General features: G+C 38.2%; 1 protein-coding gene across 1 annotated transcript; it reads right to left on the bottom strand.

The window, feature by feature from the left end:
* Nucleotides 1–9,803: 9,803 nt before the first annotated feature.
* LOC129719681 (uncharacterized) lies at nt 9,804–123,012 on the bottom strand. Its single transcript, XM_055671072.1, has 7 exons — nt 122,504–123,012; nt 51,829–51,884; nt 30,661–31,969; nt 29,411–30,138; nt 28,228–28,664; nt 27,955–28,173; nt 9,804–11,127 (listed from the first exon to the last, which is right to left on the bottom strand). The coding sequence occupies exons 1-7, from the start codon at nt 122,519–122,521 to the stop codon at nt 10,259–10,261; spliced, it is 3,636 nt and encodes a 1,211-aa protein (XP_055527047.1). The 5' UTR covers nt 122,522–123,012; the 3' UTR covers nt 9,804–10,258.
* Nucleotides 123,013–127,926: the final 4,914 nt, after the last annotated feature.

The raw sequence follows: 127,926 nt of genomic DNA, 5'->3' as shown, positions 1-127,926 counted from the left end.
CTGCTCATTTGCAAAAATTGAATTTTCATTGATATGTGTCATCATTCTATTAAGAATCATTCTTTCAAAAAGTTTGCTTATAGAAGAGAGTATACTAATTGGACGATAACTTGATGCTTCAGCTGGATTTTTTCAGGTTTTAAAATTGGAGTGACTTTGGCATCTTTTCATTTTAAGAGAAAGCATCTGTTAAAAATTCTCACCAAGAAATTTAAAGAGTTTTCGGGAAGTCTTTTGATGAGGATATAGAAAATTCCATCATCTCCTGGTGCTTTCATGTTTTTAAAGTTCTTGATAATAGTTCGTATTTCATTCAAGTTTGTTTCCAGTACCTCTTCAGAAAGAAATTCTTGAGTGGTGATCTGATCATACTTTTATAAAACTTCATTTTCAATAGGACTTATTACGTTTAAATTAAAATTATGAACACTCGCGAACTGCTGAGCAAGTTTTTGAGCTTTTTGTTCATTCGTAAGAAATATGTGATCACCATCTTTAAGGAATGGAATGAGCTTCGAAAGCTTCCAGAAAGGTTTGGAATATGGTTTTAGTTGTTCAACTTCTCTCATGAAATTTTCATTTCGCAAGAAAGTGAATCTATATTTTATTTCCGTTTGTAAATCTTTAAAAATAACTTCCCATGCAGGATCACGAGTTCTTTGATATTGACGTCTCCATATGTTCTTCAAACGTATAAAAAGTTGGAGCTCATTGCCAATGATTGGTGTATTAAATTGCACTCTAGCCTTAGGAACTGATAAGTTTCGGACATTGAATATTAAACTGCACAAATCATCCAATGCTCCGTCAGTCAGCCAGTCAGGTTTGAAATGTCAGCACTGTTTTGTAGAACAATATCACAATTCAAGCTTTCTTCGATCGTGGTACGGCCTTGTGATAATTAAACACAGACCTAGTGGAATTTAAAATAGTTTCACGGGATAAGGAAAAAGTTATAGGAAGATGATCAGAATCAAAATAAGCATGAGTTAACAAATCGCTGCATGAAAGTTAGATTATTCCTGCGCGGATTGTGTGACTTGATTACGGAGAGTATCTTATAAAAAGAATATTTGATTTCAAGTACCGAGCAACTCAAAAAAAGACTACATATTTCGATTTCGTTAACCCCGGTAGAGTTAAGCCAGAGTTATTTATGAGGCAAACAACCCGAATTTAGTGCAACTAGGTTGACAATCTTTTATTTATCAGTGACTATATTAATTATTATTAAATCGATGTTAAAAAACGCTTATCAACCTTTCAAAATAAAATGGACGGAATAAATTCCACTGCCTACATATTTTGACTCAACAAAGTGTTTTGTTCCATTTGTCTTTCTCGAAAATGCGTGGCCACTCCCTAACGGCAGAAATCTGCGCTGAACTCGATACAAAACACTTCGTGTAGAAAATTCAGCTTCAGTCTAGTTTGTCACACAATAACGAGTGGAGTATAGCTGTTAGAGGTACGTGACATTGAGAAACGAGAGCTGCATACGAGTCAACTTCCAGGCACTGCGGAGCATGTTACTTTTATTTTGCATACGGCAGCAACAGTTACCATCGTACGCTGCAGGATATTATGCTGGCACAGCTACTGGAGGGCATAGCGGAGAGCAAATTTTATGCGCGGCCCAACAAAATATACAATGCTACCGGTGGTGGTGCAATCATCAGCGTTCTGTAGCACACATTGCGAGCTGAAGATTATGAAATCAGTTCTTTTCAGAAATATAAATGTTTGAAAATAAAAGTTATGGGAATTTTAACAACTACTACTAGTGTGAAATGTTCAGCTATTTCTCAATAATCATTTTTACAATAACGACCAGGGCGCACCAAAGATAAACGGTAATGTTGTCTATGAATAGTTTATCATAGCAAATATCCCTCATTTCAAGAATTTTTACTACTAAATTGAGTGATTTTCCGGTTTAATTGTTTCTTTGTGCCCACTCGAACACCGTTATCAGTCAAATATTAGTAACGAAAATCAGTTAATCTGAGAACCAGAGTGATTTTTGTATCGGGAAAGCAAAAACTTTCTTTTGGTGCTTATGAAAATCACTCAATAGTATCGAAGGTGTTTTGGTTTGTTTGTTTTTCTCAAAGCTGCGTGGCCACGCCTCAATGGCAAAAATCTACGCTCAACTCGATACAAAAGGCTGCGTGTAGAAAATTCAGCTTCAGTCTAGTTTGTCACACAATAGCGAGTGGAGTATAGCTGTTAGAGGTACGCGACATTGAGAAACGAGAGCTGCATACGAGTCAACTTCCAGGCACTGCGGAACATGTTACCTTTATTTTGCATACGGCAGCAACAGTTACCATCGCATCTTACGCTGCAGCATATTTAGCTGGCACAGCTACTGAAGGGCACAGCGGAGAGCAAACTTTATTATGCGCGGTCAAGCAAAATACTCAATGCTACCGGTGCGATCATCAGCGTTCTGTAGCACGAATTTCATACTGAAGATTATGGAATCGGTTTTTTTTTAAACTATAGATGCTTGAAGATAAGAGTTATGAGAATTTTCGCAACTACTACTAGAGTAAAATTTCCATGTATTTATGCATCGTTAGTTTTACAATAACGACCATCAAATATAAACGGTAGTGTTGCCTATGAACAGTTTATCGCAGCATATAATATATACATTAGTCCTACGTCACCATTCCATACAACCCCTAGGGCTGTATATCTTGTAGTATTTTCACTAAACACGAACCCGACCCGTACCCGACACCTTCAAAAATTGTCGAACCCGACGGGTACGGATTAGGTTCGGGTTTCGGGTTTGATAACTACTAGCTACCTCTAAGACGTGCAGTTAGCTTTCTCTGGCATGGCATTTCGATGGTTAAATCGTCTATTGATGCCGTGATCTGGGAAACAGCTGCACTAACCGCCCTCCAGATGCCCTCATCGTTGCACATTCTGCGGAGTGGACACATGGTTGGCTCCGCGAGCCCAAATGTATGCAGATATTGCATGAAGTAACCATGACTTGACATGATAAAAGCTATCTTCTTTATTGCGCCTCTCGTTCTATCTGGAAAACATCGGGATGAGTCGACGCATACACCTACCTTGTGTACAGGGCCGGCGTCACATTATTTTTCCGAGTGGGAGTGGGAGGGGAATAATCCCGTGTGGGTAAGTACCCACAGAGACATTTTCCGAATGGGTACTACTACCCACACTACCCACATGAACCGCCGGCCCTGCTTGTGTAGACTTGAACCATTCGCGCTACCATTGGATCATCGAGGACGATCTTATGATTTTTTGTGTCCCTCGCGTGTCACGTCGATCGAAGCATTTCAAGTCTTCTCTGAAGATGTTGTAGGTGCGGTTAGCGCACCTCAGGCACATTAACCTTCGACCGCATTGGCCCACTATACCTGAGTATAGACGATGTCACGATGGCGAAAAGTTTACGCTTGCTGCACTACACCGCTGAACTATTTGACATCATAAGCAATAATATTGCAATAGCCGTTGAAGTTCTCTTCTAAGCATAATCGACGTGGCTCCCAAACGTGGACCTGTCGTAGATAATCACCCCAGGAGCTTCAACAATGCTGTCTTATGGTGAGCTGATTCCAGCCTTCTGGAGTGGGATTACTGTTAGACCCTCTTGCTTGTTGTAAACTAGCGCTCGCTTTTCTGAGAGTAGTTTTCTTGAATCTTGTACAGTGGCATCGGCACCTTAAGACTCCGAAGCACATAGGCTGTAGAGTCTCAGCTTTCCCACAGCTAGCGTGACGATTGCGCAATAGCGAATGCCCCTTCTTTTACGTTGGAGTGTTACCTCAGCCGTCTTGGTGACGGAGAGAATAGCACCCACCGTGTACCTATTTTTACGGAAGCCGAAATGGTTGCTTGACAGATCTTGCCCGCTGTGTCTAGCAGACAGATTATGCAGTCTATATGCCGATGTGGGAGTGGAAGCTGCGTTGTCGCAAGCAGGCTTGCAAACGGTCACCATCTCATTTGATCTCGCTTCCTTAGCGTGCGTCACAGTCGGCTTTCGGTCATAAATGTAAAATAACCAAACCATCGCCGCTCAGCTCACAGAAAGAAAAGGATAGTCAAACGACACTCGCGTATCAAAGAGATGCACACTGTCAATCGTTTAGCGATGTTATTTCGGCCTATTTCTGTCTACTTCGTTCATTTATGTTGAGAAATATTATTAAAAGATCAATGATAAAAATAATTTCCAGAATAAACGCACTCAACGTGCGTAGTTCTCATTTCTAGAAAAAATGTCAAAATACGTTTGAGGAGAATAACGTCGTGACGGCCATGTTTGACATGTTTGTTTAAGAATGTATTCAGACAGTGAGCCTTGGTAGCGTCAGAGGAAGAAGAAGACGATGATCGCAGTGAAAAGTGGTTCTACCGTCACCATTTCGAAGCCTGGTCGCAAGGTTAAAGAGTCCGCTTTGTCAAGCGAATGGTCATAGCTTCGAATCTTAGTAGAATCAGGCCATTCGATGTCCAAATTGGACTTTAAGTATGGGTTCATTCTCAGGCTCCCCACCACTTACCCTTCCTTCCTTTACGCTGATATCTGTATAATACCTTTCCGTGACTTCCTCTTAACAAAAACAAAAGTCCCTCTTATTAATAAAACTGGCCAGAAGAACGCACGACGAAACTTCTCCAGGGAATTATAATTGGTGATATTTGGCAAGAGGAACGAGCATTGGTATGGTAGTAAGCGTGTAAAAAGAAGAGAATCACATTACACACAAGCGCTGATAAACAATAATAATAAACATGCCTCTTCTCAGAAGCAGTATTGCTCATAGTAGAAGGGCGGGATACAGCAGACACCCGGGCATATCTCATAATAGATCTACGATTCTGGTCGAAGTGAGGAAGTCCATACAGGAGAAAAAATATTCCGATGTGTCACCTAGTGATTTCCCGGCCTTTGACAGTAATACCAGTTTCTGTCAATTGCACATATCCGGGAAGAGGCAATCGCCTAAGAGTTCTGCATGACCGCCCTGAACAGCCCGAGGGCTACCTTTATGGTCGTCTTAATGGCCATGTTCAAGATTCCGTCTGGTCTAGGTGGCACAATCCTGTTGACGTCACTTCACGGATTCGTGTTGGCATTGTCGCATAGGCTATCAAAACTGGCCTTTATTGCGCTCTTAAGCGTTACCTCAGCAGATTTGAATGCTGCCCGGTGCTCCCATCTTTGCACATCTGTACACGTGCGTTGCATACTCCGGCTTGCACGAATTTGAACGAAAATTGAGTATTGGCCCTACTCGTCGCTTGTCGCATCGTGTCCACGTTATACACACTTAAAATTTATTGCCGAGCCTCGGTAATTTTTGCCGAGAACGGCACCACTGAGTGCTCGGTTTAAAAAAATAATAAAAGCTGTCACATTTTTCGTAAATCTCGGTTCAACCTAACTGAGATTTCGGCATAAAATATTACCGAGCTACGGATATTTTGTACCGAAATTTCAGTTAGGTTGAACCGAGATTTACGAAAAAATGTGACAGCTGTCTTTATTTTTTTAACTGAGCACTCAGCGGTGCCGTTTTCGGCAAAAATCACCGAGACCCGGTATTAAATTTTAAGTGTGTAACTGACCGTATACCCTCCAGTTTGCCGAACGTCACGTCGATGCTCGACTCTGCGCCGTTTCTGGTGTAGGTGCTTTAAGTGCTGAAGTCACACGCCACCACCAACGTTAGGTCAATTAGTTCCTCGGTTATACGATTGACCATCTTTGCGAACCTTTCTGTAGACCAATGCGGCGGAACAGAGCAGTTGCAAGAGAATACTCTATCCACCTTGGCTACCACATAACCCTCATTCGAAGTCAACACATTTCCTGGATGGGAGCCTGCCATCCGGACTTATCCGTTACCCAGTTACCGTCTCCGGATGCTGTAGCGTCTGACAACGACTCAGTGGCTGCTTGGTACAGCAGCTGCTGTACCCCGTAGCCGTGGTTTAGGTTTAATAGCGCCTGCGGTTTAGTGGCTGGCTTGCTAACCGGGCACCTCGGGTCTTTCGTGACGTGCTTAACGTCCCGTTTTCCGCTGTATATCGAACACTTGGATGCGCCCCGCGGTTCCACGCTTTGTGGCCTGCACCACCGCAATGTCGACCCTTTACACGACTAGGATTCATGTCCGCTCTTAAAGTTAACATCAGGCTGATGTAGGATGCACAACTGACTTAGCGGCCAACCCACTTCCAGCTTGGCTTTCTTCAGAGCTGGATTTTGGGAGCTTTATGGTGGTTACCTTTTTTTTCTCAGGACGATTTCCGCGTTTCTCGTCTCTTCCACTTTCTGTCTACCACGGTAGTTCATTTTCAGTCCCCGTGGCTTATCTGTTCTTCGATTCACCTATGAGCCGTGTTGGCTCTGTTGACGAACTCGCTGGTGGGCAGAGCTCGATCAACTGCTTTTTGGAGTTCGCGGGGGCCTGCTCCCTTGGAGCCTGTATCATTTGCTGACGCTGAAAAAAACTCTGCGAACGATAATGCATCAGTTTGCGTGTGTTTAGACACGGACAGTGTTATGAAAATGACTGCAAGACAATGACAGCAAGTTTTCAACTGATCCGGCTCTCATTGTATTTCACAGCTATCTCTGCTCCCCACACGTTCGGTAAACAGTCCGACAGAAACTGACGACAACACACATGCAACTCCATACGGGCTGTTATTTCATCTCCTTATGTCTGTTGGTATTTCCAAGCTGTCGCAAATGACAGCCTATAATCTTCCGACATCCTTCAACACGAATCCGAGCGGGATGTCAGGTGATTATGATTCACGACAGTAAAGCCGATGAAAGAATGAAAGAGAGATGGTGCGAAGCACGTTTTTTTCTTACGTGGGGAACAATATCAACAATGGAAACGGTTTGCTTTGTATTCAATATGCCACCGGCCTGTGAAAAAGGAGAAACGAAAAAATACAAGTCGATGACAGCCGCAGCCGATCAGCAGGCTGTCAACAGCAACAGGACATCCTCAAAATGAACAAACTAGGCTGTCATGTCCGAACGAACAAAATACATGCGCAAGAATGAGCTGTCAGTTTCTTTGCCTTGTGTAAGCTGTAGCTGTATGTGAGCTCTCATGAATAGCTCATGCATGAGGCTGTTAGAGTGAAAAGAGAGAAAAGTCATCAGTAAAGTGTCGCTCTCCAGTCATTTTCCTAAGCTTGGACACGGATGCATTTTCCGTTTGATAGCCGGGACTTAAGCGCCACCCTTCCTTTTCCGCGCCATTTTTGACAGTGTTTCCATTGATGCTCGGACTTTTTGTGGACTCGGACCATACCCGCTGCCACTTAAGCATCGGAGATAATTTGATGGTGTTTCGTACCCCCCAACGTCCTTGACGATGATGCTAATAGGCAACATGCTTCGTATGACACTGTGCGTAATGCCCTCGCGTCTCTCAGATACATGAGCTTTAGCTTCATTATACCGTCATACATGGCATTCCACAACACCGGGCTCATAATGGGATCTTGCGGTACTCCTGTGGTGACTCTTATAGTTTAGCTGGAATATCCTCTACGCTTGAGTTTTCGTGGTTGAATCAAAATTTATGAAAACCAGCAGAAGAGACTTCTGGAATTCTTCGATGCTCCAGTATTATAAGGAACATTGTGATGTGGTCCACGCATAATCGACCCGCATGAAATCCAGCTTACTGTCGCCGGAGGGCAACATCAATTATCTTCTGGATCTAGTTAGGGATCACCCTGCACTATATTTTGAGAGTGATAGAGTTTCTCTTTTTAAGGTACAGCAGGTTATAGGCCTAAGATCCCTATCCCATAGATGGGGCTGCCAACTTGGAGGTAGCACAGAAAGCTAAATCACACTAGTTAAATCAACTATAGCCGATTAACAATGCAATACAATTTTATTCCGTCATGATGGAATGGAAAAGCAAAAGCAAAGCCCTAATGTTATATTCAGCTTTTGGGACTTCAGTTCTGTTACTTGACAGATGAATTAATGAACAGTTAGTAAACAGAACCATTACGCCTCAATGCTATCTAATCAATTCCAACCATTTCTCCAAGCCAAAATTCAAACTTAGGATGAATAGTTCGATAGGCCAACATCGTACCAGTAAGCCAACCAAAAGACCGCAACGAAAAGATCAATACTATGGAAAAAACACAAAATCAAGCCAGTAATGTAATAGTAATGCGCCAGACTGCAGCTCGAATCGTTGAAAGTGTTCCATTGCATTGCAGTAACTTACGGGGCAGAACAGAACTGTAATCACGGTAATTTGCGAAATTGGATATAAATCGAAGGGAATAGATCGATGATATTTATAACATTAATAGTGCCATTCCTATCGCGTTTGGAAAGAAGAAGAATTTCTCACGCAAAAGCTCGTACCTTAGCGATTATTTCGTTACTTATTCCACTTTACACAATCCAATTTTAGTACCTACCTAAATTCTCATCCAAAGCACGTTAGCGTAAAAGTTAAATTCAGTGTTAACTGAGGGAGCTTCGCAGCCTTAAGGCTACAGAGTCCGCTTTGACAAGTGGGTGGTCGTGCGTTCGAATCTTAATAGAATCAGGGCCATTCGAAATTAACGGACTTAAGCATGGGTCTATACTCAGACTCCCTATTAACCCTTCCTCCACGTTGTATTCTCCAGAACCTCGAGAAATACTGCTTGAGAAAAATTAACTCCTCTCACAATAAAACTGGTCAGAGGCAGCAAGGCTCGGAATAGTAAGCGTGAAAAGGATGGGCATACACACAAGCACGAATTAAAATAATCCAACTTACTCTCAATAGTGATATTATCAATAATAGAAGTGCGGAACGCAGCAGAACTCTGGCGATATCACAAAGATCACAAAGATCAAATAGTGTTAACTGCATTGATGGGAAATTGTTTGTTGTTTGCACCTGGCTACTTTGTGTTTAGGGCTTTTCCTTTCAACAGTTTGTTGACTGGTTAGTCAAATTGAAACGAAACAATTTAAAATGATTGTGTCAAATTAATTATAACCTAAACACAAGTAATTCAATAAAAATGGCAGCAGAGTTATTTTAATCGTTATCCTTCTAGAGAAAATAACTAAACATTATGATTGATATTCTTCCAGAGAAAAAAACTGTAGGTTATAAAAAAAAACAAATATTTCAGAAGACATTATGCTTCACAAAGGTCAAGTGCTTGCAACTGCCAGAACAACTATATGGTTTTTTTTTTGTTTCGGAAATTTGTTACCTTAACGACAATTTAAAGTTTCATAAACCATCTTTTGTTGCTAAAATGCAATCGACATAATTCAAGCAACAACTGAAGTTACATAGCTGGTTCATAAAGCTTAATAATAACAAATAAATTCAGGTCAACGTGAGCATTTCTAGGATTCTCGTTTTACACCCTCTCAGTTCCTTAAGAACCATTAGCGCCTTTTTAAGGCTTATCCTTCATTGTCCTTCCAACGTTTCAATCTAAGTTGCAAGTTTGCATTTCCTACTAAAATTTGATTTTAGTTTTTGCACTATCACAATCGCTTAAGAATATCTTTCACTTCACTTTTTTATGGGTTTTGCCCTTGAAAAGTAAATCGATTCGAAATTCCTAAAACGCAAAAGTTACATCTACATCGCAAAAAATACTCATTCTATTTCATCTACAACGTGTGTAATCTGCAAAAACAAACAAACCTCTGATCGTCTGACTCGATGACTCAATATTGCCTATCAAATTCAGTGTAAACACTCCCAAGCACCAATAGAATAAAGTCGACCTTTATAGAAATATCCTTTATTTATCTCTTTGTCTCTTTTCTTTTTCCTAAATCGTTTTCTTACACTCTAAACGCTATTTTCTTATATTTGTATCGATTCGATTACAACGAACAGTTTTTTAATCGTGTCGTTGGGAAAGCAACCTAAACCTATTTGTATCGTTTCGAATTCCACCCGCATCTTGATTCCCTATCATTTGTTAAATGGAAAACTAACCCACCGAGGGGATTGAAGGGGCAGGTCTCGTAGATCTTCGCCAACGGAGCTTGCCTGCCGTCCGCTGGGACGATCTACAAAAGTGCGATCCTTCCGTGAGGCGATACACTACGCAATTATCCTAACGGACAGGGTGGAATGAGTTTCAAGTCTTTTTGTTTTACTTCCCATTGGAGCTAATGCTTAGAATGTATGGGTTACCGTCCAATCCGCCGGTGGTCGGGTTGGTGATAAGCAATCTAATAGTAGAAAAATCTGTATGGCGATGGGGTTGAGTAGGATGGATAATTGTAATAGCTCGGGTAGGCAGCGGCGGTGGCACTGACGGGGGCAGAATTGATGGCAGTTGGAGCGGAGTAAAATGAAGCTCGCTGGGGATATTCATATTGCTGAAAGGAATGCTGGGGGGCAATGGAGCCTGCGCTGAAAAAGTATGGATTGTATTGGGACTGAAATGCCAGTTGCTGTTGCTGCTGGTAGGCAGCCAAAAGGGCCAACTGATTCTGGTAGGCAGCGGCAGCCGAATAAGCATTCCAGCTGTAATATGGCAGAAAGTTCGGAGTGTACACTGGATACTGGGGTGTGTTAATGTAATCGCTCATAAAAGGATACGACTGAGGCATATTTAATTGCGGTTGATAGTAAATTGGTTGAGAATTAAACGGGGATGGCTGCTGCTGTTGTTGTTGTTGTTGGTTTTGCTGCTGCTGTTGTTGTTGTTGCTGTTTTGCCTTTAGTCTCAAGTTGGCCAAAAACTTTTCCGTGTCGAAGGATGGAGCAAGGCTATCAATTTGCCCTAACGCTTGCTGACGGGCGTCGTCGATTTCCGCTTCAATTTCGTTTTGAGAAACACGGGCTTCCTGGAATCCTGGCCCCACGAGCAGTCCATTCGGTACATCATGATCCGCTGCCACTAATCCGTATTTTCCTTTGGTAACTAGCTTCTTGTTGATGGCGATCGGTAGACCTAGGGAGCCAAGTTCACTGGGTTTAATTCCCGCAATTGCAGTAGCCACGGGTCGAGCCACGGCGAGTCCTCCATCTCCGACCACTGCAGTCGCAACGGGCTTCGATGACGCGACTCCTCCTTCGCCAGCAATGGCCAAACCTAAAATCGATGCAAAACAATGTGGTTAGTTGGAAATTACAGTGAATTTCTAGATGGACATATTGATGCTTGCCACCGGAATGAGTCAAAGTTTTGTCACAGGGACCAAAAATGTTGCAGACAAATTCCATGTTTAAAGCAATTCAAATAGGAACTAACTATAGGTACCTTTAGTATTGTTTCAAAATCACTGTTTAATAATGCTTCCAAATAATTTAATCACAATTAGAATCTGACCGCTCGCTCTAACTATCTTCCTATTGTTTTCGCAAATTACATTATTATGTTGAACATTAATGCCTTCTTGATGTTACTGTTTTGTAAAAAAAATCTAAAAATGTAATTTTTAGGACTAGTTTGATTTGAACCATTATATCTTCAAAACAAGAAGAGTTAGAAGGAAAATGGTTTCCGCAAAGTTTTTGTGACAACATTATCTAAACATGCGTTAATTTTTTAGATGGGACAAACTGACCTGATATTTTTTACGAATTTTACAGAACAAACTATGTTGTTTTTCACATTTATTTTGAGAAGCGTTGGCGATTCTACCCGCTGATGGCCAAATCGACGAAAATTCAGGATGGGACTGACATGCGTTCACGGCAGTGCGCTGGGCCTTTTTTCTCTTTGTATTGGGCAGAAGTGCTACTGCGACAGACATGTTTGTCTTTTGTGGCTGGCCTCGATTGCTTTACACAGTACACAAGATTCTCGAACTCATTGATGGAGTTGAGTTAGTTGGTTGTAAGCCTGTGCCCCATTCTGGAACTACATACATTGTTGAAGAAACCTGTGGCCGTTTTGGGATTGGTACTCCACACTTGGTTCAGAGTTGAGAAGTAACTACCGAAGAAAAGAAGTTGAACTTCGATGAAACAAGAGCCCCGCGAAACTAAAACAAATACGCTGAGCTCTACGGTTCAACGTTGAAAAAGCGATAATTGTCGGTTGGGATTCTACCGTTTGCTTTAAATTATTAAGAGCCCAACAGTGTCCAGTTAGGAGTCCCGTGATGACGCGCATATTTGGTCTCATTGCTAAAACTCAGTTTTTTTCCCATTCAATAGCGAAGGAGTGATTAACTGCATCCTTCGCTTGATAAAGGGTATAATGACTGTTTCAGTGGGGTTAATGCTCAGCCCTTGTTCTAAGCACAACTGGAAGGTGGTGTTGAGAGCCGTTTGCATGCGACTAAAAAGAGTTGCATCAAATTTTGCCCGAACAATAAGAAACCAATGGCTTTGTAGCCTAGATGCGATAACTTGATTAGGAGAACATCTACTACCAGTGACCATAACAGTGGAGAAAGAACTCCCTTCTGAGGACACCTTTTCACTGCCTGTACTGTGACACATGTAGGGTAATCGCTCCTATATTCATCTCATCACGCCTTTTTGATCAATTTATCGTCAAATTTAATCATATTTTCAACGTAAAACTTTCAACCACTTGATAAAATCGAGAAGCAAATAGATTTACATTAAAAAATTTGTAGGAATTTGATGGTAAATTGGACAAATGAGAGAAATAAGATGAATATAGGTGCAGCTAGCTGTTGAGATGAATAATGAAGCGATTACCCGATCTCCCGATGGAGCTGTGATCTTCCTGTTCGAAAGTATAGCTTGGATCCAACTCATTGTAGTATCGTCGACTCCTTTGTTTTGTAGAACTGTGTAAAATGATGCAAAGGACGTGTCATCGAAAACTCCCTCAATATCTAGAAAGGCTTACTAGGCAGTGTTTTATCTTTTTAACCCGACTTTGGTAGCCAAAACACCACCTTGACGTTCCGCCAGCTGACCGAGATACGACCCAGAGTAAAGCTGGCTCGAAAAAGGCTGATGAGTTCGGACATGATGACTCCATCCGATTTTTTTTTTTGCTGAAAGATTGGTAGAATGCCATCCGATCCTGAACACTTTATAGACTCAAAAAAACTTAGTGCCCAGTTGGTAGAAGTCGCCGTGAACAGTAGACGAGCGAGCACTGTAGAGTCAAGTGACGCCATGCGTCTGGACCCGAGGCTCTGCAGCTCTTCAACGTTCGATCCGGAAGTCGATGTCGAGCCAGGATAGTTAATATTCCTAAAAACATCTAGTGTTTTTTGGTAGAAACAGTCATACTTCCATCTCCCTTTTCCAATTGCCCAAGACCATTCGTATTATTATTAAACATCACTTTCTGCAGTCACGTTGCCTCAGTTAGAGTCTGAATGTTTCAAAACAATCCAGCCCTGGAGCTCATTTTGGCTCGCGTAGCTCAGCGTTGTATTTAGTGAGGGATGCTCTATAGGCATCCCAGTTGGACATGATTTTAGCCCTGTTGGACAAGCGTCTAGCTTCCCGAAGAGGGTTGCTGAGAGTTTCGTTCCACCAGGGCACATCATGGCGGACTGTTCGTTTTGTTAAAGTAAAAGCTTTTGTGAGCGTGTGCTGTCACTTAGTGCGGTGTCCACTTCAGCTAGTGTTCAAATAATTGTCAGGCAGGATGTCCGATATGTCTATGGTCTGATAAGCTGGGTTCATCAGTGACATGTCAGTTTTTGACCGTCTCTGCTATCGAGGCGAGTGCACTGGGCCTAAACCATGACTCAGATAAGAAGAATGTAGTCCTTTTCAATCCAGTAAATTGGTCGGTCTTCCACTATCTTCCTGACGAATGATTGTTATTCAAAAAAGCTTATTCAAAAGTGAGCATAGAGGATAGGGACCCTTTTTAAGCATATGGAGCCTCCTGCGTATTGAAACGAAATTTTCAAAACGTGTAAGGGGGAATACAAACATAAGTATACCAATTTTTGCCTTTCTCCTAGAAAGGTATAGCAATCACTTGCGAAACCGAAAGTATAAAAGTGCTCTGAAGGGACATGACTCGACTCGGCTCGACGAGCCGAGCATTTTCTGAATGTGTGTGTGTATGTGCAGATTTTTATTTTTACTCACTTTTCTCAGAGATGGCTGGACCGATTTTCATGAAATCAATTGCAAATGAAAGGTCTTGTTGCCCCATAAGACCCTATCAAATTTTATTGTAATCGGATTTTTAGTTTAGAGGTTATGTATCAAAATGTAAAAATCACGAAAAATCATTATCTCAAAAACTACACAACCGATTTGAACAAAATTGATTTCAAATGAACGGGCTACCTGAAAAACTTTTAACTTTTGAATTTTATGAAGATTGAATTTGTAATTCGAAAGTTATGGAAAGAAACGTGTTCTGAAGACTGTTTAATCACACTCATGTTTCTCAGGGATGGCTGAACCGATCTTAAAAAAATCAGTTTCAAATGGAAGGTCTAGTTGCCTCATAAGACCCTATTGATTTGTTTTGCAATCGGACTATTACTTTGCCTGTTATGTTTAAAAATGTTAAATCCAGCTATAAAAAGGAACATATTCCGAAGACTACTTGGACGCACTCACTTTTCTCAGAAATGGCTGAACCGATTTTCAATAAATTAAAGTCGAATGAGAGGTCTAGCTGCCTCATAACACCCTATTGAATTTAACTATAATCGGACTGTAACTTTGTCTGTAATGTGTCGAAATGTGAAAATCACGAAACTTCATTATCTCAGAAACTACACAACCGATTTGATCAATATTATCAATATTATTATCAGATGAGCAGGCTAAGGGTTAAGTGATGAATTATGTTGAATTGAATTGAATTGTGTTAAAAGTCTGCAAATGCACAACGAATCGGCCATAGGATATGATCAAATTCAAAAATCGTTTGAAATGATAGGGTTCATCGAAATGAAAATATCGTCGACTTTCGGCTTCTGTACATCGCCTTAATTCTGAATATATTCATATTGGGTGGTATTCGGTCATTTTCAGCAGATTTTCCGGCATCAATCTGACACCGGAAATACCCATATTGGGAGATATTTAGTTATTTTTGTTGTTTTCCAGAATCTAAAAGTGGTCGTCTTTAAATTCAAAATGGTGTCCAGGGTCAATGTTGGGTTTCTATGCATCATCTCGATAACGGAAATATCCATATTGAGTATTATTCGGTCATTTTCGACTGTTTACTAAAAGTTGCCCTTTAGCAATTCAAAATAGTGCCTGAGGTCAATTGTTAGCTCATTGCATCATTCTAGTTCCAGAGATACTCATATTGGATGGCATTTGGTTATTTTGGGCTGTTTTTCACAAACCGGAGATCGCCATCTTGGATTTCAAAATGGCATTTAAGATAATTTCCAGCCTCTGAGCGTCATTCTGGTTGAAGAAACACCCATATTGGGTGTTATTCGATCATTTTCGGCTGTTTCCCAGGAACCGGAAGTCGCCAACCTAGAATCCAAAATGGGATGTGTGGTCGATTTCAGCTGCTGTGTATCATTCTAGACCCGGAGATACTCATGTCAGACGGAAATATGCCATTTTTGGCTGTTTCCCAGAAACCAGAAGTTGCCATCCTACAATTCATAGTGGTGTTCTTGCAACATTCTGGCTTCGGAGATACTCATATTGGGTGGAATTTGGTCACTTTGGGCTGTTTTTCAGAAACCAAAAGTCGTCATTTCGAACTTTAAAATTGCCTGTGAAATCAATTTCTGTCATCTGGGCGTAATTCTGGTTCCGAAAACATTCATATTGAATGGTATTTGGTAATTTCCGGCTGTTTGCCAGACACCGGAGGTCACCATCTTAAAATTCAAGATTGTGTCTGTTTTTTTTATTTTTAGCTTCTGTGCATCTTTCTGGTTCCGGAGATACTCATATTTAATGGGAATCGTCCATTTCATGCTGATTTCCAGAAACCGGAAGTTGCCATTTTACAATCCAAAATGTTGCCTGAGGTCGATTATGGAACATATTTTTTACCACCAAAACATTCACCTGCCAAATGTGGTTCCATTTAGTTGGTTAGCTCTCGAGATGTGCAGAAATTTGTGTTTCTTTGTATGGCATCCCTCCCTTCCAAAAGAAGTAGGGGTGTCAAAACATTATGGACATATTTTTTACCCCTAAAACATTTACATGCCAAATTCGGTTTCATTTACTTGGTTTGTTCTTGAGTTGTGCAGAAAATTATGTTTCATTTGTATGGGACCCCTCCCTTCCAGAAAAGGGAGGGGTCTTAAACTATCATAGGAACCTTTATCGGCACCAAAAACCCCTACATACAAATTTTCACGTCGATCGTTTCGGTAATTTTCGAGCCTATATTGATCAGACAGACAGACAGATAGACAGACAGACCAGATTGCATTTTTATATGTATAGATTACAACATCAATACTTTTTGAGAGTGAATATACCTTTATTGGATTGAAGCGTTCATGTAAATCAATTTTTACAAATAAAAGTTACAAATAAAAGAAAACAGTAAACAAATATTTATGAAATCTTAATTATGTCAAACTAGTTCATAAGTTTCTGCATATTCAAAACAATATTAAAAACATTCAGCCATTTGATTGAAGTGTCAAATCTTAGCAGCATATTCATACCATCAAACTCCGGCTAACAATAGCCCGTTTGCAGATTGCTTTGGCTTCGCACTCGTTTGCATACAAAAGTAAAGCACGCAGTTTGCTGTATGAGAAAAAAAACAAAGAACATTCGTCGCCTTTCGCATCTTTTCGAGTTCATTTAGAACGTTGTGTGATTCCAGTGTCTTGGTTTTCGAATTCAGAGATTCGCTAAATTTTATAATGAAGTTTTCAACTTCAGCGGCACCACCTAATTCAATAGTAAGTTATCAGTTCATGGTTTTACACATGTAGTTGGATGTCCTATTTTTACCATAAAAACCGGATTAGAAAGACAACATGTATATGAAATAATGATACATCGAAAATCACTAGAAGAAATGAAAATAGCAGCGAGAGAAATTTTTCTTGCTGATAATTATAATAATTTCTAATTACCTGGAAACAGTTCAACAGGAGATTTCAGCAATCACAGGGGAAGATGATGATGGTGATGATTTTTTTTCAATTTGTAATTTGTTTGTATTTCTTATGTTGTTTCATCGCTCCTATATTCATCTCAGTACCTATATTCATCTCATCACGCCTTTTTGATCAATTTATCGTCAAATTTCATCATATTTTCAACGTAAAACTTTCAACCACTTGATAAAATCGAGAAGCAAATAGATTTACATTAAAAAATTTGTAGGAATTTGCTGGTAAATTGGACAAATGAGTGAAATAAGATGAATATAGGTGCAGCTAGCTGTTGAGATGAATAATGAAGCGATTACCCTATCTCCCGATGGAGCTGTGATCTTCCTGTTCGAAAGTATAGCTTGGATCCAACTCATTGTAGTATCGTCGACTCCTTTGTTTTGTAGAACTGTGTAAAATGATGCAAAGGACGTGTCATCGAAAACTCCCTCAATATCTAGAAAGGCTTACTAGGCAGTGTTTTATCTTTTTAACCCGACTTTGGTAACCAAAACACCACCTTGACGTTCCGCCAGCTGACCGAGATACGACCCAGAGTAAAGCTGGCTCGAAAAAGGCTGATTAGTTCGGACATGATGACTCCATCCGATTTTTTTTTTTTTTTTTTTTTGAAAGATTGGTAGAATGCCATCCGATCCTGAACACTTTATAGACTCAAAAGAGCTTAGTGCCCAGTTGGTAGAAGTCGCCGTGAACAGTAGACGAGCGAGCACTGTAGAGTCAAGTGACGCCATGCGTCTGGACCCGAGGCTCTGCAGCTCTTCAACGTTCGATCCGGAAGTCGATGTCGAGCCAGGATAGTTAATATTCCTAAAAACATCTAGTGTTTTTTGGTAGAAACAGTCATACTTCCATATCCCTTTTCCAATTGCCCAAGACCATTCGTATTATTATTAAACATCACTTTCTGCAGTCACGTTGCCTCAGTTAGAGTCTGAATGTTTCAAAACAATCTAGCCCTGGAACTCATTTTGGCTCGCGTAGCTCAGCGTTGTATTTAGTGAGGGATGCTCTATAGGCATCCCAGTTGGACATGATTTTAGCCCTGTTGGACAAGCGTCTAGCTTCCCGATGAGGGTTGCTGAGAGTTTCGTTCCACCAGGGCACATCATGGCGGACTGTTCGTTTTGTTAAAGTAAAAGCTTTTGTGAGCGTGTGCTGTCACTTAGTGCGGTGTCCACTTCAGCTAGTGTTCAAATAATTGTCAGGCAGGATGTCCGATATACCAGCAATGGTCTGATAAGCTGGGTTCATCAGTGACATGTCAGTTTTTGACCGTCTCCGCTATCGAGGCGAGTGCACTGGGCTTAAACCATGACTCAGATAAGAAGAATGTAGTCCTTTTCAATCCAGTAAATTGGTCGGTCTTCCACTATCTTCCTGACGAATGATTGTTATTCAACAAAGCTTATTCAAAAGTGAGTATAGAGGATAGGAACCCTTTTTTAGGCATATGGAGCCTCCTGCGTATTGAGACGAAATTCTCGAAATGTGTAAGGGGGAATACAAACATAAGTATACCAATTTTTGCCTTTATCCTAGAAAGGTATAGCAATCACTTGCGAAACCGAAAGTATGAAAGTGCTCTGAAGGGACGAATGACATACATGACTCGACTCAGTTCGACGAGCTGAGCATTTTCTGTATGTGTGTGTGTATGTGTGTGTGTGTATGTGCAGATTTTTATTCTTACTCACTTTTCTCAGAGATGGCTGGACTGATTTTCATGAAATTAATTGCAAATGAAAGGTCTTGTTGTCCCATAAGACCCTATCGAATTTTATTGTAATCGGATTTTTAGTTTAGAGGTTATGTATCAAAATGTAAAAATCACGAAACATCATTATCTCGAAAACTACACAACCGATTTGAACAAAATTGATTTCAAATGAACGGGCTACCTGGAAAACTCTTAACTCTCGAATTTTATGAAGATTGAACTTGTAATTCGAAAGTTATGGAAAGAAACGTGTTCTGAAGACTGTTTAATCACACTCATGTTTCTCAGGGATGGCTGAACCGATCTTAAAAAAATCAGTGTCAAATGGAAGGTCGAGTTGCCCCATAAGATCCTATTGATTTGTTTTGCAATCGGACTATTACCTTGCCTGTTATGTTTAAAATGTTAAATCCAGCTAAAAAAAGGAACATATTCCGAAGACTACTTGGACTCACTCACTTTTCTCAGAAATGGCTGAACCGATTTTCAATAAATTAAAGTCAAATGAGTGGTCTAGCTGCCTCATAACACCCTATTGAATTTAACTATAATCGGACTGTAACTTTGTCTGTAATGTGTCGAAATGTGAAAATCACGAAACTTCATTATCTCAGAAACTACACAACCGATTTGATCAATATTATCAATATTATTATCAGATGAGCAGGCTAAGGGTTAACTGATGAATTATGTTGAGTTGAATTGAATTGTGTTAAAAGTCTGCAAATGCACAACGAATCGGCCATAGGATATGATCAAATTCAAATAACAAATCGTTTGAAATGATTGGGTTCATCGAAATGAAAATATCCTCGACTTTTGGCTTCTGTACATCGCCTCAATTCTGAATATATTCATATTGGGTGGTATTCGGTCATTTTCAGCAGATTTTCTGGCATCAATCTGACACCGGAAATACCCAAATTTGGAGATATTTAGTTATTTTTGTTGTTTTCCAGAACTTAAAAGTGGTCGTCTTTATAATTCAAAATGTTTCTACCAAAAATGGTTTCTATGCATCATCTCGATAACGGAAATATCCATATTGAGTATTATTCGGTCATTTTCGACTGTTTACTAAAAGTTGCCCCTTTAGCAACTCAAAATAGTGCCTGAGGTCAATTGTTAGCTCATTGCATCATTCTAGTTCCAGAGATACTCATATTAGATGGTATTTGGTTATTTTAGGCTGTTTGTCACAAACCGGAAGTCGCCATCTTGGATTTCAAAATGGAATTTAAGATAATTTCCAGCCTCTGAGCGTCATTCTGGTTGAAGAAACACCCATTTGGGTGTTATTCGATCATTTTCAGCTGTTTCCCAGGAACCGGAAGTCGCCAACCTAGAATCCAAAATGGGATGTGTGGTCGATTTCAGCTGCTGTGTATCATTCTAGATCCGGAGAGACTCATTTCAGACGGAAATAGGCCATTTTTGGCTGTTTCCCAGAAACCAGAAGTTGCCATCCTACAATTCATAGTGGTGTTCTTGCAACATTCTGGCTTCGGAGCTACTCATATTGGGAGGTATTTGGTCACTTTGGGCTGTTTTTCAGAAACCGAAAGTCGTCATTTTAAACTTTAAAATTGCCTGTGAAATCAATTTCTGTCATCTGGGCGTAATTCTGGTTCCGAAAACATTCATATTGAATGGTATTTGGTCATTTCCGGCTGTTTGCCAGACACCGGAGGTCACCGTCTTAAAATTCAAGATTGTGTCTGTTTTTTTTATATTTAGCTTCTGTGCATCTTTCTGGCTCCGGAGATACTCATATTTAATGGGAATCGTCCATTTCAGGCTGATTTCCAGAAACCGGAAGTTGCCATTTTACAATCAAAAATGTTGCCTGAGGTCGATTATGGAACATATTTTTTACCACGAAAACATTCACCTGCCAAATGTGGTTCCATTTAGTTAGTTAGCTCTCGAGATGTGCAGAAATTTGTGTTTCTTTGTATGGCATCTCTCCCTTCCAAAAGAAGTAGGGGTGTCACATTATGGACATATTTTTTACCCCTAAAACATCTACATGCCAAATTCGGTTTCATTTGCTTGGTTTGTTCTTGAGTTGTGCAGAAATTTATGTTTCATTTGTATGGGACCCCTCCCTTCCAGAAAAGGGAGGGGTCTCAAACTATCATAGGAACCTTTATCGGCACCAAAAACCCCTACATACAAATTTTCACGTCGATCGTTTCGGTAGTTTTCGAGCCTATATTGATCAGACAGACAGACAGATAGACAGACAGACCGGCTTGCATTTTTATATGTATAGATTACAACATCAATACTTTTTAAGAGTGAATATACCTTTATTGGATTGAAGCGTTCATGTAAATCAATTTTTACAAATAAAAGTTACAAATAAAAGAAAACAGTAAACAAATATTTATGAAATCTTAATTATGTCAAACTAGTTCATAAGTTTCTGCATATTCAAAACAATATTGAAAACATTCAGCCATTTGATTGAAGTGTCAAATCTTAGCAGCATATTCATACCATCAAACTCCGGCAAACAATAGCCCGTTTGCAGATTGCTTTTGCTTCGCACTCGTTTGCATACAAAAGTAAAGCACGCAGTTTGCTGTATGAGAAAAAAACAAAGAACATTCATCGCCTTCCGCATTTTTTCGAGTTCATTTAGAACGTTGTGTGATTCCAGTGTCTTGGTTTTCGAATTCAGAGATTCGGTAAATTTTATAATGGAGTTTTCAACTTCAGCGGCACCACCTAATTCAATAGTAAGTTATCAGTTCATGGTTTTACACATGTATTTGGATGTCTTATTTTTACCATAAAAACCGGATTAGAAAGACAACATGTATATGAAATAATGATACATCGAAAATCACTAGAAGAAATGAAAATAGCAGCGAGAGAAATTTTTCTTGCTGATAATTATAATAATTTCTAATTACCTGGAAACAGTTCAACAGGAGATTTCAGCAATCACAGGGGAAGATGATGATGGTGATGATTTTTTTTCAATTTGTAATTTGTTTGTATTTCTTATGTTGTTTCAATTAATTAAAATATATATATAAATATATATTAAGGCAAAATTTGTTAGGGTCGTCCATAAATTACGTATTTTTTTTTTAATGGGGGAGGACGCCCGGGGGCAGTACTTGTGGTCAAAGATCATATAATTTTTAAAAAAAAAACCTAAATTAATCCACCTAGCGGTCAGACTCAGCCTTTCCCATTCAAACTTATTATTTGTAAAAATAAATTTACATGAATGCTTAAATCCAAAAAGGTATATTCACTCTTTGGGTTCTAAAATATTGATGTTGTAATTAAAGTATGAAATTTGAAATTTGACGTAATGATAGTGCTTCAAAAATAGCGAAATATAAGAAATGACTCTTAATTTCGAACAATTTAATCACGAGCGATACCGGGAACGTTCAAATAGTACGATACCACATTTAAATCATGTTGCGGCCATATATATTGTTCAGAGCAGCTATAGTGCTGAATAGTCTTTGAATTTCTTTTCTTAACAAAACTTTTGAACAGTATATCAAATTTTTATGAAGTTTGTTATTTGTAAGTTTGAGAGATGACTCGTTTGTATGACACTAGTTCAAATAAGTCGTGTAATACTTGAGCTAATAGACTTTCGTTGTTTTACAAATTAAAACATAACGGTTGCTTAAGTTTGATTACAATCAATTGAAAAGGGAACGTATAGGGGGGTCAAATTTTGAAACCACGTGTTCAATCATAATTCATCAGTTAACCCTTAACTAGCCCGTTCATTCGATATCAATATTGTTCAAATCTGTTGGGTAGTTTCTAAGATAACGAAGTTTCGTGATTTTCACATTTCGATACATTACAGACGAAGTTACATTCCGATTACAGCAAAATTCAATAGGGTCTTATGAGGCAGCTAGACCTTTCATTTGATACTAATTCTGTGGAAATCGGGTCAACCATCTCTGAGAAAAGTGAGTGAGCCCAAGTAGTCATCAGAATATGTTTCTTTTCATAGCTGGATTCCACATTTTTAAACATAACAGGCAAAGTAATAATCCGTTCGCAAAAAAAAATCATTGGGGTCTCATGCGGCAACAAGACTTTCCATATGACACTGATTTTATGAAAATCGGTCCAGCCATCTCTGAGAAACATGAGTTAGATCAAACAGTCTCTAGAACACGTTTCTTTCTGTAACTTCTGAACCATCTTCATAAAATTCAAAAGTTGAGGGTTTTTAGGTAGCCCGTTCATTTGAAACCAGTTTTGTTCAAATCGGTTGAGTAGTTTCTGAGATATTGATGTTTCGTGATTTTTACATTTTGATATATAACCTCTAAAATAGAAATCAGATTACAATAAAATTCAATAGGGTCTTATAGGGAAACTAGACCTTTCATATGCAATTGATTTCTGAGAAAATTAAGTGAGATTGGGAGAGCGTTACACACACACATGCAGAAAATGCTCAGCTCGTCGGACTGAGTCGAGTGGTATACGACATTCGGCCCTTTTGAGCACTTTTATACCTTAGTTTTTGCAGTGATTGCTATACCTTTCTAGGAGAAAGGCAAAAAGTGAAATGATAGAAATGACTTTTAATTTCAACTTCAATCCCGAGCAAAGCCGCAAACATTGAAATAGTACAATATCAAATTTAAATTATGTTGAGGCCACATATTTTGATCGTAGCTATAGTTTTAAACAGTCTGTGGGTTTCGTTTCTTTCTATAACTTTCAAACCACATGTTTAAACATTATGAAATTCATTGTTTAAGGGTTTGAAAGCCCATTTATTTGAATTCAACTATGTTCATAGCTTCTGAGATATAAGAGCGTTTTTCACATTCTGACGCAGTGCCAAAACTAAAAGTTTGATTACAATTAAATTCAATAGCAACCTAAGCGGCAAATAGACCCTTCATTTGACACCAAGATAGAAAGAATCGGTCAGACCATCTCTGAGCAAAGTGAGTGCGAAAAAAAGGTGCACATACACACGTACACACCCACCCACAAACATATACACCTGTACATGCATATATGCAGAAAATGCTCGATTCGTCGAACTGAGTTGAGTAGTATATGACATTCGGCCATTTCAAACATTTTTCTACCTTTTAATTAGCCAGTGATCGTTAGGAGAAAGTCAATATGTTTACTTTCATTATGTGATTTCACATTTTTATGAACAACGGACACAGTTGCAATCCGATTGCAATGAAATTCAATAGCAACCTATGGGGCAACTAGACCTTTCATTTGACACTAATTTTGTGAAAATCGGCTCAGCGATCACTGAGAAAAATGAGTGAGTTTAAACATTCTCAGGATAACTTTTCTTTACATAACTTTTTAAGCACATGTTCAATCATAACGAAATTTCAAAAGTTAAGGGTTCTGGGAACAGCCCAATTCTTTGAAACCAGTTTTATTGAAATCGGTTGTGTGGTTTCTGAGATATTGATGTTTCGTGGTTTTTACATTTTGATACATAACCTCTAAACTAAAAATCCGATTACAATGAAATTCATTAGCAACCTATGGCGCAACTAGACCTTTCATTTGCAATTAATTTTATGAAAATCGGTCCAGTCATCTTTGAGAAAAGTGAGTGAGAAAAAAAAGTTGCACATACACACACACACACACACACACACACACACACACACACACACACACACACACATATATACATGCATACATACATACAGAAAATGCTCAGTTCGTCGAAAGAAGTCGAGTGGTATATGACATTTGGCCATTGGGACCACTTTTATACCTTCGGTTTTTCCAGTGATTGCTATACCTTTCTAGGAGAAAGGCAAGAACGTAAGAGAAAAAGTGCCAAAAAATATTTAAAATTGAATTACGTGCTTAATGGATGGCCCCAAATAAAAACTGGATACCATATTCGTGTCCAGCGCCCCAAAATTATGTAAATAAGTTTTTGTCGCATTTATCGACACTGTTTTTGCTTGGTCAGCCTTTGTATGAAGTCGCCCCACTGTGCTGTGCTGTCACTTACTGCAATGTCCAGTTCAGCTAGTGTTCAAATATTTGTCAGGCAGGATGTCCGATATGTCTATGGTCTGATAAGCTGGGTTCACCAGTGACATGTCAGTTTTTGACCGTCTCCGCTATCGAGGCGAGTGCACTTGGCTTAAACCATGACTCAGATAAGAAGAATGTAGTCCTTTTCAATCCAGTAAATTGGTCGGTCTTCCATTATTCAAAAGTGAGTATAGAGGATAGGGACCTTTTTTTAAGCAGCATATGGAGCCTCCTGCGTGGAATAAAAACATAAGTATACCAATTTGTTTACTAACTTTTTTTCTGTCAGCACTGGTTTTCAGATTGTGAAACTGATTTAGCCCTCTTTAAAGGTAGTCAATTATTGTTCCCAGTGGAGGGACTCTTTTTTAATCAGCCCGAATCTATTTCAAGCAGATCGCATCTGTTTTGCAGAGGATTTTTTCAGCAGTCGAATGGCGCCTGAATGGTTAAATATAAGCTGATATTTTTCAATTGAAGTTTTTTTCAAAAATTTTCATGTGTTGAACGGTATTTAGGCAGCTAGTTAATCAGAGTTTTTGTTCTCGTTATTGAAACCGTCGATATTGATTAAAATTCAAAAGTTTAAGACCCGTTTTCTTACACGCAAAAGTTGAATGGTGTGAAACCAGTAAAAAGTTGTGCGTTTTTAGAGCATTTTTTGATGTAGTTTGGAACCAGTACAATGATTGCGTGTTAGACATAACGCAAATCATGCTCTAGTGTTTTTTCAATTTTTTTGGCAGCTCTAAACTACTACACGCAATCAATACTGATAACTTGAGTACTGACTAGATTAATGAAAATATTAACTGATCGGTTCATTCTCATGAATCCGAGTCTCATGAGTCGTTTAAAAACATCATTGAATCATTAACAACTAAAAGGACATTAAGTTTGTTTAAGGGGCCATCCACATACCACGTGGACAGATTTTTAACGATTTTGACCCCCCCCCCTCCTCCTCCGTAGACAACTACCCATATACATTCTAAAAAAATTGTATGGACCGTGGACATTAGACAGACTTAATAAAATAGGCGCTAGTGCTTAAGCCGTTCCTTACCATATATCGAATATTTTCAAAAATTGTGTTCGTTTTCCTGACATAAAGCTGATATAAGAAACCAAATAAATCGGTCTCAAAAAAAACGTCTCCTCGAAAAAAGTCCCTTTGTTAAACTCCAGCTTAATCGTACCGTATCCTATTTCCTAGAGCCAGTCACAAAATTCTATTCCCACAGACAGACAGACATGCGATGCAACCTTCCGTTGCACAGTCTGAAATAGTTTATTTTCCCGATATTTCTTCGCCGGAATAAATGCAGATAATAGAGATGTAACGGATACCCGCATCCGCATCCGCAAATGCGGAACATCCGCATGAAAATTGACATCCGCATCAACATCTGCATCCGTAATCACATATCCGCATCCGCATCATATCAAGCGGATATTAAAAAAAAAGCTTCATAAAATATTGCAGAAAAATTTTCCTTGGTGTATTCACTGCTCGCCCAAATAACTTTTGCACTGAGGAGGGGCATGGTTATGTGAAAAAAGCAAAATATAACACAAGGGATGCTACGGATATCCGCTATAGCATCCGCGAAAGTGGAACATTCGCATTAAAATTGACATCCGCATCCGCATCTGCAGCTGTCTGAAAAATCACATCCGTAACATCCCTGGCAGATACTACACATATGGGTCAGAATTCGTGTAACGGATCACTAAAAATCGCAATGTCTAATTTTTTCAAATAAATATTAAAAATTTCAAGAGTTTTACTCGGGAAGTTGATTTTCCAATTTTTATAGAATTTGAGTAAGTTCTGAAGTTGTTATTGTCATTTGAAATTTAGGTCAATATTCTTTTCAAATAGACATACACTAAGGTCGCTCTTTACGCGGGTTTTTTTTTATGCGGCTTCCGGAATTTACGCGCGTTGTTTTTACGCGGATTCCGGAATTTACGCGGTTTTTTTTTACGCGGTATTTTTTTGCGCGGATTTCGGTTTTCCTTCACTTGGAATACAGAGTTAACGCAGGTTTCTTTTTACGCGGATTCCGGAATTCACGTGGTTTTTTTACGCGGCACGTATCCCCCGCGTAAAAAGCGACTTTGGTGTATTTTTAAAAAAATTGCATCGAATTTGATGATATTTTCACAGCAGATGCATCCTAAGTTGTTGTTTATGAAAATAATTTTTTTGAAGGAAAAAATATTTTTCCAATAAAAAAGCAAAGCCTTGGTGCTACATTCCGATTCGGAACTCGACCTGCTGTTTTATTATACACAGACTTCGCAGCCAACTGTAAAGTGTACAGGACAATTGCGGGGCTAACACTACGATCCTATTGACACTAACAATCTCTCCCGAGTCGAGACTCGAACCTACGACGACTGGTTTGTTAGGCTAGCACCGTACCTCGAGACCAGCTGAGAGGGCACATTTCTGAGACATTTGGCTTGAAAAAAGCGCTTCAAATTTCATAAACTACTATCAGTGCATTTTTTAAAAGGTAAAGTTTCCACCGCTTTCCCCATCCCGAAATCCGATCGAGCCAAAATTTTGCATGGGGACTTTTTTCGAGAAGACGAAATTTTTAATGATTATCTGTGTCCAGTAACTGAGAGGTCAAATCTCCACAGATTTGCTTAGTTTTGTTTTCAAAAGATAAAGATTCTTTTTTTTTCAACGAATAAATGGCAAAATTTGACATAAAATTACACAAGTCCATTCTGTAAAACGGTAAATTTTAGCCGAACTTAGCTTTGGACTGGATTCAATTCAGCTTCAAATTGAAAATAAAGAATAAACATTTAGCTCCAGTTCCGGCGTGTTCCGAGAATTAAATATGGATTTCTCAAGCTCTGAATCTGTCAACTTTATTCATCTTTAACACTCAATAGCTCAACGATTGCTGTATTTTATCAAAGAAAAAAGTCTGAGTTTGGTGATGTCCCAAGTATTTTTTTACAGACAGGAATATTTTTGGTAACTTTCATAGACCCATCCTCATTATAAAATAGAGGATCATCATATCCCCGCGCTCATAAATTTCAAATTCTTCTTATTGCAGTATAACATTTAATAAAATAATAGCAAAACTTTTCCACTTACCTACGGGTTTAGCCTCCGCAATGGAAGCTTCCTTCTCGGGAGAGTGCACCTGAACACTATCGCTATCGTTCTGCGAGTTGGAATTTCCATCCTCTTCGCCAACATTATCCTCTTCCTCTTTCTTTTTATGACTTTGCTCTTCCTCTTTACCCTTGTATCCGGGGAAGTTTGTGATCTTATGGGTGTTCTTCTTCTTCTGGTCTGTTTGGTCGAATTGAGCTAAAAAACAAGAAAAATTAATATATGTTGATTTTTCTTCCTTTCAGTACTTACAATCGAATAAAAACTTGATCGCGTCATGGTCATCATCCTGCTGCTGAATATGAGCCAACTTCTGGGCTGCCACACCCAGCTTTTCCAGATTATCAGCGTAGACCTTCTTCTGGTCGCTCGACAATTTGCCAGTTTTTTTCACCTGTTCCTGAAGTGTCACCAGCGAAGCCGCCGCCTTCTGAATGTTCAGCAAATAATCACCGAACGACTGATCGGCCGCCTGGATATCATCGTCTTCCGCCAGAATATCTTCGTTCTGTTTCAACTCATCCACGATCTGGTGCACCTTCAGCTCCATATCCTCGTCATCGCCCCGGAGGATCTTACTCACCACCGTTCCGTCGGAGTTCTTGCGAATCTCCAGTATCTGACCCCGAGCGCCACCGTAGAATGGCAACTTCAGAACGTCCGACGTGGTACGATGCTCGGCCGAAGCTCTGTGAACGAGACGGGATAGTAGGGGGAAGATTTGAACACCTCTCTAGGCAAACTTCTGTTGGTCAACAGCTGCAACGCCGCGCGCCAGGATAACGGGCAAAGCAATAAACAATGAGGCATCTTGTTCGGATTTGAAGCAGGGGGTTGTCAGTATCAAATTCTAACAGCGGCTGTGAGGGCTTTGATCAGACAGAGTGTAATGAAAGGAATAGACTGATAGGACAGAATAGAGTGAATATGTGAACTATTGCTAGATTGAAATGTGCATGAAAACAGTGTGAAGTGACGGTGGAATGGTGCACGCGCCATGCATCCAAATAAGGCTCAGTGGGTGCGTGCGGTATGCCGTTCTACCTGTTGTCGGCTTGCGTAGAATGGTAATGTAAAAGCTCAACTATTTACAATCATTTCGTAGTACAACAGACATCAAGCGAAGGCCTAGAAAATGGAGTTGTGCGTTGATCACGTTTACACAAGCGGGTCAACCGTTGGATGCAACGCAAACATTTTGAGGGACTGTCCGTGTGCGTGTGCCGGTGAATGTGGGACGGGATTATTGCTAAGAAAACCACCGTGTTTTACACTATTTACAACCAGTTACTGGTGCATTTTATTCGTTCGGAAGCGTGCTTTTTTGTTGTTTTTTGTTGCGCAATTGAACTTGGTTTTTGATTATTTTACATAGTCTACAATTAAATCAGCTTGGGCGTGTGCTAGACCATTAGCACCAACTATCGCTACAGACTGCGGGCGGAAAAGAATTCGTGTTGAACTACCGTGCTTAAGAATGGCGTGCGAAACAGGCGTTGAAATTGCGGTTCCACCATTTCCCGAAATGGCTTTGGAGCTTGGCTCCAATATGAGCGATGCTTCGTCTCGATTCTCTGTCACTGGTACGCCGTAGACTGGGTAGAACTCGGCTACGGCTGGCGCGATCGGTACTCTGGGAACTGGCTTATCAGCAGCTGTTGATCCGGTGGCTGTAGCAAAGACAGGAAAATCTGGGTTCAAGCTCTGTAGTTTTTCGGTAACCGCTGGTTGAGCCTTCGTCGTGGTTTTCTCGGGTTTGGAACTTTCGGCAACTGCTGCTTTATTGGATTGTACTAGCTTGAACTTCTGCACTTTAAACTTATTGTTAGGTTGCTGAAGTGCTTGGACAAATGGCGCATTTATGATTCGCTTCGGTTGTCGCTGTTGTCCATTTTGAGTAATCGGTTGGTTCCGTTTGTCCGTTAGTTTGATCGGATCAGCTGCTCCGTTGAACTGCATCGGTAACGGACCACCCGCAGGCAATGTTTTCGGTATCCGACTGAACGGATGTGGCGCGAATGAGGCACCGGGAATCAGATGGAAGGTGGCATCGTCGTAGAATCCAGACCTTCCTCCGAAAGGAACCAAAGGAGCTGGTGGTGGGTAGTTCAAGTTCACGTTCGTACCCGGTGCCAGGAGGTAGGGTGAAGGAAACGGCTGTGGCTGGAAGGGGAAAAAGCTTGCCGGAGGAAAGAGGTAAGAAAAGAATATTCAATTAATGTGCTGTGTCGGGAGACGCACTACAGGGCTAGGTTTTGCCGTAACCACCTTTCGCCACTAGACGCTTGCTGTTAACTACCAAGTCTTAGCACCAGATGTTAAGCTACATCACACATGAAGAGAGGAAACTGTTCACTTTCGTAAGATTAGTTAGAGCTAGTAACGGAGTTAATCCATAATTAATTCTACATGCAACCTAAACGCTACGAATAAAACTGCTTGTGGTAAAAGAGTTTAGCATTAGTTTTATTTTTTGCTTCTTAACCTAAAATCTTACAATAGAAATGCAAATTTTGTCGTGAAATCAATGTCTTGCTCTGAGACCATCTGCACTCAAGATCTACTTTAAGATTTAATTAAAAGTCTCTGTCTCAACCGATGGCAAGTATTTTTGTATGAAATTTATACAAAAGATATGTACACCACAACAGTCACACATCAACTCCCACTCCGTTTCGTCTAATTCCTGTAGTACACAACTGGCCCACTAGCCACCAGGACGGCATCCGCCGGTAAACTCCTTCTGGTAGCATTAATCGTCTTGCCCAAGTCGACACTTTCCGGTACGGCGTATATTTTCGCTCCCGGGCCGGCTATAGTCAGGCTTCTCGGATGCGTGATGGCTGTCCCATTGGGACCGACAATTGCCGTTCCTCCACTTCCGGCCGTGGCTACGCCACCAGGTCCCGCAATAGCAATCCCTCCATGGCGTACTCTCAATCGCTGAATGACTAACCCTCCGTTTGCTGCCGGGTCACTCTGACGGTTAAACAGCCCAAAAGGACCCTTTTCTTCTTCTACCTCAACCTCCGTGGTGTTGGTAGCTTCCTTCAAGTCGCTTTCCTCCGAAGACGTTAGTGTGGTTGTTGGTGTACTCGACGGCAAAATACTGAAGCGATTGGTAAAGTTCTGAAACGTGGCCGAAATGTTGAAGCTTCTTCCCGTACCACCGCCGGCTGATTTGTTCAGAATCAACATGTCAAAGTCCGAATCTCCGTCATCTTTCTCATCACTGCCGCTGTCAGTCAGTTTACTGTTTAAAAACTTATCGTTCGGTAAAGTTGGCACCAGAGGAGCCTTCTTTCGTTTTTTCTTGGCGTCTTCATCCACACCTAGTTCGTATTCAACAACATCAAGCATTTCTTCTAGCAAATCCTCTTCGAGTTTTTCTTCTTCGACCGCTACGGCAACCTCATCCATCACTCCTTTTGATTTTTTCATTCCTCGTGCAACTGGAACCTCCTGTTCTTGCATTGCTTTCCCCTTGCCACTAAACGAGCGCAATGTTCTAAAGTCCACGGTACTAGGAAGATACCGGATTTCATTTGTCTGTCCGTCCGCAGAACGAACAGCTATCGGCAGCACGTAGATCTTCGGTTGCAGTTGCTTAGGTTTCTTCGTCTTGGAGTACACCCGAAAAGCACGGGCTCCATCAGGCATCGGAAGACGTAGATAGGGGGCCGGATAGTAGTACACCAGAGTCTGGAACGGATCCGTCGTGCTGCCCAGCTCCTGCACATTAAACTGCTTGAACAGTGGAGCCGGACTGGTGGTAGTGCGAAAATTAAGCGGCTGATAAACCGGTCTTGGGTAGAAATAGCCCTCGTTGAAGCCTTGTGTCCGCGGGAAGGCTACGTCCTGTTTCTTTTTGTAGCCCATTGCGATGTTGATCTTTTCGATTTCCTGCAGAATGCGTTGCGTTTCCTCTAGGGTGCCACGCTGCGGTTCGTAGGACGTCTCCTGGGGGATTAAGCGGAGCAGTTGCTTTTCGATCCTGGAAGAGAGAGAAAGTTGAGCGTCAGGAGAATGCGGGTGCCTAAACAATTTTTTTGTGGTATTGATAGATGAAAAAAGTGGGAATGTAGCACGGTACAGTGTAATGATCGAGTAAGAAGTGTAATGAATTTGGTAATAAATTTACTCTGATTGTATTATATAACTAACACAGTGTATCTCATTGAGATTATTCCCATTGTTTTTAAAGTGTTTTCATCTTTTTTGAAGTTCAAAATGGCGATTTATGATTTCTGGAAAACAGCTTTAAATGGCTAAATATCATGTATATCTCGGAACCGGGATGATACCTATAAGCCGAAAAACAACTCTAGATGTCATTTTTACATCTTAGATGGCGGCTTCAAGATTACGAAAAAAAAGTTTAAAGGACCGAATGAAATTCGAGGGGAATATTTCCGGCATGAAGATGCTGTTAAGAAGTCGGCAGTCATTTTGAAATCCAAGGATCAGGATATCAACTTCTGGTTTTGCGACCCGGCCTAAAATGACTAAATACATTCTCGATATACGTATTTTTGCTGGATAACGCTCAGAGGTCAAGAAATCGACTCCGAAGGCTTTTTTGAAGTTCATGATGACAAATTCCGGTCTCTGGAAATGGCCGAATATCATTCATTTTTCAGAACCAGAACGATGCCCAGAGGCCACGAAACAACGCCAGACGTCATTTTAAATCCAAGATGATGACTTGAGAAATCTGCAAAACACCTTCAGATCAACAACTATTCGATCATTTCATAAGTCGACAATCATTTTAAAACTTAAGATGGCGACTTCCGATAAAGTAAATCAACCTAAAATAGCCAAATATATCCCAAAATGTGTTTTTTGGTACCGGGATGATGCCCATAGGCCAGAAGCCTCAGGGCTATGTAATGAGCTGTAAAACATAAAAAAAAAATATTCTAAATTATTGAAACCTTCACGTCGAGTACGTTCGACTTATCTGTGATAAGTTGAAGACCAATTTTAAACACACAGAAACGCATAAAAATATTAGGTAATATCACAGCAGATTTGTTGTAGTATTGTTTGTAGTTTTGATAGTGTATTCTCTTACAACTTCTGTCAAATAATAATCAGCAAGAGGAATTAAGTTTTCATTCTGGAACATCAGCTGCTTCGAAAAATCATAGCTGAAACATCGTGCATCAAAAAATCAAATTTGATTTTTAAATTGAAGGTTAAAGGTTCTCAACAATTTGCGCAAATTTGTAAAAATAATCGATCTAGATTGAATAAAAAATATAATATAAATTTTTTTCTTATATTATAAAATTTTTATTGGCAAAACAATAATTATGAACAAAACGATTAGCAATACACTCTAAAAATTAAATAAGTCACAAAATTTATTACAATTCTCAGGCTAAAAAATCTTCAACGGTTTTGCTATCGCGTTAACTATCATTTTCAGATCGATAAATTGGGATAATTACTCACCCTGCGGGTGACATAAAATGAAAATAAAATTTGTAACGGCCTTATTTTTATGATTAGTTTCATACCAATAATATATTTTTTAAATAAAAATTAAATTAATTTGTGGAAAAGGAAAAGTTTACAAGTTCACTGCGTTTACAAACTAAATATACAGTGTCAAAACGATAAAAAACATTGCTAAAACGGTCCTTTTCCGAATTCCGAATACCGTTAGGACGAATTTGACATCTAACGGTAAAGCTACATTGTTTTTTTGTCCCGGACTACGCCTGAAAGAAACAGAGTGTACTTTTGGGAGTTACCAACACATTCACATGTATATGTCAAAACTGGTTTGTTTTAGTTCTCGTTCTACGTGGTGAAGTGTGAGGTAATTTTTTTTCAGCACATTTGCGAGATGAAAATATGAAATTGTAACGAAACAAAAAGACGATGGCGATAAAGACCAAAACAAAGCAAATTGACAGCTATCCATATCATTACGCATACCAAACCACCCTAAAAGTGTTTTTTTAAGCTGCAAAGTGTAGTCCGGGACGGTGTAACTACACTGAGAAAACTAATTAGTCATAAGACAAGACAGAACCACACAAATTTGCACAAATCAGATCGACCAGCAAACAGTGAGTGCAGCTCCCGATATTAATATTTTTGTTTTCTATTCTCCCCATTTGCTCTCTTGCATTTTACTCGCACCGAAAAAATACCACATTTGTTGGAGTGCACGACACCACTCATTGTGCCTCTCTTTGTGCGTTGGATTGTGGGAAGGACTTACTATTCTCAACACCATCTTTCGGCAGAAAAATTTCGACAAATCAATTCATTGGTTCCTTGTGTTTGCAACTTGTTTCTCATTCGCAACGCGAACTTATCAAACTGAAGCACTTTGTTACCACACAATTTGTCACAAAGAGCAGCACAATGTGTTGTCTACATTTTCTTTCTCCTAAAACGTGTCTCTCACTTGGTAATATCTCTCATACTCACTCTGTTTTCGCCTTCACTCTATGCGCCTGTTGCTTGTAAAATAACCTATAGTGAACCCCTTTCCATAGACCACCCGCCAGTTCAACTCGAAAAGTTGAGGGATTTTCAGAAAACCCACGAGAAATATTTATAAATAAATTAAATTAAACTGAGCACAATGAATTGAATTTGAGATCCTACGCTGATTTCGGGTAAAACTACAGATTAACTGAGTTTACGACAAAACTCGAGGAACTTGCAGAATACTTTCATCGGAAATTATCTTTTGTAGCTAATCTGCATCAGAATCACTAGACATATTTATAAAGTAAATTAACCTATATTAGACAACTTATCAGATTAACTCAATTGTTAGTCTCCCAACAGAAATCCGAAATAATAATTTATTTTCGTGATTCTAATGCAGATTGGCTGGTTAACATATTTTCCGATGGAAATTTTCTGAATATCCCTCGAGTTTTCGCGTGAATTCGTACGAAAATCTGAAAGATTTTCAGGAAAATTTCATCGCGAAATATCTTATCAAACCAATCTGCATCACTAACATTTATGAATTCCTATTTATATTAAAAGAAATTGAGTTAATTTGACAGGTGGTCCACAATAGATTAATGACGTCTGATGTCTGGTTACTATAGAAAAGAAGGGGTAATCTTATCCAGCCTATCGTTCCTATAGTCAGTTTAACACAATGTCTCTTAACCTCAATCGGAATAAATGTTTATCGTGATTCTAATGCAGATTGGCTGGATAAGATTTTTCCGATGGAAGTTTACCGAAAATCTTTCGAGTTTTCTGGCGGGTGGGTCACTATAGGACCACTATAGGTTAACTTATCCTATTATTGTTTTGACAATAAATGCACTAGTCGAAGATGTGGCTCTGAAAAATGGTCCTCTCGGTAACGATATATTAGGCGTCGTACACGAATTACGTAACGCATGAGGGGGAGTATTTGAGACAGCTACGAAATCGTGATGTTGGCTCAAAATTGCAAATGCGGCAACGGGTTAGGTTGTTCAGCGTTACGTAAGTTTAGGGGAGGGGATGTATATCGAAAGTTACTTATTGTTACAATTTGCATGGTCTTTATTCGTTTGTAGACCCTTGATAATGAATATAAGATATTCGAAACGTCGGTGTAAGAAAAAAAAAATCGTTTTCTTTTCACATTTAAAAGACAGCGAAGCCGAAAGAAATTCCTCTGAGTAAACTAACAGTTGATACGAAGCATAGTATATCAAAAGAATAAGCAATTCTCGAAGGGTGTGAGAGTGATTCATCCAAGGTAGTCTTACCTTTAAATCGATCTTTTCAACAAAGTGTACTACGGCGTATAAATGTATTTCATAGAAAAATAGTTAACCTCTTTTGCGCTGAATTGTTTATAGGAAAGAAAAAGTCTGTTTCGATTTTAGTTTTGGTGGCCGTTTTAATAATTTAAAAAATATTAATCGATGGACCTTAAAAAGCTGATCCAAAATCGATTAATATCACTCACGAAACGGTGAATCAAATGAAAATTACTACAAGGCATACAGCCGTAGGGGTTGTATAAAATGGTGACATAGGACAAATCGTGTATCTAACACAGGTATAAGGGCTCCACTTGCTATCGTGTTAAGAACAAGAATGAAGTTAAATTTTCTACACGCAGTCTTTTGTATCGAGTTGAGCATAGATTTTTGCAATGGAGGTGGAGCGACGCAGTTTCGGGAAAGACAAACGAAATAAAACACCTTCAATACTACTGAATTATTGTCATGATCACCAGAAGAAAATTTGTGCTTTTCTGATGCGAAAATTACCCTGGTTCTAGATTAATATCGATATTGGACTGGTAACGGAGTTCGAATGGGTACAAAGTAACAATTGAACCGGAAAATCACCCAATTTAGCAGTGAAATTTTTTAAAATGAGGGTTATATTTTGCTACGATAAACTGTACATAGGCAACACTACCGGTTATCTTTGGTGCCCTGGTCATTATTGTAAAAATAATTATTGAGAAATACATGGACATTTCACAGTAGTAGTAGTTGTGTCTTATCTTCAAGCATTCATAGTCCTGAAAAGAACTGATTCCATCATTTTCAAATAGAAATGTGTGCTACCGAACGCTGAGGATCGCACTACCGGTAGCATCGAATATTTTGCTTGGCCACACATAATAAATTTGCTCTCCGCTCTGCGCTCCGATAGCAAAATATCCTGCAGCATACGATGGTACCTGTTGCTAACATATGCAAAATAAAGGTAAGGTGTTCCGCAGTGCCTGAAAGTTGACTTGTACGCAGCTCTCGTTTCCTAATGCCGCCTACCTCTAACAGCCATACTCTACTCGCTACCGTGTGACGAAAAATTGCGTTGAAGGCGTGGCCACGCAGTCTCGAGAAAGAGAAACGAAACAAACCACTTTGTCGAGTCAGAATATGTAGGTAGTGGAATTTATTCCGTCCATGTTATTGTTATCCTTGCTCGGGAAGCAAGGCAATAGCGAGAGAAATGTATGGGAAAGCTTGACCTTGGAACTTTTCACCTATTTTCACCATTAAGCAGTACAGCAACAATGCTGAACATTATCTCAAACAATTGTCACACATTTTTTCTTTCTACGACACATAAATGACTAAGATGCATTGAGTCGTTCGCTTGCTATGATCGTTCAAAATCTGACGCAACATTTGTCAGTTTCATTTTCAATTTTACAAAATGTTATCTAACATAGAAAACAAAGACGTAGTCCTACGTAAAAAAATTTGCATAATTCAATGTTTTTTTTTCTAATTTTGAACAAAACCATGCCAAATGACTTTTCGTCCAATATCGATGATTTTTTATTTGACTGAAACTTTTAACACGTATTTGACTTATGAACTGCGCGTTTTTTGTGGAAGGAGGAATTTTTCAGACTCTAGAGTTATTTTCTAAAAGGGCGTATTGAACATAGGTTTTATTGTTAAGACAGCAAAAAAGATTTCTTTTTGGACAACAACAATTTTTTTGGAAAAAAATCACTAAATTTCAATTTACAAAAAAAAAAGAATAATAATTGTTTTTTTCTTATTTTTTTCAAAAGAAAGTAAAACTTATAAAAAAACCCTTTTGGGTAAATGTCCAGAGTAAGTATACGAGAAATAGATTTTTTGTTCAGGGTTGAGTGTTTGAAAAAGAAATTTAATACAAACTTTTTGAAAAATATTTGTATAAGTCAGAGAGTCATTTCAAATCAAGACCTTTTTATAACTACATACATGCATTCCATGCATCGGTTTTGAAGCTGGTTTGAATTAAAGTTCAGAAAGTTGGAAAACAGACATCAAATTTTATGGTAATACAGATTTTCTCATGAAATTATTTTTTTAGTTGAAATTTACATTATTTCAAAACTTCAAGTGAAAAATTTTGGATTGGGAAATTTAGAATAATTTCTTGCTTATGAATTAATTATAAATAATAAAAAATCTAACAGGTAATTTTAAAATATCTCAAAAATCACGATTGCGAATTAACATAGAATTACAAGAGCCTGTCTCATTTCAATGTATTTTTCACAATAGGTTGAAAAACACACTCGATTGGCAACTATTTCTTTCATTTTTCAATGGTTGTGTTTAATTTCGGATGATTTTCGGCCATTTTGTCGCTATCTTGGATTTCAATATGGCACCTAAGGTCGATATTTGGCCTCTGTGTATAGTAACGATCAAGGAAATACTCATGTTATGTAGTTTGGTCATTTTAGGCTGTTTTCATCTAGAGTTGATGTCTGATCCCTGAGTATCATCTAGATTCGAAAATTCTCATATTAGACGGTATGTAGACTCGTTTTCAGCTCTGAACGGTCGAAATCTGCGTATATTGGATAATTTTCGTGTCACTCTCAATTTACACTCTCTGTAAGCCGTTGCCGTAAAACGTAATTCTACGTCAAAACGGATGCTTTCAGAAAGTTTTTCTCCTGTTGGATACATTTTACACCGCAACCAGTGATTCGATCTTTCGCAGCGGGCCCCGAATCAATGTAAGCCTCTTCAGGATGTCATACCACTTTTAGATTAAACTATTGGAGCTTATCGGAAAGGGCCCTTTATATATTTAATGGCTGTATTAAGTTCTTATGAATGAATTGCTTCCTCTTTTGAACGAGTGCTTTGCAGTGACATTGTTAATATTCCGAGGATTTTCTATCTAGGATATTGAAGCGACAGGCATCATTTAGGAATTACAAGACTACTGAAGGTACATAAGTCTTTCCACCAAAAGTTCTGGAATAATGTCAAGTTTCGACAGAAAAATCATTTATACTATTTTGGTACCACAAAAAAAAAACAAAAAAAAATAAAAATATTTCGTTGTCATTAACAAATTATAGTTTATTTTCTAGTTTTCTAAACTTTCAAAATAATTTGAAAATCAGTGTGTTTACGGAATTAACTATTATGAGCTTTTTGATTTAAAACGACTATCTGTAATGTTTGAAATTCTTGGAATACAAATATTTTCAAACATGTTGACATTGTTTTTTTTTTTTTCAAAACTCAACCATCAGATTTTTTTGTTTCTCCATCCTGGACCTTTCGCTGAAGGTTTCATTATAATTTAAAATTTGATATATTTTTGCAGTCTTATGATACGAATTTATTCTCGAACAAGTTAAAATTATTAAAACCTATCGTTTAAGTAAGAATTTCTCTCACATTTCTTCATCCAAACCATTTCATTGATGCATTTTTGATGCATTGATGCATTGATGCAATTGCGGGGCGAGCGCTACGATCCCACTGACACTAACAAACTCGAACCTACGACGATTGGCTTGCTGGGCCAACATCATACCTCGAGACCATCTGGGAGATATTTTGTTATTTTGTACACAATGCTTTAAATAAAATTCATGCCGAAATGCATACACTTTTTGAATAAACTACTCTTTAGTCTGAGAAATTCTCCAGGTTAATATGTGTGCAAATATTAATTCAAAGAAATAAGGTTTGATTAAATTTTTGGTTATTTTCAGATTATTTAGCGTGGTTTGCTTCATTGCATATTGCTTTTTGGAGAATAACGCTTTCTTTATAAAAATGAAGTGAATTTTTTTTAAGTTTGATAATAAATTTTGTCTGAAACGATCCTGAGAGTCAAATTTTAGTATTTGCAGAAGCGATTTAATTTTAAGAGATTTGTTAAAAAACACACACGAGTTCTGCTAACTTCCTAACTAGCTTCTAATCGTGGTCATTTTTAAATTTTAAAATTTTTGATTTTCGATTAATTTTGCTTCAAATACACAGTGTAGGCTATGAATAAAAATTATATATCATAAAAACATATCGTTTTTGTTTACTGAATCATATGAATCCAACATAAAATACGTGATTTCTGAAATATTTTTATTTGCGATACGTTTTCTATAAAAGACAAAACCTGTTCGGAATTGTTTGATCCAAAAAATTTACATAAAGATTACATTATTGTCGAAAAAATTTCAAGTCATTGTTCAAACAACATTTATTTGACAGAAAAAGATAGAAAAAGCGAATTGAAATAGAAAACTTCAATTACAATAACAATTTTTTTGCCTTTCTCCTAGAAAGGTATAGCAATCACTTGCAAAACCGAAAGTATAAAAGTGCTCCAAAGGGCCGAATGGCATATATCACTCGACTCAGCTCGACGAGCTGAGCATTTCCTGTATGTGTGTGTGTGTGTGTGTGTGTGTGTGTGTGTGTGTGTGTGTATGTGTGTGTGTGTGTATGTGCAGATTTTTATTCTCACTCACTTTTCTCAGAGATGGCTGAACCGATTTTCATGAAATTAATTGCAAATGAATGGTCTTGTTGTCCCATAAGACCCTATTAAATTTTATTGAAATCGGATTTTTATTTTAGAGGTTATGTATCAAAATGTAAAAATCACGAAACATCATTATCTCGAAAACTACACAACCGATATGAACAAAATTGATTTCAAATGAACGGGCTACCTAAAAAACCCTTAACTTTTGAATTTTATGAAGATTGAACTTGTGGTTCAAAAGTTATGAAAGTAAACGTGTTCTGAAGACTGTTTAATCTCACTCATGTTTCTCAGAGATGGCTGAACCGATTTTCATCAGTGTCAAATGGAAGGTTTAGTTGCCTCATAAGGCCCTATTGATTTGTTTTGCAATCGGATTATTACTTTGCCTGTTATGTTTAAAAATGTGAAATCCAGCTATGAAAAGGAACATATTCCGAAGACTACTTGGACTCACTCACTTTTCTCAGAGATGGCTGCACCGATTTTCACTAAATTAAAGTCAAATGAGAGATCTAGCTGCCTCATAACATCCTATTGAATTTAACTAAAATCGGACTGTAACTTGTCTGTAATGTGTCGAAAAGTGAAAATCACGAAACTTCATTATCTCAGAAACTACACAACCGATTTGATCAATATTATCGATATTAGAATGAGATGAGCAGGCTAAGGGTTAACTGATGAATTATGATTGAACACGTGGTTTCAAAGTTTGGCTGCCCTATACGTTCCCATTTCATTTGATTATGATCAAACTTAAGCAACCGTTATGTATTAAATTGTTAATAAAACAACGGAAGTCTATTATCTCAAAGATTACAAAGAACATAACTAGTGTCATACGAACGAATCATCTCTCGAACTTACAAATAACAAACTTCATAACGATTTGATATGTGGCTCAAAAGTTATGGAAAGAGAAGAAATTCAAAGACTATTTAAAACTATACCTGCTTTGATCGATATATGAGGCCTCAACATAATTTAAATGTGGTATCGTACTATTTGAACGTTCCAAATTTATTGATTCCTTGCGATGTGTTAAAAGTCTGCAAATGCACGACGAATCGGCCATAGGATAAGATCAAAGTCAAATAACAAATCGTTTGAAATGATTGGGTTTATCGAAATGACAATATCCTGACTTTTGGCTTCTGTACATCGCCTTAATTCTGAATATATTCATATTGGGTGGTATTCGGTCATTTTCAGCAGATTCTCTAGCATCAATCTGACACCGGAAATACCCATTTTGGGAAGTATTTAGTTATCTGGTTGTTTTCCAGAAACTAAAAGTGGTCGTCTTTAAATTCAATGTTTGGTTTCTATGCATCATCTCGATTACAGAAATATTCATATTGAGTATTATTCGGTCATTTTCGACTGTTTACTAAAAGTTGCCATTCAGCAATTCAAAATGGTGCCTGAGGTCAATTGTTAGCTCATTGCATCATTCTAGTTTCATAAATACTCATATTGGATGGTATTTGGTTATTTAAGGCGGTTTTTCACAAACCGGAAGTCGCCATCTTGGATTTCAAAATGGTATTTAAGATAATTTCTAGCCTCTGAGCGTCATTCTGGTTGAAGAAACACCCATATTGGGTGTTATTCGATAATTTTCAGCTGTTTCCCAGGAACCGGAAGTCGCCAACCTACAATCCAAAATGGGGTCTGTGGTCGATTACAGCTGCTGTGTATCATTTTAGATCAGGAGATACTCATGTTAGACGGAAATCGGCCATTTTTGGCTGTTTTCCAGAAACCACAAGTTGCCATTCTACAACCCATAGTGGTGTTCTTGCAACATTCTGGCTCCGGAGATACTCATATTGGGTGGTATTTGGTCACTTTGGGCTGTTTTTCAGAAACCAAAAGTCGTCATTTTGAACTTTAAAATTGCCTGTGAAATCAAGTTCTGTCATCTGGGCGTAATTCTGGTTCCGAAAACATTCATATTGAATGGTATTTGGTAATTTCCGGCTGTTGGCCAGACACCGGAAGTCACCATCTTAAAATTCAAGATTGTGTCTGTGATCTATTTTTAGCTCCTGTGCATCTTTCTGGTTCTGGAAATACTCATATTCAATGGGAATCGTCCATTTCAGGCTGATTTCCAGAAACCGGAAGTTGACATCTTACAATCCAAAATGTTGCCTGGATTATGGAATATATTTTTTTACCACTAAAACATTCACCTGCCAAATTTGGTTCCATTTAGTTGGTTAGCTCTCGAGATGTGCAGACATTTGTGTTTCATTTGTATGGCATCCCTCCCTTCCAAAAGAAGGAGGGGTGTCAAAACATTATGGACATATTTTTCACCCCTTAAAACATCGACATGCCAAATTCGGTTTCATTTGCTTGGTTTGTTCTTGAGTTGTGCAGAAATGTATGTTTCATTTGTATGGGACCCCTCCCTTCCAGAAAAGGGAGAGGTCTCAAACTATCATGGGAACCTTTATCGGCGCCAAAAACCCCTACATACAAATTTTCACGCCGATCGGTTCGTTAATTTTCGAGCCTATATGGATCAGACAGACAGACAGACCGGATTGCATGTTTATATGTATAGATTACAACATCAATATTTTTTAAGAGTGAATATACATTTATTAGATTGAAGCGTTCATGTAAATCTATTTTTACAAATAAAAGTTTGAATGAGAAAGGCTGGGTCTGACCGCTAGGTGGATTAATTTAGGTTTTTATGCTTACTTTCTCGTTAACCGCTCCTTATTTGAGTTGATGACATTTCAAGCCAGGGTTTCATAGTAATTGAATTACAGCAACTTATTTTTCCTTACTCTTGCCCTTTTCTTCACACATAACGAACAAATTTCTAGGCGCATTTCACACATCTACAGGAATTACATCATTAGTGGCTAATTTACCTTGAAAAATGCAGCACTGATGGTGTCAGAATCACATACATATATTAAACGAGGACGTTCCATCAATTTATTTTAATAACAGTACAGGAAACGAGTATAGTTTCATAAGCACATTTTTGTTTTTCTCATCAACGAAGAAACAATTTTAAACCCGTTTTATACTTTTTATTGGGAAAAACGTGACATTGACGAGAAATATAAATCATCGTTTCTAATGATGATGAAAACATTATATGGTTAATTAACTGCACTAATTAAAAAAAATGTGAAGAAAGGTAGTTAAAGAACAATTCACCAACAACTATGAAAAAATAACTGTTCATCAACAGCAACTTGATAGTATCATTCAATCGCTTTGTGAAACTTCTAATGATCACCTGATCACATTCTGCACTATAAATCTAACTCGACTGACGGGCTGGCAGCACCCTCTAAGAATTTAATAAAACTTTGTGGGTGTGTAGACCTGGTCTACATCTGGTCACGTTGGCGTGAATTCTGTCGTGGGAAATTCTGTTTCTGATTAATGTCTTTCATATTTAATTTTGCAGCAGCGCAAAACGCACTCGACAAAAAGAACGTTCTACTTCAGCATGGAATGCTATTGCCACTGAAAACCAACTAGTTTCGTTTTAATTATTTTCTTTGAGAGAAAAAAACATGCGACAGTAAAATTTATGGCCGGCGTAAATGATTTTTTCCCATCTTTTGCAATAATTACAGAATTCAGGCAATATTAGAAGTGTGAAGGTACAACCTAATGGAGGCCCTAATGGGACCGTTAGGGTAAACTCGGTTATTAAACTTGCACCTAACCGGTTCGCAGCGGATCGTAAACCGAGTGGGCAGGTAAATGGAGTTGTTATAAGGCTCAATGAACAACATTTCGTTCCAGTCCAGGAGGTAAAAAATACGCAGCTGTGGTACGCAAATTTCACAGCTACGTTTACCAACTGCATTCTTGTGGTAAGAGATATGCGATAAATGATGAATCACTGGCGAGAATAATTTCGCAAAAAAAACACGACACATATGACACATTTTTTGGAATACCTAATCATTACACTGTACCGCGTTTCAGCTGTGGGAATCCTAGGAAAAAGATAAAGTTCAAACAAACGATGAGCTTCTGCCTTTCGTGATCCTCTTCGAGTTCTTCCGGAAACGAGTAGCACAAACGGCCCACAGCGATAAGCACAGTTCCGAACCCGTGTGGGTTTTCTTGGCAGCTTTCCAAATCTACTATTAGATCAAACACACACAACATTTGGTAAGTGAATTAATAAAGCACCATAGCAAGCAGCTCATCATTGGTATTAAACTTGACAGTTATGTGAGTAAAAGATAGATAGATAGAGAAAAAAAAACTATAATTCTACCAAGGCGAATGGCTGATATGTACACAGGATAGAGGATAGGAGAGGGACGAACACAACATAAAAAGAGGTTTTAAAATTAATAACATTACTTCGTGGAACATACCTGTACATACTAGAACCATGGCATTCATTGTTATTAAAGCACAACACGAGAACATAAATACACACACAGAGGCAAACAAAAACAGCCATTTCAACGTATTACGGCTTGAATTCGACTACTGTACCGATTCTCTTCATCAAACTATAGGAACTGGTTAGAATGCAATAATCATCATGCTTCACTATAAAGAAGAACGGTTCAGCTTTTCTTCGCGCATAATTTTTCCCGTTTGGCAGCTCTAAAGATCTCAAGTATGTAGCAATAAAGCGAAGCATAAACGAATTATTTCCACAGCGCACGCGATTTCCAGTCATCCCGGCAATTGGTAAGCAAAGCGCACGGCGAGATCGAACGCACGAACATCATTATAATCATCCCCGTCACGAATGCAGAGTCATCGATTGTTTGGGATGTTCTTTCGAACAAATGTCGGAACAGCTATAGAGAAAAATGAAAAACAGTACACCGCGGAAAATGCGCGTGAGTAAAATTCCGCCTCGTCACTTTGGTCAGCGTGGTCGAGCGAGAGGTGGGAAAACGAACAAAAAGAAGCCTCGGATGAGAAATGCCGCGATTCTGGGCGGCCGATTTGCCTTCCCGATAAAGACGCTCACCCGAGACGGTAATTTCTCTGTCATAGTTTGGATCGCTTCTTCGCGCAATTACACTTGCGATGGTTTCCATTTCCAGCGCTGAAACAAAGCCAGCAATCTGCTAGAAAACGTGCACCGTGTGTTCGCATCCGAAGAAGTAGCACCTGTAAATCCTGTAGAACCCACCAATGCCATATCCGCTTACTGAACGTTATAGAAATTATACATCTGGTAGCCGATTGTGTCAATTAGTTGTGCTATTATTTTATTATTACGGATGGTAACCGCGAATTATATAACCTCTTAGCATGTGCTGTGGTGAAAGCAAAGAACGGTGTCGGTTTGTTGGATGGTTTAGTACAAAAGGTCCAAGAAAATGATAGGAAAACCATGTTGGGCGAACCAGGTAGTTTTTTCTGTTGTTAACATTTTCTATCATATCAATACCAAATTCCATTCTGTCAAGTTTTTTTTTGTAACTATAAAACATAGCTTACAATGAGAACCGTGGTGTAAATTATACTCTGTTTAACTATAAGTTATGAGTTGTACTCCTACATCACATAACTGGTTGTGGAAGGATTTACAAAAAAATGTTAAGCTGATGGTGTTCAAAAAAAACTGTTGGGTCTGGCAGACTATTGGGAAGTGACAAATTATAGCAAAAATGTTTTTATTCCGCTATTTAAAAACTTTACGAAATTGAGAGTATTTATTTTCCGACCCCAACGTATCAATTTACTACGATCTACTAAACTATTGAACAAAAATTGAATTGCAAATTCGATCGGAATGAATTTAGAGACAAAGTCGTAGATACTTAAACGTTCCTATAACGTTTGTTTTGGTTCCTTGTTTTTGAAAGATAATTATTAAAATTACCGTGAATTTAGACTTAAAGTGTATCAGGGATGTTTAAATCGATCTAGCATTATCAAATAATATTTCGTAAGCAGTGTGGAATACAATATTTATATTTAGGGCATTATTCAAAGAAAATTTTGCATTTTTCTAGGGTCGGTATCAGCTGAGCAATTCGTTGCACAAGTGTTCTTATAAGGAAGAGCTATCATTTGGTGCCATAAGTATTTTTGTTTTTGAATCACGACTGATTTTTGAAAAAAATGGAATTGAAATACAGGTCGCAGTCCATTATACATATTCTTCGATTACATGAGAAGATTTCATTTGAATAACCCCTTTGAAGTCAGAGAACACATTTTTCACAAAATGAATATATCTCGTAGTATTTTTTTCAAATTTTGATTAGTGCAATTGTTTACAGTTGAATCAATCCAATTTTTGTAAATATATTTTTTAATTATGTTTTAATATTTTTGGATTTTTTTGTTGTTCTAATTTTTTGTGTTATTTTTCATTTTTTCTATTTTTTTCTTAATTGTTTTTTTTTTTAATTTTTTTTTAGTTTTTTAAATTACTTTTTTATTTATTTTGATGTAAGTTTTTTTTTGTTTCTAGCAAAACCTTCACCTATGAAAAAATATTAAGCGGCATGTGGGGTCGATTTACGGTCATTTTGAAAAACTAAAGAAGTTGACTTCCAATTCTGGAAAATGCGTAACGATGGCCAAGTACAAACTTATATGAGTATTAACGGATTATCCCGGTGATATGCATAAGCCGTAAACTGACCCCAACTGCCATTTCGAATGTTTTCAGGAGCACATTGTTATCAGAAACGATAATAACAGCATAACCACATGATGGATAGCAATAACTAATATGTTGTTGGATAGATAAAATGTTGAACAATTTTGTATTATGCTCATTATTATTATCATTATTTTCTCATTGCAAAGCGGTAAAAATCGATAAAAAGTGTCAAGGACAAATTCACGCGAACAATGAACCAATCACACGCGAGCATTCCTAGCACAGACGACATGGATAGACACCAACCATTCCCTGATATTCTCTGTATCAATATCAAAAAGAAATTGACAGAGTCTCCCCGTCCCAATAGGTCAATTTTTGAATGCTGCTACTGATGGTGATTGAAAGTTTATCTCATGAATATGATTACCATAAAAACCATAAATTACTCAACAAGAATTGGACATTTTTGCAACGGGTATAAGTTGTTTTTATTTATTTTTTTGTGTTAATTTTAACATTTGCTCTTCAGTTGTGAAAATGGCGTTGAAGCAAGAGAAGCATCGAATCAAAATGTTGCTCGCGTATCGCGAAGATCCGAGCTACTCGCCCACCAAGCTGACAAAATTATTGAATGTGGCCAAATCAACCGTCACCAACGTATTAAAATTGATTCAAGCGAAATCCCAACCTTTTCTTCCGAGATGTCGAACGCAAGCTGGGGGTGTTGTCTACAACTATGAGTCGAGTAAAAAAAACGAGCCGGACTGTCGACTTACAAAAACGTGATGACTCCAAATCGTGACGATAAGCAAAACAAGTCAGCCAAGCAATGATCGTGAATATGCTGAAGAAGTTTGATTGCATGATTCTGGATGATGAAACCTAAGTCAAGACAGATTTTCAATGGCTTCTTAGAGGTAACTGGAAAGGCTTCGTACACAAATTACGTAACGCATGAAGGGAGGGGGAAGGGGGTTGCGTCTTTGTTACATATTGTTACGTAGGGGGTAGGGGGGTAGTAGAGACAGTTACGTAACTGTGATATTTGCTTGAAATTGCGAATTTCGGATGGGGGTCAGGATGTTCAGCGTTACGTAATTTTAGGGGTGGAGTTATATCGGACGTTCCCTATCGTTACATAGTGGGGAGGGGGGTCTGAAATCTAGATGTTCAGCGTTACGTAATTTGTGTATGACGCCAAAGGGAAAGATGCCATCTGTTTCTGTGGTTTGAAGAGCACCATTTCATCGCTAAGGGCTCAAGCAACGCAGCTATTCCATTCTGTTTTGGCCGGATTTGGCATCTTGCCAATACGGAAAAATGGCCATGCAATGGTATGCCGCGAACAACGTCCTGGTGGTGCCGAAGGACATGAAACCTCCCAACACACTCCGCCCTATAAAAAAATACTGGGCTATCGTCAAGCGGAGCCTCGAGAAGACAAGAAAGATAGTTGTCAACAATCTGCAGTTCAAGGCTAACTGACCTTTTGCAGTAAAAAAAGTGACCATGGAGGCTGTACAAAACTTTTGATGGAAGGAGTCAAGGAAAGTTTAAGTATTTTACCTTTATTCTGTACAAATTAAACTTGACAAAAAAAACATGATTCGATTTTTTAATAAAATAAAAGTCCGATTTACACACATTTTTGTTTGACCAATTTTTGACCGTAACACCCTTTAGAATGTATGTTTTATCGTCCATAACGACAAATGAAAACTTGGTCAACTAATCAATTTGGATTTCTTTTCAGCACCACATTTTTTGTTAATATTACAATCTACACGACCAACAGTTTCGTCATTTATTAATGTCTTTTCGATAGTTAAACCTTTCAGAAAGCACAAATAATGTCTAAATATGGGAAGTGGATTTAGCTAATGTTACAAATTGGTGTACCGAAAGGAAAGGATAGTCTTTACGGTTGTTAAAAATTCGTTCACGGAAGTTTGTTTTTCATTCGTCACCATGTTACTAATTGCTTATGTCAAAATCAAACCTTTAGCTCTGGCTTTGGGTAATATTTCACGCGCGGCTGTAATATTTTAATGGTAACAGTGTTCTAAACTAAACGTGTTCAGATTTTCGCGGATGTCATTGTCAAGTCAAGGTTGTTGGGGTAAAACTTCTGTATCTCTTTTCAGTCTTAAACTTTCGCTTAATTTGTTGAATATTTCAAATTTTTCAACAAAATATTTGAAATATGTCATATTATTTTCAACATAAGATCTGGTCAAACTATATGAGATTTTAACCTTGGAAAAAACTTTTTTAAAAATAAAATTATTAGCATTGTTCAAAAGATTTTTTTTAATTTTTAAATCATACCTTAAAAAATTAAATAGTCAAATTTTAACGAAAAATGAATTTCAAGGAAAACTCAGCTCTGTTTTTTAATTTTAAAAAGCAGTGTTAATTTTCTAACTTTTTAAGCCTAAATTCGAGAGAACCTAAAAATAGATGCATGTAGGAAGTTAATTATTAAGAGTTTTTTGAGGGTAGAAATCAATCCAAATCTGTTGAAGTCATTAGAATACTTAGATTTGAACGAAAAACGGTACAACTTTATATCCCCTGAGGAAGGCCAAGTCCAAAGGGCGAAACGTCGGACATAAACAATAGTAGCGTTTTAATCCACCGTTAAGACTGAAGAAGCCGTATCCTTGGAATGTAATGATGAATTAAAAAAAATCTCTAAGAAGAGACCCTAAAACTCTACTCTAAACGTAAAAATATAGAAAAGCAACTCCGAACAGATTGCTCTTAATCGAAGTGTAAAATGACGAATGACTAATTATACTGCCGTTTAATCACAAGGCGGTTTTCTGTTCCTATAATAATCTTAATGGGATTCCCTTATGATTTCTTTGTTTGTGCTTGGCTCTGGAAATGGTTAATATACATTGACACGAGCAATCACAACAACGAAAAATGCCAAAACGAAATTAAGTTATTAAACCAGACATCACAAAATGGGAGATTCACACCTCCTGTGCGCAACAAGGAAGTGTCAAAAAAAATTTACCTCAATTAGAATAATATCAGGGTACTGAGGCAGATACAACAACAGAAGAGAAAATTAACTATGTTACTTAATCACCGCAATCTCGTGATCCAAAAAATGTACAGAACAAGAAACAGAACTGAAGTGAATGCTATGCTGGCGCCTAATTGGTTCGTACATTTGTTCCACTGTTTCTTTTATTTTCTCCTTGGTAATGGCTTCCGTGTTCAGTACAATTATGATTACCTTGTGGAATCGTCTAAATTCCCACAATCTGATTTTCTAGGCTCGCGGCTCACCGACTTATTCAACCAACAGCTTACTTTTAAATAATAAATTGACTGTTCTTACTCATCATAGTAAAATCTAATGTTGAAATATTACTTCAAATGTGTTTTTTTTTTCTTTTGAAAAAACAAGCTTGGGAAGCTTACATTGTGTGAGAAAAAACGGTGCTTTCTATGATGCGATTGGAAGCATAAACTTGAGGCAGACAAATGATTCACATGAAGAACGCACTCTGGCCAACCAACAAACCAACGTATTGTGTGCGATAATTCCGGCAAAAAGAAGAGTTAATACGCAAGATACAAAATAGTTCATTGAATAAATTCGGTCGGTTCAGGCACTAGGGTAAATTATGACACTCCGCTCGATAACAAACTTTTCCGATCGTCAGTAAGTGATGGGTTTTTTCGCAGCATCCAAAGCCCCGCAATCCGGTCAAATCGCAACGAATGCATAACGGGCTGCCTACGCACACACACAAACACTCGCGCTGTCGAATGGAGACTGTTTTCAAACTTTTCAAATAGCCAAAATGAAAGCAAATCGATTAATCATGCGCTTTCTATGCTTGAAAGCAAATTGATCTGGTGTTTCTTACACTTTTTTTTTCGGCTTCGGAAGCGAATCAAAGTGCCGCCTTGAAAGGCACCTGCTCTTTATAGAACTTGTGTTCCGAAGTAATTACACCGCATGACTTTTAGGTTATTATGAGGGGTCGATTGGATATTACAACAATCGGATGGTTCGAACTGTATCATGCGCCAATTTTGTAAACAATAATGGATGCACGAACCCCAACGGGTCCATTCTCGGGAAATAAAGCAGGCATAGAAGAGCCGGGAACTTGATTGAATGCGTTAACAAGAGCGCTAACATTAAGCTGCTGGATTGCTATTTTGTTGGCAATCAGCAGATTCACCAATTTTTAAACTGATATGCGTTTGTAATGGTCGGACTTTTTATATTGGATAATTTCTGATCACAGAATAAAACAATAATTCAGTCTGCTTTTGTGATTTTTCAGAACAATCAGAGATGAAAACAATCAGCAGAGTTTGTATGGCGAACTCGCATGCGAGTTAGAATGTTTGAAGCAACATGTTGAATCCAATCGGACGTCGACACTGAAACTAATTTGATGACAATTCGGCTTGAATACAAACGATCCGAATGTTTAGTAGTTATTAATGATGATTATTAATTGCATCGTTGCTCTAATGCATCTAGTTTATGCAATATATTTAGGTTTATTTATAAAATTCTAGGCCAACAAAGTATATCGTAAAACAGTGAAGAACTCCTTGAACCTTACGATGCAGAACGTTAGCTACCAGATGTAATAAAAACAAAAATAAACCTCTGAACAACATAATAATAACAAATGGCATTGATGGGTTCCCGTTCTCAATATTTATTACATAAACAAATTAAAAAACACATGAACAGTAAATTTGTAAAGAGAAAATAATTTTCTAAGAGATAGAGAGAAGATGCAGCCAAAGAAGAAGCAGAGAAAAACTTATCGGAAAGTAGGCAACATTACACGTTGACAACAAATATTACAGGAAGCTAGGTTAATCGACTCAAGTTCAAATGGGTAAGAATACTGTTGTCGTCATGCGCTGAGTTGAAACAATAAACATAAAAATTCTCACTCAAACCGCAGGTGCGGTTTTCTATTTATTTATGTGTGTTCTCAAGTGCGGATCTTGTCGAAACTTACTGCACAGCCTGGGGACGGCATTGTATACTAATTACGAACGTCGCTAGAATACATATCTGAAAGAGATAAGAACAAAAAAAAGTAAATCAGCATCGCGGGTAACTTCAAATTATCGCAAATTTCTGCTCGAAATCAGCAAAGTCGTATTGTTAAAAATAATACCCATTAGCTTCGTCTGAGCGAAATTCCACCCGAGCAGAATCGGCAATGATGTGGTAGCACCTGTTTCTAACGCCGGTAGATGGTAAATGAAACCGTTTTAGTGCGATGAATTATTCAGCATGTGGTACCAACATAAGAACCGGCGGCGGCAGTGGCGGCCATTGCGCTGTGCTGTAGTTTGGCTGAACGAACAAAGAACTCAAACGGTCGAAATTTGGTACAAGCGCGAAACCTGCCAAACTATAAGCGTCAGTGTCGAAAACTGTTTCAGCCGATCGCATACAAATGGCCTCTCGAATTCTTCAATTGACTGTGATTTGAGCTGCGGCACCGACACTCGGTGCTAGAATCGATTTGTAAAGTAGATGTCTCCAAATAATATTTAATTCATGAGCTGAATCAGTTTCTCAATTGCTTCTAGTCGTTAAATATCCAATGTGGGTTTAACCAGTTCATCAGATTATTGACAAACGCCAGTTTATTAATAAATGCACAGAGAACATGGTCTATCCCAACAGTTTACTGCTTCTTTGACCCACTTTTAAGTTTGAAATCAATGAACTTCAACCTAAAATCTCTCTATTTCTCTACATAACTTTAAATGTATGTTCGACGCAATAATGTTTTTTTTTCTCGAAGAAAATTTCCCACTGTTAAAAGAAAGAAACAAAAACATTCCTCGCAACCTGCTGCATCTGGAGTTCAATGCCAGATGAAAGTGAACACTCGCTTTGAACCGTTTCATTTTGGTATCGCAAGATGCATCGTTTACCATACGCTACAGGCTTATGAAAAGAGAAAAAAACGCTCAATCATTTTCAGTTTTCACCCCATTTGTTATACGATCCCGCAGGAAATTGGTTGCATAACAGAATGGGGAGCAAAGCTTTTTGTATCCAGATTCGATATTGCTGCACATAGTCGTTTGATTTCAACTCTTCGCGTGAAACCAAAAGACAACCTTTTAGGCCGACAATCAGTTTTAGTTGCTCGGCAAAAAAGATGTACGCTGCAAGTTGTACAGGGCTGGTGGAACATGATCGATGCGACGCCTAAATAACCAATTTTACGGCTATACCCAAGGAAACGACTTTCTGCGTTACAGTTTCAGCGCAATGCAACAAGATGTGGCACGTTTCCTGTCATTTAGGGGTCTGCGTGGACTTAAGGTCTTCGATTGGGTGCTTGAAGTACGGGATATTGAATGGATTGGTTTCCTGCTCTTCATTTGTAATTGCTCTACTAGCTTGGTTTTTTCTGCTGCCCGAGTCACTATTATTCGAACGAGCGTAAATCGATTTTCTGGCGTACTGATGAGGCTTTCTTGTGCGCTTCTGGTGATGTTTGGCAGCGTCGCTTCGCTGCTACGATTTTGGTGTTTTTTTGCCGAACTTTTTTTTCACTGGTTCGATGACGTGACGCTGCCAAATATTTATTTCCTATTCGCTTGTTGTGTACGGTTTGGTGTAAAATACTCTCGATAAACTAGATTTCACCAAAAGTATCGCCATTCTGCCTTCCATGCTACTGTTATTTTCCTTCAAAAGTTAGTTAGATGCTAGTCAAACAGGGTCACATATCGTTTGCGCGTGATTAAATGATTTTGTCCGGAAGAGACAAATTATAGACAAGAATATGAAATAGCGAACTGCTTTCGTAGATCGTAGGTTTCTCAGAACAAGACAAAGGAAGTCAATTTTTGCGAAAAAACCTGAATTAATCCACCTGGCAGTGCAGAAACCTTTGTTATACTAACTAACACTACATAGAAACTTATTATGCCAGTAAACCATAAATCATTAAAATTAAATTTTAAAGATAGTTTTACAGTGGATGGAACAAATGCAATCATTGAATCAAACTTCGACGTGGTTTTCACAAATATTGTGAATGTGAAGTCTGGGTTATATTTTTTCGACCCCAAACCATTTTTTAAGCTGTCTAGGATAGAAAAATGAATTTTTGACATAATCGAACGTGCAGAAACAATAAAGACAACAATGATGCAAATTTCATTCTAGAACAGCATATATGTTTGTCAGCTCATTGCAACACTATTGATATAATTCCCTATAATCCAAGCTTAAATACCACAATTGCTTCGTTTTCGAAAATCGCAAAATCTAGAAAAGAACATAATGATTGTAGATTATGAATTAGCATCGAAGTTCTACAAACTTGCTCTCGAGAAATTATAGTTCAGAATTATACAGGAACGCGCTAAATGCTTTGTTACCATATAAAAGTTACTTGAATCATACGTGTGATTATTTCAAGAAATCAACAAAAATCCTGATAAAAACTGTGAGGATCAAATGCTAAAAGATTTCATTGAAGTTCATATAACTGCTGTTGAAAGTTGTCAGTTCAATTCTATTTCAAATGCATTATTTGAAAATAAAGGTTTTTAGCAAGGATGAAGGATTTTAACTTCTCAAAGTGTATTCGAGAACGTTACTATTTTTTAAGGCCTAGACTGCATGGTAAAATTCAAAACAATTTCAGAACTTTATAAAACTTGCTGCGACAACGAGAAGCGGGATATCATGGACACTCTGATTGCACTGACTTTTAAATTAGAAAGCAATATTTATAATACACAAAAGCGTATTGTATCAGGTTAGTGAGAAGCGGATTTAACTAAGCATTCCGGTTCCCTCTGAATATATTGGAAGCTGTTAGTAAAGCGCTATTAAAAACAAAAGGTTCATTAATTTACACCCTTTAGAACGCACTACACAGGGTATGAAACACAGCACAGATGTCTTTTACTCTCAGTTTCTTTAGAGAAATAAATAGCGGTTGAAAAAAGAAAGAGTAAGAGAAAAAGAGAGAAAGGGAGATAGAAAGAAAAAAATGATGGAGAGAAAGGATCCAAAATGACATTCAAGCAACTAATAAAAAAACTCGCTCAGTATGATTTTTGAAGAGCTTTGGAGCTTCCATTTACACTTGTATACACCAAAATCGGATAAAGCGCTCTGTAAGAAAGGTGGGATTTTTTCTTGTTTTTCTTTGTTCGATTTTGATATACCAAACAGATAAACAACAAATTTACACCTACACACGTACAGACACACAAACACATATATACATGCAATGCTCATTTAGTTGAACTGAGTTGATTGGTATACAACACTTGGCCCCCAACAGATTCGTTTTGTGTTTAAAGTTAAATATCTTATGTAAAAAAAAATACTCTTCGATCAATATCTCTAAATCTAAGCCATTAATCAAAAATCCACTCGGTAGCATTCTTTAGGAGCACAGTAGCTTTCATTTGCATATAAGATCATCAAAATCGGATATTACGTTCTATGAGAAAGGTGCGTTAGTATTTTGCGGCACATACATACAGTCAACACACATACACACACATACACACATACACACGAACAGACAATGCTCAGTTCGTCGAGCTGAGTCGAATGGCATATACGGTTCGGCCCTCCGTGCCTTGCATCTATTTTGCGTTTTTCGACCGATTTTATAACCTTTGTTTAGTATAACAAAGGTAAAAAGCTGTCTTTGATTCTTATTTTGATGAAAATGAATAGATATTAAAAGAGCAAGAGAAAGAGAGAGAGATAGAGTCAGTAAGAGAGAAAGAGAGAGAAATTTCTTTCTTCGATATAATATTTAAACAGTTCAATGTCAAAAATATTTTTTGTCCATTATCTTGAATCTTCAGTAACTAATAAAAACTCAAGCTAGTAGGATATTAGGAGAGCTCAGCAGCTTTCATTTGCGCCTAAGAACATCAAAATCGGATAACGCGTTTTGTAAATAATGTGTGTCATGATGTATCATTACATACATACAAACAAAATACATACACACATACCGGCACACACACACGCATACAGGCATTGCTCAACTCACCGAGCTGAGTCGGTTGGCATTTCAAACTTAGTCCTCCCCAGAAAATACTCTTCAATCAATATCCTAAAATCTAAGCTATTAATCAAAAATCCACTCGGTAGCATTCTGGGGGATCACAGTAGCTTTCGTTTGCGTATAAACTCATCAAAATCGGATATTGCGTTTTATAAGAAAGGTGCGTTAGTATTTTGCGGCACATACATACAGAAAACATACATACACACACACACATACACACAAACAGACATTACTCAGTTGGTCGAGCTGAGTCGAATGGTATATACGGTTCGGCCCTCCGGGCCTTGGATCTATTTTGCGTTTTTCGACCGATTTTATAACCTTTGTACAGTATAACAAAGGTAAAAAGCGATTGCAAACTGCCGGAAACTATAATCAGTATCATTTAGTTACGATGTGCTACACGTGGAGAGCACTGGAAGTTGCAAACCCGATTATCGACGGTTTCCAGTACGGGCAGCAGAAAAACAAAATTAGCAACATCAATTCGTCAATCAAAATCGGAAAGGGTTAATAAGTTGGTTAGGGATATATTTATGAGGATCTGTACGATCTGAAACAAACAATCTAGCGACTTTATTCTTTTCTTAAGAATCACGCCCAGATAAAATGTATTTTTATGATTTCAAAAATTTCAATGGTCACTTTAAATCGAAAAGCTTATACTAATTAACTTCGTAGAAGCATTAATTTTCAAGTTATTTTGAATTTCAGTTAAGGAAATTAGAAAATAAACACTAAATTATACATTAAATCAAAAGCGAATTAAATTTTCCTCTCAATTGAGTTTTTTTGGTAAAACTTGATATTGTTCCAAAATTTTTGATAAAAAGTCCTTGATGAGTTACTTAAAAATTAAGTTTCTATATATTTTTGAATTTCAACATTTTTGAGAATAATCACATTCAAATGATGCAATATGATTTAAATAGTAACTTTTAAATCATAAAGCTCGTGTCGGCTCACTCAATTTAACACAATACATTTTTTAACATCAGAAAGATTGGATAGATAATTTAATTAAATCTCTGTGAATGTGAGCATAACCATAACTCAAATCTCTTTGATGTCAAAACATGATTTGTGTTATATCGATTGTAATTTTTTTTAAGCTTCATAGTTTGCCAAGCAAATTTCCATTCGAATCAAAAATATTCAATCTATTTTTCGGCATATTTTCAGGTCGTTTGATGCGATTTTTCTCTGCTATAACCACAAATTCTAATTAAACCTAACCTACTGAAACTCCGGAGAGCAACAATTCTCTTTTTCGATTTTTCTCCTTATTCTTGTCTAGCTTTTTAATTTTGGCTTTATCTCTGTCGCCTATAATTACCAAAAAAAGAAAACTGCCATTGCTCGCTGCCATGCGGCCATCGTTGTTTTCTTTCGTGGGGAACAAGGTGTTTAGTATCAGCACTTTATTGCGGCGAAGGAATGTCCAAAAAGTCCGAAATTTCTGACTATGCAACCAAAGGTCGCATCGAATGTCTGTCTATCTGTGGGAATGAAACTTTGTGACCCAGTTTGGTAAAGAAACTTTTGCACGATTGAGCTGAAATTTCGCTTAGGGACTTTTTGCGAGAAGATGAATCTTCTGAACTCTCCCGCTCAACTACTTCATAAAGAAATGTGATTCAGACTTATATGAGACTTTTATATACTTAGTTTTCTTTGAGTACTATCTAAATTATATTGACATTCTCACCTCATACAAAAATCAAGGACTGTGAAGGATGCTTTTAACAGTTATGGGACGTTGAAATTTTTTTTCATATAAACATTCTATACCACGAACTCAGTCGTGAAAATAAAAATATCAAAATTCCGATCATTTTTCAAAAATACGTAACAAACTCGCTATTATAATTAAACAACCTCGAAAAATTTCGAACAATCGATAAAATGGTTTTGGAGTTACGTAAAAAAATGCGTCGAAAAAATATACTTTTCCCTTCAATACCATGCCATTTATAATAAGTAACCGAGCAACAAACTGTTGATAAAGCAAACTTAACAAAGCAATCAGCTAAAAGTATTTAGATCACAGCAATCATATAAATGTTATAATAAAGATATTTTCTCATTCCACTGTTACCATTCAACAAGATCAGTTTGTTTCATCAACTTCTTGTAAAACATGTGGGTATAAAGTCGGCCTACCTGTACGGAACTCTAACGGACGATGTGTACATGAGTCAACCAAAAGGGTACGAGACTGGAGCATCCGGAGATGTGTGTCATCTAAAGAAGAGCCTCTACGGGTTGAAGCAGTCCGGACGAATTTGGAATCAAACGATTGACGACTGTTTCAAGAAACTGGGTTTCATCAAATCAACTGCTGATGCGTGCCTGTATGTGCGAACTACGGGCAACAAACAAGTATTCATCGTATTATATGTGGACGACACGCTAATCGTCTGCAAAACGGAAGCTGAATACGACGACATCCTGTCTATGGTATCAAAGCAGTTCAAGACGACATCTCTCGGCGACGTGCGACAATATCTGGGCATTCAAGTCGAGCGTGCAACTGATGGACGTTTTCTGCTAAACCAGCAAGGCTACATCCACCGATTAGCATCGCTATTTGGGCTCGAAATGGCAAAACCATCCCTCATCCCAATGGATCCCGGCTATTTGCAAGCAAAGGAGGAGGAAGACAATAAGCTACCAAACAATAAATCCTACTCTAGTTTGATTGGTGGTTTGCTCTACATAGCGATAAATACGAGGCCAGATGTAGCAATCAGTGTATCGTTACTTGGACGAAAGGTCAGTGCCCCGAGTGTCGTAGACTGGACAGAAGCAAAAGGAATTATGCGGTACCTTCTGGCGACGAAGCATCTCCGCCTAAATTTGGGCAACAATAATGCTGATCTAAAGGTTTTCGTGGATGCAGATTGGGCGGGTGATCAACGAGACCGAAAATCCAACAGTGGTTACATAATCCTTTTCGGTGGCGTTGCAATTTGCTGGGCGGCCAGAAAGCAGTCCTGCGTTGCATTATCATCTACCGAAGCCGAGTTCATCGCTGCAGCTGAAGCGTGTCAAGAACTACTTTGGATTCAGAAGCTAATGAAAGACGTAAACGAGCCAGAAAACCAAATTCTGCTGTACGAGGACAACCAGAGTACCATCCGGCAACTGGAAACCGAGCAACTACAGCGACGATCCAAACACGTTGACACTAAGTTTCAGTTTACCAAGGACCTCGTTCAACAAGGTGTGTTAACCATAATTTACTGTCCATCGGAGCATATGGTTGCGGACATGCTCACTAAACCATTGAGCAAAGTAAAGCTATACAAGCATAGGACCGCAGCTGGAGTGCTTCCAGTCAAGTTTGAGAAGGAGTGTTGGTAAAGCAAACTTAACAAAGCAATCAGCTAAAAGTATTTAGATCACAGCAATCATATAAATGTTATAATAAAGATATTTTCTCATTCCACTGTTACCATTCAACAAGATCAGTTTGTTATTTTACACGCTCTGCTAATACAAACTACGTATATATACAATCACTTGATTCTGTTAACGTTTGTTTGGGTACCTACTCACTTTTCACATCCTATGTAGTGTTCCAGAAGAAAGATAAAAACTATGTTAAATAAACATCATTACCTGCATGAGTTTTTTGTTCACTTTATCAGGATGCGACGTATTGCAAAACAGTGAAGTCTTGGGCTTTACGTTTAGTTAATAGTAAAATACAGCAACTGATTTATAGTTTGCTGATTTTCAATTTTATTTGCTGCTAATTGATGCTCTGTGACATTTCCACCATATTTTCTACCAGAACGAAGAGCAGGAAATAAGTCGTTCGATCGCAAGGAAACACAAGGGGACAACTAATAATGATCAACGGATAATTATACACACGCATACAACGCGCTGACGGGTTTGCGATGAACTTGGCAGGAATTTCAGTCGAGAAATAATTATATGAATGGACATACTCTCTCATCATCGCAATTTTGTTTACATTTCGTCATGATTGTCATGAGACAGGTTTGTCTCATTAAATGTTTTTATTCAACAAGAATAATTCAAGAAGATTGGTATGATTGGAACTTGCCACAAGATTTGCAGCACAGTAGCCGACAACCAACGATCATCTGTAGTGATGATAATATAAATCTTGGCTGTCAAATTGATGCATTTAAGCTTACTCTCCGCTGTGCAGAAAGCCCGCATTTAGTCGAAAAGATGAAAAGCACCGTTACGTGTCTATCTAACTGCACTGGTTAATCTTGAGAAAAGACTGTAGTTTCTCTTAGAAGAAATATTTGTTTCAGCTTTATGTTTTCATCTGTTATGTTTATAAGCAAATTCATCTAAGACTTCGAAGACCCATCGAAGAAAATCTCAGAAAATGAGTCCTCAATTAAAAAACTAGCCGGTAATCAATGCGTAACGATCATATTTTGTTGCGATTAGCGTTCTAAATAATTACATGAGTTATGATTGCGCTCATACGACCAACGTATTATATTGCCGATCCGAATGCTGTCTGATTGCTACCATTAATAATCTTTACAAAATAAGTCCACGTTCTCAATGTGCGAGTAATCGAGTTGGTAGAGAGAGAGAGAGAGAGAAAGAGAGGCTGAGTGAGAAACTACCCACAGTAGCGGTTCAGTAACCCGTGGCCACTCTTATTGCCCTTGACATTGACCCGCACACCTTTGCTTGCAGCCTGCTGGCTGTGTGCGCGCGTGCATCAGACCTGTTTCTCTACTTGGGCTCTAGGCTACTTTTATGCTGCGATCCGAGCGAGGCGTAGGAACCACTTTTATTATTCAACCATTCCACCAGCGTTGCCTGCACGCGTGTGACTTCATACAAGAGCCTGCTATGTCATACATATTTCGCTTAGCGCAATCTCACATGAGGAAATCGTTGACACCGGTTCGCTTTAATTAGCACATCTTTATATGCTGCAGCATGCAGCACTTGCAAATGATAACCACATTCACACATGCTCCCAATTGGGTTGTTTAGCTATTCTCGGATTTCTGACTTTTATATATCAGCTAAAAGAGTATAATTTTCTGAGCGAAGCGTGAATTTTCAAAATTTGATTTTTTCGAGCATTTCGTTATTCAAAAATTTAAGGACAACGATATAATTTTTTTTTGAAAATCACGTTTTGCTTAGGAAATGCAGCTCTTTCAGATGATATGAAAAACTGATATAGCTAAACAACCCAATTATGGCGCCCATTGAATCATATTATATAGTATTTTCAATTAGATTTTCGTCAGCACAAAATTACAGACACCAAATTTCGGGATTATCTCCTGTGCCGAGTGTCTAATAATGCTAGAATATGTTTCTAGTATTTAAACGGCTTAATGTTCTCGGCAAAGTTGTACATAACAGTTTTATCCCTAAAATGAAATATACACCGTAAAAAATTTGAAAAACGTTGTTTTTATGAATTATAATAATATATTATAAAATCGTTATTCTATATTACTTGGAACTGGCCACTAATATTCTACAGTAAATAAACCTAAATTAACAGCAATATGGGGTTTTGCGTTATTACACGGTATATTGTCCAATTATGTATATCATTCAAAAAGAATTTATGCACATGAAAGTACAATCATTTACAATTAGAAAATTCAAGCTGCTTATAACTTTATTAAACCTTTATTACTATGGAAATATAACAGCATTCTTTGACGCACAATCTGATATATCGGACATTTGATACGGTTGCTTTATTCCGGTGGACAACACCAATAAAATATCGGATTCATTTTTATTAACTATAAATGCGTAATCTTCGATCGCAAACTTCACCGTTGCACCTAGCTGTGGTACCATGTTTCTGAGTTATGGAAAGATTTCCGCAACTGAATCCGGCGAAGCTGGTCTACTTAGGTGCCAATTTAGTTGAAAAAAAAATTGATTGATCAGTCTAACCAAATATATAACACATTTTCATTCGTAAATTTTACTATGAATATCTGATAAAAAATGAAAATAACATACTAGCTCAGCTGTTAAACCACATAAACTCAAGTCGCTGGGAAATACATTTACTTTACAAAACAATTGTTAATGCTTTTAAGCATGTCAGTATAAGGCCGCGCGTTGTCCTGCAGTTGAATCACCTATTGGTACCTCTGCTAGCATGCTTGTCATTCTCCTCAGTATGTGAAAGGAGAGGAGAAAAAATTCACTGCGCACTTCCCTTCCAGTATGTGCCTGCGTGTAGCAAATGCTTTCACCACACTGCTTCTTTCTCCACTCCAAAGTGTCTCAACCAGCTTACAGAGAGACAAACACACTTCCAGCTCACCTCACATCTTATAGAAAGAAGAGGGGTGAATTACTCTACAGAGAAAACGCAGAAGTTCACAACAGTGTCCACTGGCGAGTAGTACGGAAGTTGAAAAAAACCTACCGGGCAAAAGTGTAGTCCTCGTGTAGCTACACTGCGAAAACGAATTCCACCAGAGTAAATTCGACCGGCACGAGCAACGCAGTCTATATTTTTTTCTCTCAATCTCTTTTCCTCTTCTTCCATGCTCAAGAAACCAACTGTGAAACGCACCGCAGATAGCTCTGCAGTGTGATTAATGTGCGTGATGTCCACACGTGTGAGAAAGTACACCATAGTTCATTGTCTCGCAAGAGAGAGATTTCAGATTTCACCGCTGTGTGTTCAGGAAGCTCAGCAGATAAAAATCGTTTGTCGCTCTCTTCTAGCATGAGCGTTGATTTGCTCTTTAGTGTGAGAGCAGTTGTTTTCGCAGTGCAAGATGTTCTCCTGCACTCTAGAGGTTTTCTGAGGAGAAAAGGCAAGCATGTCTGCTAGTAATGCGGCCGTTCTCGGTTTTATCGCATCCATTGAAGTTGATAAGTGAAATTCGACATAGCAAAAAGTGTAACTTAATTCCTTAGCGGTTTTTGCATTCATCCTAGCTAAACAGTGTTTTCGAAGCATTTGTATGAATAACCCGCATAATTTCAAATCAAAATCATAAGTTAGTTTTTAATCTTTTAATGATAAAAATAAAATATAGGAACAGTTAATTCGGCAAAGTTTTAGAAAATGTAAAAATATGAAACTTTGCAGAAAACCTAAATTAATCCACCTAGCGGTCAGACCCAGCGTTTCTCATTCAATTTTTTATTTGTAAAAATAGATTTACATGAACGTTTCAATCAAATATATGTATATTCACTCTTTAGGTTCTAAAATATTGATGTTGTAATCTTTACATATAAAAATGCAGTCAAGTCTGTCTGTCTGTCTGATCCATATAGGCCCGAAAACTACCGAACCGATCGACGTGAAAATTTGGTTTTTGGTGCCGATAAAGGTTCCTATGATAGTTTGAGATCCCTTCCTCTTCTGGAAAGGAGGGGTCCCATACAAATGAAACATAAATTTCTGCACAACTCAAGAACAAACCAAGCAAATGAAACCGAATTTGGCATGTGGATGTTTTAAGGGGTAACTAATATGTCCATAATAGTTGGATGAAACACAAATTTGTGCACATCTCGAGAACTAATCAACCAAATGGAACAAAATTTGGCAGGTAAATGTTTTAAGTGGTAACAAATATGTACATAATGGTTTGAAGCCCGACTCCCTCTTCTATAAGGGAGGGATCCCATGAAAATGAAACACAAATTTCGCACAGCTCAAGAACCAATCAAGAAAATACAACCAAATTTGGTGTGTGAATGTTTTTAGAGGCAACAAATATGTCCATAATGGTTTGACGCCCCTCCCTCTTCTGGAAGTGCATGTTTCTTCACAAATTTCTGCACATCTCGCGAACTAATCAACTAAATGGAACCATATTGGCAGGTGAATGTTTTTAGTGGTAACAAATATGTTCCATAATCGACCTCAGACAACATTTTAGATTGTAAGATGGCAACTTCCGGTTTCTGGAAAACAGCCGAAAATGGCCGATTTCCACCCAATATAATAATATCCGGATCTAGAATAATACACAGGAGCTAAAATCGACCACAGATAGCATTTTAAATTCTAAGATGGCGACTTCCGGTTTTTGGAAAACAGCCTGAAATGGACGATTCCCATTAAACATTAGTATTTATGGAACCAGAAAGATGCACAGAAGCTAAAAATTGATCACAGACACAATCTTGAATTTTAAGATGGTGACTTCCGGTGTCTGGAAAACAGTCGGAAATGACCAAATACCATTCAATATGAATGTTTTCGGAACCAGAATTACGCCCAGATGACAGAAATTGGTTTCACAGGCAATTTTAAAGTTCAAAATGACGACTTTCGGCTTCTGAAAAACAGTCCAAAGTGACCAAATAACATCCAATATGAGTTTTTCTTTAACCAGTATCCTAAATACATTTTGAAATCCAAGATGGCGACTACCGGTTTGAGAAAAACAGCCTAAAAGAAACAAATACTATCCAATATGAGTATCTCTGGAACCAGAACGATGCAAGGAGCTAACAATTGACCTCAGGCACCATTTTGAATTGCTAAATGGCAACTTATAGGCAACAGTCGGAAATGACCGAATAATACTCAATATGGATAATTCCGTAAACGTGATGATGCATAGAAACCAAACATTGAGCCTGGACACTATTTTGAATTTGAAGACGACCACTTTTAGTTTCTGGAAAACAACCCAAAATACCTCCCAATATGGGTATTTTCGATGTCAGATTGATGCCAGAAAGTCTGCTGATGATGACAGAATACCACCCAATATGAATATATTCAGAATTAAGGCGATGTACAGATTTGTTAATTGACTTTGATCATATCCTATGGCCGATTCGTCGTGCATTTGCAGACTTCAAACAAATCGCAAGGAATCAATGAACTTGGAACGTTCAAATAGTACGACACCACATTTAAATTATGTTGAGGCCACATATATCGATCAAAGCAGGTATAGTTTTGAATAGTCTTTAAATTTCTCTTCTTTCCATAACTTTTGAGCCACATATCAAATTGTTATGAAGTTTGTTATTTGTAAGTTTGAGAGATGACTCGTTCGTATGACACTAGTTATGTTCAAATAAGTCATGTAATCTTTGAGATAATAGACTTTCGTTGTTTTATTAACAATTCAATACATAACGGTTGCTTAAGTTCGATTATAATCAAATGAAATGGGAACGTGTAGGGCAACCAAACTTTGAAACCACGTGTTCAATCATAATTCATCAGTTAACCCTTAACTAGCCCGCTCATCTGATAATAATAATCAAATCGGTTGTGTAGTTTCTGAGATAATGAAGTTTCGTGATTTTCACATTTCGGTACATTACAGACGAAGTTACAGTCCGATTACAGAAAAATTCAATAGGGTCTTATGAGGCAGCTAGACTTATTACTTGACACTAATTTTGTGGAAATCGGATCAGCCATCTCTGAGAAAAGTGAGTGAGTCCAAGTAGTCTTCGGAATATGTTCCTTTTCATAGCTGGATTTCACATTTTTAAACATAACAGGCAAAGTAATAATCCGATTGCAAAACAAATCAATAGGGTCTTATGGGGCAATAAGACCTTCCATTTGACACTGATTTTATGAAAATCGGTACAGCCATCTCTGAGAAACATGAGTGAGATTAAACAGTCTTCAGAACACGATTCTTTTCATAACTTTTGAACCACAAGTTCAATCTTTATGAAATTCAAAACTTAAGGGTTTTCTAGGTAGCCCGTTCTTTTGAGACCGATTTGAAATCGGTTGTGTAGTTTCTGAGATATTGATGTTTCATGATTTTCACATTTTTAAACATAACCTCTAAACTAAAAATCCGATTACAATATAATTCAATAGAGTCTTATGGGACAACAAGACCTTTTATTTGCAATTAGTTTCATGAAAATCGGTCCAGCCATCTCTGAGAAAAGTGAGTGAGAATAAAAATCTGCACATACACACACACACACACACACACACACACACACACACACACACACACACACACACACACATACACACACACAAACAGAAAATGCTCAGCTCGTCGAGCTGAGTCGAGTGATATATGCCATTCGGCCCTTTTGAGCACTTTTATACTTTCGGTTTTGCAAGTGATTGCTATACCTTTCTAGGAGAAAGTCAAAAACGTAGTTCCTATCTTCATTGAGTACAGAGTTATATAATATTTCAGAGGAAGTTACTCGAAATTGAGTTTTTGTACTGAACTTTTATTAGCTGCATTTTACAAGAAAACATTGTGCTTAAGAATTGTTAAAGCCTTCATAACAGGAGCCATGAGTTACTAGTTCTGTTTCACTTTAAAAGTATAAATTACTCAAGAAATTTATGGAAAGCATTAAATCACATGTTTATAAGACACGATCGCAAGGTTGACGTGGTGATAATGACACGGCATGATTCTAGATCTTTTGTCATTCTTCGCTCTGCACACACTGCAGTGCACTGCAAACAAGACATAACGATCGTACACACACGCTACCGGCACACTCACAGTTATTAGCAGTGGCTAAATGGCTGACGCGACTCGATACATCCGGACAAAATTACTACCATGTCCGGACATGTTTAACAATGCAGTGCATTGCTGCGGTCCGCCGCACAGTGTGTCCAAATCGAGAAACGGACGGCAAAACTATTTTTTCAAGTCCTATGTGATCTATATCTTACAGAAAGTTGCTTCGTTTACTGCTGTCCTTCATATGCTTTAATAGAATTAGTTACAAATTTCGCCGTACAGAGGGCGCCATACCTAACTTATAAACGTGACTTGATAGACGAAATTCTTAAAGTTATCGAAAAAAAAGGAAAGGAAAAGTCCTGAAGATGTGTGGCCTTCAACAAAAACGTGCGTTTTTTATACCCAAATGCTTCTTTAGAATAACGTTTTCTTCTAAAATGAAGCTAACAAAAGTTAAGTGCAAAAAATTAGCTTTTAAGTAACTTGTACAGAAAATACTCCGTAACTCTGTACCCAATGAAGATAGAAATTTTGTTTGTTCAGCAAAGATTCATATTTTTGCACGTTCTAAAACTTTGCTGAATTAACCATTCCTCTATCTCTTAACACAAAAAAGTTAGTATATTTGATATATTAAAACCTACTGTAACGTATGCTCGCCGTACTCTAATTTGGGTGGATTGGGACAAATGAAACCTTAAGGGGTTTATAGTACTTCAGTTTGACTTCAAGGAAAAGTAGTGACATAATGATTCGACTTGCCCCTTTTTAACCTATACATTTTTGAAATTATTGAAAAAATCAACTAAAATATGCTATAACTTTGTAAGGAAAAGACTTGGAGATATATGACCTTTGGCAAAAATGTGTGTTTTGTGTGCCCCAACAGTTTCTTTGAATTTTGTGTAAAATGCAACTAACAAAAGTTAAGTACAGAAAACTAGCATTTTAGTAAGTTCCATGTTATATACTTTATAACTTTGTACCAAAAAAAGATAGGGTTTTCATATGTCCAACAAAGTTTCATATTTTTGAATCTTCTACAACTTTGCTGAATAAACTATTCTTCTATCTCTTAACACAAAAAAGTTATTTTTTTATTTTTAGTATAGTAAACTTTTCATACTTTTTGACAATTTGCGATTATGCAAATCATTCATACAAACAATTGTTCCGAAGACTTTATTAAGCTAGGATGAAGGTGAAAGGCGCTATGGAATTAAGTTCCACTTTTTGCATTATTGGACCACTGTGCATTGTGGTGTCTGTTCGTTGGGCATAGAAACGGAAACGTAGTGTACGCGCCGGCCTTTGTGCTATAAAGATGCGCTACATGTAAAAATCAGTAACTTCAGTTGGCTTTCTGTCAGACAGAAAGGTGGCTTTATAGAAGCTTGGATTCGTTTGCGCCTTTTCGAGTTTCGACTCAAATAAAAAAAGCCTTTAAAAACACTTTTTTCTAGTTTTTATTCATGAATACTGTATATAATAACCAATTTATCACTAGAAATTGTTCATCTTGATTTACCACGTCACTTTTAATTATATACAGTCATGTTTTAGGCTTTAGAATTGAACATATGGATGAAAAACTGCTTTTAAAAAGCCTTTTTAGAAAACGTCTTGTAGCTCTGAAATCTCAATTTCTAGAGGTTTAAGGTATTCAGCAAACAGTTTTGTAAATTAATTTTAAACAACTTTGCAGAAGAAACTATTCGTCTAGCAAGTCACGTTTAAAAGTTAGGTATGGGAACACACTTTACGGCGAATTTTGTAACTAATTCTATTAAAGCATATGAAGGACAGCAGTAAACGAAGCAACTTTCTAGAAGATATGGATAACATAGGACTTGAAAAAATAGTTTTGCCGTTCGTTTCTCGATTTGGACACACTCTGCGCCGGATGGTTTATCTGCTGTGGAACGCTGCGATTAAACGCTGCAATGAAAATTTAAATTCTGCATGCTAGCTTTCACACGTGACTACTAAAAGTTAAACTTCCAGTTGGCGTGTCTGTGTGGCAAGTGAAACAACAACAACAAATCGGCTATAAAGTCAGATTGTTTGTATACTTTGGCGTCGGTTATTCTGGGGCCATAGATGGTCTTCTTATGTTTCAGTTCTGATTAGTCGAAACATGCATTTAAAAAGTTTCTACATTTTTCAACAGTACAATAATCAAGCCTTTTTCGTCGTGGACCGATTAAGAGCTGATAGCGGCTGCGACCCATAGTAAATATATTACGTGAATACTGTTCGGAAATCACTTGAGTACACACACATAATATAACACTCACCGCCTGCCGCCCAGTCCAAAGTGAGTCGCGAACTCGAACAGATCGCTGTCAGTTTATTCTCGCTCAAACGCAAAGTGATTCACTTTGTTCGCCTCTTATCGCGCTTCAATTGCCACAAAAACAAAAGCGCTTCTCTCAAGTTCCAGTCAGTGCTAATTTGATTTCGACAAGTGTCACAGTGCATTCTGTGCCGAACACGCATCAGTATCGGACGTGTTTGGTGATCGCTCCGATAGAATATAAAACAAAAGACGTGTGAACAAGTGTTGGCATTGTTTGCCTGGTCGAGTGAAATAAATCCGGGTTCAAGGTCGCGCCTTTGTGCAACTGTTTCGCATCGTGACTGCCAGCTGGTGCGTAAGCCGATTTGGCTGCTGGCTGAATTGTGCTACAGCAGTGGACGAGACACAAAAGAGGAAAAAGAAGAAGCCATCAGTTGACAGTTGAGTTGTATCGCTGTGTGGAGTGATCCCACACCTGGCTCGCTGCTGGTGGCTGTTTGGTGCTGCTGTATTGGTGCTGCTGGCTGTAACGGCTGCAACTTCGAACGATCGGACAACCAACCTTACTGGAAGGGAGAAGTAAAAAGGTACGTGCTCTTGTCGGCGCTAGTGCGCTAGACTTAGCGGGATGGATGTAGATCCCTCGCCTCCCGCGCCACCATCCCCGAACCCCTCTGACCCTGACCCTTCTGTCACCCCCTCCCCTGTTCATTCTTCAGTCCCCCCTCGCCCCAGGCTTTACCCAGACGGAGCCCAGGGCAGCTATACTGTCTATTTTTGGCCAAAGGCGGGACCGAAATCGAAACAGTTGAACATCTTGCAGATTTCTAAAGACCTGACGAAGGAGTACAAGGGCGTGACCTAAATTTCCAAGGTCCGGCCTAACAAGCTCCGTGTCGTGGTCAGTAACCTGAAAGAGGCCAACGATATAGCTTGCTCTGAGCTCTTCACACGCGAGTATCGCGTTTACATACCCGCATGAGACGTGGAGATCGACGGTGTCATAACCGATTCGAGTCTGTCCGTCGAGTGTATACTGAAAAGTGCCAAAGGGTGCTTTAAGAACAAAACCTGTCCCGATGTAAAGATGCTCGACTGCAAGCAATTGCGGTCAGCATCGATCATCAGTGGCAAAACAGTATACACTCCGTCAGACTCGTTTCGAGTTACGTTCGCCAGTTCAGCGCTACCAAGCCACATCTCGATCCACCGGGTTCGTCTCCCTGTGCGATTATATGTGCCTCGCGTCATGAACTGCCTGAATTGTAAGCAGTTAGGCCACACCGCCGCCTACTGCTGCAATAAGGCACGTTGTGGCAAGTGTGGAGAGAATCATGCGGATGATTCCTGCAGTAAAAATGCATTCACTGTGGGGAGAGTCAGCATGAGCTCTCGACATGTGCGGTGTACATGCAGCGCAGGGATAAAATAAAAAGGTCTCTCAAAGAGCGTTTGAAGCGTTCGTACGCTGAGATGCTGAAGAAGACCGTTACCACTTCTCCCATTACATCAAATCCTTTTGATCTGTTGTCCTCTGATGAAACCGATTCTGACGATTCAACTGCGGGAACATCTTACGCCAATCCTGGGGAGTCTAGAAAGAGGAAAAATATTTCCTCTCCTAAACTTCCCAGAAAAGGTCCTAAGATTTCTCAAAGTGAAATGAAAGTTACAAACAAACCAAACAGTGCTGCGGAAAAACCGAAGCAAACTCCTCCTGGGCTTGCAAATTTAAAGTCCCAGAAGGAGTTCCCAGCACTGCCAGGAACATCTAAAACCCCAGTTGTTCCTTTTGCACATCCAGTTGATGAAACAAACTCTGGATTAGTGAAATTTTCTGACATTGTGGACTGGATTTTTGAAAATTTCAATGTACCCGATCCAATTAAAATTTTTCTTACAGCATTCCTCCCAACAGTTAGATCATTTTTGAAGCAGTTGACTGCCCAATGGCCCCTCCTTGCAGCGATTGTATCCTTCGATGCCTAATTCAACTGCGTATATGAAGGATTCTATCTCTGTCTTACAGTGGAATTGTAGAAGTATTTTACCAAAAATTGATTCGTTTAAAGTTTTGATAAATAAAAACAAATGCGATGCATTTTCCCTTTGTGAAACTTGGCTTACTTCAAATATTGATCTCAACTTCCATGATTTTAATATTATTCGCCTTGATCGAGACACCCCATATGGAGGAGTACTTTTAGGGATTAAAAAGTGCTATTCTTTCTATCGTATTAACCTCCCCTCGATTCCAGACATCGAAGTTGTCGCATGTCAAATGACAATACAAGGTAAAGAGCTTTGTATTGCCTCAATATATATTCCTCCCAGATCACAGGTTGGGCAACGGCTGCTCTTTGATTTAATAGAACTTCTTTTCTCGCCACGTTTGATTTTGGGAGACTTCAACTCTCATGGCGTGGCTTGGGGTTCCCCTTACAATGATAACCGCTCCTCTTTAATCTATAACCTTTGCGATGACTTCGACATGACTATTTTAAACAACGGCGAAATGACACGTATCCCGAAACCTCCAGCGCGCCCAAGCGCTTTGGATCTATCCTTATGTTCGACGTCGCTACGGTTGGATTGCACATGGAAGGTAATCCTCGATCCTCACGGTAGCGACCATTTGCCTATTCTTATTTCAATTAATAACGGGTCAACTCGCATGCGACCAGTCGACATTCCGTATGACCTCACACGGAATGTCGATTGGAAGTTATACGAGGAAATGATTTCAAAAGCGGTCGATTCGATTCAACATCATCCACCACTTGAAGAATACAACCTCCTCGCGGGTTTAATCCTCGACGCCGCGTTGCAAGCCCAAACGAAGAAATATCCCGGCGTAACGATCAAAGAACGGCCTCCCACTCCGTGGTGGGACCAAGAGTGCTCCAATGTCTACACGCAAAGATCCGACGCGTTTTTGGCCTACCAGAAGGGAGGTATACCTGGCGACTATTTACGGTATTCGGAGCTTGATACCAAGCTTAAAAGCTTGGCTAAAGCAAAGAAACGCGGATATTGGCGTCGGTTCGTGAACGAGACGTCGAGGGAGACATCGATGAGCACTCTTTGGAACACAGCCCGAAGAATGCGGAATCGCGTAACGGTCAACGAAAGCGAGGAGTCTTCAAGTAGGTGGATATTTGATTTTGCCAGGAAAGTAAGTCCGGACTCTGTTCCTGAGCAAAATATTGTTCGCGATGCGTCTCCGGGCCACGACGCGATAGAATCACCTCTTACGATGGCAGAATTTTCAGTTGCCCTCCTGTCCTGTAACAATAACGCGCCTGGGTTAGATAGAATCAAATTCAACTTGTTGAAGAATCTACCCGGCAATGCCAAGAGGCGCTTGTTGAACTTGTTCAATAAGTTCCTGGAGCAAAACATTGTACCGCAGGATTGGAGGCAAGTGAAGGTGATCGCCATCCAAAAACCAGGGAAACCAGCTTCTGATCACAACTCTTATTGGCCGATTGCAATGCTATCCTGTATCCGGAAATTGATGGAAAAAATGATACTCCGTCGTTTAGATCATTGGGTCGAATCAAATGGCCTACTATCGGATACTCAATTTGGCTTCCGCCGTGCCAAAGGGACGAATGATTGTCTTGCGCTGCTTTCAACAGATATTCAGCTGGCGTATGCTCGCAAAGAACAAATGGCGTCTGCGTTCTTGGACATTAAGGGGGCTTTTGATTCCGTATTTCAAGCCATAATTAAGAAAAAATGAGTCCCACGAAGCGAAGATTGGCCCAATGGGCACCAACATTAGGATTTCATTTAAATATTTTTCTGGGGTTTGAGTCAAATCTGAACATGTAGTTGACATGAGATGCGCACACTTGAGATAGAATGACCCATTAATTTGAAGGTAAGTTTGAACATAAGGATTTTCTTTTTTTTTTTATAAAAAATAAAACAATACGGCGAACTTGTTTACAACCGCGCAGTTCAAATTCATTCCAACCGGCATGAAGAATTATTATCTTAACCTTCATCAGATTGGCTCCCTTTTTTTTAACAAATATTGCATATTAACCCTGAATAGATAATCATATTTTGATGTGCGTAAGCCCGATCAGAAAGATTAAACGAAAATGTAACAGAAGCTGTTAGTTTGTTCTACGAAAAATCTTTCAGTTTGTGTTTTAAATTTGATCCCGTTAGGTGTTAAAATAATAGAAATTATAACAAAAATTATTTTTCTAATTTTTTTTTCTTCACAAATTATTTTTCTAATATTAAACCCACATTAAACTTTGTTGCTAACGTATCAGCTTTCTAACAAAATGAGATAGCATATAGAACAGTATAATAACAACCATTGTTGTAAACAACAGGATTGGTTGAGACGAAAAATTGTGAGATTTTCCCCAGAACAACTTCATTTCAGGATTTGTTTTTATGACTCATTCAGATTCAATTTTGTTTTAAAAAGCATATGGAAAAATACAAAATCATATCATATTATGTTATTTGAATCTCGTGTTGATAGAATTTTTTAGTTGTGCTCTTCTGATCGGGAAAGAATAATCATACTTAAAATTGATCCCGACTTGCAAATAATTAAAACTCAAGTTTTCCTACATAAATTATCGATTAATGGTCATAATGTTGTTTTTTTTTTTTTGGTAAAAATGCGGTTTAATTGATCAAGAAAATTTTAGCACATTGATATATACCAAAACCTGAGCTTAGATTATAATATTTTTGTATTGATTTAGAAAAAACGAGAAAAAAAAATCCAACCGCCCGTCACGCATTTTTGTTTTTCAATTACTATCGAATTTATCTTAGCAGTGATCACCGCAATGTAAAAGCAAAGCAAAGCCTTGGTGCTACATTCCGATTTGGAACTCGACCTTCTGCTTGTTATACACAGACTTCGCAGCGAACTGTTAAAGTGTACAGGACAATTGTGGGTCTAGCGCTACGATCCTACTGACACAAACAGTCTCTCCCGAGTCGAGACTCGAACCTACGACGACTGGCTTGTTAGACCAGCATCGTACCTCGAGACCAGCTGGGAGACATCCAATCACCGAGATCACCGCAACGTACTTCTGTGTATTCCCATTAGAGCGATTCACCACTCTTGTTTCGCACAGCTGTGGAGTAAGCAGCAAGTGTATTATTTTTCCTGCGAGTGGCAGAAGCACAGCACAAAGCAGAAGAAAAGAGTGTCGTGCAAAAATTTGCTAGACTCAGCGCTCATTTCCCAATTACTGCGTCAGTTTTTGACGTAGAACTACGTCTCTCAGGAAGTTCGGCTACATAGGGATGTAAAATGAAAATCTTAAACCGAAAAAAACTGAAAAATTTGTCCAATTACAAATGCTATTAAATCGGTTAGTTTTCGATGAATTTCCTTCGGTCCTGCAGGAGTCGATTGGAAATCTTCTAAGAATCCTCCTAAATGCAGAAAATTGTATTATTCGTACTATTGTACTATTGAAAATTGACCAGCCTTTTCAAAACGCAAAATTCGACCTCTGATTGATCATATGATTGCTTTCCCAAGCACGGTTGATAGAATTATAGGCCTAGTAATTCGGAATGTACTATTTGGCCTAACTATATAAGAGTCTGTTTCAGTCGAAACTGCTCACATTAGTTCTAGACAGCAACTTGTCTGTACTTAGCAGCAGCAACAGCAGTTGCAGCATTGCATCGATAGTGGCAGGGTAGCTGATGCAGCGGCACTGCCTGTAGTAAAAGCTGCCTTTGCGCAGTAGCGGGCAGCTTCAGTAGTAGGTACATTAACTGGCACTTCCTGTAATGAAAAGTTGCCGTATTTTGACTACACACAAACGTTTTGAGATGCTGGTATTCAAAATACGTGGGTCGTCAAATTTTCAGTATAAAAACAGCTTTCAACTGTGTTATCAGAAAAATGCCCTAATCCCCTCTGTCGGGGTAACACACAGATGTGATCATCATTATATCCAATTTGAAAGCGAATAACAATTGTCTTTATAAGGACAACAAACAAATTATTGAACATTTAATATTCGCTCGTTTTGCGCTAGAATTAAAAGTAAAATTTTATTTTAATCTGCATGCACTCTGACTGCACTTGAAACTTGTTTACGATTCATAGTGTTTGCTCCATTCCTGTTCAGTGATGTATGTGCAAAGTGGAATTCGATAGCACTTCAACTCCTATTTTGCACAAAATTTTAAACATATTCAATACAAGTAATGTAAAAATCGACCTTATGCAACTTTTCGTCAGCCTTGCGGTCGTGGTAATGCATACAACCCTAATGATTTTTTTTTAGTTTCATCGTCCAATTCACGAACAAAAATTTCAAAAGTCTTTCGTGTATGCGTCGAATGTGCCACAATTTTTTCGCATGTTTATTGCGTAATAAAAATCAATAAAAATACATATGTGCTTTTGAACTACAAAAATCAGCTTCAAGTATTATTTGTTTATAATTACACTTCAACTGAGCGAAAACGCAGTTACATCGAGTGTTGACCGCAGAATTCTTTTAACGTTTATTAGGTATCTTAAACTTGATTTTCATTATGGTGGTTCATTTATTTTTTACTAGGGCGGTTCTAAAAACAAACAAAATGGAACTTTTTGTTATTGGATAGGAAAAAGCAATCTTAGCAGGAAACTTATGTCATTAACGTTGCGTTATTCGCACCATGACGAGCTATATTTTTGTTCTTTTTCTTTAAATATCGTAAAACTTCATGATTTTTGTAGTTGCCACCATCCTGACGGAAACTAGCCACCCTAGAGAAAAATAAATGAACCACCCTAATGAAAGTCTGGTTTGAGATACCTAATGAACATTAAAATAATTTACATCTGGTTTAGAACGAGTTGTAGGTCATTCTAGAAGCCAGTTCTAAAATATTCCATATTAAGCTTTGGATTGCCCAGAAGGTCGATTTTCGATCAAACATTTTTTTCGAGATAACACCAGATCTGGATGTTCAGATCATTTTTTAGGCCAATGAACAAAATTTACAAGGTTGGTTTGCGAAATTTGACATGACCATTTTCGCGGCCACCCTAATCACACACTTTCGATGCGAGTTGTTATCTTCGCCTACTTTTAAACGCTACGCTTGAGCAAGAAAGGACGCTGTTCTAATATACCAAGAAAATACCTACAAACAGCAAAAATTGTGTACTCATTGAGGATGTGCTGACGTGAGTCGCCATGTGTGTTACTCAATTTTCTCTGATGTGTTGTAGGTACGTTAAATTTAAATTATCAAGCAATAAATTATTAAATTAGAGCAATTACAATTTACTGTTGAGTATATTTCGCAGCGTCTGTTTTTATCATCAAACTGTGAAAACAAAAACATTTATTTCAAACTGTAAAAAAAAACTATAAAACAGTATGATATTGTAAATTTTATGGACCAAAATTATTATGATTTCCTATCGATCCGGCCTGGCACAGATAATGTCAGTTTCATGATCAGATAACCGCTGGTACCTAACTCGGTGTGAGTTCTTTAACAAAGAACCTGAGGCAACATCTTTCAACAAGACGTCAGCAGATGGACCATTACAATCTGCCTCTATCAATTACCGTTTGCTGTTAGTATAGCTGTATACAATATTTGCCGTACATTTCTCGGGTGAAGTGATTTATATTCGGTTTGGAGTGTCAGCATCAACAGTAGTATAGAGTAGTATAGAGCGCATATATGATCCTATAGGATCCCAGTTATTCAGGCAACCGGTCACTGCGGGGTAATTGAATACCGCATGATTTCGATGGAGAGATAAACCAGACTTTGTGGTCAGACTGGAAATGGTCAAGACACACAGCGCGCGGACCGGCAATCTGTCGGGACTGGTACTCTGTGGCCTGAATCGATTAACCCGTTTCCCCCGCGGGCGTGTTTACAAAATGCTCAATCATCAACTGTCAACTAACTGGTGGCGCAGCCAAGTTCCCGACCACCATCCGGAATCACTACCAGCGGTCAGTCTCGATAGAACTATCTGCAGCTTTTTCTACGGTACGGTATTGGATTCCTGTGGTCGTCCAGGAGCGGTTAATTGGCACAAATTGGGACATTAGAAGGCTCTCAACCAGAAGCTCCTAATGAGCTACCGGTTTTACTAATAATGAAATTGCCATGTAATGAATTTAATTGGTTTCCTGGAAATGACTCTATTGAAGCATAACCTAACATTTGCTTTTATATGAAGAAATGTTTCGTTTTTTTCTGCCTGCCACTCGAGAGCTGTATTATTCTTAAACCAGCCAAAGTGACGCGAATGCAATTATTCGGGCCTAACTGGAGCACCTTCAGAAGTTCATCATATCAATCGCATGAAAGTGTGTCAAACAATCTTATTACTGCGTCACCTCTTGCCGCAGGCGCTCTTGTTATCGTGATTCGATGAATCTTAATTTCTGAACCACCATGAACAGACGAAATGGCATCCACATTGATAAGTACTGACGCGTCGGTCAATAGAGGGCTAATGTGATTTCAACGTTGCCCGGAAGGGTAGAAAGTTTGACACACAACAACAGCATAAAGAAATAACGTCGCACCTTTTTTGAACCGATTCCGGTCGATGACTGTTGCTCGCGGATTAGATTTCAAGCTTTTGATTTTGAAATATAGGTTTGTGACCTGTATGAATAATGACGAGTACTCATTTATGTATAGTAGATGGTGAGATGGTGGTATTATTGAAGTTGGACACATTGGATGCCAAAAAAAGAAAAATATCCGATGAATTTATTTATAGTTGGTGAAGTCTCTGCAAGCTTCATCAACTTCAGTTTCATGGACAAGAGTCGAAAGCAATTTATCATTCCCACAAATATTTCCCGAATCACCATTCAAGGAAGTGTCCCTGACAAACACAAACAATTTATGGTGTTTGTTGCGCGATATTTTCCAAGAAATAAAACAACATTACATTGGTAGAGTACCAGAATTATGACGCCTTCCTATTAGTATAATATCCACTTATGGAATAAATAGCCCATTTACATTGATAGTTATTTTCAGGTGCATTCTTTTTATGTGAGGGAACTTCAATTTCCGACGAGATGAGCAGAAGAAGCTAAAAACACTGTTGGAAAGGTATAATCAGAAAGCTACATTTACGACAATTCTTTTTCGGTCCAAACTTCGCCGGTATTTCAAAGAAGAACGACTATTAAAATAAGCTATTCCTTATGGATGCAAAACCAGTTTTTAACTACGCCGGCCAACATCGTTAAACTACTTGTCATATGGTAATATAGTAAGCCGTAAAGTTGTTCGTTAGCGCACAAACTTGTGTCATTGCTGTGGTACTTAGTCTATCTGAGCTGTTAATCTAGATCGAATCAAACGTAAACGATACACCCAATCTAGATTTAGCGGGTACTATACAGAAGGAGCCCCAAGAAATGCATCCGAAGTTCTTACAGGTTCACGCTAGAGCGACCATGCCACCGTCGCGTGGGTCATTAAACCTAACCGCTTCGTCCAACGACCCTTCCAAATTAAAAGCAGGCTGCCACGAGAAAAAAAAATAAGCAACAAAATTCTTTGCACAATTCTCGCAACTCGTGACCGCGTCCAGCAGGAATGCTAAATTAGAGCAACCTAGTAACCAGAACATCCGCTAATGTCTTGTTCTACAACGGCTGCGCTGCGCTGTGACGCTTCGAGTGGACGATAAATTTATCATTCTACGCGGTGTAATAACTGTTTTTGGTAACCGTTCGAAAGTTCTTCTTTTCGGCCCACTTGTTTGTGCTGGGATTTGCTTACCGATTTGGCAACGAGGTGGGTTGTTACAGAAATTTGTATCTTACCTGTAAATAGAAACAAGAAACAATATTAATACACCTCATTTAAGCACCACAATAAAAGTAAATGAACTAATGAATCCAAGTTTCACGAAAAAATTAATCTGCTGAATAAAAAATCGCACCCGTAATTCACCATAACCACTTTTTTTTTCATTTATTATTGCGTTGGAGTACCGTCGTAGAATGATTTAAGGTCTTTTACAATTGACTTTATTTTTGGACTAGTTGTTATTCAGATGAAATCCGGCTTGCACATCTACCATTCTAGGCACGAACCCTCGATTGATGACTGATGGGCAGTGTCGTAAGCATTTGTCTTCGGTGGTTACTAATGTCATTGATTGGAGAGTTATTTCTTTAATTCTTAAGCAGCTCGGTCAAGAATTGAAATGTGCTGGCCGTAAAAACACGTAAAATGGTAAACAACTCGATTGCGTTTGAAATATTCAAATTTATTGTGATTATAACCGGTTTTAAACTGAAATGTATATCAAACACAACGAGAACCCGATTATATCATGGTGAAATATTTCACAGTGCGGGTTGAACTGTAGTAACATGTAGTATTTTGAAACTACCTGAAGATTTGCTGTTCGATCCGTATATTCAAATTTCTAAAAATATAATTATCGAGTTTTCTGTTACCTTATATGTCAGGCCAAACAAATTTTTGATACCTGATATGTCAGGCCAAACAAATAACAATAACCCAGTAAACCACAAATCAAAGTACTAAATTTTTCGTAAATATATCTTAAAGAAATCGTAATCACAGAAGTTCATTTTTCAATCGTATATCGTGGTAACATATAACTGACGGTGGTCCTAGAGATGGTAGATTTGAAGTGTTTATCCTTCCGTCCCAAGCAGTTCGAAGGACATCTCTTCAAAGTACTCTCATCCCATTAGGTAGGGAGAGATGCAGCGCCACAGGCTCAGTTGATTTTAGGCCAGCCGTTGACTCTCGGTGGAATAAACAGCAGTGAGTAGGTCAGGCGAGGGAAAAGGTAAGCAAGCAGTTAGCGTTGGTGCCGTTATTTTCGAGCTGGTCGTCGGTTTGGATTTTCAATTTAACAAACGAAGTCTTCGGGAAGCACTTGTCACACACATGTTTCTTTCAATAAAATAGTCGTGCATTACCCGTTCTATTTGTTACAAAAGTTCTGGGTCATTGTTCTACTCAGAGTAAGTGCGAGAGCCTTAGCCTTAGAAACTTAATTAAGAAGTAGGGTAACGGGGGTATTTTGGCCCACATGCATATTTTGGCGCACCCGGTAATATTTTACGCATTTCATCTGATAAATTCAATGAATATTAGAAAACTATGCATGCAACATTGAATAACACACCTAAGAATCATACTACACTATAATTTTCGGCGAAAAACTGGCTCTAGGTAGTGTTATTTTGGAATTAGTTCATACATATTCAAAGTCATGGCTGAGTCAACCCAAAGTCAAAAGGAAATGGTAATATACAAGTCAACGTCCGGAAGCTATTGTAACAAAGATGTATGCTTTTGAAACGATTCATTGTTGTAGTAACATCAATAAAATGTCATAGAAACAGTTTGTATACTCTAACATGTTGGAAAAAGTGGTTAAACGCATGGCCGAAATATGTTTGCCTCTTCCTGAAGCAAACATATTTTGGCCATGCCAAATTTTGACACCTCTTTGATTACCGTTCGGCCGTTGCACGTGAACAAAGAAACAGCTTGTGACAATTTATGATTACTTCCTAATTTATCACATTTAACGATATGAAAATAGATGAGAATGCCTGTCAAACCGCTATAAGCCAAATCATTTCATTTTTAGATGCCTAAAATTTACGAAAATTCACAGCAGAAGGATGTTCTCCTCAAACCCACTATTTTTGCTCTAAAAATACCGATTCACGTCTGTAGATATAAAGGTGGGCCAAAGTAAAAATATGGTGGACCAAAATATGTTTTTAGTACTTCGTAGAAATTTTGATATTTCTAGGATATTTTTTAATATATTGCATTGTTGAACGGTGTATATTAAAATAGACACTTAGTTTTTAACAATGGTATAATAGAGTAGGTATTTATGTTGAAGAATTGTGTTTGTTTTTAATGAACTGAATCAAAATATTTTTCACGTTATTGTTACGTGAATTTCCTATACTTGTTTATTTTCTGTCATTTTGCATGATTTATGTGACAAACACAACATCTATCTTTTATCACGTAGCATCTACGTCAACTTGGCAACGTTGAACAGAATGAAGTATCGCGTGAACTCTCCGTGCGAAAATCCACAGAAATCAAAATGGCGAAGCTGTTGCATGATTCTTTGAACATAAAAAGGAATTTATCGATGACTTGCCGATCAGTGAGCTTTAGAAAAACCATAAGAATTCGACATCGAGTCTTGAGCTTACAGATTTTACACAGATTCAGTTCAAATGGCAAGGAATTACCTGAACATAAACAGTTGCAGCTAACAGTAATCATTGCCGGCAAATTTCGCAATATCCAGTCTCTCAAAAATTAGGGAGACAACAATTGAAAATTATACGTTGTATAAAACGTGGTAGCCAGGCATGTCCAAACCCACCACACCACTGCGTGTGTGTTTTAAGCGATGCCACGGAGGGTATTTTCATTGCCCTTCAGTGCTTATACAAAACGAAAACCCACAGTGTTCTAAACGCCCTTCAGAAGCGTCGGCAAACACAGGCCCGTTTTCTAAAACGCTTCATTTTCACAAAACTACATATGAAAAAAATATTGCTGGTGGTTGTATGCGATGACTACCATCCATTAATATACCACTGTCTATCTCGTCGTGACGACCAATGCTTGTGTGTTCCCCGAAACTGCAAGCCCTCGGTTGCCTCATGTGCCGAAGTTAAAAACCCTCGGCTCGTGTGTTGACGAATGGCTCTCCAGTGTTTTGTCTTCGGACGGAGGGTAATACGAATAGCCCTGCGTGGTGTGTTTGTTAGCAGATGGGCGACACGCGCTTTAGTGTGCTGTGTTTTCCCCATGCCTGGTAGCTATCAGACAATCAAATGCTTTTCACTTTACACTTTACATGAAATGCATATGTGTGCTGAATAAAATTCACAGGATACATCATATCACCAGTTCATGATGAACTCAAATAACAATCACTTAAAATATACGTGAAAATGACAGTGGAAAATATTCACATAACTTTTCCGGTAATTATTACATTTGAGACATAACCTCTAAACCAAAAATCCGATTACAATGAAATTCAATAGCAACCTATGGGGTAACTACACCTTTTATTTGCAATTAATTTCACGGAAATCGGTGGAAAATGAAAAATATTCACATAACTTTTCCGGTAATTATAACGTGAAAAATATTTTGAGTGCAGATTATATAAAGAACAAGAAGCCAGGTGCGAGGAATCGTCGTGTGTTGACGGGTGAAGGGTTTCAACAACGTGGCTAGGAGGGTGACCAATATCAAGATGGGTGATCAATATCCAGAAGGTGGATGCCGACGACAAGCCAATCAATCACGACATGGCCGAATAATTACCAAGGTTGGGCCGGATATACACAAAAAATTCTAAGACAAAGCCTAGTAAACCAACCGAAAGCAGGCAATTTGAAATCCCTTGTGATAAATTTTGTGATTAATCAAAAAAATGTTCAGAGCGGAAATGTCAAAATATTCGAACGTTCATAAATTATTCGTTTTTCATTTTACTATCACCACATTTCGACAAATAATAGTACATATTGTCATCAGATCAGTCATAGATTTAAAAAGAAGACACCATTTCAATCAAACGAGCCGTTGTTTTGATAAAGAAATTTTTGTCCATCAGTCACCATTTTGGATAGGCCCTTTTGAAGCGAGTTAACAGCGGATATCATAAAATGACCTTATTATCAAAAAGGAATAACTGTGTTCAGGTTCAGCGGAATCGGAAATGGTCGTTCAGGATCGATTTGCGAAGTAACATGGAATGACTCATATACCAAAACCAGGAGCAGTCACAAAATGATTTGTGCCACTCGGTTTACAACTACGGTCAGCTTCTTTTACGCGGGGAGTATATATCTTGTAAAAACCGCGTTAATTTGAAAATAAACGCGTTAATTCGAAAATCCGCGTGAAAAAATTGAGTTATTGCATAATCGGCAGTAAATAAAAAATCCACGTAAACTTAACCACCTACAAAGGCTTTAGAAAAACCCCGAGATGCTCTACGACCAGTATTTTCAATTGTTCTTGAATTGTCCAGAATGATCCGGATCCTTCGGAGTGCGGAGGTTTTTTTTGACTAAGTTGTTTACCCAATAAGTTGCATCAATTCGAAAATCCGTGTAAAAAATTTAACGCGATGACCATAAAAAAGCCGCGATGATTCGTAAATTCGCATAAAAACATCGTAAAAACATTCGTGCAAAAAAATGCGTAAAAAAGCTGACTGTGCTGTTTAAGCCAACGGTAAAAACAGCACAGCCAACAAAGTTCATAGCAGACGAGGGAATAAGTACACATGTGAGAATCATCGGACGGAATACACGGTAATGTGCGAGCGGGGTAAGTCATTGTCGGTTCTTCTAGATGGCTTACCTCGTGAGCGGGAGGAGATGAACCGGCCTTCTTCCCAGAATTAGGTAAGGGGCCATCCACATACCACGTGGACAGCTTAGGGGGGGGGGGGGGTTGTGTAATGGCCACGGTCCTTACAAAAAAAAAAGAATTTGTATGGGCATTTGTCCACGGGGGTGAGGGGGGGGTCAAAATCTTTAAAATTGGTCCACGTGGTATGTGGATGGCCCCAAAAAACTTTACATTCCTTTCCCAACAGTATATTTTGCCACAGACTTTAGTTGCGTTTATGCATTACAAATCGGACTCGATTATCCGGAACATCAAAAAAAAAATTCATTCCGGTTAATCGAGTATTCCGGATAATCGAATCACACAAAAAACACTGAAATTTTGCGATTAACGAACATAAAACAAATAATTCTTTTCTTTATTTTACTTGTATGATGCAATGCCGTAACCAGGAGTTATTTCTGAGGCGAAAAGGGGAAAAATCTTGAGAATCAAAAAAATAAATTGGACATTGGTTATTTCCACTTAATTCGAACATGTCCCTAACATGCCGGAAGTGACTTAAATGGTAACAAATATGCCAGAATGGATGGTGAAGGCAAAATTTCGGAATAAAAATTGAAAACGGACATCAAAAAAATAAAATTCCGGATAACCGAGTCTAAAATTCCGGATAAACGAGTTCCGGATAATCGAGTTTCCGGATAATCGAGTCTCCGGATAATCGAGTCCGACCTGTATCGGTGATTTTAACGTGCCTTGCATTTGCTAATTTTCATGAGAACTTTGGTATATATAGGCATGGCCGGATTAATGATTGCGGAGGCACGGAGCCAAGTACCTTGTGGGGCCCCCTTCTAAATTATCAAAATTTCAATAAAGTTTTAGAAGAATAGTGTAAGTTATATTAAAATTTCACCTATTTTTAAGTGTCACGAAATTTTCTTAATTATTTTGTATTTAGTCATGAGTCATGAGAAGTGAACTTTTGTGGGGACCCCAAAGTGTGGGGCCCCGGGAGCCATGGCCGTAACAGGCGAAAAACATTTTTCACAGAACATGAATTTTGATATTTAATTTCTAGAGGAGGCGGCAGTCAAACATCTGAAAAAGTTTAAGCTTTAATATTGGGTTATTTGCGTAACTAATGACGTATTTCTGTACACAATGTGTTTGTTTACGTTTATTTTCAAGTGAAAATGCAAAGCAAAATGTGATTACAAACTCCCTGCTCGCCCTGAAGACGCCAAAGGAGATTGCCAAGGTGGTAAGAATGTGACCATATTTTTGTATTTTTTAATCTTTCGTGGAATTGTCTGAACGTTTCTTGCTATTCACATTTTTGGTTTTTTTTCCTCTTGTCAGTGTCACTTATTGAGAAGTTACCTTCTACATGTTATAGAGCTTGTATTTCCCCAGACTTACTATTCTCTCATCTTCTTTATCGAAGAAATCTTCAAAATACATTGTTTTTATATTAAATAAACAGTAACGGTCATAACCAATTTTGGTGATCGGCGATAAAATCGACTTTTTCAGCTGATTGTGACAATTATCACGTGATGCCACTTTTTGAGTAAGGAAATTCGGAGATTCGCTGAGATAGTTTATTTCCACTCAGAAATTGAATAAACCTTAGCTCTACAAAGCGATGATTAACAGAGAACCTCGAATGATTAAAGAGAGTGTACGAGAGAGAGGAATCACGAGACGATAATAATCGAAAGCGTATAAGTGAAAAAAAAATCATCGAAAGCGAGAAACAATGCGATCACTTGAATAATTTATCACCCATTCTTTCTAAGTCGTAAGTGTTAACAGTAAGATGGATTTTTCATCGTTCTACAGAATGTTGCTTGCTGCTGTTATAGAGTAACATAATGCATTTTCATTTATCGGTTTTCTTTCCTTCGAAGGTTTGTTTACTGTTGTAATCAAGTAATTGCATTCGACTGTGACCATAATAAATCTCGCGTAACTTTTTAAAAGAACCTAAGTAACAACTTTCGTTAATATCAGTGTCATCAAAGAGGTTTTAAACGAGGTCTTGCCACAAATCGAAAGATTATAATATGGGCTAGTTTATTATGCAAAGATTATCATGAACAATATCAAAATAACTTAGCTATTGATCAAAGAAAAAGTAAACAAAAAGAGTCTCTTAATGTTATTAGATCCTTTTGAAAAGCTACGCGAGAAATGTTCGTTTGAAACACATAGAGAACTATTAAAACTATGGAGACATCCAACTTTCAGTATAAACGGACTGCACTGTATGTTCAACAGAATGTAAATCGCCAGTGTGCTCGTCTTGGATTTTAGAAGTATCTTGAAAAATTGATGAGACAAGGCTTCATATACAGTCATGGAGAAAATAATAAATACACTTGCAGTTTTTGTTAATTTTCCATACTTGGGCACTGATTTTAGTTGTTATATGATGTTATGTTACGTCATTACGATCTGCAGACTAGAGTTTTTCTGTGTCTGTGATTCCGAAAGTTTTTTTGCGTGAGTTAAGGTTTTTAAGGTGGCGATAATAATAAATACACTAATGACATATATATATATATATATATATATATATATATATATATATATATATATATATATATATATATATATATATATATATATATATATATATATATATATATATATATATATATATATATATATATATATATATATATATATATATATATATATATATATATATATATATACAAAACATTCCAAATAAGCTTTATTTCTCTACATATCGTTAGCAAAGTGACGTTACAAAACTCACTTTCAATGTTTCATGGCCTTTGTTTTTTTAAACCATATTTTTTCTTCGTGGTATGTTTACAACCAAGTTCTCACGAGTAGAAGCTGGGCTAGCATTTCACGCTGCATTTACGACGTTCCATAAGTCTGTCTCATTTCCTAGATGATGCATTGCAACGTAGGACTTAACAATCTTCCATAGATTTTTGATACGGGTTAAGTTAGAAGACTATGCTGGCCAATCCAACAATTTTATATTTTCCTCTGGAAATCATCTTCAAGTTTTCAAAGCTGTATGTTTAGGATCGTTACTCTCCAACGAAGAAGCATGCTTTCTTTGGCATACGGAAGCATTGCGCTACGTAAAATATCTACATAGTCGTTAGTATTCATAGTCTATATTATAAAATAAATGAGTTTCACACCAGCATCAGAAAACAGCACCACACCATTTTGTGGTCACTTCCAAACTTTAGTACTTTCTTGGTTATTTATGCGTTGAAGGCAGTTTTTACCGGTCTTCTCGCCAGCTGCTGACCGTTTGGACCAAAAAGGTTAAATTTTAACTCATCCGACCAACACACGATGTGCCATTTAGTTGCACCCTAGTCTAAGAACTTTTTAAAAAATTCAGTTCTTGCCAATATGTGTCGTTTTCGAGGTAGAGTAAAGTTTCCTGTGTACCTAGGTGGTCGATTTTGCTTCCGTATGCCGAAGAAAACATGCCACTTTGCTGGATCTTTAAGCTGTATAACGATCCTAAACATACACTATTGAAAACACGAAGATGATTTTCAAACGAAAATATGTGCCTGTTGGAGGTGTTTTGAAACGTAAAAGGTCACTTTGCTAACAATATGTAGAGAAATAAAGCTTATTTGAAATGTTTTGTATATATATTTCAATAGTGAACATAATTTTTTCGCTACCTTAAAACACTAACTCACGCGAAAAACTTTCGGAATCACCGACACAGAAAAATTCCAGTTATTTCTCCGTTCCTCTTTAAAAGAAAGTGTCTGCAAATCGTAATGACGTAACATAACATCATATAACAACTTAAATCAGTGCGCAAATATGGGAAATTAACCAAAACTGCAGGTGTATTTATTATACATGTCTGTATCTTATAACTTATCACTTACTTTTTCATCAAAACTAATATTTTATATGAATAATTACCGAGCATAAATTGATCACAAGTTTTCAAATTAGTTTGATTATTGTGTTATCCAAAAATTTTGCTTCTATTTGCAACTTCTCAAATTAACATTTCGCTTCTTAATCAGTAGAGTATATTTGTTCATTTGTTTCAACGCAGGTAAACAAAAAAAAAACAACAAAAAATAAAATAAAATAAAACTCAAAAAAAAAAAAGAAAACCAAACGGACGGTTATACGTTCACTAAGTAAGTGATGATAAATGACGTTACTTTTCATTAGCCTGGTTCAACAACTAGTTGTTCAATGATAAACTTGTTGCGCTGAAAGCTCACGCTAGTAAACTAGGATAATAAACGACATTAGAAATAACAACCAATAACATAAAAAAATTCATCGCCCTGCTGGAAGTGAAGTTATTCTAAGGCAACCATCCGTTATCCTATTAGGTAAACTGTAAATTTATTGTCAGAAGATGACCGTAATAGTTTAATGACAATTTGCACGCTGAAAGTCAGGAATCATTCATCAAGCCACAAAAGAAAGTACCAGCAGGCTGAATTAGTGTTATTTATTGCACTTAGTGCACATCCCTGAGGCACGCGCTCTGCCCGAGTTGGTTGGTAGAATCGCGAAGAGGCATCAACGGTTTACGGGGTGAAACAAACAAGTACAGAAGTAACGCCAGGTGGACCTATTTATTGTGCGAAATAAAATACGTACTGGTTATACTGCTCGGAGTGACTGCTTTGAGACGAACTTATAAAGATGATTTATTTGAAAATAAATATAATTTGAGCGGTGAGTTTCGTTTGAAAAGATTATACGGCCAAAAGCAACTCTTCTAGGAACTTGCATCAAAAAGTAAATTATAAGTTCGGAGGCGTTTTCACATGGCCATTCGTTCTTGAACGATACATATTATAAATTCCAACCAACAAGTCTGAGAATCAGATCACTTAGTGAAGGCAATTTACGTAGATAACGTGCAAACTCCAGCCCCTTGTTATGTGGATCGTTTCAAAAGAGTTCTGTGGCAAAAAAAATCCGATAATAATACCACTAATGAATTAAAACACCATGTAGGAACACGTTTCTCAGCATGCAAATTGTGTGCATTAAATTTTCATCCATGGAGTAAACCACATAATTATTAGCGTACTCGTCACAGGAAAAAATCAATTTAATGATCTCTTATTTCTGTTGTACCTCATGGGCTGAACTTCTTGCTGTTTTACATTAAAGGAAAACCACGCCAAATAACCTATCAAAATGTTACATTTTAACATCATGTTTTTTAAAAAAATATATTTTCCCTGGAAATTTTGTGTTTATTTACAATTTTTTTGCATATACATTTCCATTGTCTACAAATAATTTTCAGACAGCTTTTCTGTACAACCAGAGGTTCGTGAGCTACAATGTTTTAAATAAAATCTGTACCAAAATACGTATGCCCCTTTAGAAAACTAGTCTAGAAAAATGGAAAATTGATGAAAAATTTTTCCCTCGCGAAAATTCTCATCTTACTGAGTGGAACACGTCACCATTCAAAGTGAATTTTTATTCAACGCTGATTGATCAAATTGTGTCAGAGCTTCATCCATGTCTGGTTTTTGTCAAGTACGGAACTCAGTTGATGACGCTGTCATGATGAATGAAGAACCATTAAATATGGGTTGTAAACCCACAACCTACATCAATCGCTGCAGATTCATGTCTGACCCACATATCATCTAAAACTACATTTGTCGCATAAAAATTTTCCAAGCACTTTTCTCAGCCAAATATTTTTACCCAACGAATCTGCTAAAAAAACCTCCTTCGACCGGTTTTCATCGCCGTTCTACCGCACCATGGTGTACATTTTCATGTTTGCACAGAAACAACAATTTAGAGCAGCCAGACCGGCTGAAAGATATTTTTAATCGAGAAAGGGAGATAAAGTTACCTTGCGCTTTTATAGTTCTTGCCGGTTCTCCACTGGAGTATTGTCTCATTTAGCGATGAATTTATTCGATCTTCGATCCAGTTTAAAACCAGAACGTTCACAGCTACGGCGACAAAAGATCTTCCACGCGGTCGTAATTTTGGAAGGCCACTGCTGTTGCAGTTCGAGTGGGACCGAACAAGAGGGCGGTGTCGCTACTCCTGACGACTCCAGATCTCCGTTTTTGGAGCAGTCGACCTTCCGTCAACCACAGCACCTTCGAGACCAACGACCACTGCGGGATGTTTATCCATTTTCGACCTTGAATCAGGCCATGCACGTTGCATCGTAACTGCAACGGTGGTGATGATGTGAAAGGATAAGAAATAGAGCTATTGAAGTTTTCGAAGTAAACCTGCAAGCCCTATGCAGCTCAAAGTCGATTTATCATGCCATAAAAAGTAGTTCATTATGGCGGAAAGATAATGACCGGACTTCTCACGTAACGGCCGGTAAACCTAACGATTCAACCAGTTTTGTAGTCTTAAGCATTTTCCGGAAAGAATCAAACTGAGGCGTGTATTTGTAATGAGGTCTATCATTAGCGATGTGGCAGACGGTGGCGACAAAATTGTAACTGCTCGTAGGATGTTTATGCTATTAGTAAGGATTTAAAATGAAGCAGAAATATCTTATGTTGAAAGGCACCAATAACGAACGCGCCTACAGGCTGTTGGTTAAGAAAATTGAATTATTCTTGAGAATTACCATAACTCGTTGAACGAATTACCGCAACAGTCTGTTAATGATTGCAAAACTCTACGTTCAGGATAGAATTTGTACATACTAGATATTGTTATCTGCTAATATCTTTGCTCAAGATATTACAAAAAAAGGAAAGAATCGGTACCAAATGTAATAAAATCACAGACGAGTTAATTTAGGATATAATAATTACCTATATAAGTCCTGGTAAACCGAAAAATCACTGGAAAAGTGAAGTACTGAAGAGAAGAGGGGTGAATTTGTGTGCGGTTTAAAAAGCCAGTCTGGAAATTCCGCCTTCTTCTACTTCAAAATAAAAACGAGCGAATGTAATATGAAATAACATCAACTCTGGACGCCTTATGAATATTCAAACCATTCGAGAAGCTTAGTTGATTTCTGGTGGTAAAATCTTCAAACAGCGTTTCGGTAGGGTAAATTGACCTATACTGGACCCCTTTAACCCCATGTTGGCCACCAGTCGGACTAGCTCAACTTCTATTAACATACATTGGCTGAATAGATGTTTCCGGAAGAAAATTTTTTGAAAATGCCTCCAGTTTCCGCATAAATTATGTTTATCTGGCGGGTGGTCCACTATAGGTTATTTTACCCTACATCATTTAATTTCCGATTCCCAGGTGGGCTGAAATTTTACATAAAGTCATGCTTAACCAGGATTATCGGAGTCCGAAATAAAAAAAAATGTTTGTCAGGCTAAAAACAAATCAGCAAAAACGCTAGCTAACCACAAAATTTATCGAAATGCCCAATATCGCAAGACAAAAATTTTGAGTAAATTAACCTTTCCTCTATTAACCTAGAGTGAACTACCCGTCGGATTAATTCAATTTTTTTTTACTATAAATCAGACAATTTATATATGTTTATGATAGAGAATGACTGGAAAAAATGTGCCCGATAGAAGTTTTCTAAAAATCCCTCGAGCTTTCGCATAATTGAGTTTATCTGGCGCGGGGACCACTAGGAAGGGGGAGGTTAAATAACCCTAGAAATCTAGAGTTGACGGCAGTCCTACGTAACAAATTGTTTGAATAATCAATAAAAGCTTACCGAAAGTCAATTGAAATCTGACCAATTAAATCACACGGTGATCAAAGCCAGCAAATGCAATCGAAATTTATGAATGTTTCTCGAGATTCTGCTGCAGATTGGCTGGTTAAGATGTTTTCCGAGAATTCCTCAAGTTTTGGCATAAATTGAGTTAATCTGGCGAGTGGTCCACTATCGGAAAGGGCAGGCCAAGACCCTCAACTCGAAGGACCCCGCTAGTCCTAAGCCACAATCATGCAACTAGCACTCGAAGTCATAACAGACAGGAAGACTAAGTAACCTTTTTTTACTCGTCACCTTCCAGCGGAGCGAGATGTCTCATTGCACAATTTGAAATACTTTTTCTACTAAATGTTTTAGGAAGAAAGGATATTTTCATAATATCTGCTCGGAGTCCCCCAACACCCGACTACGGCCCTGGGAAAGGGGTCCACCCAGATTAGTTTACCCTAATGTGCTCAGGCAAATTGTTGGGTATGCCACTCGTATCTCAAAAACTCTATTCTCTACTAAAATGTGGGACTTGGAAAATATATAGCAAATTTAGTTTTTTATTATATTTCAACCATGTCGTTTAGATACCTGCATTCAAAACTATCCGCGAGATGAAATATGAATTATTTTTTATTTTTTTTTTTTTTGTAATTCAAATCAGAAATGCTCTTAATAAACACATCCCTGAGCGTAGTCGTTTTCACGATTTTTCAAAAAAAAATCTATGAAATTTTTCAATATTCTTGTGGTACACTACAAACATGTAAAAATAGCATAAAAAAGAGTAAATTTTTTATTATGTAACTTGTTTTGGGTGTGAGTGCACTTTCATTCTCATTAAATTCAGCCTTTAGTGACAATAATAGCAACAAATTACTTATAATTATTATTCTTATTCTTGATAACATTAATAGTAGTAGGCCCAATCGCAAAAAGCATAACGAGGCCGAAAATTCTGTTGGAGTAGGAGAAAGCCTGCTTGAGTAGAATAAATATAGTTATTCCTCCTCAAATAGGCATAAAAACCCTCCCATCTTCTCATACAAATAAATACAATTATAAATTTATGACAAAACAAAATATTTAAAACTAGGAAAGAATATTGATCCTCAATTCTTGATAATTTTTGCAGCTTCGACAGTCCAATATAAAGTCATCCAAATATATAGTTGAGTAGATATATAAGTAGAATCTGAAATAAATAAAATGAAACATGTACTAAATAGGCACATCAATGGATTTAAGGAAAGAATACAGAAGACACATTCAGGGAAAATCAAAACTTGCTAAGATATCACGAACTAGAACATTTAGTTGTTTATTCCGAGTTTTAGGGGAATTTTCAAAAGTGAATCTAGCTTCATGATACAAGGAACATGACCAAACAACATGTTCAATATCGTGGTAACCCTCACCACAGGCACAGAGGTTATCCTCTGTGAGCCCTATACGACGAAGGTGAGCATTAAACCAATAATGATTGGACATAAGCTGAGACATAACACGAATAAAATCACTATTTACGTCCATTTTTTTGAACCAAGGTCTCAAAGAAACTTTTGGACTGATAAAACGTAACCATCTTCCTAGTTCTCCATTACCCCAAGAGTTTTACCAGTTTATTAGCGATTCCTGACGTATAGTGCCAAAAAGTTCTGTAAATTCAATAGGTATTTCATAAATATCACCTTTTTGTACCCATTTTAGACCCACCCCACATTAAAGTAATCTGGGATGTTATTTCAGATAGAGTATTTAAATGACATCGTATTTTATGTAAGAAATACGAAGAATGCTTTATAATTTTTTTTAGATCGGGGAGCTTCAATAGCACCGAGGCTGTCCGTGAAAATGAAGTAATTATCCACAGGCATGTTTTCAATAGCACTTAATGTGTATTGAATAGCAGCCAATTCTGCGGCATAAACTGAAGCAGGACTCTCGAGTTTGTAAGCGACAGAAAAATTATTGTTATAAACCCCGAAACCGGTAGATCTATTGAGAAAAGATCCATCAGTATAGAACGAGTTATTACAATTTAAATTGTGATATCTATCACGAAATATATTTGGAATTTGTTGTATATGTAGCTCATCAGGAACAAATTACTTATGATTTATTCAGAATGAAATGCTGCACTATTGTAATTCACTTGATAATTGAACTTAACTGAAAAAGGTTAAGTGTCCAACACAACTCTTATTGTAGGGTAAATTTACTTATATTCGAACCTTTTCTCAGTGTACTCCGCTCCTATAGTGGACCACTCGTCAGATTAACTCAATTTCTCTTAACATAAATAAAAGTTTATGAATGTTTTTAGTGATTGTGACGCAGATCAGCTGGATAAGACAATGGAAGTTTTCTGAAAATTCCTAGAATCTTCGCATGAATTGAGTTAATCTGTCGTGATGTCTACTAGGGTAAATTAACCTATAGTGGACCCTTTTCCTATAGTGGACCACCAGATTAAATGAATTTATACGAAAACTCGAGGGAATTCCAACCAAATTTCATTTGAAAACAACTTAACCAGTTAATCTGCATCACAAACATTTATGAGTCCCGATTCATGTTAAGAGAAATGCAGTTGATCTGACGGGTGGTCCACTATAGGATAGAAAGATTTTTTTACCCTACTTTACATGGCACTTGCAAACAGATATAGGACAAATTAACCTATAGTGGACCACTTTCCTATAGGGGATCACCCGCCAGATTAACTAAATTTATGCGAAAATTCTAGGGATTTTCAGAAAGTTTTCATCCGGAAACATCTTATCCTGCCAATCCAATCGCAGACATTTATAAATTCCGATTTACCTATGTTACTATAGGTTAATAAACCAAAGGGATCTACACTATAGGTTAATTAGGAGATCTTTCGAACGCAAAAGTTGTGGAGTATGGGAAAACGGTACCGATAAAACTCGAATCTTCAGAGCGCAGAAATAGAGTAGAACTACCTTGGATGGACCACTTCCTTTAGTGGACCACCCTGACGAACTACTCTTTATTCTCTTGATATAAATTGGGATTTAAAAGTGTTTCTTGTGATTCTGGCGCAGATTAGCCGAACAAGATATGGTAATCTAACCTATACTGGACCCCTCTCCTATGGTGAACCTCCCGCCAGATTAACACAATTAATGCGGGATTTTTTTTTCAGAAAATTTTCATCGAGAAAAATCTTTCATTCAGCCAATTCAGAATTCAGCCAACCTGCATCACAAACTTTTTGTGGGTATAATTTATGTTAAGAAAAATTGAGTTAATCTGACAAGTGCACACTGTTTCCAAAGCTGCGAAAACGTGATCGAAATTATTTTGACCTAAAAAACTAGATTTTAGAGCCATAGTGCCTCCAGGAAAGTTGTTCCATTATTTATTCTCCATTTTATAGAAGTTGCAATTTTGTGATTAGTCCACTTAACAGTGAGAAGCGATTTTTACTTTTTTCATTTTTGCATATAACAATTCACTTTGTCTGGCAAAGTTGGTACACATTTTATAAGAAACAATTTTCTCAAAGGTACCATACTTCTATCTGCCTTTTTAAATGGACTCTTGTGGAGGTTTCTACAGTTGGTCACTGAAAATCTTTTTTTTTTATTATTATTATAACATTAAGTTGTGATTATCCACAAATTTCCAATGTTCTACATTGTATTAACTATCACAAAACACACAATTTCATCCAAGAAAGTTTATGTTTATCTCTCATATTTCATTGGTTATTGACGATTTTTATTGAAACAATGCACTAATTTACTGACAGATATCTTCAAAATCGGCAAATATCTGCAAACTAAACCTATTCTATATTTAAGTATAAGTAAAACGTCATTTAGTCCAGATACAGGCTTTTGTCTCTCGCTGTCTCCTGTGCAGATATTTGTAAATAAATAAGTGCATTATTTTAATAAAAATCTTCTATAACTAAATGAACTTGAGAGATAAAAATAAATTTTCTTCGGTGAACTAGTGTGTTTTATTGTGATTAACAACATTGTAGAACATTGAAAAATTTTAGAAAATCACTATAAAAAGTTATACTAAAAAATGATTTTAGGGGCATTCTAGAGAAAAACTTCACATAAGTTCATTTAAATGACCAGATACAAGTATGGTGTCTTCGACAAAGTGTTTCTTACGAAATGTGCTAAAACTTCACTCAGCAGAGTGGATTTTTATATGCAAAAATGAGAAAAATAAAACTAATTTCTCACTTTTAGGTAAATTAATCACAAAATTCTAACTTCTACAAAATGGAGAATAATTAATAGAACAACTTTACTGAAGACACTATTACTACAAAGTCATTATTTTTTTAGTTAAGAGTAATTAGTGTAAATTAGCGCATTATTATAGTGAAAATCAATAACAATCAGAACTGTATGTGAGATAAGAATAAACTTTCTTCGCAGATATTGTTTGTTTCGTTGTAGCAAACAATTTTGTAGAACATTCGAAAATTGTAGAAAATCACTATAAGAGGTTGAATAGCAAAAAAAGGTTTTTAATAGCAATCTATAGAAAACTCCAAAAAAAAGTCCATTTAAATAAATAGATAGAAGTATAATGTCTTCAACAAAGTTGTTTCTTTTGAAGTTTGCTACAACTTTGCTGAACAAAGTGGATTTTTATATTCCAAAATAAAAAAGTAAAACTCGTTTCTTACTTTTGAGTGGATCAATCATGGAATCTCCAGTTACAAACGAAGATTAAGTGAAATGTATGTTCAATGTAGCATAACTCATTCTTTGACAACAAGGATAATGGATGAAAAATTAAGAAGTTAGTGTTATATTCACATTTTATGTTAAGAGAAATTGCGTTAATCTGACAAGTGATTCATTTTAGGAAAGGGATTCACTATAGATTAATTTACCCTATTTCAATTGGTTGAATAATTGAACGGCCGAAAATAGGGTAAATTGACCTCTAGTAGACCTTTTCCTTATAATGGACCACTCGCCAGATTAGCTCAATTTTTGTTGCCAAGTGTGATAATTTCACTGGTAAGTATTATTGATGAGATGAAATAAAATTGAATTTTCGTTAAAATTTTACTTTTGTTGAAACTTGACATTATTTCAAAACTTCAATAAAAATCTTTGGATGAAGAAATGAAAGAACAGTGCTGTCTAACTTTCTAAACAAAAATTCAAAATAATTTGGAAACAGATGCATGAAAAAAGATGATTATTATAAGCTTTTTAATTGAAAATATCCATCCAAAGCTTTTTAACTCCAAATATCCATCCAAATTTATTAACCCTTTATAAAGCTGTGGAAATCGCTAGAAACCGACACACGTTCAGTAAAACGTGAACAGAATGTAAAAAATACTACTAAATTAACATTGTACACTTCTAGCAGCTTTAGACAAATTGGAGTGTTGCAAGATATCCTTGGAAGTCCTTGTTCAAGCAAAACTCATAAACAATATTCTTGGTGTAGCAAAAAAGAAATATTTTCGTCGGTGGAAATATAGTTGCCATACATGTTAATTTTTTTTTTTTCAAACACCTAACCTTTCACAAAAAAATATCTTCTCCATTTTGGACCTTTTACCGGAAGTCATAAAGCATTCAAACATTTGTAAAGCAGAACAATTTTTGCTGATAAAACACGCATTTTTCTTCACCAGGACATGCTCAAAAATAATCTTTCGAATATTTTTCCAAAGCATCAACACTATCATCTCATCTCAAAGCATCAAAACTATCTCACGAGAAGTAATGCTACGCATTGATGATGACTTAATTCAACAAAACGGTTAAAAAAAACGAATCTTTGTTACTTTCATTCGTAGGAGGGGACAAAGCAATACAATACAATAACAGTACACCTCATTATAGTATTCAGAAGGTCTGGAACATGCTGAACGCCAACGCGAGCGATCGGACGAGATTCTTGCCGTAGGTTAATGAACAGCCGTAAGTAGAGCTGTTCATTTACCTACGGCAAGAATCTCGCTCGATCGCTCGCGTTGGCGTTCAGCATGTTTCAGGCCGAACTGGGACATACGAAAAAGTGCCGGAATTCCTCGAAACAAATTATGCAAAAGCAAATGGTAACTTCTATTGGTAACGCAATTCATAATGACGCTACCGTTCGCATAGAATTTGTTCTTTAATAGACACTTCGCAACTTGAATTCGACTGTATTTACTCTTCCATTCTGCAATGCTATTCTTCGTCATTTACTTTGTTGCGAACCGCATAGAGCCGGTTGCACAACCATCACTACTCAACTTTTATTACTATTATGACATCTTAGATCACGAAAATATTCCTAAGGCAAACAAAAAGAACAAATTACGCGAAAAATGACACCATCAATCGAATGTTATCTCCATATTAATACAGTCTCATCTTTCCCTTCTTTTTAACGCGAAAATTTTCTTATGTTTCGAGATAGAGACAACTGTATATGTTAATGAACTAGGTTCCGTATGTTGACCAAATAAATAAACAGATAAAGACGACTCCGTTTGAAATATTTTCATCTCGGGTTTCGGAGTTTCGGACAATAAATTAAACCTTAACTGTTAGGTTTACAACGTGTTCAACGGTCCACAACAAAACGCAAATTTGCCCGAAACGAACCATTATAATAATGATTTTTGGCAATAAGTTACTTACACAAATTATCGGTTGAGACACAACACACGCTAACTATACATCAAACTGTAAAAGCGGCAAGAATGTAGTCACGAGCAGCAGATAGATTCATTGACCCTAAAACCCAACCGGCTGCCGTCGACGACGGTTTGCGATTCTCGTCTCGTTTCTGTCAGACAGGGAGCCCCGGAACTGTTCTCCACACTATCCATTTCCAACACACTCATGCACTGCTTATGTTCCACTACTGGTCACGGCCGGCTCGGCAACCAGCGGCGGTAGACAGCGTGATGCTGCTAAATTTCTGTTGCTAATAATTTACTAAAATCGCTAACGCTTATTATCAAAACACCGAATAGCTGAGTAACTTTGTTCAGCACCGGCCGTATCAGAGCATCGCTCGCGTCAAAGACAAGCATCTCGTGCGCTCGGGGGAAAATTATGCAAATCGCTTTCTAAATTGAGCCCCCTTCTGCCTGGATAGAAAAGAATGGCAACAGGCGAAACTCCCACAGACCTTCTGGTTCCATATTGGCGAGCCTCCGGAGGGACCGCGGGGCAGAAAACGGTACCAGGAATGCGAACTTCTGCTCCTCAGATGGGGCATCATATGAGGCCGAGGCTCACATGTAACAGGACGCACGAATGCAAAATAATAACCGTCTTGTTTATATCGTGCAATCGACGTCCTCATCGTCGTCATCTCATCTCTGACGTAAAAGCAGAAGTAAGTGTTGATGGAAACGTTCTGTAGCAGACGTGCACAAACAGAAATGGGTGTGGATAACGAGTTTACCCCTTACCTCAAGTCCTCTTGGCAAACAAGCGAAAACACTCCAAGAGCCATTAGCCTGCTGGGAAGAATTCTTACCTGGCCAAAGTTGGCTGAACTCTGGCAGGGGATGAATACCTGGCCTGGCACAATTTGATGAATTTCTTTTGTGGGCCAAACCTGCGCTTCGCGAAATGCGATCCGCTATGATCCGATCCGTTGCATAGTGCCCAGTCCGGACCAGCAGACAAGAGTGTTTGTTTAACCTTCCTAACCTGCTGATCGGGTAATTACGATTAGGAATCGAGCGGTATTTCTGCTCGTAAAATTGCAACACCAGAATGTTAGGCTATGGTTGAGCGGAAATCAGCTGCCGACCGAGGTGTGTGCCTCGTGGATAACTTTCTCCTGAATAACAACAGCAGTTTTACAGAAGATTTCCACTGTACCGTTCCCATTTTGCCAATGGAATTATGTGTGTGTGTTTTTTTTTTTTTGCGATGCTAATCTTGTGTAGCCGCGAAAAACGTAAACGATGAGTTAATCGGGTTTAAAGCCATTCAAATTGGACTTCCCAGATTGAAACTGAAATGTTCTTTGCGGAACAATCTATGGCTTTGCTGGGGAATACGCATGACCGCTTGGTGGTGTACAGAAAGGCACATTGCGAATTGAGCAAAATGCCAATTGGGGTGGTGTTTACGGATCACAGCTGCTTGCGTTAGACGAAATTACAGCTGATTTTGTTAGATAAACATCGGTTTGGATATCGGCAATTTGGTCCAGTTTTTCGATTGCATACTGATTCAAAAAGAGGGAGGATTGTTCTATTTTTATCATCAACTGTAACTTTAATGAACTAATATGTATAACTTTTTTCTTTTTTTTTTTCAAGTTATTTATAAATTTGACAATAAAAAAATATTTGAGTTCATTGCAACTTCTACTGATAACTCTGTATGAAACAATAAATCTGAATGGCAGAAGTATTTTAATTAAAGAAAAAAACGTATTAAAATTTAAAAGAACATGAGTTATCACTAAGAGCATCATAGTATTTTTATCCACACAAAACCAACTGTGGTGAAAATAATTACGGACACCATTCCAGCACGAACCGCTATGCGAATTTGTAATAAGTCTGCTATTTATCTTGAAAAAATACAAGAGATTTTTTCTCTAAGTCACTTTTTACTATATAAAACCTTTCCCACTGATGAAGAGACTCCATTAAGTAACCATCGACCAGAATAATTGATCTTTTGTTATATGCCCTTTGGATGGCTGCTTCATTCTGCATTCTATTATTAGCAATATCACTATGAGGCGTAAATAACTTGCTTACATTATCATCCCGGCTTCACTATTCCTTTTTATTACTGCGAGCCTCGTTCCCTTCTGCCAATTATATTTCCCTGGAGAGTAAATTCAACTTATTATCCCCATGGCAGTCTTATCCAAGTTTTGTAGAATCCATCGTGAAAGAAGCGTTGGTTGATAGTCTGAGAATAAACCCATGCTTAAGTCCGTTGACATTGACTGGAATCCACTTTGCGTACTTTGGTTCTATTAAATGAACCACCAAAAATGTTAAAAAGAAACAAATTTTCAAGCTCAGCTTGCGAACTGTATCTCTGATAGAAAAAAATACGTCTTGCTAGTAACGATAAAAATGAGTTTTGATATTTTTTCAATAATCAGAGATAAACCTTATAAATGCAATCCAAAGCATGCGGATCGGGTTCGTCACAGAAAGAAGAATTACAAAAGGCAGAATCACGCAAGACAGAATTCTAAAACCATACTCGAAGGGCAGAATATTTCAGAAGGCGGAACTAAAAAAGGGAAAATTACGAAAAACACGAATAGCAGAAAAAAATAAAATCAGAAAATAGAATTAGAAACACTGCCAATTACAATAGGTTGGCAAATGGCTGGACACGTGTAACTTGAGACCCTAATGTGGCCATTCACCTCTGTCCAGCAACTCCTATCCCAACCTCCCCGTGGTGCCAACCGGAATACGAGTAACCTTAGCGGAGATCGGGTAACCAACCCCGGGGGAAACTATGGTCGTATGCTGACTGGGAAGGGGGTCGTACGCGGCTGTATCCCCATAGGGGCGGCGTACAACAGCGTCTGACCCGGAGCGGGCGGCTGAATTATGGAATGCTGTATCCCGCCAGCTACACCTAAGATGGCAGCCCCATCAGCAGGATAACATACCGAAACCTTCCTTCAACCACGAACAACGATTTTAGAAATACGGAACGGATCAATCGGCAACGACCTAGGCTACGAACACGGAAAAAGATTAAGGTAAACGATTGGAAATTGGGTACTTGGAACGTCCGATCTCTCAATGAACCGGCGCGGGCTGGCTTGCTTGCTCGAGAACTACAGCGGCAGGGAGTCGAAATCGCAGCGATTCAGGAGGTTCGGTGGCCAAATTCCGGAGAAAGGGAATTCCGTGCAGTAGACCCTATTGCACGCACTTCTTTCAAGTACCACATCTACTACAGTGGCGGCAAAGCAGCGGAACGGGGCGTCGGTTTCGTAGTGCTGGGAAATCAGAAAACAAGAGTCATCCGGTGGAGGCCCGTAGATGACCGTATATGCGTGTTGAGGATTGAGGGCAAATTCTTCAACTACAGTTTAATCAACACCTACGCACCGACAAACGACAAATCCGATGAAGTCAAAGATGAGTTCTATGACAAGCTTGAGCGAATCTATGACAAGTGCCCAAAACACGACGTAAAAGTCGTCATCGGAGACGCAAACGCACAGGTTGGGAGGGAGGAATTCTTCCGTCCGGTCATTGGAAGGCATAGCCTCCACTCGTCAACCAATGAAAACGGCCTGAGGCTGATAAACTTTGCCGCGGCCAGAGGAATGACCATATGTAGCTCCTATTTTCCACGTTTGAATATTCGGAAACACACCTGGAGGCATCCAAATGGAGAAGCCTGCTCCCAGATCGATCACGTACTGACTGACGGTCGGCACTTTTCGGATGTTACTGATGTTAGGTCTTTTCGGGGACCAAACATTGACTCTGACCATTATCTCGTCGTTTGTAAGATCCGCGCACGATTGTCGAACGTGCTGAAATCTCGCACAGAGAGGACGACGCGTTTCAACATTCAGCGGTTGAAAGCTGATGGCGTGGCAGCAGAATACGCCAGAGAGCTGGATCAACGAATCGCAGAACAGCAGGAGGAAGGAGTGGAAGACATAGATGGGCTGTGGAGCAGTATTCACGGCGCCATCGAAACGACTGCGAGAGAGGTGGTAGGTACGACGAGTGGAAGGCAGCCTAACGGCTGGTTCGATGCCGGGTGCCAGAGAGCGACAGATGAGAAGAACCGTGCCAGGAGCCGCATGCTCACTGCGGCTACGCGTCAGAACAGAGAGAGGTACAGGGTGGCAAGAGCTGCTGAAAATAGAACCCACCGTCGGAAGAAGCGCGAGTACGAGGAGCAGGTGCTCGCCAGCGCAGAGGACAGCTATACTCAAAACGACGTGCGGAGATTCTATAGAACTGTCAACAGAGTCAGAAGTAGGAATTTCCCGGTGCCGGTCATGTGTAATGACAAGGACGGCAACCTGCTTACTGATAAACCGACGGTTGCAGTCAGGTGGAAGGAGCATTTTCAGGTGCTATTGAACGGTGAGGAGCCAGATGAGCAGAGCAGGAACAGGATGACGATTATGAGTGACGAACAAGCTGTGGAGCCACCAACACAGGAGGAGGTGAAAAGGCGATTAGTGAGCTGAAAAACGGCAAGGCCGCTGGGAAGGACGGTATCCCGGCCGAACTTCTAAAAGCGGGAAGCGAGCGGCTGTACTATGCGATCCACCAGATAATACTAAGAATCGTGGCGGACGAACAAATGCCGAACGACTGGTTGGAAGGCCTCATATGCCCTCTCTATAAGAAGGGCCATCGATTGGATTGTGGCAACTATCGAGGGATAACGTTGCTCAACTCCGCGTATAAAGTGCTCTCCCGTATCCTGTTCTTCAGATTGAGACCGCTAGCGGAATCCTTTGTTGGCGAATACCAGGCTGGTTTCCGACAAGGGCGTTCCACGACGGATCAAATTTTCACCCTGCGACAGATCCTCGATAAGTTCCGGGCGTACAACTTATCGACTCACCATCTTTTTGTGGACTTCAGGGCGGCATACGACTCAGTGAAAAGAAACGAGCTGTGGCAGATCATGCTGGAACACGGTTTTCCTGCGAAACTAATAAAGCTGAGTCGTATGACACTGGAGGGATCAAAATCGTGCGTGCGGATAGCTGGCGAGACATCAGCCGCGTTCGTAACGATGGATGGACTGGAGTAGGGGGATGCGCTCTCCAACCTACTGTTTAACATCGCTCTTGAGGGTGCAGTACGAAGAGCAAACGTCGAAAGAAACGGTACGATCATCACAAAATCTCACATGCTTCTTGGCATTGCGGACGACGTCGATATCATCGGTATCAACCGTAAGGCCGTGGAGGAGGCCTTCGTACCTTTTAAGAGAGAAGCAGCGAGATTGGGACTTGTCATTAACTCTGCCAAAACGAAGTACATGGACAAGTTCCCGTGATGTTGGTGCTGAGGTGGAGCTAGATGGGGAACGATTTGAAGTGGTTGACGAATTTGTTTATCTTGGTACGCTTGTGACATGTGACAACGATATGAGCCGTGAAGTGAAACGACGAGTTGCAGCTGCGAACAGGGCTTTCTACAGACTGCGTAACCAGCTAAGGTCCCGTAGTTTGCAAACTCGCACAAAACTAGCGCTGTATGAGACGCTGATACTCCCGGTGGCCCTTTACGGACATGAAGCATGGACGCTGAAGGAAGCTGATCGACGAGTGCTCGGAGTTTTTGAGCGTAAAGTTCTGCGATCGATACTTGGCGGTAAACTGGAAGATGGAGTGTGGCGCAGACGCATGAATCACGAGTTGTACCAGGTATACAAACATGCTGATATAGTGAAGGTAATACAGCGGGGCAGGCTTCAGTGGGCTGGACTTGTAGCCAGGATGCCTGACGAGAGAGCCGCCAAAACTATCTTCAGTAGAGAACCAAAAATTTTGACCAATTTCAAATGCTTATAAGTCGGTTAGTTTTCAAAGGATGTTCTTTGTTCTTCCAGCAATCGATTGGACAATCATCCACCCGAATATAGAAAGTTGTAGTATGTTTGCTGTAACTATCGTACTGATGAAAATTGTCAAGCTTTGTTGATACGCAGATTTTGATCTTTGATTGGTCGCTTACTGCTTGCTTTCCCTAACACAGTCGTCAGTATATTATACCTAGCTGATCAGGAATGCACTCCTTTAGCTATATAAGAGAGTGGTTTTATGTACAACCCTGCTGTTATTTTAAAGCAAGAATGGTCAGATCTCGCTACAGGTGAAGATCTTAGTTTTGATATTTGAATACTTTTGGCTTGAAACGATTTTAAACCCCATCGAAAATAACTTTTAGGAGCAATCACATCACAGATTGACTCAATATTCAACAATAAAAAAGCCGCGTGAAAAAATTAAAGAAAAAGAAAAACATAAAGTAATGTTAGTCTAAACATATAATAATGCAGTCAAGTGTGTCTGTCTGTCTGTATGTCTGATCCATATAGACTTGGAAACTACTGAATCGATCGACGTGAAAATTTTTGTGTAGGGGTTCTTAGAACCGGGAAAGGTTGTTTGAGACCCCTCCCTCATCTGGAAGGGAGGGGTCCCATACAAATTAGACACAAATTTATGCACAGCTCAAGAACTGATGAAGCAAATGAAACCAAATTTTGCATGTGGAGGTTTTTGTTAGCAAGAAATATTTCTGTGATAAATTGGCATCCCTCTCTACTCTGGATGGGAGGGGCCTATACAAATAAAACACAAGTTTTTGCATAACTCAAGAACTAATCAAGCAAATAAAACCAAATCTAGCATGCGGATGTTTTTGAGGGTACGGAGTCGTACACAAACTACGTAACGCTAAAACCCGGATTATAGACCCCCTCCTCCCCTATGTAACGATAAGTAACATTCAACATGACACCTCCCCCCTAAAATTACGTAACGCTTAACCCACAAAAAATTGCGGTTTGGAAGGAAAATCACAATTACGTAGCTGTTTCAACTAGAACCCCCCCCCCCCTCCTCCCTATGTCACAATAAGTAACGCATATTCAACTCCCCCCCCCCCTTCATGCGTTACGTAATTTGTATACGACGCCTAATCAACTTCTATATGGTGGTTCGACACACTTCCCTTCCCTGAAAGAGAGGGCTTTCATACAAATTAAACATAAATTTCTGTATAACTCGAGAGCTAATCAAACAAATGGAATCAAATTTGACGTGTGGATGTTTTTGGGAGCAAAAATTACTTTTGTGGTAGTTTTACACCCTTCCTTTCTCTGGAAGGGAGGGAACCGTACAAATGTAACACGAAGTTCTGAAACCCGCGAGCTAATCAAGCAAATGGAACCAAATTTGGTGTGTGGATGTTTTTGGAAGCAAAAAATATTTTCATGGAGGCTAGACACCCCACCCTTTGCTGGAAGTGAGGGCTCCCATACAAATAAAACAACAATTTTTGCGCAACTCAAGAACTAATCAGGTTAATGAAACCATATTTGGCATGTAAAAGTTTTGGGAGCAATAATTATTTTCATAGAGGTTCGATATTCATCCCTCTTCTGGAAAGGAGGGCTCCTGTACAAATCTGTACAAATCAAACACTAATTTATACATCATTTGGGAGCTAATGAAGCAAATGGATCAAAATACCACCCAATGTGGGTATATCCGCAATCGCAATGACGCACAGAAGCCAAAAATCGAATTCAAAGATGGCGACTTCTGGTAAACAGCCCAAAATTACCGATTTCCGCCTGGTTTGGGTTTTTTCTGGAACCAAAATGATACACAGAAGTAAAAAATCGACCACATGCTCTAAATTTGATATAATAGTCAGGCATCTGCACTCGAAAACTCATTTATTTCAATCACCTACCTCAGTTAACAAAATCCGCGCATTGTTCTGTACGGCTACTACGAGACGCGTTCAGCAGCCAACCAAAGTTTTTCTCGTCACTAGCGGACCATATTTTATTTTAATCACTCAACAAAATCACTCACTACACTAAGAATACTTTGATCTTTGAAATGTTCACCTCAAATTTCCAAAAAACAAGCTTGAATTAGCAGAAATATATGAGATGAAATTCTACAATTCCTAAATTTCAACTGTATGTATTTTCATCTCTTTTCACTGCCTTGAAAAAAGTTGCCAAATCGGTTTCTGTTAATACGAACAAATCATACTGAAAATGTTTAATTATTCCAACATAATTGACATAAATGAACAGCACTGCAGTGGTTACCTAGGTTACCATATTTGCACGTAAACAACTACAGTGGATATCTAGGTAACCTACTACGACGGGCTGCGGCTACGTTCATTCATGATAATGTGATTCATTCATGATTTACAGTGCACTGCAGTGTGATGAATATGGGGGCGTCGTGAGATGAATAATTGAGCAGTGATTTGAGTTTTGAGATGGATATGGAAGCGTTGTGCAAAATGGTTTGTTCTACAAAATTCAGGATAAATCTTGCTAAGTTTACTAAACATACAATACTGAACGATTCTATAAGAGCACATGTGCGTATTTTGTTCATTTGCTCAATGATTTAATGAAAATTTGTTGTTTATTCCGTGCATTCTTCGTGAATATCGGCTTAATGAGATGAATAATGGAGCAGTTCCCCTATTTCCGAAACCAGAATGACGGCCAGAGGCTAGAAATTGACTTCACATGGCATTTCTAAATCCAATATGGCGTCTTCAAGTTTGTGGAAAGCAGCCAAAAGAGATAAAATATCACCCAATATAGGTGTTTCCGTAATCATAATAATGCACAGAAGCCAACAATTGACCTCAGACACAAAACAATCGAATATGATGTATTTTCGTAACAGAGATGATGCATAAAAGCCAAGAGTCGATTATGGACCCCATTTTGAGTTCTAAAATGGCAACTTCCGGCTTCTAGAAAACGGCTCAAAATGATTGAGTACCACCCAATATGAATATTTCCGGAATGAGAAAATACCCGAACACGACACACTATGGACAGCGTGCTGTACGGAAGTCAAAAGGCGAGGATGTTATCATTCCGATAAAAATAATCATTTCAACGAGTTGTCTTTTGAGTTTGGACATATCCAATAACCAATTCGTCATGCATTTGTTGACTATAACCAAATCGCAGGGATTCAATTGAAAATGTTCAGAACTATTGAACTAAAGAAAAAATGGGCGTGGCAAGATTTGCCGGGTCAGCTAGTATACATATGAATAGGGATGCCAACCATTTTTTTAAAAAAGCTGGAAGATTTCAAAATGAAAAACTGGAGAAAACTGGATACATAAATTTTAAGCTTTTACATAAATTTATTTGATTTTCGGTTCAAAAATGCTGCAACGTATTATTGCATGCAACCAAAAAGGCTGAAAGAAAAGTTTTTACTGATGGAGATTATAGTCACTGGCGTACTTTAAATTAAGTAGATTTCGATTAAAATCTTACAACCGAAGGGCATGAATGCACAAATTACTGAAAAGACCATAGATGTAATGGGAATGAGTTCAAAAAATGTGGTGATGAATACTGGATAAAACTGGAACAATTTTCAAAAAACTGGAAATATTCAACCTTCAGCTGTTTCGCTGGCGATCTTCAAAAAAACTGGATATATCCAGGAAAAACTGGGGGGTTGGCAACGCTGGCTAACATTTATCGTACGAAATGCCTGTCCGAGTGAACCAATTTGGAGATTCGCTGAGATAATTCACTCTCTCTCAGAGATGGAATTTCCAATAGCTCTGCAAACCGATGATTCACTCTTCGCTGATAAAATCCAAGTGTCAAAACAAAAGAGAAGATTCGCGAGACGATAATTATCGGGAAAGAAAAGTGATTGCGATCGCTTGTACAATTATCCCCCTTTCTTTCTGAGTCGCAAGTGTTGACAGTAAAATAGGTTTTTCATCGTTTAACAAAATGTTGCTTGCTGTTGTCATTGTCAACTCAATGTACCTTTGTTCGTCGGCTTTATTTGCATCGAAGGTTTGTTCAGTTATGTATGTTGGCCGATATCGAAGTTTTTTTTTAAACAAGCAAACATTATGGAATGCACACGTTATGGAAAAAAATCCGCAAATATAAATAGATTCTAAAAAAGTTTGCAAGCTATGCAACAAGTAACAACAAATATTTGCCATTTGAAAAAAAAATCGGCCACGGACTCTGGAAATCTGCATTTCACAGACACTACTGTAAATCTGGTATCCCTGTTTTGTGCTGCCTTTTAGTTGGTCAAACGCTTGCAGTTTTTCCCTCTCTGAGGTTTGCGATACAATTTTACGATTATCGGGACACTCTCACTCTCACCCACTAAAGATTTTCGTTCCACGGCTCGATCGGATCGGGAGACGATAATGAATTACCGATTGGAGCAAATGAAACAATCAAAACATCGTATTAACGAGCAACGATAATCTCGCAACAGGCTATGAAGTTCACGGAGTATTCTTTCGGCAATTTATTTGTCGCATAGGTTTTCTTCTCGAGAGACGATACAAAACATCGCGTATTATGCGTGATCAGAATCCAATTGGATTCTCTCATGATAATTCTCTGACACGATTTCAACCATCCTTGGCAGCAGCAATGAAGTTTTTCCTCGATTGCACACGTATAGAAACGTACGTGTACCGGAAACGGGTTCTCACGCATCCTTCAGTAACAGTTCACAGTCTTGCATCAATTAAAAAAAATTGTTTTGCTTGTTGAAATTTTCTCTAAATGGGCATAAGAAAGGTTTAAAAATACTGATAAGAAATGGGAAATTGGTTTTCGCGCATCTGTGAGTAACCACCAACAGTCTTGTATCAATTAAAAAAAAATTTTTTTGCTTGTTGAAAATTGTCCTGAATGGTCAGAAGAATGGTTCAAAAATACTGATAGGTGATGGAAAATAGATTTTCACGCATCTTTGAGTAACCATTAACATTCTTGCATAAATTAAAAATAAATATTTTTTTTTTTGCTTCGATATAACGAATCGATATAACGTAACGAAAATAAAAATAAAGTTGCCTTATCGCGCGATGTACGATGAATATTTTGAAACTCAGCTTGGAAAACAGCTTCAATCAATGGTTTAACACTGATGCTCACCAAATTTTTTTCTTGCATCTTATAGCATTTTTTCTCAGCTTTCCAATGTCTCAGATCGAAAATCGGTAGTTGCGAACATGATCAAAATTGCATTTTTCTGATATAATCCAAGATGGCGGCCAAACTCAAGATGGCGGCCTGAATTCTGATCACTTCAAATGAAAGCCCTTGCATTCCTCTTTACAGGAAAGTGCTACTTGTAGTACTTCACACAACGAATTTAAGAGATATAGCTCAAATAATACATCAAGAATTGCTTAAATTTCAGCTTTTCTGAAAACTGTTCCGCCCCTTGGTGACCAAGGGGTCAACAAATTCGATCAAACAAAAATGGCATTATCATTTTTTTTCCTATTTCTAATAACTATGTGCATTTATATCAAATTTGAAAGACCTTGTGCACCTAGTGGCCTAGTTTCAGCGAGAATTGCTCACCGCTGAAATGTACGAATAGAAGTGTACCGATGCAATCATGGATGACAAGAGACCTACGGCTTTCCGCTACACATATACTGTACGGTACTGCTTTCACTAGCATGTTTTTTTTTTCAAGACATCAGTTTTTATCAGGTTCCAACAGCAGATTTAAAAACTGTTCAAGAAGAAGGGTTATTGAAAACTTTTCGAAAAATCTTTACCTTCAAGACATCAAATTAGTCTTAAGTTATGGAAGCAAACATTAATTGACCTGTTAGGACGGGGAGACTCTGTCATTTTTTTTTTTTCTTTGAAATTGATACAGAGAATGGTTGGTGTCTATTCACATCGTCTGTGCTAGGAATGCTCGCATGTGCGTATTACAAAACTGTCCAACATTTTATCTATCCAACAACATATTGGTTATTGTTATCATTTATGTGGTCATGCTGTAATTATCGTTTGAAATCCGACGCAACATTTGCCAGTTTTATTTTCCTTTTCACAGAATGCATCCAAGCATAGAAAACAAAGACGTAGTGCCACGTCAAAAATTGTTTGCGTAAAGTGCCTTGAAATTCCTTGAAATTTATTATACCAAGACATCGCACGTCTAAGTACGGGAACTTATTTTTCGTTCGAGGTTTAGTACACTGGAATTCATTAACCAATAGTTTGGCCAACATAGCTTCTTGCACAGCATTTAGAAGAAAATGATTTGAGCGTTTCAAATAAGTAGTTATTCAAGTAATATTATTATTCAAGTAGTTTTGGTCGTGAAGTTTTATACTATCTGTTATTTGTGTTATGTGTGATGCCGATTCTACTTCGAAGAGCTAACAATGTAACATTAAAAGACAGAAATCTTTGTTTACGAAATAGAAATAATAATAATAATAAATAGAAATTTCCACAGACCACAGAGAGTTGTGATGTTAGGAAATAACAAATAAAACTATCAGGAATACGAAAATTTGTAGTAATGCCAATGGACCGCCAACTTCGTAGAATTATTGGGAGAGGGACGGTCTCAAAATAACACGTTGCCCTTAGGAAAAAATGTTGAGGGGCAAAAGTACTTTGAACAACCCCCCGCTCCCCTCCCCATCCCTCCAATTTGGCGCCTATGATAATGAGCAATAAAACCAAGGAAACCCACCGGGACGGATGCATTATTTCGATTCACGCCCACTTGGTCCTGTTTGGTGAGGTTGCATGCCGATGCAAGTTTGCGCACCACAAAACTTTACGATTAGCACTTACTGCCAGCCGTCAGTGATTCTCAGCCCGCCAAAAGCTAGAAAGCAAGAAATAGGAAGAATAAAAAAAACAAAACGGATCTATTAAGCCGTGCGGAACGGCACACATCAGCGGACAGGATTGATTGGAAAGTGGCGATTAAAACTAGCTCCGCAATTTATATCTCCGTTCGAAGCCGGTGACTTGGTGGTCATAATTAAATACTAATGATGAGGGATTTTAAATTACATTAACCCGTTTTACTGTTCCCGATGGGGGCTGTCTTCTCGTACTCTGAACGAACGGTTCTGCACATCACAAACAGGATTCCGGGTTGTTCGGTGCTGCCGAGCGGTTAGCTCGACGCGCCCGAGAGGCGCCTACGATTGTTACCTAGATAACAAATCATTTAATCAATCAATGCAATGTATTTTTATTGCTCCTGAGAATACACGCAGACACTTGTTTCGGGCAAAAAAAAGTGAAAAAAACAATGAAATTTATTGGTAAATTTAATTGGCACAAACTCAATGTCTGTCCCAGCGGCTTTCATGCTTCGTCCAGTATGGCCATAGAAGGAGAGAAGGTCTCTACCAAACACGCGCAGCTCTCGTCGAAATTAGCTACATATAGTCTTTTTGATACCATCCGCGTACCACCATCGAGCCGCTTCGCTTTACGATGGTTTTGTCTGTGTACACCGGGAAATAGCATTCATTTTCCACCCGAAGAAAATCCCAGATCGCCATGTGTCAAGTCACATACTGATCGGGCTGGTAATTATAAAAACCGCAAACCGCGTCGGCTCTTGGAACGAGAAAGATTTGAGCCGTTGAGAGCAAAAGTGGTACATGTGCCATTAAGTAAATTTTTCAAGAGACGCGATAAACGAAAACACTCAAATAGTAAATTAGTTTCAACAATTTTTTCCAACATAACTGCACTAAATCATTGCTGGAAAGGTTTTAAAAGACGGTACATGAAAGCATAGCGAGTTCTGGTTGAGAAACTCACACAAACTTCAATGGAAAAACATGTACCACTTTTGTTCTATGGGAAAAATAATGACAACCAGAAAACGATGAAAGCAAAAGTGGTACATGTCCAGTGTGAGCATGAAGGATGCATTATAGCTCTCTAATCTTAGGACATATAACATTCATGTCTTCAACAGAGTTGTCCAAGTGATTGAGTACTATAGAATAATGATCTGTTTGTTAAGGAATTCTGTCTCTTCGTGACGGTAGTGTATATGTATTTGGCAACAGCATACGAGTTGATAAAAGAGGTAAAATGCTTTCTGTTACAAAATAGTCATGGGTACACTAGCGCCACGTAGTGAGAAAATTTCAAAGCAGACAGATCTTCATCTGAAAGTACTGTACTGAAAGTCACTTGACCAACTTAGCTGAAGACATGATTGTTTTATAACCTAAGATCCTCGACTTACAATTCATCTAACATGCACAGACTGGACATGTACCACTTTTGCTCTCAACGAAATGGTGATTATGTTAATGACCAAAAAATGTTTTGGCTATAACTTTGGTTTAGGTTATCAGATCTCGGTTTTTCTTGCTTACTCTAGTACATTCTTCCGTTCTGCATCAACTTATGCAAAAAACCCAAAAAGTGTAAAAATGGCATATGTACCACTTTTGCTCTCAACGGCTCATTGGTTTCTAGATTCTGATACCGTTTTAAGCGGCTGGGTGTGCATTCGGTGTGGATTTTTCACTATTCCCCACTTGTTGCTGCAGGTTTGTTCGGTTATTTCGCTGCCAAATGTGGAAAAGCGCCGCCTAGAATACCGGCGCCTAGAAATCAAAAAACCACCGAAGGTGTCGGTTGTGATCAAACACGCATTATTATGGAAATCTTAGTTGTTTCATGTGTGAGCATTTTCCAGTCATGAATTTATACCGTTTTTTTCATTTAAATTTTTTCTCACTCTTCGCTACTTGCCACCGTGTTCACGCGTGACGTTGTCGGCCGGTTGCCGTGCGCCGCCAGCGGCGTTGCGCTGTACTTGAACTTGACCGCGGGATGCCTGCTGCCAATGGAAATGGATGCAATTAAAGGTGAATCAAAATGATAAACGACGGATAGACAGCTGTCGAGCATAAATGCGCTTGAAGTAGGTCATAAACGGGTCTATACGGGTTGTCAATATTGCTATGGATTTGACTTCCCAGCTATGCTACATTTAAAAGCATGCCACAATGACTTGCTTCTTTCTTATGCAATATGTGAACAAAACTTATCGACACGTGTATTAACAACTTCAAGTCTTGCGTCGAAATCTCTGGGAAGAAATGCTTCCTGCGCTCATTTTGTACGGCGGCACATATTTCCTGATTAGTAAGTAGAACCGAGACTTTTTATGTGGCGAATAATTGCTTCAATGGCCACTAAGAGCGAATAATACGAACTTCGTCGCTGTAAATCATATCACCACATATTTCATAGCCATCACGCTGGGAGTTTCTTTGTACTCCGTTCATTTAGGTTGCTGTCCAGCAGTGCCTTCTGGTTCGCAGGCAGCACCATAATTATCTAAATTATTCAAACGATTTGCAGTAATCTAGGAATGTTCGCATCATTTGAACGGCGACTTGTTCACTGATGATACGTTGTGTGTGTCCAGTGTTGACTAAAAAACAAGTGAATTTATTGTATATGCTGAGGTAAAACTGGAAGCAGGTCACATTGCTTTGGTTTGCAAGTCACGAGAGGTCAAGACAAATTATTTGGAACAATAACCCAGGTTTTTTTACGAAAAACAGCTTCGAATCGAACAAAACAATTAGTGATCAATGACATGTAGCGAAATTCACGGGTTATATGGTCGGCGTGCGACCAGAGCGAACCAAGCGCCAAAAACATTATTTCGGGTAATCGGCGATCAAAGTTTATCCACCCCGTATGTTTCCTGCTAGCTGCTGCAGAGTAATTTCGTTTTAATACCAAGATAAACTGTTCAAATTTGTTATTTTTTTCATGAAAGATGGATTATCAATTTTCACATCCACTGGTGCTATAAAACTCAATTTTTAAAAAAATGGTTCGGTCTGGTCGCACGCCGACCATATGATAGAATTATGCTGTGGATGATCAAAAAGTAGATAAGTTGACTAAGCACTTCAGAGCTTGTTGTCGAGAACAATAGGGCTGCAGGATTTCCGTTGGACATCTGGACGGTTATCTAGATTTATTTCTGGCGGGTAAACGCTCTTAAAAATAATGTGCTTAATCCAAAACCCAACTGATGAAGATCATTATCTAGCCAGTTGTGATTTGGGCAGTCTCACTTCTGAGAAGATGGACCACCTACAACAATCCCTGCTACAGTTAATGTCCGCTTTGTTGAACTAAAACTCGATTGTAATTGGAATTGAAGTTTAGAATTCAGTAATGACTGTTTATTTATTAAACTGGAATGCTCGCTCTTTAAAAGCGAAAGAAGATGAATTTTGCAATTTTTGAACATTCCAAGGAATCGATCTTGGAATAAGCAATTCCAATGGAAAAAGTATTGTATCAACTGTATTTTATTCATTTTTATTTCCCGATGGTCATTCAAGTTATTCTTTTTATTCAATTTATTTAATACTAACAAAATCAAATCATTCATGACTGCATTTATCGGCTCATGCTGATTTTGATTCTGATCGCCTTCCAATTACTTTTTCACTGCCCCGTAAAACTGGTACAAATTGCACTAGTTCTGTTTGATTATCACAAGACTGATAAGTATTGGGATAGCTAAACCCAGAACGGATATCGAACCACGATTGACGAAAACATGAAATGTATTATTTTACAAAATAATGCTGACATTGACAGTCTTAGATGATTTGAGCTGTTTAATACCCAAAGCTTGGAAATTATCAGTTCATAATGCTCGAGTGAAGTTTAATACAAACATTTAATACATCATTTACAATGGACTTCAAATTCTTATACGTTCGTAGAAAATATGGAGACACCAATACCAAAGATCTCGTGTTCCTACTTTGAAAGTTGTTCATAAACATTTACAAAAAGAAATCAAACATAGATTCACTCTCTTGCGAAAAATAATTCATGAGAAAAGTTGAACAACTAAAATCATATTCAAAACCCTGCAGGAAGCTTTCGAAAGTTCTTGAGAAACCTTATAAATCCATTCCGGTCCTCAAAAATGGTGAACAAATGGACATAAAAGCTCAAGAGCATGCTCAGTAGTTTGAAAATGTTCATAATTTTAATTCGAACGTAGTAAGTCCTATTGAAAATGGAATATCAAAAGCATGATCAGATCAGATCAACACTCAAGAATTTCTTTCTGGAGAGGCAAACATATTTGAATTTATTCATTTATTTATTTATTTATAATTTTATTTGTTATTTTCATCTGGCCAAATATGCCTTAATGAATTTTTCGTGATGAAGAAAAGCCCTTTTGAGTCACAGTTTGTTACTCAAAAAGGCATAAAATCCTCATATCTTTTTTTACTCTACAAAAACATTTACAAAGCATAATCAAGAACTAATACAAAAAAAACGAACAAGTTACATGTTAATTGGTCAGTCAGTATAAATCTATCACTAATACTATAGGTAATGTCAATGATCCAGGATAGTTAATTTCGTTAAATTCTCGTCATTGATACGATCTAAAATTTAGAACTTTAAAAACATGAAAGCACTAGGAGATAATTGGATGTTTTATGTGCTTGTCGAAAGACTTTCTGAAAGTTGATTAAGTAACTTGGCGAAAAATTCTAACAGCATTGGCATATTTTTTTACAAAATGTAAAACTGCCGAAATCACTCCTATTACAAAACCAGAATAGAATCCAGCTGAAGCGTTAAGTTATCCGGTAACGTTTGCGGCAAAAAAAGGAAAAAAGGATGTTGAAGAGAAAGACCGAAGGAAAATTGGCTACATCGCTGCGTGCAGGAGGTCGGTGCAACCGGCCAAACAGTGAAGAAGTACCTGGCGAACATTGACATACATGTCCGGAAGCGGCAGCCCTGTTCACTGGTCTCGGAGCTGCAGGCAGCGCCTGAATGCGATGGTCAAATCGATTTTCCCGGCAAATCACGACGTGGTGGTGGTGGTTGTCGTTTAGACCTGTCTCACCCTAGATAGCAACGACTGGCAGGGCACTTCGTATTTCACTTCCCCTTTTCGGAAGAATAATTCTAAATAGAATGATGACACGTTTAAATGGGAATTAAATTATTGCAAATGAGCAGTTTGGTTTTCGCCATGGGCATTCGACTTAGAGTAACTAATATGATTTGAACTTATAAATCTGAAGCCTATTCCACTGCTGCTGCTCTCTAGGCATAGAAAAGGTATTCGACAGTGCTTAGCACAGTAGTTCAATAGCTAACATGTGAATTGAAGTTTTCCTCTTTACATCACAAAAATGATACAAAGTTACTTGACTGACTACTTACTACTCTAACGATCAACTACTTGAATCTGATAGATTGCCTGTTACAGCTGGTGTACCTCAAGGAAGCATCTTGAGCCCAATTTTTTAAAATATTTTTACTTCTAATCTTTTTAATTTAACACCAGGATGTGAGGAATCTCTCTTTTGTGTCGATACAAGCATTTTCGTGAAAGGAAAAAGCCTGTGCAGTCGGTTGCAAATAAGTTTAGATATATTTTCTTCATACTTAAAAATGGAACCAAGGGTTTCGTTTCTCGAACCCACAAAAATTCACGTTATTAAGATGAACGGTGTGGCCTTTGATTGTTCTGATCAAGCTAAATACCTAAGGATAATTTTTGATAAGCAGATAGTGCTGATATGTCAGCGTTTGTGACAGAACACACAATATAAATTCTGAATAAACATTGGTAACATTATTACAAACTTCTCTTATTAAAAATATATCATCCGATAGACATGAAAATGTTTTCCGAAAACTTTTAAAGACATTATGAATAGGTATGGCTCATTTATTTTGCATATATCGAAGGATGTAATAGAAATCGATATTACTGATAGGTAACGTCACAGCAATTATGAAAATTTTCATTTTCCAAAACAACAAATAATGCAATAATGAATAAAAAAATTTACTTGTGAAGTTACACATCGGTTTCACAGGTTGAAGCTTTAATCTATAGTACCATCTAATTGATACTATTAAATTAGAAAATTAAAGCTTTGTCGATTAATCTTACTCATCGCACAGTTATTTATTCTCGCTCTCCGCTGAGCGAAGAACTCTAACCTTGCTGTATCTGCTCTCTTTAAATTTGTACGCTCAGAGCAATGATTCCTCTCTTCTTTCATCTGTTGTGTGTTACGAAATGGTTGGCTACCAAAGCCATTCAAGCAAGTCAACTGGAGTCTGCTTTGTGTGATCGCTTTCGGATTCGCTAACTTCAAATAACGTTATGGTTGGTCTAGTATATTGAGTTCAGGATTTACCACTAATCATTACTAGAGCCAGATATGTTGGAATTGCCTATCGTCGATATAAAACACAAATCGATTGCGATATCATAAGCATTCCCTTTACATAGGGTGCGGCAGGAAAAAATGCGAAAATGTGTGGTAGGACTTCAAATTCCACTGTCAACTACTTTATTATCGCCAACCACGAACGCGTTATGACAGACTTCAAAGTGTTCAAACTAGGATGAAAAGTTTCGCAGGTTTCTGCTACAACATACGCCACAAATTCAATAATCCAATGGATTACGTACGGGACTTCTAGGGAGCCACAAATCTTTGGACCTAAGCTTTATGTTTCCCATTAGCTATCATTGCATTCTGTTATAGAATGATTCTAAAAGAAGTTGGCTTTCACCCAGAAAAGCACTTGGCTCCTAAAAATAACGCTATATATTATGGTATTAATTTGAAAACCAATGGTATAAATTTGAATGCCAATGAAAGCAGGTGACATTTTGAAACTGTTGGCCATCATGGAACCGGTCGTATGTTTGATTTGGAGCTCAAATATCACTTTCCCCGAAATATTATCAAATTTATTCAGTGGAATGAACCGGTCTGTGCGGCTGTAGGACACAGCACCGAACAGCTTTTTGTTAGAAAACAGGATTATTATTTTTTTTTTTTTCATCAAAAAAGCAACCTTTTCGAAAGAGTCACTCGTAACTCCTTTACGCGCTCCATAATGAAGTGGTGTTTCATTCTAGCTCTGTAAAATGCGCGAAGTCTTCTATCATAATACCCGGCATCGATTACAGAAAGGTTGGCTTCCTTGGTAAGTTTCTTGATGAAACGCGCGAAGAATCTTTGTGCGGACCAATTTGATCACGTTTAGCGTACGTGCAAATAGCGGACCTCCACTTTTCGAATTCCGCTGCTAGAAATTATCCTGTAGTGACTCTTTTGATGCGATAAACTGTATCAAAATGACATTCTATTACCCTGAAAACCTCTTTTAGCGTCTTTTGGGCGAGCAGTAAACTCGTAATACCTTCTTCGACGTTCATTTTATCAAATTTGCAGAAAAATAACGGAATCACAATGTTCCAATGCAGCACTTGAAGGTAAATGTAACCAAATCACTGTCAACAACAACAAGTCTTTAATTACACAAATCAATCCAATATTAACATTTTTGCATTTTCGCATTTTTTCCTGACGCACCCTGTATTGAGCTCACATTTTTGACTTTACAACCAACATAACTTTTTACTCTCTCAAAAACGCAGAAATCTGAAAGAAACATTTATGATTTCGATGAAACCTTGTATATGACTTCAACTGGATTTTTGGACAGGTATTTAGACCTTATTTTTAAAATGTCGTATATGTTTTACTATGCCTAAATTTATCCCAAAAACTTGAAACTTTTCTATAAATATTGTCTATGAACGAGTTTAGTCTCTCGAGTTGAATGAAATATAAACTGCAAAAAAAAACTGTAAAAATAACTGTACTAAAGTTTAACTAAATTTGCAACAAATAGCTTTTTTCTAATATTGATATAACTTAGAAACTTTCAAAACATGTCACAAGATGGAGCTAAAATTATTTTTGATTTTGTTGAAAGAATAAATTTTTGTACAACTTCGAAATCCATATTCTTATAACTACGTACAATTTAGTTGTAACTGGAAATAACGATTTTAATGTAATTTATATCATAAATGCTCCTAGTGGACACATCCCTTAGTGCGAGCTACGAGATTTTCGGAAAAAAAAATTTTTTTCACAAAGTTTTTTTTTAATTCACATGCTTCTTTTTTTCATGTTTCTCATGTGTTGTCAGCAGGATCATTTTGAAAAATTCAAAAAAGAGAACTTTAATTCTAACTACAATGAATGTCTTTTTTTTCAAAAAAGCCTTTAAATTAATTTAAAATAAATTTACTACCGGGAAATCAAAACAAGTAAAAATGCAGACCTGTCTGTCTTTCTGATGCATATAGACTTAAAAACAACTATTTGTAAGTGTAATGTATTTGTAAGTAGGAGTTTTTGGGGCCGTAAAAGGTGATTAGGATATTTCAAGACTCCTCTCTGTCCTGGAAGGAAGCGATCCCATATAAAAGCAATTCTACAAAGAATGTCCCAGTTTTAATATTTTTCTTAAATTGTCATTTTTAATTTGTCTGAAACTATGCATACACGTTACTATAGGCAAACGATGCGATTTTGTGCTATTAGTTTGATTGTTTTGAACACGACTCATTTTTGAGAAGCTATTGAAAATGCTATTTCGGGAAGGTATTGATGATTACAAATATTTTAAGGGCCAAAACGGTTTGCTTGATCGGTGTGACGTCTTCGACAAAGTTGTAGATAGTAATTTTGTCTTTTCGAAAAAAAATATACTTTAAAAAAATAATTCATTTTTTTGAGAAAAAGTTAAAAGAAAAGTTGAAAACCAATTATCTCAAAAAGCTCATTTTTAAAAAATCATTTTTTTTATGAAAACTACAAAAAATTACCTGAACAATGCAACCGGTCCGATCATGGAGAAACAAAAAAAAGGTAAGATTTTTTGAAAAAAAAATTCGAAATCCACAAAAAAATCTTCGAAAATAAATGTTTTTTTTTTTCAAAAATTCATATTTTTTCTTCTTGATTTCTCCATGATCAGAACGGTTGCATTGTTAAGGTAATCTTTCATAATTTTTATGAAAAAAAAACTTCCACGAAAAGAAATTTGAAATTTTATTTTTAAATTCATACTTTTTTTTTCTTGATTCCTCTATGATCATACCGGTTGCATTGTTGGTAATCTTTTGTAATTTTCATGAATTAAAATTAGGCTTTTTAAAAAATGAGCTTTTTTAGATAATTGATTTCTAATTTTTTTTCTAACTTTTTATCAAAAAATAAATACTTTTTAGAGTGTATATTCTTATTCTGAAAGACAAATTTACTATCCACAACTTTGTCGAAGACGTCACACCGATCAAACAAACCGTTTGGGCCCCAAAAATATTTGTAATCATCAATACCTTCCCAAAATAGCATTTTTCAATAGCTTCTCAAAAATGAATCGTGTTCCAAAAAATAAAACTAATAGCACAAAATGACATATTTTTCCTATAGAAAAGCCTGTGCAAAGTCTCAGCCAAATCAAAAATGGTCGATTAAAGTGGTTGTCCTTTTTTGTGAATTGCTCATAAATGAAACACAAATTTCTGCATAACTCAAGCACTAACCGAACTAATGGAAAGAAAATTTATCATGTGGAGGTTTTGATGTCAGTTCGACACTCCTCCCTGTTCTTAAAAGGTTTGGTCCCATACAAATCAAACAAAAATTTCTACGCAACTCATAAACTGATCAAGAAAATGGAATGAAATTTGGCATGCGAAGGTCTTTGGGAGCAAACAAAAAATTCATGGTGGTTCGACACCCCTTCTTTTCTGTAAGGAAGAGGTCCCATGCAAATGAAACACAAATATCTGCACAACTCAAGAACTAATCAGACAAATGAAACCAAATTTGACATGTAAAGGGTTTTCAGAGCAAGAAATATTTCAATGGTGGTTTGATACCCTTCCCTCTTCCCCTTTTCTAGACGGGAGCAAACAAATCAAACACAAATATCTGCGTAACTCGGTAGCTAATCATTCATTGACATGAGACTTTTGAGAGCCAAAAATGTTTCTATGACGATTTAAAACCACTCCAAACTCTGGAAGAGAAGGGGGGAGGGGCATGCAAATGAAACAGACATTGCTATTATTTTTTTCTGGAAACAGCACAAAATGAACGGAATGATGCACAGCACCCAAGAATCGACCCTGGCCATCATTTCTATTTCTTCTATGAAGACTTAAAGGAAGTTTTCCCGTAAGCAAACGCAAATACTCTGCTGCACTTTGACGCTCTTCCGAGCAGGCTAGGGGCACCAAAATTCACAGGAATGGTTGAAAAGTTATAATTTCTTATATTTCTTCAGGTTGACTTTTTTTCATTTAAATATCGAACAATCGTGCACTAGTATTATTTTATTTAGGAGTTCTAAAACTTATTTGCTTGAAAAAATAAGGAAATTTGGAATATTTTTTACGAGCATGGCAATTTTTTTTACATTTAGGTTATAATTTTCTAGTACAGTTTTTGGAGAGAAAAAATAAAAATTATAAAATAAAAATTTAAAATATTATTAGTGAAAGAGTGTTATGATTGTACGATTACGGTTGTTTTTGTTCCTTCGTATTTTTATCAATAAAATCAATACAATGAAATTAAATATAACACAATGAAATAAAATTAATAAAAAAAAATTAAGTGATAGCGTTATCATACGTATTTATACATCTATGAGTGAAGCATTTCGAAAAACCACAAACCTACTTCAAACTAGTTTAGTGGATTGACTAGATAACTTTTGCGTTATGTTTTCGCGCAACTTGTGCGATTTGGTAGAACGCAATAATTCCCCAAGCTCGAACTTTTACGTGTTATCTTTACTCCATCTCTATAAAAAGAACGTAGCGAAGTATCAAACACTGGCTGCTATTAATTCATAAAAATAATATCTCTAAACATTAACATCAACAATTCTGCGCAAACGTATAAGAGACCTGCTCTACAACCGAGGAGAGTGCGAAAATTCAATTAGATGTTAAGAGTTTATCTGCATAGATCATCTCACTCTACCTTTCTAATGAGGCTCTAAAATATCTACAACTAGGTGTTCAAGAAAACAGATAAAGCAATAACTGCTTTTTATTACTTATTACTATCGTGTTGGGTAATAATCGAAAGAAAAAGATAAATGAATAATTCCTCACATTAACCACTTAGTATTAAAACCCCGTAAATAGGCTCTTATATTATGCTAACTATTTGCGCGTTTCTGCTGTTAGATTTTCAACCAGCTGAAATAATTTGCGATTCAATCAAACGTATGTGCCATACAAGACTAATATTTATGTGAAATATTTAAAAATGATGTAGAGCCGTTGTACTAGCTCGTCAAAATAGACCAAAGTAATCGAGCCCAATGAAGATCCTATTCGAAAATATTTCCGCGACTCTCCAACGCTATTATGAAAAAAAAGCGCACATTGTCGAAAGCATTCAAAGCCAAACTCCTTCCACTGTTCCCAAAACTCATCCTAAGATTGACAGTTCAATCTGCATTATCCTACGAGCCGATTTTTTTTTGTGAATTCTTCTCCACAAACTTCGAAAGCCACTCAGCTTCAGTTCCCATCGTCCGCTGACGAGCCCGACTGGAGCTAGACAGTGGCAAGCAACTCACCACATGCCTGGCCTGGTGGGCCAGCAGAGAAGAAAGCACTCAACACTAGCCAAGTTCAAGATCTCGTCAACAAAGCAGGAGCAATACTGAGCTGGTAAGAAATAGGATCCCTCACTGGTAAAGAAGCAAAAAAACGAGCAGCGAGCGTACAAATTACCCTACTGGCCACTTTGATGCTTTCATTTGTGGTCTTGCACGGGTCATTCCCCTGTTTTCTAGGTTCAGCTTGACTTATGGATTATGGAGGACCGTATGCGAATCTACACCATCATCATACGTGCAAACTGCAGACAGAAGACGTATGAAAGTATAATTACATTTTAGCGTTTATACTCGCAGCAACATAACTGTAAACAGCTTCCCATCCCTTCCCCGGCATGGCTCCGGCTGAGACTGCCAATAATAATCAACATGATGAATGCTTGATGGGGCGCTGAATGCAACATGATCACTTTTAAGCCTTCTGCCAACTCCTCACTCTGGCTAGTGGACTGGAAGACAGACTTGAACGGTTGCACAGGCTATAAACCTCTTTCACCTAGTTCGAATCCCATCCCTGGTAAAGAAATCACGGTCACACACTTGTGCTGTGGTCGCTGCCCGATCGAGGGCGAAATTTAAATTATCTAATGGTCACCAGACATAATCGGAATGCTTTCGCTAACAATTTATCCACCACTGGTATTCTTACTTTGGGCCATACATGTGAGGAAGAAAAATCACTTACCACTATAATTATTTTCATTTTGACGTCGATATCACTTCGAGCTGGTACTTCTCTCTGCTAGCAGCAGCAGCAGTAGGTCAGCATTCGCTTTTGAATGGAACAGCACTCTTAGCCCGAAACAGCAATTAAACCAGCCAACAATAATTGAATAATGTTCACTGCAAGCTCTTCCCCGGTTAGAACACTTCTTCTGAAGCGGCAATCTTCCGCTGCTCCAATTTTTCACCCGAAATTAAAAAAAACACAACAACAGAATAGCTCAAAGTTCACACCGCTTCAACACTACACTTTGTTGAGATCTTTTGGACTTGTGGCGCTTCTCGGCTGCAAACTGGATCTTCCTCCTTTCTCCAACGTACCCAGCTCTCAGGCGAATAAAAATCGAAGAGAAAAATTTAAACGAAGGCCCCAATTGTTCCAAAGCAAACACACACAAAACACAGCGGAAGGTTCGTCGTGTCGTTCCCTGGCAACTGTTGAATTCGGACTGTGCGTTCGAGTGGGCCGGTAATCTGGTTTTAACATCCGCTGCGCCGCGCCGATACGATACGCGATGTGCCAACCGGTGGCGCTGCAGTGCGGATGAACAACCGAACGTACCGCTCTGCTGCTATGGGACAGGATGGGGCCATGCTACAAAACAGACGGAGAAAGCCGCACTTCATACCCCGCCTGGATGGAGACGTGGGTCTCTTCATGAAAGCGCAATGTTGCAGATGAACCCCTCGCACATACTGACTTAGGTTCATGACAGTTGTGATACGGTGGAGAAAATGGTTTGAGGATTCCATATGAGAAAGATGTTGATACGAATTGTTAATTTTAACATTTTTGGGGATTTTATTTTAACATTATTTCGGTTTTATTATATATTAGTTCATATAAAATTTGATCTAAATTTCTGATTATTTTTGTTCTTATTAACTTTCTCATTTGTTTTATTTTCAGTTCTGTTACCTCTTGTAAGTTCTATCTCAGTTTTGTCTCTTTAAATTTAAAAGATCTTAGGATACTCCAGTATCAACGAAGCGAGTTATTATGCAACCTTCAAAATATTTAGAAATTTTGAGCTAAGCTTAGCTTCGTGAAAATTGCACGCTAGATGTCTCTAGGCCAACGTAACTTTAATAAAGCAAAGCCTTGGTACTACATTCCGATTCGGAACTTGACCTTCTATTTATATATACACATACTTCGCAGCCGACTGTTTAGTGTATAGGACAATTGCGGGGCTAGCGCTACGATCCTACTGACACTAACAGTATCTCCCGAGCCGAGACTCGGACCTACGACGACTGGCTTGTTGGGCCAGCATCGTACCTTGAGACCATCTGGAAGACAATACGTAACTTTAATAGCTTGTGTAAAATATTGCTTTATTGTAGAATTTATTGTTTGTTTTTAGCATTGTGCTTTATTTGGACTTTTTAGCATATTGCTTAAAAACTAAATTGCAAGGAAGGATTTATCCTTCCTTGCAATTTAGTTTTTGAGTTCTCTCTCTTCACATGCTAAAAATGAAAAACAACACATGCGAAAAAGAAAGAACCAATTTAATAATTTTACAATCCAACAGATCTGTTCTTTGATAAATGTTCTATTAATTAATTATTCTATCTAAACATATAAAAATGCAGCTTTGTCTGTCTGTCTGATCCATATAGGCTTTGAAACTACTGAACCGATCGGCGTTAAAATTTGTATATAGGGGTTTTGGGGGCCGAAAAGGGTGACTAAGACAGTTCGAGACCCCTCCCTCTCCTGGAAGGAAGAGGTCCCATACGAATGAAACACAAATTTCTGCACATCTCTCGAGAACTAACCAACTAATTGGAACCAAATTTGGCAGGTGATTGATTTTAGTGGTAACAAATATGTCCATAGTGGTTTGACACCCCTCCTTCTTCTATGCGGAAGGGGTCTCATACCAAAGAAACACAAATTTCGCGCAACTCGAGAACCAAACAAGCAAATACCACCAAATTTGACATGTGAATATTTTTAGCGATAACAAATATGTCCATAATGGTTCGACACTCCTCCCTCTTTTGGAAGGGTGGGGTTTCCTACACATGAAACACAAATTTCTGCACATCTCGAGAAATAATCAAGTAAATGGGACCAAATGTGATATATTGAGGTTTCTGAGAGCAAGAAAAATTTCATGGTGATCTGACACCCCTTTCACTTCCGGATAGGAGGGCTCTTGTACAAATCAAACATAAATATATATGGTGGTTTGACACTCCTCCGTACTCTGGAAGGGGAGGGAGGTCTCCCATACGAATTAAACAGATATTTCATACAGGTTTTCCAGCAAACAGCCTAAAATGATCGGGTCGATTCACTGGAGCCAAAACTCGATTCCAGACACCATTTTTAAATTTAAGATTGTAACTTCCGGTTTCTAATACTGGTTTTTCCGGAACCAGGATGAGGTTCAGAGGCCAGAAAATGACTCCAAATGCCATTTTGATATCCAAGATGGCGACTTCCGGTTTTCTGGAAACAGCGGAAAGTGACCAAATACCACCCTATATGGGTATTTCTAAAATCGTCATGATGCACTGAAACCACAAATCGACCCCAGACAACATTTTGAATTGTAAGATAGCAACTTGCGGTTTTTGAAAAACAGCCAAAAATGAACGATTTCCTCCCGATATAATAATATTCGGATCTAGAATGATACACAGGAGCTAAAATCGACCACAGACACCATTTTGAACTCTAAGATGGCGACTTCCGGTTGCTGAAAACAGCTGAAAATGACCAAATACCACCCTATATGAGTGTTTCTTTAACCAAAAAGACGCTCAGAGGCCATAAACTGTTCCCAAATCCAATTTTGGAATCTAAGATGGCGACTTTCGGTTTCTGAGAACAGCGGGAAGTTACCAAATACCATCCAATAAGTATCTCCGGAACCAGAATGATGCAATGAGCTAAAAATTGACCTCATACACCATCTTGAATTGTAGGGCGGCAACTTCTGGGAAACATCCGAAAATGACCGAATAATACTCAATATGGATATTTTCGTAATCGAGATGATGCATAGAAACCAAAAATTGACCCTGAACACTATTTAGAATTCTAAGATGACCACTTTCAGTTTTTAAAAAACAACCAAAATAATTAAATACCACCCAATATGGGTATTTCCCGAATCAGATTGATGCCAGAAAAACAGATGAAAATCACCGAATACCACCCAATATGGATATATTCAGAATGAAGGTGATGTACAAAAGCCAAAAGTCGAGAATGTGGTCATTCCGACAAATCCGATCATGTCAAACGATTTGTCTTTTGATTCTGATCATACATCGTCGTCGTACATTTGCAGACTATAAACACATCGCAAAGAATCAATGAATTTGGAATGTTTAAAATTATTATTCTAAACACAAAAATGTGCGGGAGGAAGTTTGCTGGGTCAGCTATTATAATATATAACTATATAACTATATATAAAAGTAGATTTTTAATGGGAGGAGACATTGTTTAGACTTATGATCCAACAAAACAACAAAATTAAAAATTACCGCTAAGTTTTTTTAATAGAAGCTTGAAGTCACAGCAAAACTTTTCCATAAAAGTGAAAGATAGAGAAGTAGTGTATCGTAATTTCTTTTTTGCGATAGGTTTTTAAAGCATATTTAGAATTTCATCATTTTTTAAAATAATTGTTTTCCAAATAAGTCTGTCTATAATGAACAGAAGGTAAGGTTCCGAATAGCACTAGGGCTTTGCTTTTTTCAATGATGTAGTCTAATACTTACTTTACTTCACTTTTAAGTGACAGACCGGTTATCGATCCAGTGCCGAATCCAAAATACGTCGCCATGTCTCTCGGTCTTGGGCTGCTATCCTCCAATCGCCCCTAACACCTATTTCGCGTGCATCCTCGTCAACAGCACACATCCAACGAGTGCAGGGTCTACCCCGAAGTCGGCGACCTCTATCGGGATTCCTGCTAAATATAGCCTTCGCTTGACGCTCATCCGGGCTTCTCGCTACATGCCCAGCCCACTGAAGCCTGCCGTGTTTTATCCGCTTGACTATATCCGCCGATTTGTATGCCTGGTACACTTTAGGTTCATACGTCTGCGCCAAACACCATTTTCTAGTTTGCCGCCAAGGATTGAACGCAAAATCCTACGCTCAAAAACACTAAGAGCTCGCCGATCAGCCTCTTTCAGCGTCCATGATTCATGGCCGTAGAGAGCCACCGGAAGAATCAGTGTTTCATAGAGTGTAAGTTTAGTACGGATTTGCAGACTACGGAACCTTAGCTGGTTACGTAATCCGTAGAAGGCCCTGTTTGCGGCTGCTATCCACCTTTTTATCTCACGGCTAACCTCGTTGTCACATGTCACTAATGCTCCCAGGGAAATAAACTCGTCGACTACTTCAAAAGTTTCCCCATCCAGCACCACCGCAGCACCAACCTCCGACGGACTACCACGCACTCTGCCACCCACCATGTATTTCGTTTTGGCAGAGTTTATGACAAGCCCTAATCTCGCAGCTTCCCTCCTGAGAGGTCCGAAGGCCTCTTCCACAGCTCAACGGTTGATACCAATAATGTCGATATCATCCGCAAAACTTAGAAGCATGTGCGACTTCGTAATGATGGTGCCGCTTCTCTGCACACCAGCCCTCCGTATAGCACCTTCCAATGCGATGTTGAACAATAAGTTTTATAGCCTGTCACCCTGCTTCAAACCATCTAACGTCACTAAAGAGTCCGATATCTCACCGGCTATCCTGACGCTTGATGTAGAAACTTCAAGGGTGGCACGTATCAGCCTAATCAGCTTTGTTGGGAAGCCATGTTCGAGCATAATCTGCCATAACTCATTTCTCTTAACTGAATCGTACGCTGCCCTGAAGTCAATGAACAGATGGTGCGTCTGCAAATTGAATTCTCGAAATTTATCCAGGATTTGTCGCAAGGTAAACATTTGGTCCGTCGTGGAGCGTCCCCCTCGAAAACCGCTTTGGTACAACAAAGGTCTCCTGCAACGGCCTCAGTCTGTGGAACAGGATGCGGGAGAGAATTTTGTACACGGTATTGAGAAGTGTTATGCCCCGATAATTGCTACAGTCCAGGCGATGGCCTTTTTTGTAGATCGGGCATATGAGACCCTCCAACCAGTCCGAGGGCAATTTTTAATCAGACCACACTCTCAGCATGAACCGATGGATGGCACGATACAGCTGTTCGCTCCCGACTTTGAAGAGTTCGGCGGGAATGCCGGCCTTCCCAGCTGCCTTGCAGTTTCTCAGCTCTTTCACTGCTTTCTTCACCTCGTCATGGATGGTGGATCCACAGCTTGACCATCATCCTCAATAGTCATCCTGCTCCTTTCGACTCCACTGTTTTCCTCATCGTTCAACAGCACACTGAAGTGTTC

This window comes from Wyeomyia smithii, chromosome 2 (assembly GCF_029784165.1).
Source record: "Wyeomyia smithii strain HCP4-BCI-WySm-NY-G18 chromosome 2, ASM2978416v1, whole genome shotgun sequence".
NCBI lineage: Eukaryota > Metazoa > Arthropoda > Insecta > Diptera > Culicidae > Wyeomyia > Wyeomyia smithii.
The sequence above is the reverse complement of the archived record's forward strand: the minus strand, read 5'-3'. Positions and strand labels throughout refer to the sequence as shown.

Coding starts and splice junctions, on each gene's coding strand:
- LOC129719681 (XM_055671072.1), bottom strand. Junction 31,970..51,828: donor TGCCGTCCCCAGGCTGTGCA/GTAAGTTTCGAC, acceptor TCTCTCTTCCAG/GATCGAAAAGCAACTGCTCC. Junction 30,139..30,660: donor GGCCAGTTGTGTACTACAGG/AATTAGACGAAA, acceptor TTCCCCTTCCAG/CCACAGCCGTTTCCTTCACC.